The sequence below is a fragment of the Budorcas taxicolor genome, chromosome 6 (genome assembly GCF_023091745.1).
Source record: "Budorcas taxicolor isolate Tak-1 chromosome 6, Takin1.1, whole genome shotgun sequence".
NCBI lineage: Eukaryota > Metazoa > Chordata > Mammalia > Artiodactyla > Bovidae > Budorcas > Budorcas taxicolor.
Genome location: NC_068915.1, coordinates 22,449,273 through 22,571,168, shown reverse-complemented (window position 1 = coordinate 22,571,168; position 121,896 = coordinate 22,449,273). Strand labels below are relative to the sequence as shown.

Genomic DNA, 121,896 nt, shown 5'->3' with positions numbered 1-121,896 from the left:
AGTATACCTGTAATTCTCTTAAAGGGCTACCTGGTCATGTTCCTGTGATTCCCTTAAAGGACTGCACGTAGACAGGACCTCCTTTGGGGGTAGGAGAGACAGTTCGGTTAGAACTGATTCATGTGGTGCAAAAGGTGCGAAAGGAAGAGCTAAAGACAGAGCCCTGGTGCAGACGGAACAGCACCCAGGCACAGCTTTGTTGACGACATCTCCTGAATATACACAGCCTTCCCTGGGAGAACCGAGTGGCTAACTAGACACCTGACAGCAAGCAGATGCATTTCCTGGCTTCTTCAATTTGTTTTTAGTTGCCTTCAGCTCTCAAAAATACAACCTGGATTCCCTCAGTAAGTATCAGCCAGTGAAGTCACATGAAAAGATTGCTCCAATTCACTCTTGCTGGTGGGTTTCCAAGGGTAAAAGAATACAGTCCGTGTCTTCTCAGTCATGAGGAAACCATTGTCACTGAATCTCCCTGGGATGCTTCCTACATCCAACCAAACAAAGGGAGCAACAGCTGAGGTTTTCAGATCAAAAACAAATGTGTTCCCTTGCTGCGAGATGGTGGCCTGAAAGAAAAAGATAAATGAAGTGAAGATGGAGAGCAGAGCTCTCTGTTCTACGTGGCTAACACAGAGTGTACTGCCTTCAACTTTGGTTCTATTACTGCTAAAGTCATATATTCCATGCACTGTGTCAGATGCTAAAAAAAAAAAAAACACATGGAAATTTACTGAAGGCTGTGGAAAATCACCAAATTGTAATCTCAAATCAGGGTAGAAATATGTGATCTCCTAAGATTCGGGAGAATATTTCACAGGAAGCTCAGAGCTTTGTAGCTATGTATTTTTTCCTCAGGGTCTTATCAAGAGAGGCACATTTCTGCAGCAGGACTGGTGATTTTAATGACTTGCTCCGGATCTGTCCGGAGCTGACTGTGGAGCACAGCCCTGGCACCCACCTTTTGGTCTTATGGGGAGACCCTGTGGTCCAGACAGCAGCCAGCCAGGCGTCTCCAGAAGCTATCCCACAAGAGCTGGTGCTCTCAATGCATCGTGGGTAAAGTCACTTTATTAACACCTCAAACATGTGTGAATCCCACAAAGTATAGCAAAAGAGAGTGCAGCGTAAGTCTTGTCACCCATCAGCCTCTTGGCACAGGCTGAGTGAGGACAGCTGCCCCCTGGAAGGTGGAGTTTGTGAGCCTCTCTCACTGTGAGTACACAGCTGAGTGCCTGGTAATCAGGCCATGCATTGGTCACAAACAGAACTCTTCAACATGCATACATGCCACGCCATGGGCTTGACATTATAGGCGACGTGTGACAGAGGGCAAATTTTACTATATATAACTTAGCCTGCTACATCACGCAGGGCTCTGCATTATCAACAAGAAATCCCACATTGGTAGGCCTTCCCTAGAGGCTTAGCCAGTAAAGAATCTGTCTGCAGTGCAGGAGACCTGGGTTCCATGCCTGGGTCGGGAAGATTCCCTGGAGAAGAAGATGGCAACCGACTCCAGTATTCTTGCCTGGAGAATCCCCATGGACAGAGGAACCTGGAGGGCTATAGTCGTTGGGGTGACAAAGAGTCGGATGTGACTTAACGACTCTATCACCCCCACCATCACTACTTTAGTAGAAACAAGAAATTTAGAGAGAGCGACCTAATATACTTTAAGTTTCTTTTCTTGCTTCTACCAAAGTAGTGATGGTGTCAAATTCCCAAATCATGTTGCCCCTCATTCCAATGAAGACCCCAAAGCAGTCACAGGCACACAGTTCACGTGGCTGGCCCTGGCCACTACCAAGGCTGCAGGAAGGCCTCAGCTACTCTGTTTCAAGGCCAAGGCCAGAAGGGACATTGGCACCCACTCACTCTTGTTGGTGCCTTCTTCTAATTGGAAATCTCACTTCTGCATTACCTGACAGCAGAGCATGGAGCTCAAGCTTATCCTCTGGCTCAAGGTCCCTGGAGATGCCCTAGGGGATAGAGTTAATGCCTGGCTATGTTAACCCTGTGACAATGTGAACTATCATTACTATTATCGTTGCTACTGTTATTACATCTCTTTAGGATGTAATAAGGATCCCTTTAGGATGCGAAGTATCACTGAAATACAACTGAGATAGGACAGAGAAAGAAGGCCTGCTCCTTTCCCACTCCCAGCTGTCTCAAGGTAATGGAGACCTAGATGAGAAAAGAAGAGATTTCAAAATCTTGTCTAGAGACTACAAAATTGTCCAGTAATAGTTTTGTACTTTTTTCTGGAAAGAAGCGATGTAAATGTATGTCATTTCCTTCATATCTGCTCTACAAATAAGTTAGATTTCATTAAGGGAACATTTTACTATTAACTAGGAAGGAAGCTATGTTTTCATTTCAAGGACTGAGTTTTGATATTTCTAAACCAAATGTAAAAAAATCCTCTCAAGTCTTTTCAGTGAAGTCTAAAATAAACTTATAATTGGTTAAAAATAGAGAATGAAACTTTCTAGAAACATATTTTCAATCACCATGTGGGGGTGGGGGAAGGAAGGCAAGGTTTTCAATCAACTAGATAGATTCCATATTTTCTGGCTACACAATTTTTACAACACAGCCTATCCTGATCATCCTTTTTTTTTTTTTTTTCTTGACAATGATAAAGAGATCTGGTGATTAAGCAACTTGAAAGTAATAAATCAGACTGGAGAGTGAAAGTTTTTTACATTTATAGACTCTCCTTAAAAATGAAAAATTTAAGGTGCTTTTAGTATGGCTGAGTCCCTTTGCTGTCCACCTGAAACCATCACAACATTGTTAATCGGGTATACTCGAATATAAAATTTAAAAGTTAAAAAAAAGAGACACGGAGAAGATTTAAATGTATGTTATTAAGTAAAAAAATCAGCCAATCTGAAAGAACTACATACTGTATGGTTCCAACGATATGACATTCTGGAAAAAATAAAAATATGTAAACTGCCAAAAGATCAGTGTTTCCTAGGGACTGAGGGGAGGGAAAGATAAAGGAAGGCTTTCCAGGTGGCTCAGCAGTAAAGAACCTCCCCGCCAATGCAGGAGACATGGGTTGGATCCCTGGGTCGGGAAGATCCCCTGGAGAAGGGAATGGCAACCCACTTCAGTATTCTTGCCTGGTGAATCCCACGGACAGAGGAGCCTGGTGGGGTTGCAAAGAGTCAGACACGACTGAGGGACTGGGCACAAGCAAAGATAAAGGAGGCAGAAAGCAATGGACTGTCGAGCAGTGAAAGTACTCTGTATGATACGGTAACAGTTGTTACATGTCACTGTCATTTAGCCACTCAGTTATGAGGAAGAGTGGGTTGCCATTTCCCTCTCCAGGGAATCTTCCTAACCCAGGGATCAAACCCATGTCTCCGGCATGGCAGATGGATTCTTTACCACTGAGGCCCACATGTCACTGTACATTTGTCAAAACCCATAGAACACACAACAGAATGCGTGTGCCCTAGTGTAAATTATGAGCAGCGGCTACTCTCTGGTTGTGATGTGAGAGCCTCTCACTGCAGTGACCAGACCCCACTTGCTGCAACTACAGAAAAGCCCGTGCAGAAACAAAGACCCAGCCCAGCCAAACAATGAATAAATGAACAGCTAAAATTAAAAAAGTATTAAGTGAAAGTGTCAAAGCTATCACACATTTTTAATCAACTGTACTCCAATATAAAATAGAAAGTTAAAAAAAGAGAGAAGAAATCATTTGTTAAATTAAAAAAAAAAAAGAGTGCTTTTACTGGGCTCTGACACTTCCTGGCTACAGACTGAACAGTTACTTGGGCCCACTGAACAGGCTAGTGAATGTGTGCCCAGTCATGTTCAACTCTTTGTGACCCCATGGAGTGTAGCCTGCCAGGCTCCTCTGTTCATGGGATTCTTCAGGCAAGAATACTGGAGTGGGTTGCCATTTCCTTCTCCAGGGGATATTCCTGACTCAGGCATCAAACCCATGTCTCTTGTACCTCCTGCCTCAGCAGGCAGATTCTTTACCACTGAGCCACTTGAGAAGCCCCCAAACGGGCTTTCTCACTTACAAGTGCAGGTGGTAATACTTCAGGGCTGGTGCAGTAAAGCGCCCAGGTCAGAGCCTGGAACCCAGCTCAGGAGCAGTCAGTGAAAAGGACCCTGCTGCCCCGCCCTCCACTGCACCAGCCTGACAAGGAGAGGTGATGGAACCACCGGTGTCGCAGGCATCATAAACTTTGACAAATGCTAAATCTGAAAAAAAATTATTTGCTCTTTGTTTCCAGTGGGAAGGGGAATCAATCTTCCCCAGGTCCCAAATAAACTCAAGGGGAAATTTTGCAAAACTGCAGGACAGCCCTCAAAGCCACAGCAACCCCAGACCACTGGTGCTTACAGTGATATTTGCCTTGTGGAGCCCCTTGGCATTCTTCAGTGAGGACAGGAAGTGATAGTTGATTGGGCTCAAGAGTTCCCCGTCAGTTGACAGGTAAAAGGAAACCACACAGCTTTGTCGCGTACATCCGGGACATCCTTTTAACAACTCAGGCACTGGCTTACTATAGAGAACAACAGACTCCCCAGCTTTCATCACAAAAGGGTTCGTCAGCTCAGAGCATACGAGCTCCAGGGAACTCCAAGTGTGGACTCTCACCTGGGGAGAAACAAGACAGAGGAAAACCAGACATTTTTAGTTCCTAACTTTGTTTAGAGAATAAGAGTAGTAATAATGGAGGGAAGTCACAAGAACAGAACTGATTAAGAGACTGTGAAACCTGAGTTTAACCTCAGCTCTGCCAAGTACTAGTTATGTAACTAAGATGTGAATTCAACTGCTCAAAGTATCCATTTCTTTATACATAAAGTGAGAACAACAAATAATAAAAAGCAGTAACTTCACAGGCAGTTGTGAGAATTAAATAATCTGTGGAAGGCACAGGAGCTCAGACATTGTAATTATTCCAAAAACTTGACCTATTCTCAATGTCCTCCCGATAGTAGCCACCTAAGATTTCAAGTTTCCATCCTCTCTTTTTTACCTAACTTTGTTTCAAATACAACTTCACTTTCCCACATATACATTTTGTATAATTTTACTGATTTCCACTTTAATATACTGTTTTAAATGATTTCTTTTTATAAAGTTTAGGCTTTTTCCAGCTTCTCATGATTATAAATAATCTTTGATTTAAGTGTCATTTTACAGTTTACAATTCACACTCATCTAATTATTGTATTCACTATCCACAGAAATCCTCTAAAAAGGCACTTTGGTGTCATTTTACAGATGAGAAAACTGAACCAAGACATTAAGGTCATAGAATAAACAGCAGGATTTTGTCATGAATATAGATTTTCAGATTTTAAAAACAGCCCATTTTCTGCTACAGACATTAGAAACACTTTGAAACAAATTTCTCTTTTTTCCAAAAATAACAGAACCAAATAATGAAAAAAATCTAAAATTCTCCCTCTACCATAGAAAGAAAAAAAAGTCCAAGCAACTTACAGTGAGCATCATCTGATGGTCTGAGGGAAGGTCTGACACGCCATAGATGAAAAGCACATCTTTATCCTCAAAACCCACCGGTAACAGCGGGGCGAAGAAACGCCGAGCAAAGTAATGAAGCATTTTCCACTTTCCTCCATACTCTAGAAATAATCAGGTGGGTTAGGAGACAGGCAGGGTCAAGCAGTGAGAGTCACGTCCACATGGCCCAGGCGTGTGACCGGTCACATTCTGGGCGTTGAGCGTGGAAGAGAGCTGACAGCAGAAAGAACCCATTTTGTGGAGCGCAGGGAGCATTTTGGACATCGCCTCATGTCAGCCTCAAATCTGGAGGAGGCAGCCATTACCATCACACCCTTCCAATGAGGAAATGGAAGCTCAAGCAGTTAAGTCACACACGTGATTCCTGGCTGGCACTTGCTCATTTGCAGTTCTGCTTCCAGGAGATCACGGCACCAACGTTCCTTTTTCCTACTTACACATGAAAAAGGGAATCAGGAACATTGGCAGTGAACATCTGTTACAACTCTTCATTTATAAGAATTACTTACAGGAAGTACTATTGGAGAGGCTGGACAAGACGGTGGAGTAGGAAGACCCTGTGCTCACCTCCTCCCGTGAGCACACTACAATCACAGCTATTCAGAGCGCAACTCTCTAGGAGAAAGACAAAATCTAGCGGAAGAGATCATCGACCACTAAAGATATAAGAAGGGATCATAAGATGCGCAGGAGGGCATAAGTTACGTAGTCAAGACCCACACCTCAGGGGTGGGCGAACCACAAGTGTAAGAATAACTATACTTGCTCCTCAAGGAGTCTGAGTCCCCCACAGGGCTCCCCAGCCCATGGACCCTGCCCTGGGAAGACAAGTGCCTGGAAAGCTTGGCTTTGAAGGCCTGCAGGGATTAATTTCAGGAGTCACAGAGGGTTGGGGGAAACAGAGACACCACTCTTAGAGGGCACACACAAAATTTCACACCCTCTGGGACCCAGGGCAGAAGCGGTCATTTGAAAAGAGCCCAGGTCAGACTCATTTGCTGATCTTGGAGGGTCTCCTGAAGAGGCAAGAAGCAACTGGACTCACCTTGGAGGCAAAGACACTGGCAAGTGCCATTTTGGAATCCTCCTTCTAGAGAATTAGCACCAGGATCCAGCCCCACCCACCAACCTGTCTGCACCAGTGCTGGGACACCTCAGGCCAAGCAACTGGCTGGACAAGGACACAGCCTCACCCTGAGGCAGACAGGCTGCCTTAAGACCTCCTGGCCCAAGGCTCCTAAGGTCACAGTCCTGTTCACCAGAGGGCTCAGGCCCCAGTGCTATCAGCAGTGTACAAGCACTAGCCCCCCAGGGACATGCAGCCAAAATCTGGAGACCCACGTTCCAGCCACAAGCCAGCCAGAACCAGCCCCCAAATATTCTGGGCCTTGGCATCACTTACTGACCCCAGCTTCACCCAGCAAGGGGCAGACACCAGCCCCGGGACCACTGCAGCCCTGCAGCCTACCTTGCTGGGACATAACCAACACGGCAGATTGGCACCAGCCCAAGAGCAGACCAAAGCAGCTCTGAGAAACCTTAGAGTCCTCAGCCAGCTGCCTTGGGATCCAGCCCCCCTCAGTTAGCCGGTGGGTCAGCTGGTGCTGGCCCATTTGGGATACCCTAGAACCTGTGCCAGCCATATTAGGAACTGGCTCCAGATACCCGTAGGTGAAGACTAGACCCATGAGCCCCAGCCCTGCAACCACTCCCCTGAGAAGCCAGCTCTGACCATTCGTGAGCAAGCAGTAGTGCAGGATCCTCCAGGGTTCTGCAGCCAGCAGCCTCATGACCTGGCCCCACCAACAAGCACAGGGCAGGGCCTGGCAACCAACTGGGCCAAGGGCCAGCCACGTCTATCAGACCACGACAGTAGTGGGTCCACCGCACAGAAGGACCCATGCACCCCACATAGGGGTACCCCTAGAGCATATAGCACCAATGACCAGAGAGCAGTGAGCTGCTGGGACACACAGCATATCTCCTACAAAAGGCCACCTCTCCAAGGTCAGGAAATGTAACCAACCCATCAGATGCAGAGAAATAAAAAGAGCCAGTTAGGCAAAAGAAGGTAACCGAGGAACATGTTTCAAACAGAGGAAGGAGATAAAACCCCAGAAGAAGAACCAACTGAAGCGCAGATAGGCAAACTACTTGAGAAAGAGTTCAGGGTAATGATCACAACGATGATCAAAGAATATGGGAGAAGAATGGATGAACACAGTAAGAAGTTTAACATAGAGTTAGAAGATATGAAGAACTAAGCAGAGACGAAAAATACAACTGAAATGAAAAATACACTAGAAGAAATCAACAGTAGATTAAATGATACAGACAAATGGATCAGAGAGATGGAAGACAGAGTAGAGGAAATCACTGACGCTAAACAGAAAAAAAAAAAGAATAAAAAGAAAATAGAGTTTAAGAGATCTCTGGTACAACATCAAGGGCACGAATATTCACATTATATGGTCCCAGAAGAAGAGAGAAACAGACAGAGAACGTATTTGAAGACCCAATAGTTGAAAATTTCCTTAACTTGGGAAGAGATATAGACATTAGGTCCTGGAACATAGATAGGATCAACCCATAGAGGTCCACACCAAGATACACCATAATTAAAATGGCAAAAGTTAAAGTTAAAGAAGGAATATTAAAAAACAAGGGAAAAGCAACAAGGTATATACAAAGGAACTCCAGTGAGGCCATCCGCTGACTTCCAGCAGCTCTGCAGGCCAGATGGGAGTGTACAATAAATTTTAAGTGATGAAAGGGGAAAACCTACAACAAGAATACTCTACTCAGCAAGACTTTCATTCAGATTTGATAAAGAAGCCCCAAGGTTTGCAGAGAAGCAAAAGCTAAAAGAGGTTGGACACCAGCAAACCAGCTTCATAAGAAATGGTAAAGGGATTTCTCTAAGTGAAAAAGAAAAGGCTACAAACAGAAACATGAAAATTATGAAAGGAAAAAGCTCATTAATAAAAGCAAATATTAGGTAGTAAATCAACCATTTTCAAAGCTATCAGGAAAGTTGAAAGAGAAAAGCGGTAAAAATCATCTATAGCCATCATTAGTTAAGAGATACACAAAAAGATGCAAAATATGAAACTAAAAACAATAATCATGACAACGTGGGGGAGTAAAAATGCAGGTTGTTAAAAACGTTTGAAATTAAGAGATCATCAACTTAAAATAATCACACAAACTGCATTACACTATATGTAGATTGCTATATATAAGCTGCATGGTAATCACAAACCAGAAATCTACAATTGATAAACATCAAAAATAAGGGAATCCAAACATAACTAAAGATAGTCATCAAATCAACAGGGAAGGGAAGAGGACAGGAACTAAAACTACAAAAATAACCTTCAAACAATGAACAAAATAGAAGTACATACCTATCAGTAATTAAATGTTAATGGACTAAATGCTCCAATCAAAACATGCAGAGTGGCTGAATGGACACAAGAACAAAACCCATATATATGCTACCTCTAGGAGACACTTCAGATCTAAAGACATACACAGAACTGAAAGTGAGGGGATTGAAAAAAACGTATTCCATGCAAATATAAATCAGAAAAAGCCAGGACGCCAATATTTATTAATATATCAGACCAGACAGACATTAAAACAAAGATGTGATAAGTGACAAAGAAGGATGTGATATGATGATTAAGGGATAAATCTAAGAATATGTAACAACTGTAAAAGGATATGTACCTATATATAAAAGAGTGCTATATACATAAAGCAAATATTAACAGACATAAAGGGAGAAATTGACAGTAACATAATAAGAGTAGGGGAATTTAACACCCCACTCATATCAGTGGACAGATCATCCAGATAGAAAATCAGTCAGGAAACACATTAGATTAAATGGACGGATACAGAATATTCCATCCAAATCAGCAGAATACATATTTGATACAAATGTACAAGGAACATTTTCTAGGATGAACCACATGGTGTACCACAAAACAATATTCAATAAATTTAAGAAAAATGAAACCATATCAAGCATGTTTTTCAACCACAATCCTACCAGACTCTTAGAACTCAACCACAAGGGAAAAAAAAAAAAAAAACTGCAAAAAACACTAACATGGAAGCTAAGCAACATGTTACTAAACAATCAATGGGTCACCAAAGAAACTCAAAGGATCATCAAAATACTTGGAAACAAATGAGAACAAAAACACAATGACCCAAAATCCACTGGATGCAGCGAAAGCAGTTCTAAGAGGGAAATTTTAGTGACACAAACTTAGCTTAGAAAACAAGAAAAATTACAAATAAACAACCTGACCCTACACCTAAAGGAACTTAGAAAAAGAACAGCAGGGACTTCCCTGGTGGTCCAGTGGCTAAGACTCTGTGCTTCCAATGCAGGAAGCCCAGGTTCAATCCCTGGACTGGGAACTAGATCCCACTTGCCTCAATTAAGATCCAGAGTAACCAAAATAATAAATAAATATTAAAAAAAAAAAAAGAACAGCAAACAAAACCCAAACTTAGTAGAGGGAAAAATGTAATAGAGACTTTAAAAACTAGAAATGATCAATGAAACCAAGATCTGGTTCTTTGAAAAGATAAAACTGATAAAATTACAGCCAGACTTATCATCAAAAAAAGAGGTCTAATCAATAAAGTCAGAAATGAAAGAGACACTACAACTAAAACTAAAGATTTACAAAGCACAAGAGACTAGTATGAACATCTCTACACCAACAAATTGGACAAGCTAGAAGAAATGGATAAATTCCTGGAAACATATAACCTTCTAAGACTGAATCACGAAAAGATTTAAAAAAATATATATATCTGAACAGATCAATTACTTCTAAGGAGACTGAATCAATAACCAAAAATCTCCAAAAAACAAAAGTCCAGGACCAGATGGCTTCACTGGTGAATTTTACCAAACATTCAAAGAAAAATTAATACAAATCCTTCTCATTTTCTTCCAGAAAATGAAAGAAGAAGGAATCCTTCTGAACTCATCCATGTGGCCAGCATCAACGTGATTCCAAAACCAGGGGAAAAACCTTATGATCATCTCCATGTATGCAGAAAAGTTTCTGAAACAATTCAACATCCACTTATGATTAAAACAAAAACAAACAACTTCACAAAGTGGGTGTAGAGGGAACATGCTTCAACATAACAAAGGCTATATATAAGCAGACAGCTAACACCATACTCAGCAGTGAAAAACTCAAAGCACTTCCTCTAAGATCAACAAGACAAGGATGCCCAGTTTTATTCAACACAATACTGAAAGTTCTAGCCACAGCAGACAAAAAGAAAAAGAATTCAAACTGAAAAGGAAGGAAAACTGTGACTGTTTGCAGATGACGTGATTAAGAAAATCCTAAAGACAGTATTAAAATCTAGTAGAGCTCATCAATGACCTTGGTAAAGATGAAGAATACAAAACTGACCTACAGAAATTTGTTGAATTTCTATATACCAACAACAAACTATAAGAGAGAGATTAAGGATGCAACCCCATCTACCTTCACATCAAAAAGAATAAAACGTAAGTCAAAGTGTTAAGTCGCCCAGTTGTGTCTGACTCTTTGTGACCCCATAGTCTGGCCATGGGATTCTCCAGAACAGAATACTAGAGTGCGTTGCCATTCCCTTTTCCAGGGAATCTTCCTGGCCCAGGGATCGAACCTGGGTGTCTTGCATTGCAGGCAGATTCTTTACCATCTGAGCTATCAGGGAAGCCACATCAAAAAGATTAAAATACCCAGGAATAAATCTAAGGAGGGAAAAGACCTGTACCCAGAAAACTATAAGACACTGATGAAGCCAACTGCAGACAACACAAACAAATGCAGAGATAGTCTGCTCAGGGACAGGACTCACGCTGTTAGAATGGCCATCTACTCAAGGCAATCTGCAGAGTCAATGCGATCGTATCAAAATACTACCGGCATATTTCACAAAGCTACAACAAATATTCCTAAAATTTGTATGGAAACACAAAAGACATATCAAGATTGACGGGAAAAATATCAATAACCTCAGATATACAGATGACACTACCCTTATGGCAGAAAGTGAAGAGGAGCTAAAAAGCCTCTTGATGAAAGTGAAAGAGGAGAGTGAAAAAGTTGGCTTGAAGCTCAACATTCAGAAAATGAAGATCGTGGCATCTGGTCCCATCACTTCATGGGAAATAGATGGAGAAACAGTGGAAACAGTGTCAGACTTTATTTTGGGGGCTCCAAAATCAGTGCAGATGGTGACTGCAGCCATGAAATTAAAAGACGCTTACTCCTTGGAAGGAAAGTTATGACCAACCTAGATAGCATTTTCAAAAGCAGAGACATTACTTTTCCAACAAAGGTCCGTCTAGTCAAGGCTATGGTTTTTCCAGTGGTCATGTATGGATGTGAGAGTTGGACTGTGAAGAAAGCTGAGTGTCGAAGAATTGATGCTTTTGAACTGTGGTGTTGGAGAAGACTCTTGAGAGTCCCTTAGACTGCAAGGAGATCCAGCCGGCCCATTCTAAAGGAGATCAGTCCTGGGTGTTCTTTGGAAGGAATGATGCTAAAGCTGAAACTCCAGTACTTTGGCCACATCATGTGAAAGTTGACTCATTGGAAAAGACTGGGAGGGATTGGGAGCAGGAGGAAAAGGGGATGACAGAGGATGAGAGGGCTCGATGGCAATTACAGACTTGATGGACGTGAGTGTGAGTGAACTCCGGAAGTTGGTGATGGACAGGGAGGCCTGGCGTGCTGCAATTCATGGGGTTGCAAAGAGTCGGACACGACTGAGCAACTGAATTGAACCGAACATCATACTCTTATACCCTTTTGGAAAAACACAGAGTCATTTAAGGGAAGAGTTATTAGCCCGAGCTCTCCCATTTCCTGAACTGAACTCAACTTTAGAAGACACCACCTCATTCACAGACATGAAGCAGGGTCAGGCTCCTATTGTCTCTGAACAATATCTCTCTGTCCAGTTTAAGCATCCCAGAGAGGCTATTTTGCTAGCATCTACCCCTGCTGCTGCTGCTGCTAAGTCGCTTCAGTCGTGTCCAACTCTGTACGACGCCATAGATGGCAGTCCACCAGGCTCCCCCGTCCCTGGGATTCTCCAGGCAAGAACACTGGAGTGGGTTGCCATTTCCTTCTCCAAGGCATGAAAGTGAAAAGTGAAAGTGAAGTCACTCAGTTGTGTCCGACTCTTCGCAACTCCATGGACTGGAGCCTACCAGGCTCCTCTGTCCATGGGATTTTCCAGGTGAGGGTACTAGAGTGGTTTGCCATTGCCTTCTCCGATCTACCCCATCCTCATTTAATACCCTTTCTCTGGTTGATGTTGATAAAGAGGCTGATATGGGAAACCTGACCAAGATTGCAGTTCCCTGCAGGAGACGATGAGCATTGACTGAAACATGTGGGGAAGAAACCCCATGATCTGCGTTCACGGCTCAAGAGCCTCACCCAGCGAAACCACCCTTTTATTTTATGACTTTGCCTCATTTTCGACCCAAAACTTTTGTTCATATCATTAACTGAACTTGGCTTCAATCACCTCTGGTGATTCATTACTACGCCTTAATTTTTTTAATGCACCAAAATAGACGAAATAATTCAAACTGCAAGTACCATGTCAGCCATCTCACCTGTTGCTCAACTAAACAGGTCCAACTGACAACCCTTCCTACTTGTACTTCTGACTCATCTCCCTTTCCCCTCAAGAGACCAACAGGGCAAAATAAAGATGATCGGGTGAACTTAGAAGGGAAATCAGTAGTAAAGGGACATTTTTAACACTTAGCTGGGTCAGACTTTCCCACAGTTGAATTCTCCTAAACAGAAGAAGAGGTGTTTATGTCAATCTCCTTTTGTCCTGGGAAGTCCTCTTAATTCAAAATTCTAAGCAACAATTAGAAGACACGTGGCTGAGAGCAGGGCTTCCCAGGTGGCACTAATGGTAAAGAACCCACCTGCCCATGCAGGAGATGTAAGAGACACGGGTTCGATCCCTGGGTAGGGAAGATGCCCTGCAGGAGGGCATGGCAACCCACTCCAGGATTCTTGTCTGGAGAATCCCACGGACAGAGGAGCCTGGCAGGCTACAATCTATAGTGCCATACAGAGTTGGACATGAGTGAAGCAACTGAGCACGCACACACGTGGCTGAGATGTTCATGCACGAACCTATCCCCTCGTTTGCCTGCTTTTGTGACCGCACAGAACAGCACTCACAGTGAGGCTGCCTCTTGGGCTCCCCAAAGATTGTGAAGGTGGGAGAGGTGGCCAAAGGTCAGAGGCTGGCAGCTGAACAGCCTCTCCCCTGAGGAGTCCTGCTTGGGTTCACTGGACCCTCCAGCTCTAGCTCTGTGCTGTCTCAGCGCCTCTCCCCACAGGTTTGGCTTCTTTTCTCACACACAAACAATGCTAAAACACTCACCTAGAGAAGACCAGGAAGGAGCCTGCCAGATGTCATTCAGCTGCCAATAAAGCGCCCCCATGGTGTGCCCTTTTCCATCCACTATCTCATTGCGACTGCGACGGTAGAATTCAGTTTCTGTTTTGACACACTGGGCCTGCATCACCTGATTCAGGGGAAAATGGTAAAGCACAGGTGTTTTCAGATGAACTCATCTATGGAACAGAAGCAGACTCACAGATACAGAGAACCAACCTGTGGCTGCCAAGGGGCGGGGGTAGGGCTGAATTGGGAGTTTGGAGTTAGTAGATGCAAACGATTACATTTAGAATGGATTTAAAAACAAAAAAAAGCCCTACTGTATAGCACAGGGGGCTTCCCTGGTTGCTCAGACAGTAAAGAACCTGCTTGTAATGCAGGGGACCCAAGTTCAATCCCTGGGTCACGAAGGTCTGCTGGAGAAGGGAATACCTACCCACATCAGTATTCTTGCCTGGAGAATTCCATGGACAGAGGAGCCCAGCAGGCTACAGTCCAATAGAGTCACAAAGAGTTGGACACAACTGAGCAACTAACACAACAATAACAAGTACAGGGAACTATATTCAATATCCTGTGATAAGTCATACCAAACTATGGAAAAACATATATATGTATAACTGAATGACTCTGCTATACAGCAGATACCCACAACATTGTAAATCAACTACAACTCGATTAAAAAAAATTATTCAAAAAAAGAGAAGCTTAATCCATTGCCAGACAAAAACAAAACCTACACAGGTGTTTTTGTTTGAGGTAGGCTGTCTCGATCTGAGAAAATAAGAGGCTTGAAAAAATTGGGGAATTTAATTGGCATTCTATATACCATTATTATACTAGATCTGGGACCAACCCTATGAGAAGCTGTCATTTATAATGGCTCAGTTTGGGGGGCGGAGAAGGCAATGGCACCCCACTCCAGTACTCTGGCCTGGAGAGTCCCATGGACGGAGGAGCCCGGTAGGCTGCAGTCCACGGGGTCGCTAAGAGTCGGACACAACTGAGCAACTTCACTTTCACTTTTCACTTTCATGCATTGGAGAAGGAAATGGCAACCCACTCCAGTGTTCTTGCCTGGAGAATCCCAGGGACGGGGGAGCCTGGTGGGCTGCCGTCCATGGGGTCACACAGAGTCGGACACGACTGAAGCAACATAGCACCATAGCAGCAGGTTTGGGGGGAAGCATGGTGTTTGGTTTATCATAACAATGGGTAATCATGGAAATAAGATGGTGTAAAAGTTCTCTGCCACTGATAGTGGGGGCAATGACAGAAAACAAAACAGAAAAAACGGAGCAAATGCTTTATGTAGTCAGACACTAAGTTTCAGGCAGTGAGCAGTTTTACTAACACGTTTGTGGCTATTGGGAAAGGCTAGCCACTCCAGTATTCTGGCCTGGAGAATTCCATGGACGGTATAGTCCATAGAGTCACAAAGAGTCGGACACAACTGAGCAACTTTCACTTTCACTTTGTGACTATTGAGAAAATACTTTATTTTTTAAAAAAAAATCTGTAGGAAAAAAAACTTTATTATGACTGATATTGTCAAATTCCTAACCCCTTTTCTGCTAGTCAAGCAACTGTTTTTATATCATGACTTTGATAATGTAAAACTTATGAGTGCAAGTCCTTCGTCAGAGCAGAACAGATGGTAACACTGCAACAGAGAGATGAGTAAATTTAGTTCTTGTTTAAGAGGCACAAAGAGCTTCATATAGAACCCCTAATTACTGTCATCATCACTGAAAACCCAGTCTCCTTTACTGCTGCTGTTACGGACACTGCAAGTATCACATCCCTTAGCTTGGAGCTGCAGTTCGGACGGGCCCACAATGAGAAGGTCAGCAGGCTCAGAGGCGAGGTCACCAAGGAGAGCCTGGAGAGAGAGAGCTTCGAGGAAAAGGACAGTCTTAGAGTAGGGCCTGGGATTTCACAGAAGAGGAAAAAGAGGGACGCACATGTGGCCACTGGAAGACTAAGCTCAGAGGCCTTCCTAAAAAATGAGAAAAGCTCCAGTGAGGGTAACACCCTTAGACAGAAGAGGGCTGGCTAGGGAGGAAGTCACAGATGAAGTTAGAATTTACATGAGGCACAGCTGTATCAGAGGCCTTCCTAAAAAATGAGAAAAGCTCCAGTGAGGGTAACACCCTTAGACAGAGGAGGGCTGGCTAGGGAGGAAGTCACAGATGAAGTCAGAATTTACATGAGGCAGAGCTGTAACACTCCAGAAGCGTAAAGCAAAGAGAAACCCAATGGCTATTCAATAAATATCTAATAAGTACCTACATTACATGTTACATGCTGCTAATGGTAACCCACTCACCCAGCAAAAAGAAGCAGCCCACCCTCCTGGAGCTTACTGACTTGTATAGGAGACAGGCCTTACCCAAAGAATCACACAACTATATGGAAACTTTGAACAGTCATGAAGGCTAAGAAAGAGAGGTACACGATCTTAGGAGCCTGAACAGGAGGGGAAATGGGTCTAGCTGAGCAGTGGAATTGGCCTCACAGGAGAAAGAAAAAGAAAGGGGGCAGAATTCTGCAGCCGGAGGGGACAGGCATGATGAAAGGAGGACGCACAGCAAAGAACTGAAAGACGGCAAGGCAGCCTGAGCCCAGAAAGCTGGGAGCAATGGAAGCAAGCCTGGCGGGGTGCAGGGGCCAGAGCTGGGAAGGTTTGGAACGCATCCTAAAGGCCAATGGAAGTCACAGAAAGCTTTTAAGCTAAAGCGTGAAGTGATCAGACCTGCATTTCCAGCAGGTGACTCTGATCACTGAAAGCAGTCAAGAGACTAGAGGAGATTAGGGAGATCATTTAGAAATCTATTACCAGCTTCTAGGCAAGAGATGATACTGGCTGTGAGCAGATAAAGAAAGGCCTTTCCCATTCAGGAAGCAGACCATTGGGAGCACAGCGATGATAACAGGCAAAGAACACTCCAAAGAGAGTAAGAATCTCACAAAGAGAAGGGGGAGGGTGCCAGCTCAAAAGGACCACAGGATAGTACCTAAGCATATCAGTCTATCACTAAGTCAAGGAGTGAAATAGAAAAATAGGCTGAAGGGCTATGGTCTATGACAGTCAAGTTATTCTGCAATTATGAGCTAGGCTGGGACCTGGGACCCTTTACTGGAGTACTGGCTCCTGAACAAATGTCTTCTCAAGCAGCAGACTACAAAGAAACAATAAGGGACTAAAACCTACCTCACACATGCACAGTTGGGGCAAATCGTGAACAATAAGATACAAAAAGGCCACCAACCAATTATCATTTCTGAGATGCTGGGAGGAAAAGCAGGGTACCACACATGATCTCTGCACACAGCACCACCACGGGGGTGGGCAGACCACCTAAACGATGCCTCCCGCCCAACTCACCAATCGGCCTCCATCCTCACCCACATTTTCAGAGCCAGGGAATCAAGGGCACCTGTTCCTGTTTTCCCCTCCCTCATGCTGCAGCACAAATCCCAACAGAGCCTTGCCTGAATTCTCATCCGACCCCATCAATTTCTAGTGATTAAAGCGTCCATACCCAGGTGAATAACAGCTAGACTCAGGATGTCTGTACAAGTTCCTTATAAAAAATAAGGATCTTATCTGAGCTAAACTAAAGAAGACAGAGAGTTACCTACATCGAGGCCTGGAAAGCTAGGCACAGAGAAATCAAGTTCCTTCATTAAATGTTCACGTTTGTTGAGTTATCAGAATCACTGTTGCAGAAAAATTTTTAGAAAGGTCAGTGAAAATAAAGCAGGCAAATGAAATCTCAGTAGAAACAGGGCCGCACCAATTATAATCCATGCCCACTACAGATCTCACATCATCACATCAGCATGGAGAGCAATCTTGGTATTTGTTTTTAAACTTTGATAATATCTTACTTGGACCCCCAAATAATGTCCCCACCAACCAAGTGAAAATTGTTCCCCTGGGCACAAAATCAAGCCAGTCCCTGCCGTGCAGCATGCACACCCGAGGCTCTGAAAGGGCAGTTTCTTGTTCTCCTCCTGAGATTCCTGAGCAATTGTCAGAGGCTTTATGGACGGTGTGTGAAGGGGTCATGGGAAAACATAAGGAAGGCTTCATCACACCAAAGAGTAATACGTAGAGAGAGGCAGTCCGGTCACCAGACAGTCCAGAAGTTCTGGCCTAGCCCCAACAGGCTGAGCGCAAGCATCAAATGGCAACCATGGATACTTTGCTTTGGGTGCTGGCCTACAATTCTGGAACCCCCAGGACCTGAAGTATCTTCAAAGTTGGGGCCATTCCTGATACACCAAGGGAGCCAAAGAACCTGCAATATTCTGCTATGGGACTTCATTCCACATGGACTCATGAGCAGAAGAGAAGGAGGGGTGCCATTCAAGAAGTTTGGGACTAGAATCTCTTTCCTTGCATCCAGGTTTATAAAACAGGGTGAACAGGAGAAGAGTGAAAACCAGAATTTTGAGGTGGGAAACAAAACATCAGTGTATACGAGTAGGAAATCAGGTCATCTCTTTCAGGCAAAAATACAAGCTTTGAAGACAAAGCCATACTCATTGAGACAGTCATGCTCATGCTTAGTTAGACCTAATCCAAAGGACGATTAGATGCTTTACTGATGGCTTTGGTAGAGGTGACGTGCATTTTCTTCAAGGTGAATTTAAGCTTCTTTTCAGCGGGGGAGGGGGAATACAAAGAGCAACAACAATTTTTTTTTATAACAATCCAAATTCCTTCCTGATCTTTGTTAACATGTATTGTAACTCATTATATTGTAACATATTGTAACATATATTGTAATACTTTGGCCACCTGATGTGAAGAACTGACTCACTGGAAAAGACCCTGATGCTGGGAAAGATTGAAGGTGGGAGGAGAAGGGGACAATGGGGGATGAGATGGTTGGATGGCATCACCGACTCGATGGACATGAGTTTGAGTAAGCTCTGGGAGTTAGTGATGGACAGGGAAGCCTGGCCTGCTGCAGCCCATGGGGTCGCAGAGAGTCTGACATGACTAAGCGACTGAACTGAACTGATTGTAACTCATATGCATTTACAGTTTTGTATCCTACTCAGTTAATTTTCATCTATGTACACTTCCATGATACACACTGGCATTTTCTATATATCTCTGTGCTTTAAAGGGTTATATAGTTATAGCTTGAGGAATCATTCTCCAGTGATTAATAGGCATTTGAATGGTTTGCAGCTTTTTCTTTAAATACAAGAATTAAGAACATTTTATATTCAAATTAATCTCTTTGCTTCTTTTGTCTCTCTTGTCAATATATGACAATATAATGTCATATAACATGTCACTATATGACAAAATAATATGACAATACAATGTCGATATAATGTGTCAATATATGACACATTTTAAAGTCCTGGTTGCATGTTGCTCTATTATGTTCCAATTGAAAGATTGCCATAAGCTGGCAGCCTGCAGTCAGGGCTCAGCCCACACAGGTTTTAACTGGCTCACAGAGCAGGTACTTCTTGTGTCTCACTGTTGTCGGTATTATAGTTTAGTGTCTTAAGTCAGGGCCTGTATGCTCCATTTTGCCATAATCCCCAATATTCACACTCTCATCCATTTAAGTTACCTGCCGGGCTCCTACAAACATTTGAGTTTTCAGTCCCTAAATTACTCCAACTCTCAGAATCAGCTGCAAAATATATTTACTTCTGTATATCTAACCATTTCCGAGCTGTCATTTACCTTGTCTGGCTTAATAGGTAAGCATTAGCAATCCTTTTATACTTAGAAAAAAATTTTAATGCAAGCAGACTCCGAAGCCTTGCTAGGAATGAAAGGAAAAGAGCACTGAGCAAGCCCTACCTCCTGGCCGATCACACCAGAACTTGATGCGAGAGTGACAGCCTAGGCTCTTCCGGGCCCCGGGTTCCGTCGTGTGCACCCTGGAGCACCCTCCACAGACAGCTGGTGCCATGCCTGGAGCACGGATCTGGGTTTACCCATACCAGCAGGTGCCAGTTAGGGCTAATGAATGACACCTTTGTTCATAAAAATGCCGAAGACCATTGCCCACTGTCCCTCTTAAAGGGAAAATGTACAATCCTATTTGCCTGGAGAAAAATCACTGCAACTGCCTCTTTCCCTTCAAAAATTGTACCCATATTTATACATTCGTGCATTTTTCTCCTAAAGAAAATAATCTTTACATATAAGAAGGATAAATGCTTAGTCATTTCGCAGGTTACTCAGTCCCACTGTTAGCAGACAAATCTTATTTTAGTTTTAGAAATATGCCTATTTTCAGCAGCTCGCTTGATTACACTTGTGAAATCGTTCTCCACAGAGAAACACGGCATGGGGAAAAGGAATGGGACCAGGACACCAAGACCTAGGTTCCAATTTCAGCTATGCCACTGTGAAAAAGGTTGCTGTGTATAAAACCCCGTTCTCCCCTTCCTCCAGATTGGTAGGGTTATACCTGGGTTACACGCTCAGAACCATACCTCTGCCTTTGGAACTAGGAGTAGCCATGTGATAGGTTCTCCTGATACAACGGTCTTTATATACTGTATCTACTTAAAAATATCTTGACAACAACAATCTTCTTATAAAGCCACTTTTAAACTGGATATAACTCATGCCACACAACTTACTCTTTTACGGTTTACAATTCATTGGCTTTTAGTATAGTCACACGTTGTGCAAATCTCACTGCTACATAATTTCAGAATATTTTCATTATCCTCCCCCACAAAACTCTGTGCTGGTTAATACAGGTGTTATTCCCGTATTATACTGCTCATTCTTCCCTCTCCTCTGCTTCTGGAAACCACTCATCCAGCCTAAAGTTCCCAAGGTTCACCCACGTTGGACTAGGTACCAGTACTTCAAACCTTTTTATTCTGCTGGATACTATTTCATTGCATGGATATGCCACACTTTGTATATCCACTTATTGGTAAACATTTAGACTGTTTTAACTTTTCGGCTATTATGAACTTTGAGGCAGAGCTTTTTGGGTGAATAAGGTTTTCCATTTTGTTGGATACATCCCTACAAGTAGAATGTCTGTGTCCTATGGTAATTGTTTTAACTTTTGGGACACTGAGAAACTTTTTTACAGTAGCTGTACCATTTTATTAATGCATCCCCACTAGCAAACCATTTGAGGTTTCTAATTTCTCTAATGGTTATAACTTCATGTGTGAATCTGACTGGGTTAGGGGATGCCTACTCAGGTCACAAAGGGTCGGACTGAGTGCACACACACACAGAGACACACACACACAGCTGTAAACACTATTTTCCATAGACGAAGCAGCTCGTCCTCACGAATGTGGGTGTGTCATCACAGGCGGCTGATGGCCTGAACAGAACAAAAGAGTAGAGGAAGGTGCTGTCTCTCTTGAGCTGAGGCAGTTTCTCCAACTCTCCAACACTGGAGTTGCTGGTGATTGGACGCTGAGACTCCAGGTCTTACCGCAACGGCGCCTCAGTTCTCAGACCTCAAGCTGAATTATACCATAGGCTTTCCTGGTTTTCCTTCATGCAGATGGCAGACTGCAAGACTTCTTGGCCTCCGTAATCATCTGAGGCAATTCCTGTAATAAATTTCCTCTTTTATATATATATATGTGCTAAGTCGCTTCAGTTCTGTCCAACTCTTTGCGACGACATGGACCCACCAGGCTCCTCTGCCCATGGGATTCTCCAGGCAAGAGTACTGTCGAGGGCTGCCATGCCCTCCACCCGGGGATCCTCGTGACCCAGGGATCAGACTCAGGTCTCTTATGTCTCCTGCATTGGCAGGTGGGTTCTTTACCAGTAGGGCCACCTGGGAAGCCTCTATCTATCTATCTCTACGTATCATATTTGGTCTGTTTCTCTAGAAACACTGACCAATATACTTAACTAATATTTGTCTCTTTTTTCTTTTTTTAAAAATTACAGATATCCTAGTGGATATGAGCGGTATCTCATGTGGTTTTGATTTGCATTTTCCAATGGCACCCCACTCCAGTACTCTTGCCTGGAGGATCCCATGGGCAGAGGAGCCTGGTGGGCTGCAGTCCATCGGGTCACTAAGAGTCAGACACGATTGAGCGACTTCACTTTCACTTTTCACTTTCATGCATTGGAGAAGGAAATGGCAACCCACTCCAGTGTTCTTGCCTGGAGAATCCCAGGGACGGGGGAGCCTGGTGGGCTGCCGTCTCTGGGGTCGCACAGAGTCGGACACGACTGAAGCGACTTAGCAACAGCAGCAGCAGCAGTGACATACTGTGCATCTTCTCATGTACCTACTGGTCATGTTCACTGGACAAATGTCTATGCAAATATTTCACTCATTTGTATATTAGGTTGTCTTCTTCATTACTGTGTTGTAAGAGTTCTTAATATGTTCTGAACATTAGACCCTTATTAGATACATGACTTGTAAATTTTCCCTCCCATTTCATGGATTATCTTTTCATTTCTATGATAGTATCCTCTGACACACAAGTTTTTAATTTTGACGAAGTCCAATTTAATTTTTTCTTCAGTTGCTTCTGCTTTGATGTTATATCTAAGAAACTGTTACATAATCAAAATTCACAAAGATTTATGCATATATTTTCTTCTAAGAGTTTCATACATTTGGATCTTTAATCCATTTTAAGTTCATTTTTGTATATGGTGTGAGGTAGAAGTCTAAATTCATTCTTTGACATGTGGTTATTCAGTTATTCCAGCACCATTTGTTCAAAGCACTATTCTTTCTCCGTTTTATCATCTTAGCATCCTTGTAGAAAATCAATTGACCATAGATGTGCTGATTTTTGGACTCTCAAGTCTATTTAATCAATCTATATGTGTTCGTCCTTTGTCAGTACCATAGTGCCTTGATTGCAACGGTTTTGTAGTAAGTTCTAAAAGCAGGAAGTGTGTCTTCCAAGTTTGTTCTTTTTCAAGATTGTTTTGACTATTCTGAGTGCCTTGCATTTATATATAAATCTTAGTATCACTGTGCCTATTTTTCCAAAGTTGGTAGCATAAATTTTGATAGGAGTTATGCTAAATCTGTAGATCAGTTTGTGGAGTTCTTAACAGTATTAAGTCTACCAATCCATTAACACAAAATATCCTTCCATTTCCTTAATTTCCATCACTAATATTTTATAGTTTTCAGTGTGCAAGTCTTATATCTCTTCAGTTAAATATATTCCAAAGTATTTTATTCTTTCTGATACTATTGTAGACGGTATTGTTCAGTTAACTTCACTTTCAAACTGCTTACTGCTTAAAATACAACTGATATTTGTATATTGATACTATATCCTGCAGAGTGGCTAAATTAATTTACTGGTTCTAGTAGATTTCAGGTAGTTTTTATGGTTTTCTATATATAAGATCATGCATCTGCAGATACAGTTTTTACTTCTTTCTTTCCAATGTGGATGCCTTTATTTCATTTTCTGGCCTAATTGTGCTGACTAGATCTCCAGTACAATGTTGAACAGAAGGGACAAGGGAAAGCTTCTTTGTCTTGTTCCTCATTTTAGGGAGAAAGCATTCTTTCCTCCACTATTAAATTTGATATTAGCTACGGGTTCTTCATAGATGGCTCTTTCTCAGGTTGAGGGAGCTCCTTTCTATTCCTAGTTTGTTGAATTTTTTATCATGAAAGGGTGTTACATTTTGTCGAGTGCTTTTTCTTCACCTATTGAGATTATCATTATATAGTTGTTTTTTCTTCCTTCTATTAACATAGTGTATTATATTGGTTGACTTTCATATGTTGAACAAGTCTTCCATTCCTGAGATAAATCTCACTTATGACATATTAACCTTTTCTATGTTGCTGGATTTGAATTGCCACTATTTTGTTGATTTTTTTTTCTGTCTATACTCATCTCTAGTGTTAGTCGCTCAGTCATGTCTGACTCTTTGCAATCTCATGGACTCTATGTAGCCTGCCAAGTTCCTCTGTCCATGGAATTCTCCAGGCAAGAATACTGGAGTGGGTGGCCATTTCCTTCTCCAGGGGATCTTCCTGACCCAGGGATCCATCCCTGCATTGCAAGCAGATTCTTCACCATCTGAGCCACCAGAGAAGCCCATAAGGGTACTCACTGGCATGCACTTTTCTTGGTATGTCTTTGTCCAGTTTTGGTATCAGGAGAACAATGTCTTCACAGAAAGAGTTTAGGAAGTGACTTTGCCTCTTCTATTTTGGGGGAAATTTTTGTGAAGGGTTGTGTTAATTCTTCCTTATGTATTTTTTAGAATTCACTTGTGAAGCCATCTTTAAGAGAAGCCCTTTAAGTACTAACTCAACTTCTTTAGTTGTTAAAGGTCTAGTCACAGTTTTTTCTTAAGTAAGTTTTTATAGTTTGTATATTTCTATGGATTTGCCCATTTCATTTAGGATATAAGACTTGTTGTCATACAGCTGTTTATAATATTCCATTATCACCCCCCCTTTTTTTCTTCTCCAGTAAGGTTAATAGTAATGTTCCCTCTTTCATTCCTGATTTAGTAAATTGAGTCTTCTCTCCCATCTTTGTGACCAAGCTAGCTAAATGTTTTTCAATTTTATTGATCTTTTCAAACAATTAACTTTTGATTTTGTTCCTTTTCTCTATTGTTCCAATAAGGACTTTTTTAATGTGCTAAATTTCTGATGTCTGCTTTACTTAACTGCTGAAAATTTGACATGATAATTCAACTAAACATCTCAGTAGTTACAAAATTTCCCGTATCTCAGCTGTAGAGAGATTTGATAGTGTAGTTTAAAAAGCAGAAACCCTGCTTCATTCATTGCCCTGAAAACTTGGGAAAAATACTTAACTGTTCTGAGCCTCTGTTTCCTCATGTGTAAAAGGAAAACAGTAACAGAGATGTCTGGAGACGTTGTTCAAATTACATGAGAAGGTATACAAAGCAGCTTATGCCTCAGGGCCAAGTATTTCAGTAGACATGCAAAGAAGATTGTTAAATTACATGATGCATATAAATACAACATACTAGTGTGTAATACGCGGTTAGTAATCTTACCTTCATTCCCTTTCTTTACCCACCCTACCCCTAACTTTAAAGTTCAGCATGTTCTGGATCCCCATACCACATTCGCTTACGAAAAAGGAAACTGTTTCAGAGTAGCAGGTATCATCAACCCCTGGACCTACCGCATAGGCTGTTTTTTACCCCCACCTTTGTTCTTATGATCAAGTCACTTGCAACGTAGTAGATAAAATGGATCCCTAAAGTACATCCCCAAACTTCTAGCCCTCATTACATGCTCAATAAATACGTGAAGAATAAACAAAAACACTAGAGGGGGCTATCAGCTAAGGGGTTAGTGAAGACAGTCCACAGGCCAGCTTCCTCCCTAGCTGGCTAGCAAGAAACCATGGTGGTCGAATAAGTCACCTAACAGATTTGTTAGTGTAGACAGTCCCCAGACTAAGCAGCGAGGTCTGTGTGACACAGCTTAAGAGAGTGTGCCTAGGTGTGTAGGTTATTTGGAATACAACAGGTTAAAGTAGGAGAATGAAAAGTAGGGCAAGATTATTTTGGAACATTAAAAGAATTAAAGAGGTAAGAGCCTAAGGGATGCCTTTGTGGTTGCAAGATAAAGAGAAGCCAGGGAAGGATCTAAATGTAAAGAAACTTATTGCACAGCTTTCTCAGCCAAGAGTTTTCTGAAAGTTGTATACAAAATAAATTCCTTAATAGAATGTCTTAAAAATTGGCATGCAGGCAAGTACCCTGGTTCTTCAGAACAGTATAACGGATTATGAGAATAAGATCAAGAGGTGGGAGCGGGAACAGAGAAAATGGACAAAAGAAAGATTTCCTTCTTGTACCTAAAGATGACTGTTCTAATATGAAAATGATAAGGAAAGAGAAACTTGTTAACAACATTTCCTAACATTTTCTGTCTATACTCAGTCAAGAAAGTCCAACACTAAGGACAAACAAAAAAAAAATCATAATTCTGATTTCTTTCATCTCAGATCCATCAAGTGTCAGAAAGTCTCAAGGTAGAACCAACAAGCCCAATTCCCAGCCAATGCCTGATAGGAAGCTCATACTTACAGGATCAGACAAAAGTCATCACCAAGAAGAACCACCAACACATAATCCCACTGGTGGCTCAGTGGTAAAGAATCCACCTGCCAATTCAGGAGAGACTGGAGACGTGGGTTTGATCCCTGGGTCAGAAAGATCCTCTGAAGAAGGGAATGGCTACACACTCAAGTATTCTTGCCTGGAAAATTCCATGGACAGAGGAGCCTGGCAGGCTATCCATGGGGTCACAAGGAGTCAGACACAACTGAATGACTGAAAACACACTCACACCCCAGCCCCCAACTGTGTACCTCCAATGTTCATGAGTTTGGAAATAATTATTTCTGTTAGTTCTTTGAATGTGTTTTGAGGAAACAGAATAAAGTAACCACAATAAAATGAACAGCTGGGAGGGGGAAAGCCAGCATGAAAACAACAGCTGAAAAGGTTCACACATAACACACATGCACAGGAATAGGGACCATCCTATTTCAAATATCAAAACTGAGATAGTTTTATAGAACATTGGCTATGAGAAATTAATAAGGATGAACTACGCCGCTTTAAAAGGGACAAATATCTGTACCACAACTTCTTTATCCATTCATCCATCAATAGTCACCTAGGTTGCTTCCAGGTCCTAGCTATTGTATATAATGCTACGATGAACACTGGGGTACATGTGTCTTTTTGAATTATGCTTTTCTGGGTAAGTCAGAAAGAGAAAAACAAATATCATATATTAACACATATATATGGAATCTAAAAAAATGTTCCTGATGAACATATTTGGAGGGCAAGAATAGAGACGCAGACAGAGAACAGACTTGTGGAAACAGTGCAGGAGAGTGTGGGACGAACTGACAAAGCAGCGTTGAAACGTGCATCACCATGTGTGCAACAGACGGCTGGTGGGGAGCTGCCGTGGAACACCGGGAGCGCAAGCAGTGCTCTGACAGCCCAGAGGAGAGCGATGAGGGCGAGGGCCGCAAGGCAGGGAACACGTGTATACTTCACGGCTGATCACACTGATGTACGGCAGAGACCCACACAACACTGAAAGCAATTATCCTCTAATTAAAAATGTTTACAAAAGGAGAGGGTATATATGTATACTTACAGCTGATTCACGTTGTTGAACAGCAGAAACTCACGCAACATTGTAATTATCCTCCAATTAAATAAACAAAACTATCACCAAAAAAGGGACAAATATCAACAGAATCCTTAAACTCGTGTTCATGAAGTAAGTTTATAAATTACATATCACATAAGCAAAACTTCTTGAACTGATAACAGTTGAAAAGTTAAACTTCTCTTCATCAGTTTGTTCCAAAAAAGAGTATTGTTTTGGCTGACAGTTTTCTGTTTCAACTTCCATCCAGGGTTTTGTGTTTTTATACAGGAGAAAACTGATGAGAATAAGCTTGAATAAAAATTGGAACATTCTTAGATGCTGACATGCAAAAATTAAAATGTTTAATACATTACTTCAGATCAACTCATATGATTGTGATTAGGTTCTTCCCTTCTCTCTCAGAACTTGAAACAAGTTTAGCAGAAATATCAGATAAATAAGCAGTTGCTTTCAAATAGTCTTACATGGTTCATTCACAGGTTCATAAAGTAAAATAGGCAAATGTAAATATTAAGATGAAAATATTGTCTATGTATACCCGTGGCAGAGTCATGTCAATGTATGACAAAACAAATACAATCTTGTAAAGTAATTAGCCTCCAATTAAAATAAATATATATTAAAAAAAATATTGTCTAAAATCCAGGTTGTTCTTTTCTTTAGGAGTTAAACATAACACGGATGTAGAGAGCAGACATGCAGAAGTGGGTGGGAAGAAGGGGGTGGTGGGATGAACCAGGAGATTAGGTTTGACATTTATACACTGCTACTGCTAAGTAGCTTCAGTCGTGTCCGACTCTGTGCGACCCCACAGTGTGTGTAAAACAGCTAGCTAGTGGGAACCTGCTGTATAGTACAGAGAGCTCAGCTTGGTGCTTTGTGACGACCTAGAGGGGTAGGATGAAGGGGGAGGGAGGTTCACGAGGGAAGGGATATATGTATACACACAGCTGATTCACTTCATTGTACAGCAGAGACTAACAGCATAAACCAATTATACTCCAAAAAGAGTCAAACATAAATTTATCACATAACTCAGCAAGTTTACTCATATGTTTCTACTCAAGATAAATGAAAATATAGGTACAAAGATGTGTATGCAAATATTCATATTAGTATCACTCAGAATAGTTAAAAATGGAAAATAACCCAAATGTATATCAACTGATGAATGGACAAATAAAACATGATCTCCATACAACAGGCTATTATTCAGCAAGAAAGAGAAATGAAGTACAGATACACGCTATAACATGGAAGAACTTCAAAAACATCATGCTCGGTGAAAGAAGCCACGTACCAAAGAGAGGTATTATACGGTTCCAGCTATACGAAATGTTGAGAAAATAAAATCTACAAAGACAGAAAGCAAATTAATGTTTGCTGAAGACTGGAAGTGAGAAAGGAGAGTGATCACAAATGGGTAAGATGGATCTTTCTGGAGTGTCAGAAATGTTCTAAAATTGGATTATGGTGATGGTCACATGACTTAACAAATATACTAAAAATCACTTAACTGTACACTTAAAACAAGTGAACTTTATGGTATGTCAATTTATATCTCAACAGAGCCATTGGGAAAAAAATCTAGTAAGGTGCATAATATAATATGAACAGATTTTCAGCGTATAACTCGGTGAATTTTAACATATGTATACACCCATGTAACCAACACCCAGAGAAAGACACAAAACTTTTTTAGCATTCCAGAAAGTTTCCTTGTACCCTTTCCTAATCATAAGGCACCAACTTCCTCCACAAGAGTAGTTACCACTAATTTGCTGTATATCACCTTGATTCATTGTCCACAGTGAAATTTCAATGTTTCTTCTGCTCAACATAACCTCTGTGAGATTTATCTGAGTTGAAGCTGGTATCAGTAGTTTATTCTTTTTTTATTGCTGAGAAGCCCTGATACCTCAGTTAGTAAAGAATCCGCCTGCACTGCAGGAGACCCCGATTTGATTCCTGGGTCGGGAAGATCCCCTGAAGAAGGGAAAGGCTACCCACTCCAGTATTCTGACCTGAAGAATTCCATGGACTGTGTAATCCATGAGGTCACAAAGAGTCGGACACAAGTGAGCGACTTTCATTCCACTGTATAAATATTTCACAATTTGTTTGTAAGTTCTTCTGTTAAAGAACATTTTGGTTGTTTCCAGTTTGGGGGAATTATGAATAAACATGTAATGAACATTATTTTAGATGTCTGTGACAGACATATGCACTTGTTTTTCTTGGGTACACAACTATAAGCAGAAATGCTGATTCAAGGAGGAAGCAAATGTTTAGCTTGGGTACAAACTGCCTCAAAATTTCCAAAACTGTTTAGACAAATTTCCAGTCCTACCAACAATGTCTGAAAGTTCCAGCTGTCCCACCTCCTCACCAACAGTTGGTATTGTCAATCTTTCTAACTTTAGCCATTGTGCTAAAATTACATTGTGTACACAGTGTGTAGGAGTATCCTGGCATGGCTCTAATTTGCATCTCCTTAATTAAGAATGAAATTGAGCGCATTTGCATATACTTTCTGACCATCTGGTTATCTTGAAGTGCCTGATCAAGAACTGTGTCCATTTTTAACAGGTTACCTTTTTCTTATTGCTTTACAGAAGTGCTTTATTCTAAATATAAATCCTTTATCAGATATATGTACTGTAAACATTGTTCCCCAATCTGTGGCTTGCATTTTGTCTCTCTTGATGGTGGCTTTAATACACAAGTGTATAATTTTAACGAAGTCCAATTTATCATTATTTTCCTTCATAGTGTTTTTTATGTTCTGTTTAAGAAACTGTTTGCCTATGCCAAGGTCATGAAGATAATCTACGGTCTCTGCTAGAAGCTTTACGGTACTACTTTTCCCAGTTGAGTGATCATTAATTAATTTTTGTATATGGGGGTCGTAGCTCATTTGTTTCCCATAAAGGTGGCCACTTGATACAGTACTGTTTGTTGATAAGACTATCTTTTCCCACAGATTACAGTGGCATATTGCACCATTAGTCAGATGGCTGTATCGTACATGAGTCTGTTTTTGGTCTCTCCTGTGTTCCATTTTCCCATTTTATCCTTGGCAACTGCTGCTGCTGCTGCTAAGTCGCTTCAGTCGTGTCCGACTCTGTGCGACCCCAGAGACGGCAGCCCACCAGGCTCCCCCGTCCCTGGGATTTTCCAGGCGAGAACACCGGAGTACTTTAGACTTAATTATGGAACCTTGATAGTAATCTTGGACTAGGGAATATTTGAATACACAATTTGTTCTGTGAGCTGTTCTTGTAAGAAAGACAAATGCCAAAATTTTTACTATTTCAGGTTTTACCTGTCATCATATCTCTATTTTGAAGAAGATATATTTTTTTTTTAAATCAGCAAGATGAAAAACCCTGAATATTTTTCATCACAAAAGGCTTACAAACTCTACAGGATCTCTTACGTTAACTGCAGGTAGCTGTTGAAGCCCAGAATGAAAATGGCTTACCTGAGTAAGATAAAGAGTGTCTTTGAACCTGCGTAGTTGATCTGCACTGTTTGGGAGCTTGAAGTGAAGTTCAATCTGCTGAAGCATTTCACTGTTACCATTAATCAAATGTTGCCGATGAAGTGCAAAGCTGCTTTCATAAGACCAGTCCTCTTCTGAGGAAACCTTTCGAGTAAAGAATAAGAGATTCAAACTGGGAAGTTAGAGGAGTGAAACTACCCTTTTCCAAATTCCTGGCAAACTTGAAAATGATACACACTGGAAAAGAGCTCTGGGACCAACCTCACATTTTAGGCATCATATTTGTTATTAGTGCAAGACTAGCCCTATTCTATTTGGTATTTCAATCAAAAGCCTTCTCTCATCAAAACGTTTGGGTTTTTTTGGAATATTCTTTATGTACATTTTAAAATGTCATCTCATCAAAGCATAGAAACTGTCAAAACTGAATAATAAACTGAAAATAACATTCTTTTAAAACTGTCAATTCTTTAACAATAATAAAATATCACCAGTAAGATGATAATTGCTTAGCATATACTCATTTGTTTCTCACCAAATATATTATTTGATACACACACATTTAATTTTGATATAGTTGAAGATACAAACCAAACAATGATACTTTTTTCCCCTAATAATAAAACTTTTTTTTTAACTTATAGAATCTTTCTTTTCCTTTGAGAAGCTATCATCAGATCAAGTAAAAAGACAAAAACAAATACCACACATTAGTAATGTACCTTTTACGGAAAAAAAAAGCAATAGTTCTGGCTTCTAGGCCTGTGATTTAATGAACTGTTAGCATGTGACAAAGATGTAAGACAACTGGTGGCTACATCTGAAAACATCAGAGCTTAATTTTAATCCAAGCTACACAGAGACTGAAAAAACATGTTCTGCTCCACCCTGAAAAAACCCTGCAATTTAGAATACTTAATAATCCCCATTCATCAGATGACTTATGATTCCCAGTGATCATGCAATGCACAGACCAATCCACTTAAAAAGGAAACAATTATTCTTTAGGAATTTATTTATACCAAAATACATGCAATGTACACTGGCCATACTTAAGGAGGGTGTTTTTCCAAATTGAATTAATTTTTGGAAAATGTTACCACCAGGCAGTTTAGAGAACACTCATTATTCCTATTACTTATTTGAGACAGAGGTATTAGCATTTACAGTCATCCTGTACACATTTGAGATGCACAAGCCTTTACCAGCAGTAGCTTTTCCTTCTTTTTATACTTCCTCCTTTTCAAAGGCAGAAATTTCTCCAGGCCTTTCAGCCCTCTGACTGCTAATAATCTGAATATATTCCATAATCATAAATCTGATCTGTTATGTGGGAAGCTTTCTAGCTTCTGGTGGCTATGCTTTGAAATTCTTGTACATTTCATCTGTAACGATGCTACAGCCAGAAAACAAGCCTTTACTGCCTCAGTTTCTGTGGGTCAGGAATCCAGGCTCAGCCTAGCACGGTACCTCTGCCTCTTCCAGAGGCTGCCTTCATCTCGAGGCTCCACTGGGATGGAGGTGGGGAATACGGCCTGGAGGACTGATTGATCTATCTGACTGGTATTCTAAAGTTCTGAGCACATGGTGGATAAGTAGTTACTTATTCAGTGAATATCCAGAGTAGCGGTTCTCAATTCTAGCTGCACATCAGAACCCTAGGAGAGTTAAAATAAGGAAAGAAAAGCTCACCCGACACCTTAGAACAAGTGAATCCAAGTTTGGGGCAGCGGGGCATAGGCTAGGCGTTAGTTTTTTAAAAACGAAACAAACCAAAGAAAAACATCTGAGAGTGATTCTAATGTATATTCAGGGTCTACATCTAGGGCAAAAGTGTCAGATAAGCCTCTAATGGCTTTCAAAATATTAACTCACTTAATCATAACAACCCTAGGAGTAAGTACTATTATCACCCTGTTTTACAGAATGAGAAAACCAGGCACAGAAAGATTAAGTTACTTGCTCAAGATCCAAAGCTAGTTAGTGTAGTCTAGCTCCAACTTTCATTTAAACCATATGGCTAGCGTTGACTGTATGAATAGTAACAAGAGCTTACATTTTAAGAGCTCATCACTATGTATCAAGAACTGCGCTGTGTTTCAGTGTATTAATTTAGTGTTTACACACAATTACACAGCACGCATGCAAATCTGAATGTGCGCACACACACAAAACAAACACTCCTTGAAGTATCTACTACCATTAACCCCAATTTACAGATGAGAACATTGAAATTCAAAAAGAATGATCTGTTCAAGGCAATATACCAGTATAGACGTTCTAATATACAAATGCTCATCAGTTTATTACAAAACCCAGGATTAGATCTGAGAGAGTGCCTGAAGAACTATGGATGGAGGTTCGTAACACTGTACAGGAGGCCATGATCAAAACCATCCCCAAGGAAAAGAAATGCAAAAAAGGTAAAATGGTTGTCTGAGGAGGCCTTACAAATAGCTGAGAAAAGAAGAGACGTGAAAGGGAAAGGAGAAAAGGAAAGATACCTCCATCTGAATGTAGAGTTCCAAAGAACAGTGAGGAGAGATAAGATAGCTTTCCTAAGTGATCAATGCAAACAAACAGAAAAAAATAGACTGGAAAAGACTAGAGATCTCTTCAAGAAAATTAGAGATACCAAGGGAACATTTCATGCAAGTTCAGTTCAGTCGCTCAGTCATGGCCAACTCTTTGCAAACCCATGGACTGCAGCACAGCAGGCTTCCCGGTCCATCACCAACTCCCAGAGCTTGCTCAGACTCATGCCCATCGAGTTAGTGATGCCATCCAACCATCTCATCCTCTGTCATCCCCTTCTCCTTCTGCCTTCAATATTTCCCAGCATCAGGGTCTTTTCCAGTGAGTCAGTTCTTCGCATCAGGTGGCCAAAGTATTGGATCTTCAGCATCAGTCCTTCCAATGAATATTCAGGACTGATTTCCTTTAGGATTGACTGATTTGAGGACAGAGGATGAGATGGTTGGATGGCATCATTGACTCGAAGGACATGAGTTTAAGTAAGCTCCGGGAGTTGGTAATGGACAGGGAAGCCTGGTGTGCTGCAGTCCATGGGGTCGCAAAGACTGGACATGACTGAGCAACTGAACTGATCTGATCTGATCTCCTTGCAGTCCAAGGGACTCTCATCCGTGGCGGATTCATGTTGATGTATGGCAAAACCAATACAATATTGTAAAGTAATTAGCCTCCAATTAAAATAAATAAATTTAATTTTTTTTAAAAAAAGAGTCTTCTCCAACACCACAGTTCAAAAGCCTCAATTCTTCGGTGCTCAGCTTCCTCTATAGTCTCATGTGCATACATAACTACTGGAAAAACCATAGCTTTGACTAGACAGACCTTTGTTGGCAGAGTAATATCTTTGCTTTCTAATATGCTGTCTAGGTTGGTCATAGTTTTTCTTCCAAAGAGCAAGCATCTTTTAATTTCATGGCTGCAATCACCATCTGCAGTGATTTTGGAGCCCCCCAAAATAAAGTCTCCCACTGTTTCCATTGTTTCCCCATCTATTTGCCATAAATTGATGCGACCTGATGCCATGATCTTAGTTTTCTGAATGTTGAGTTTTAAGCCAACTTTTCCACTCTTCTCTTTCACTTTCATCAAGAGGCTTTTTAGTTCCTCTTCACTTTCTGCCATAAGAGTGGTGTCATCTGCATATCTGAAGTTATTGATATTTCTCCTGGCAATCTTGATTCCACCTTGTGCTTCATCCAGCCTGGCATTTCTCATGATGTACTCTACATATAAGCTAAATAGGCAGGATGACAATATACAGCCTTGACGTACTCCTTTCCCGATCTGGAACCAGTCTGTTGTTTCATGTCCAGTTCTAACTGTTACTTCTTGACCTGCATACAGGTTTTTCAGGAGGCAGGTTCTCTTTCAGAATTTTTCACAGTCCATTGTGATTCACACAAAGGCTTTGGTGTAGTCAATAAAGCAGGAGTAGATGTTTTTCTGGAATTCTCTTGCTTTTTTGATGATTCAGTGTATGTTGGCAATTTGATCTCTGGTTCCTCTGCCTTTCCTAAATCCAGCTTGAACATCTGGAAGTTCACGGTTCACATACTGTGGAAGCCTGGCTTGGAGAATTTTGAGCATTACTTTGCTAGAGTGTGAAATGAGTGCAGTTGGGTGGTAGTTTGAACATTGTTTGGCATTGCCCTTCTTTGAGATTATAATGAAAACTGACCTTTTCCAGTCCTGTGGCCACTACTGAGTTTTTCAAATTTGCTGACATATTGAGTGCAGCACTTTCACAGCATCAAGTTTTTTCATGCAAAGACGGGCACAATAAAGGACAGAAATGGTATGGACCTAACAGAAGCAGAAAATATTAAGAAGAGATGGCAAGAATACACAGAAGAAGTATATAAAAAAAGACCTTAATGACCCAGATAACCACAATGGTGTGATGACTCACCTAGAGACAGACATCTTGGAGTGAGAAATCAAATGGGCCTTAGGAAGCATCACTACAAATAAAGCTAGTGGAGGTGATGAAATTCCAACTATTTCAAACATGGAAACTTACATTACCATGGGGTGGGGGAGGTGGGGGGGACAATGGTGGGGCTGCTGAGAACAGCTGCCACCCAGACCTCACTGCCTTGTACAGCATCGTGGCTGTGTTCCCCAGGCCCCTGGCAGCTCAGAATGCCTCCCTTCACTTCAACAAACTTAGAGTGGCCAAAAAGAACTATGACCTGAGGATCCTAGAGCAAGCCAGATCCCAATAAATGGAAAAGAGAAGGGACAAGCATGGCAGTGGTCGGGGCAAGGTGGAGGGGGTCGAGGGGCCCTGTCAGACCACAGACAGAGGCAGAAAGTAAGATAAGGTCCACAGACAGACACTGAACTGGAGCCTAAGACAGTGGGGATGAAGATGGAAACAGACACACCAGCACTGGACTTTTTCCCACTGCCCTGCCAAGGGTCCCTCCTTTTCCCTGGTTGGCCCACGTCTGCTTCCCTCTCTTTTCTGTCCTCTTCTACCATTTTTTATCTCTTCTCTCACCATGACATTAATTCATATTTTGGATTCATAGGGGAGGGTCCCATACTCCCCCATTCTCGTATTTCCCTTACCATTCCAAGCTTCCTTTTCTTTTTTGGTCTTTATAAATATATTTATATGGACCGAATTAAGAAAAATTGATTTCCCCTCTCATCCTATCTTATCTCCCCAAACCCCACAGAGCTTGAACTTGGGCCTCCTTCCACACCCCCAGAACACTCGTATATTGTTTGAGGTTTGTGCTGCCTTAACAGACACAGTACTTAGTTTCACATACAGATGTTTGCTGGGTGTATTCACTGTAACTTTTTTATTTAATCTGATTTTTTGTTTCTTGGTGGGTTCTTTGGGAGGCGGTTGATTTTGTTTTTAAATATAAAAAAATTTTCTGTCGTTGGAAAAAAAAAAAGGAATGCTACAACATAATAACATCAGACAAAGATTTATTTACTCATTTCTCTTACTATAGCAAACTATCCAGTTCTGAGTATCCATAGATAATAAAAACAGTTATAGGACACATAGAAAGTAGTAAGTGAAAGTAATTTTTGCATATTTCACATAACAAATAAGGCTTAAGTAATCACTGGCTTCCCATTAAATTTTTAAATGCTCTTGAAAGAATGTAAATAAAAGCAATATGAAAAAGTTATAATCTACAAAATGATGACTATAACAGTTTAGTGCCCCAAAAGTTAAGGATAACTTTTCTATTATCTTCTTCCTAAACTTCTGTTTAAACAAGAAGTAGATTTCATTTGACTTTCTGAACCATGGTGATGAAGTGGCATATGCCCATAGTCTACACTTCTGAATCCCTGGAAAATCAAAGATGGCTTACCTTTTCTAACGTACTGAAGGAAGGCCAGGACTGATATCCATACTCAGATACAAATCGAGCTTTGGGGAAAGTTCTCCAATTCCAGCAGTCACTCATATAATCATAAAAATGTACGTCCCCATAATTCAGGTCATAGGGGTTTGGAGAGAGCCAACCTTCTGCAGTGGTTTTCGCCCCATTTGTAGGACTGGATATGATAAAAGGACGAGTCTGGTCTCCCTGAATTCAGAAATAAAATGGTTTAAAAGATAATATTTTAACCCAGTAAAGTGCAGATCACTTACTTCTTTAAAAGTATTATCAGGTCCCCGAAATGCCAAGTTGTTGTCATTTAGTCAAGTAGCTAATAGAAAAATGATAGAGCCACCTACATTATTCTGCATTTGACAGCCACCAGCACATTTCTGCTCTGTGCCAATCCTCCATATCTCTTTTTTGTTTCAATTTAGCTGCACAGAATCTTAGTTGCGGTATTCAGGCTCTAATTCTCTGACCAAGCATTGAATCCAGGCCTCCCTCGAGCTCAGAGTCTTAACCACGGGACACCAAGGAAGTCCCCCTTCATAACCTTTCATAATACTGCTGCTGCTGCCAAGTCGCTTGCTTCAGTCGTGTCCGACCCTGTGCGACCGCATAGACAGCAGCCCACCAGGTTCCCCCATCCTTGGGATTCTCCAGGCAAGAACACTGGAGTGGGTTGCCATGTCCTTCTCCAGTGCATGAAAGTGAAAAGTGAAAGTGAAGTCGCTCAGTCGTGTCCGACCCTTAGCGACCCCATGGACTGCAGCCTACCAGGCTCCTCCGTCCATGGGAGTTTCCAGGCAAGAGTACTGGAGTGGGGTGCCACTGCCTTCTCCGTTTCATAATGAATTATAACTTATACCTCACAGCAGCTGTTCCTAATCTTTTCCAATCATGTCTTACCTATACCTGACCTTCCCCATCATGGGTAGTATACAGTCTGCTACAGAATTCTGGCACTAGTGACATTTTGAGCCTAATAAGTTTTTGTTTTGTGTGTGTATGCTGTGAGTGGGGGAGGTGTTATATCAATACACTCTAAGATGTTGAGCAGCACACCTGACCTCTACCTACTAGACACTAGCAATACCTAAACCCCATTCCCCCCTAAAAATTCTACAGACATTGCCAAATGTTCTCCTGTATCTTGGGAACAAAATCACTTCCACTTGAGAAGCAAAGGTCTAATGGTTTAGAATGGGCTATCAATTGCTTCTTAGCCTTTTGCTATAAGTAAGTGTAGAATGGAATACGGAATCAGAGGAACATGAGTTTAAATCTCAAATTAGAATCATATTGTTTTGGGACAGGTCTAAGCCTCAGTTGTCCTATCTGTAAAAAGGGGATAATAAATAGTACTTCTGTCATTGGGCTATTGTAAAATGGTAAACAAAACAAACAAACAAAAAAAGGAAATGCATGGAAAAGATGGCTAAGGGTCCACTGAAATTCATGTTTCCATTTCTGTAATTTGGAGCTGCCTGTAGGAAATTGTGATGGCACAGGAGCAGCCTAGAGGAGCTACCCCACACCCGAGGTCGGGGCGGGGGCTGAGAGGAGCTACCCCACATCCAAGGAGCAGTGGCTGGGCGGGGTCAGGAGGGCCGAGAGGAGCTACTGCACGTTCAAGGTCAGGAGGGGCGGCCCTGAGGAGATACCCCACGTCCAAGATAAGAGAAACCCAAGTAGGATGGTAGGTGCTGCGAGAGGGCTTCAGAGGACAGAAACCATAATCACAGAAAACTAGCCAATCTGATCACACGGACCACTGCCTTGTCTAACTCAATGAAACTAAGCCATGCCCTGTGGGACCACCCAGGACGGGTGGGTCATGGTGGAGAGGTCTGACAGAATGTGGTCCACTGGAGAAGTATTCTTGCCTTGAGAACCCCATGAACAGTATGAAAAGGCAAAATGATAGGATACTGAAAGAGGAACTCCCCAGATCGGTAGGTGCCAAATATGCTACTGGAGATCACTGGAGAAATAACTCCAGAAAGAATGAAGGGATGGAGCCAAAGCAAAAACAATACCCAGTTGTGGATGTGACTGGTGATAGAAGCAAGGTCCGATGCTGTAAAGAGCAATATTGCATAGGAACCTGGAATGTCAGGTCCATGAATCAAGGCAAATTGGAAGTGGTCAAACAGGAGACAGCAAGAGTGAACATCACCATTCTAGGAATCAGAGAACTAAAATGGACTGGAATGGGTGAATTTAACTCAGATGACCATTATATCTACTACTGCGGGCAGGAATCCCTCAGGAGAAAGGGAGTAGCCATCATGGTCAACAAGAGTCTGAAATGCAGTACTTGGATGCAGTCTCAGAAATGACAGAATGATCTCTGTTCGTCTCCAAGGCAAACCATTCAATATTACAGTTATCCAAGTCTATGCCCCAACCAGTAACACTGAAGAAGCTGAAGTTGAATGGTTTGATGAAGACCTACAAGACCTTTTAGAACTAACACCCCCAAAAGATGTCCTTTTCATTATAGGGGACTGGAATGCAAAAGTAGGAAGTCAAGAAACACCTACAGTAACAGGCAAATTTGGCCTTGGAGTACAGAATGAAGCAGGGCAAAGGCTAATCGAGTTTTGCCAAGAGAACACACTGGTCATAGCAAACACCCTCTTCCAACAACACAAGAGAAGACTCTACACATGGACATCACTAGATGATTGACACCGAAATCAGATTGATTATATTCTTTCCAGCCAAAGATGGAGAAGCTCCATACAGTCAGCAAAAACAAGACGGGGAGCTGACTGTGGCTCCAATCATTAACTCCTTATTGCCAAATTCAGACTTAAATTGAAGAAAGTAGGGAAAACCACTAGACCATTCAGGTATCACCTAAATCAAATCCCTTATGATTATACAGTGGAAGTGAGAAATAGATTTAAGGGACTAGATCTGATAGACAGAGTGCCTGATGAACTATGGATGGAGGTTCATGACACTGTACAGGAAACAGGGATCAAGACCATCCCCATGGAAAAGAAATGCGAAAAAGCAAAAATGGCTGTCTGGGGAGGCCTTATAAATAGCTGTGGAAAGAAGAGAAGCAAAAAGCAAAGGAGAAAAGGAAAGATATAAGCATCTGAATGCAGAGTTCCAAAGAATAGCAAAGAGAGATAAGAAAGCCTTCCTCAGCGATCAATGCAAAGAAATAGAGGAAAACAATAAAAAATGGGAAAGACAAGAGATCTCTTCAAGAAAATTAGAGATACCAAGGGAACATTTCATGCAAAGATGGGCTCGATAAAGGACAGAAATGGTATGGACCTAAGAGAAGCAGAAGATATTAAGAAGAGGTGGCAAGAATACACAGAACTGTACAAAAAAGAGCTTCACGACCCAGATAATCACAATGGTGTGATCACTCATCTAGAGCCAGACATCCTGGAATGTGAAGTCAAGTGGGTCTTAGAAAGCATCACTATGAACAAAGCTAGTGGAGGTGATGGAATTCCAGTGGAGCTATTTCAAATCCTGAAAGATGATGCTGTGAGAGTGCTGCACTCAATATGCCAGCAAATTTGGAGAACTCAGCAGTGGCCACATGACTGGAAAAGGTCAGTTTTCATTCCAATCCCAAAGAAAGGCAATGTCAAAGAATGCTCAAACTACCTCACAATTGCACTCATCTCACATGCTAGTAAAGTAATGCTCAAAATTCTCCAAGCCAGACTTCAGCAGTACATGAATCATGAACTTCCAGATGTTCAAGCTGGTTTTAGAAAAGGCAGAGGAACCAGGGCTCAAATTGCCAACATCTGCTGGATCATCCGAAAAGCAAGAAAGTTCCAGAAAAACATCTTATTTCTGCTTTATTGACTATGCCAAAGCCTTTGACTGTGTGGATCACAATAAACTGTGGAAAATTCTGAAAGAGATGGGAATACCAGACCACCTGTCCTGCCCCTTGAGAAATCTGTATGCAGGTCAGGAAGCAACAGTTAGAACTGGACGTGGAACAACAGACTGGTTCCAAATAGGAAAAGGAGTACGTCAAGGCTGTATAGTGTCACCCTGCTTATTTAATTTATATGCAGAGTACATCATGAGAAACGCTGGACTGGAAGAAGCACAAGCTGGAATCAAGATTGCCGGGAGAAATATCAATAACCTCAGATATGCAGATGACACCACCCTCATGGCAGAAAGTGAAGAGGAACTCAAAGGCCTCTTGATGAAAGTGAAAGAGGAGAGTGAAAAAGTTGGCTTAAACCTCAACATTCAGAAAACTAAGATCACGGCATCTGGTCCCATCACTTCATGGCAAATAGATGGAGAAACAGTGGAAACAGTGTCAGCCTTTATTTTGGGGGGCTCCAAAATCACTGCGGATGGTGATTGCAGCCATGAAATTAAAAGACGCTTATTCTCTGGAAGGAAAGTTACAACCAACCTAGACAGCATAGTAAAAAGCAGAGACATTACTTTGCCAACAAAGGTCCATCTAGTCAAGGCTATGGTTTTTCCAGTAGTCATGTATGGATGCAAGAGTTGGACTGTGAAGAAAGTGAATGCCGAAGAATTGATGCTTTTGACCTGTGGTGTTGGAGAAGACTCTTGAGAGTCCCTTGGACTGCAAGGAGATCCAACCAGTCCATCCTAAAGGAGATCAGTCCTGGGTGTTCATTGGAAGGAATGATGCCAAAGCTGAAACTCCAATACTTTGGCCACCTCATGTGAAGAGTTGACTCATTGGAAAAGACCCTGATGCTGGGAGGGATTGGGGGCAGGAGGAGAAGGGGACGACAGAGGGTGAGATGGCTGGATAGCATCACTGACTCGATGCACATGAGTTTGGGTGAACTCCGGAAGTTGGTGATGGACAGGGAGGCCTGGCATGCTGCGACTCATGGGGTCGCAAAGAGTCAGACACAACTGAGCAACTGAACTGTAGGAAGTGGCTTTCTAACCTATTCAAAGTCTGTGAGACTACATTCTCATTCTCTTCCCCAGTTCACATGCAAAGGCCAAGGAGATGGTGGAGATAGAAGGAGTCTTGGTCTTGAAAAACAGGAGAGCTCCCTGCCCATTAGAAACAGCCATTCTGCAGTGTTACTGAGTCAAAAAGAAACTTTTATTACATAAACCACTAAAATGCTGCAGTTTGTTATAGCCGCCAGGATATAATTATTTAATCCAGTGTCTAGAGCTCAAAATGTTTTAATTATTGTCTCACTTAATGAATTGACCTATTTCAGTGAGAAGAATCATTCACTTAGCAAGTCTCTCTTAAATGTTTACTGCGAGTCAGGCTGTTTTCAGCAAGAAAGAGAGAATCTATGGCAATGTCAAGTATGAACGCATCAAATCTCTGCTGAGCATTTACCATGCACCAGGCATGTAGTTTTTGCAATATACTGGAGGGTCAGCAAGGACCAAAACAGACATGCTGACTGCCCTCTTTTTTAAGAGTAGGCTGAGGGGGCGGTCCTAAGACGGCAGAGGAATAGGACGGGGAGACCACTTTCTCCCCCACAAATTCATCTAAAGATCATTTGAACGCTGAGAAAATTCCACGAAACAACTTCTGAATGCTGGTGGAGGACACCAGGCACCCAGAAAGGAAGCCCATTGTCTTCAAAAAGTTGTAGGGCAAAATATAAAAGAGAAAAAGAGAGACAAAAGAGTTAGGGATGGAGACCCGTCCCAGGGAGGGAGTCATAAAATAGGAGAAGTTTCCAAACACCAGGAAACCCTCTCACTGGCAGGTCTGTGGGGAGTTTTGGAATATCAGAGGGCAACACAACCAGGAGGAAAAAAATAAATAAATAAAACCCACAGATTATGCACCTAACCACAACTCCCAGTGGAGAAGTAGCCCAGATGCTCGCATCCGCCACCAGCAAGCAGGGGCTGAACAGGGAGGCGCTGTCTGCATTGCTTAGGGTAAGGACTGGGCCTGAATGCCCTGAGGACAATCTGAGGGAGCTAAGGTGAGATAGCAACCCAGATAGCCAGAGAGAGAGGAAAAAAAAAAAAGAAAGAAAGAGAGAGAGAGAACTTTCCCGCGAAAAGCTCTAACCTAAGGCACTGCCGCTCACAGAACAAAGGAGGAGAGCTAGCCGCCGCGGACCAGCCCATCCCCCAGGAGAGGCAGGGAGGCAGGTGGGCTACAGCCAGAGCCGGAGGCAAGAGGCAAATCGGCCCCAGAGAGGGCATCCTCTACTGCGAGCAGGCTCCCAGTTGCTAACCAAGTCTTCCTGGGATCCTGGACGGTTGACATCCACCAGAGGGGGTGCAACCATAGATCGGCTCCCCAGAGGAGACACACCGCACACCTGAGACAGCGCTCCCACTGCGCACCCAGGAAGCCCGAGAGGCTGGGATGGGGGAGGTGATAAGATGCACCGCCCACCCGGGGACTGTGCGATCACCAAGCACTGATCTCCTGAGCTGCTCAGACCTGGGAAGGGCACAAAACGCAGCCCCAACTGAGTCTGTCTTTGTGGAGTACCCGAGAACCTGAACCTGAGCGGCTTGGACCTGGGAAGTGCACACAACCCAGGGCCCACTTTAGAAAGTTCCCCTGCTGAGCAACCTGGAGCCTGAGCAGCGTAGACCAGGAAAACACACACGCCATGAGCGGGGGCAAACCCAGTATGGCCCAGACACTGTGAGCACTCCCTACACACACCAGTGATATTTGTTTGCAGTGTTCCTCCCTCCCCGCAGCACAGTTGAACAAGTGAGCCTAAATAAATGACCACCTTTGCATCCTTGTGTTGGGGCGGAAATTAGACACTGATGAGACTTGCAAACAGAGGAAGTCAAAATAAACAAAGAAGAGGGAACTGCTTTGGAAATGACAGGTGCAAGAGATTAAAACCCTGTAGTTAGCATTGACTACACTGGAAGAGGCCTATAGACCTTGAGAACAAGTATAAGCTGGAACAAGGAACTGTCTGAAACTGAACTGACCCCACACTGCCCTCAACAGCGCCAGAGAAATTCCTAGATATATTTTACCATTATCATTAAAAAAAATTTTTTTTTAAGTTCTTTATCACTCCTTTAATTTTCATTTTTAAAACTTACCATTATCTTGAAAAAAAGGGCCCTATTTCTAAAGCAAATTTCATATATATATATTTTATAATTTTTGCAATTTTTTTTAATATTGTATTTTTTAGAGTCTAACCTCTACTCTAGATTTTTAATCTTTGCTTTTTGGTATTTGTTATCAATTTTGTACCTTTAAGAATCCAATCTTCAGTACCTATTTTTACTTAGGAGTGTGATTATTGGCTTGATTGCTCTCTCCCCTTTTGACTCTCCTTTTTCTCCCCCAGGTCACTTCTATCTCCTCCCTCCCCCTTCTCTTCTCTGCTTAACTCTGTGAATCTCTTTGGGTGTTCCAGAACATGGAGAACACCTAGGAAACTGATTACTGGCTAGACTGGTCTCTCTCCTTGTGACTCCCCCTCCTCTCCTCCTGGTCACCTTTATCTCCTTCTTCCCTCTTCTCTTCTCTGTGTAACTCCGTGAACCTCTCTGAGTGTTCCAGACTGTGGAGAGCAAACAGGGAATTGATTACTGACTAGGTTGCTCTCTCCCCTTTTGAATCCCCCTTGTCTCCTGCTGGTCACCTCTATTTCCCTCCTCCCTCTTCTCTTCTCCATGTAACTCTGTGAACCTCTCTGGGTGTCCCTCATTATGGAGAATCTTTTCACAATTAACCTAGATGTTTTATCATTGGTGCTGATGGAGAACTCTTGAGGCTACTGTAAGCAGAAGACTGTAAAACAGAGGCATAAAGCTTAAATCCAAAACTTGAGAACACCAGAGAACTCCTGCCTCCAAGAAACACTAATTGACAAGAGCTCAGCCAAAAGCCTCCATATCTACACTGAAACTAAGCTCCACCCAAGAGCCAAAAAGTTGCAGAGCAAGACATACCAAGCTAATTCTCCAACAACACAGGAACATAACCCTGAGTATTAAAATACAGGCGGCCAAAAGTCACAACAAACCCACAGACACCTCAGAACTCACTACTGGACACTTCATTGCACTCCAGAGAGAAGAGATCCAGCTCCACCCACCAGAACATCGACACAAGCTTCCCTAACCAGGAAATCTTGACAAGCCACTTGTCCAACCCCATCCACAGGGAGGAAACGCCACAATAAAGAGGAACCACAAAATTCCAGCATACAGAAAGGCCACCCCAAACACAGCAATATAAACAAGATGAAAAGCAGAGAAATATTCAGTAGGTAAAGGAACATGATAAAAGCCCACCAAACCAAACAAAAGAGGAGGAGATAGGGAGTCTACCTGAAAAGGAATTCAGAATAGTGATAGTAAAAATGATCCAAAATCTTGAAAACAAAATGGAGTTACAGATAAATAGTCTGGAGGCAAGGATTGAGAAGATGCAAGAAAAGTTTAACAAGGACCTAGAAGAAATAAAAAAGAGTCAATATATAATGAATAATGCAATAACTGAGATCAAAAGCACTCTGGAGGGAACCAACAGTAGAATAACTGAGGCAGAAGATAGGATAAGTGATGTGGAAGATAGAATGGTAGAAATAAATGAAGCAGAGAGGAAAAAAAGAAAAAAGAATGAAAAGAAATGAGGACTAGGTCAGAGACCTCTGGGACAATGTTAAACGCCCCAACATTCAAATTATAGGAGTCCCAGAAGAAGATGACAAAAAGAAAGACCATGAGAAAATACCTGAGGAGATAATAGTTAAAAACTTCCCTAAAATGGGGAAGCAAATAATCACCCAAGTCCAAGAAACCCAGAGTCCCAAACAGGATAAACCCAAGGCGAAACACCCCAAGACACATATTAATCAAATTAACAAAGATCAAACACAAAGAACAAATATTAAAAGCAGCAAGGGAAAAACAACAAATAACACACAAGGGGATTCCCATAAGGATAACAGCTGATCTTTCAACAGAAACTCTTCAGGCCAGGAGGGAATGGCAGGACATACTTAAAGTGATGAAAGAAAATAACCTACAGCCAAGATTACTGTACCCAGCAAGGATCTCATTCAAATATGAAGGAGAAATCAAAAGCTCTACAGACAAGAAAAAGCTGAGAGAATTCGGCACCACCAAACCAGCTCTCCCACAAATGCTAAAGGATCTTCTCTAGACAGGAAACACAGAAAAGGTTTATAAACTCGAACTCAAAACAACAAAGTAAATGGCAATGGGATCAAACTTATCAATAATTACCTTAAATCAATAATTACCTTAAATATAAATGGGTTGAACACCCCAACCAAAAGACAAAGACTGGCTGAACGGATACAAAAACAAGACCCCTATAGATGCTGTCTACAAGAGACCCACCTCAAAACAAGGGACACATACAGACTGAAAGTGAAGGGCTGGAAGAAGATATTTCATGCAAATGGAGACCAAAAGAAAGCAGCAGTAACAATACTCATATCAGATAAAATAGACTTTGAAATAAAGGCCATGAAAAGAGACAAAGAAGGACACTACATAATGATCAAAGATCAATCCAAGAAGAAGATATAACAATTATAAATATATATGCACCCAACATGAGAGCACTGCAATATGTAAGGCAAATGTTAACAAGTATGAATGGGGAAATTAACAGTAACACAATAATTGTGGGAGACTTTAATACCCCATTCACACCTATGGATAGATCAACCAAACAGAAAATTAGCAAGGAAACACAAACTTTAAATGATACAATGGACCAGTTAGACCTAATTGATATCTATAGCACATTTCACCCCAAAACAATTAATTTCACCTTTTTCTCAAGTGCACATGGAACCTTCTCCAGGTTAGATCACATCTTGGACCATAAATCTAGCCTTGGTAAATTAAAAATTTGAAATCATCTCAAGCATATTTTCTGATCACAATGCAGTAAGATTAGATGTCAACTACAGGAAAAAAAACTATTAAAAATACAAACATAGGGAGGCTAAACAACACACTTGAATAACCAACAAATCACAGAAGAAATTAAAATATGCATAGAAACAAATGAAAATGAAAACACAACAACCCAAAACCTATGGGATTCAGTAAAAGCAGTGCTAAGGGGAAGGTTCATAGCAGTACAAGCATACCTCAAGAAACAGGAGAAAAATCAAATAAATAACCTAACTCTATACCTAAAGCAACTAGAAAAGGAAGAACTGAAGAACCCCAGGGTTAGTAGAAGGAAAAGAAATCATAAAAATTATGGCAGAAATAAATGCAAAAGAAACAAAGGAGACCATAGCAAAAATCAAAAACTAAAAGCTGGTTCTTTGAGAAGATAAATAAAGTAGATAAACCATTAGGCAGATTCATCAAGGAAAAAAGGGAGAAGAATCAAATCAACAAAATTAGAAAGGAAAATGGAGAAATCACAACAGACAACACAGAAATACAAAGGATCCTAAGAGACTACTATTAGTAACTATATGCCAATAAAATGGACAACTTGGAAGAAATGGACAAATTCTTAGAAAAGTATAACTTTCCAAAACTGAACCAGGAAGAAATAGAAAATTTTAACAGATGGATCACAAGCATGGAAATTGAAACTGTAATCAGAAATCTTCCAACAAACAAAAGCCCAGGACCAGATGGCTTCACAGCTGAATTCTACCAAAAGTTTAGAGAAGAGCTAACACCTATCCTACTCAAACTCTTCCAGAAAATTGCAGAGAAAGGTAAACTTCCAAACTCATTCTATGAGGCCACCATCACCCTAATACCAAAACCAGACAAAGATGCCACAAAAAAAGAAAACTACAGGCCAATATCACTGATGAACATAGATGAAAAAGTCCTTAACAAAATTTCAACAAACAGAATCCAACAACATATTAAAAAGATCATACATCATGACCAAGTGGGCTTTATCCCAGGGATGCAAGGATTCTTCAATATTTGCAAATCAATCAGTGTGACACACCACATTAACAAATTGAAAGATAAAAACCATATGATTATCTCAACAGATGCAGAGAAAGCCTTTGACAAAATCCAACATCCATTTATGATAAAAATCCTCCAAGAAGTAGGCATAGAAGTAGGTCATAGAAGTCAGGAACAAGACAAGGATGCCCACTCTCACCACTACTATTCAACATAGATTTTCAAGTTTAGCCACAGCAATCAGAGAAGAGAAAGAAATAAAAGGAATCCAGATTGGAAAAGAAGTAGAACTCTCACTGTTTGGAGATGACATGATCCTCTACATAGAAAACCCTAAAGACTCCACCAGAAAATTACTAGAGCTAGCCATGAAATTAAAAGACGCTTACTCCTTGGAAGAAAAGTAATGACCAACCTAGACAGCATGTTGAAAAGCGGAGACATTACTTTGCCAACAAAGGTCCAGCTAGTCAAGGCTATGGTTTTTCCAGTGGTCATGTATGGATGTGAGAGTTCGACTACAAAGAAAGCTGAGCACCGAAGAATTGATGCTTTTGAACTGTGGTGTTGGAGAAGAGTCTTGAGAGTCCCTTGGACTGCAAGGAGATCCAACCAGTCCATTCTAAAGGAGATCAGTCCTGGGTGTTCATTGGAAGGTATGATGCTAAAGCTGAAATTCCAATATTTTGGCCACCTCATGCGAACAGTTGACTCATTGGAAAAGACCCTGATGCTGGGAGCGATTGGGGGTAGGAGGAGAAGGGGACGACAGAGGATGAGATGGCTGGATGGCCTCACCGGCTCAATGGACATGAGTTTGGGTGGACTCCGGCAGTTGGTGTTGGACAGGGCGGCCTGGCGAGCTGCAGCTCATGAGGTTGCAAAGAGTCAGACATGACTGAGTGACTGAATGGAACTGAATAATTATGTTTAGATAACATTTTTAATACTGAATATAAATGTTATGAGACCCAACATCCATTCTCCTATTACTACAGTCCCCTCGTCTTTCTTTGTGAACCTCATCTACTTGATTCAATTTTGAAAAACAAATTTGGCTGCTCTAGGAATGAGTTAACCCAATTCTACTCCTGGGCAACAGGTGGTAGTTTAATTGCTCAGTTGTGTCTGACTCTTCGTGACCCCTTGGACTGTAAACTTCCAGGCTCCTCTGACCATGTGGTTTTCCAGGCAAGAATACTGGAGTGGGTTGCCATTTCCTTCTCCAGTGCATCTTCCCGACCCAGGGATTGAACCTGCATCTCTTGTGTCTCCTGCATTGCAGGCAGATTCTTTACTCACTGAGCTATCAGGGACCAATTTTACTTGGGAATATAAATTATAAAATCCTACCAAAATCTTAGCAAATCAAATTCAGCAGGGAAAAAGAACAAGATATTATAACTAAATAGAGCTTGAATTATGACTAGCTTATCATTAGAAAATTAATTCACAGTAGTCACTATATTGGGGCTTCCCAGGAGGCACTATTGGTAAAGAAACTGCCTGCTAATGCAGGAGACATGAGAGATGCAGCTTTGATCCCTGGGTCGGGAAGATCCCCTGGAGGAAGGCATGGCAACCCACTCCAGTACTCTTGCCTAGAGAATCCCATGGACAGAGGAGCCTGGTGGGCTACAGTCCACAGGGTCCCAAAGAGTTGGACACGACTGAGGTAACTTCGCACATGCACAGTCACTATATTAGTACCTTAAAGAACTAAAAGGCGGGGGGAGGGAAAGAAGCAGTGTGTCAATAAGTCATCTAATGCAGACATTCTCAGCTTTGGGGATCCATGAATAGGCTCCAAAGAGTTCATGACAGCCTGTGATTAAAGTGCAATATTGGTGTACATGTGGTAAGTTTCACAGACAGGTTAATTCTCAAAGAAGTCAATTCATGAATCCTTTCATATGTTGCAGCATTACCAGGCTGCACTAAAAAAAAAAAAGTACAGAAAAATACACATCAATATTCAAACTGTTGCGTTTTTAAAACAGATTCTTAAAATTCTACTTCATTAAAATGCATGACAGTGCTTCCCTGATGGCTCAATGGTGGAGCGCCTGTCTGCCAGTGTGAGGGACATGGGTTTCATCCCTGATCTGGGAAGATCTTACCTACCTCGGAGCAACTAAGCCTGTGCACCACGAGTACTAAGCCTGTGGTCTAGAGCCTGAGGATCGCAAATGCTGAGCCCACATGCCCTGGATCATGTGCTCAGCAACAAAAGAAGCCACCACACTGAGAAACCTGTGCACCCCAAGGAAGAGTAGCCCCCACTTTCCACAACTAGAGAAAGCCCGCACAGCAAAGGCCCAGCACAGCCAATAATAAGTAAACAATTTTAAAAAAAAGCATGACAGGCACACCATTTTTACTAGGAACCTAGAGGTTATCATACTAAATGGAGTAAGTCAGAAAGAGAGAAACAAATATCATTATATCATTAATATGAGGGATCTAAAATACAAATGGATATATCTATGAAACAGAAACAGACTCACAGATATAGAGAGTAGACTTGTGGTTGCCAAGCGGGAGGGGAGGTAGGTGAGGAAAGGAACAGGAGTTTGAGATTAGCAATTATATATAGGATGGATAAACAATAATGTCCTACTGCATAACATGAGAATTGTATTCAAGATCCTATGACAATCCATATGGAAGAGAATATGAAAAGTCATATATATTATAGATATAACTGAGTTGTCTTGATACACGGAAGAAATCAACACAACATTGTAAACCACTATACGTCAATAATATTTTTTAAAATATCCAACAAGTGGAAATAAGACAAATGCCCATCAACTAATGTATAAACAAATATGGGATACCCATATAATAAAATGCTATTTGACAATAAAAAAGGAATGAAGTACTGATACATGCTATAACATGGATGAAACTAAAATATTTTGCTAAGTGAAAGGAGCCAGCCACAAAAGACTACCTATTGTGTGACTTTACTTATACGAAACATCCAGAATAGGCACCTCCATAGGGAAAGAAAGCAGATTAACATTTGCTTGGGAGAAGGCGGAGCAGAAATCAGGAATCAGTGTTAACAGATACAGTATATTTTAGATAGCGATGATAGTTGCAAATACTGAAAATATACTAAAAACTACAGTGGATTTCTTGTTATGTGATAAAAAGCAAAACCTTTCTGCCAGTGACATGGAGCGTATGGAAGAATTGAGTTTCATTGTTCTGAGCCATGGAAATTTGGGGTTGCTGTGTTATCACAGAATACATTAGCCTACTTTAATAATGTAGCCAATAAATAGACATTTCCTCTATCTACCTACAAATTAAGTCAGAAAACCCATGCCCTCTCAAAATCTCTAGAAAAATTCCATCATCCTACATGGCCTCTGTATCAAAGCGAACTTGGTTGGATATGAATCTCTATATGTGACCGAACATTACTATTTGAAAGTGTCATGAAACTCAGTGAGGGCCTTAAAACCTTAAAGTACACAGTAGATATTGGAATATAAATCTGCAAATATTTGTCAAATGTTTCCAAACATTTGGTTTTATTTTCTATGATTTTACTTTGTCCTCATCTTAGACAACAAAAAAGGGAAGATTAAATGCTGGGTAATTGCATTCTTATATGTCAAAAAAATTTCTTTTGCTATTTTGAAAATTAAACATCATTCAAAGAATTATAATGCCCTTTATACTAGTGTATAAGCATCAGTACATCACATTTAAAGTGAATTAAACAATGATCCAACTTAAAATTACACAGGGTGGTAGAGGATATATTGTATATATATCTGCCAAATCACTTTATCATAAAGTGATTTCCAAATGCATCATTTCTTCTACTTTCAAAAATCCTATCCATCAAAAAGTTCTATTATCACATCTTTCATTCAGATTTTCCTGATTATTATCATGGACGTTTTGTTAATTGTGTGACGTTACATGTGATCATTCTATGTCTTATTTTTTTCCTTTTAAAGCTCACAGGAAGATTTCTTCTTAGACTGTATGTAAGTAGTCAAGGACCTTAGGCTTACAGAAATTGTATCTTAGAAAACCAATATCATGTCTCAGATTTTGAATGTCTTGAAATATCCCTGCCAGTGTTATAATTGTCATTCCCACCAAATATTGGGATTCTCTATATTTTCCATTGCTAATCTACTAATTGTTGTGGTAGTCATTCGGTGGCAAAGCAAATCTAATGGGATATTTAAGTATATAAATTTTTTAAAAAGGCAGGACAGGCCCCCCATTTTTACTACAATTGAAGGTTTGGGGCAACTGTGCCTCCAGCAAGTCTATCGGTGCCATTTCCCAACAGCATCTGCCCATTTTGTATCTGTGTCACCTTTTGGTAATTTATACAATAACTCCAACTTTTAAACTATTATTATGCTTGTTATAGTGATCTGTAATCAGTCATCTTTGATGTTATTGCTGTAATTGTTTTGGGACACCACGAACCCCACCCACGTAAGATGGCAAACGTAATCCTTAAGTGTGGTGGGTGTTCTGACTCTCCACTGGCCAGCCATTCCCCTCTGAGGGACTGAAGAAACCAGCCATTCTCTTCAGGCCTCCCTGTTCCCTGAGATACAACAATATTGAAATTAGGCCAAGTAAGTGTTCAAGTGAAATCAACAGAACATGCCTCTCCTTTAAATCAAACGCTAGAAATGATTCAAGTTAGCGAGGAAGGCATATCAAAATCCAAGATAGGCCAAATGTCAGGCCTCTTTTCACCTGAGGCCTATTCACTTCTATTCACCAACCAAGCTGTGAATGCAAAGGAAAACTTCTTGAAGAAAATTAAAAGTGCTACTTCAGTGAAAACATGAATGATAAGAAAATGAAACAGTCTTATTGCTGATATGGAGAAGTTCTGGAGAGATCAAAACAGCCACATACTCTCTTAAGCCAAAGCCTATTCCAGAGCTGGGCCCTAATTCTCTTCTATTCTATGAAGGCTGATAGTGAGAGAGGTGAGGAAGCTGCAGAAGAAGAGCCTGAAGCCAGCAGAGGTTGGTTCATGAGACTTAAGGAAAGGAACCATTTCCATAACATAAGAGTGCAAAGTGAGGCAACAAGTGCTTGATGTAGAAGCTGCAGCAAGTTATCTAGATCTAGCTAAGATCATTTTAAAAAGTGGCTACATTAAACAACAAATGCTCAAGGTAGATGAAACAGCCTTCTACTGGAAGGAAATGCCATCTGAAACTTTAACAGCTAGAGAGCAGAAGTTAATGCTGGCTTCAAAGCTTCAAGAGACAAGACGACTCTTTTGTTGGGAGCTACTGTACCTGGTGGCTTTAAGTTGAAACCAGTGGGTGATGCAGTGGTAAAGAATCTGCCTGCCGATGCAGGAGACACAAGAGTCTCAAGTTGGGAAGATCCCCTGGAGTAGGAAATGGCAACCCACTCCAGCGTTCTTGCCTGGAAATTTCCATGGACAGAGGAGCCTGGTGGGCTACAGTCCATAGTGTCACAAAGGGTCAGACACGACTGAGCACACACTTGCACGCGCACACACAAACACAATGCTCACTTACCATTCCAAAAATCTGAGGTCCCTTTAGGATGACATTCAATCTACTGTATGCTGTGCCCTATCAACGGCACAACAAAGTGTGGATGATAGCACATCTGTTTACAACATGGTTTCCTGAATATGTTAAGCCCACTGTTGAGGCCCACTGCCAGGAAAGAAAGATTCCTACTCACTGACAACACACCTGGCCACCCAAGCGCTCTGATGGAGATGTGCAGTGAGATTAGTGTTGTCTTCATGCCTGCTAATACAACACCCATTCTGCAGCCATGGATCAAGAAGTAATTTTGACTTTCAAGTCTTCTTATTTAGGAAATACCCTTTGTAAGGCTAGAGATGGAAATTCTTCAGACAGATCTGGGTAAACTCAATTGAAAACCCTCTGGGAAGGATTCATCATTCTAGATGACATGAAAGAACATATACAAATCATGGGAAGAAGTCAAAATGTCAACATTCCTATGAGAGTTTGGAGGAAGTTGATTCCAGCCCTCATGAAGGACTCGGGTTTAAGACTTCAGTGGAGGAAGGAACTGCAGATGTGGTGGAAATAGCAAGAGAATCAGAATTAGAAGTGGAGCCTCAAGATGTGACGGAATGGCTTCAATCTTGTGATAAAACGTAAGCGGACAAGGAGTTGCTTCCTGTGGATGAGCAAAGAAGTTGGTTTCTTGAGCTGGAACCTACTCCTAGTGAAGATGCTATAGAGACAATTGAAATGATAACAAAGGATTCAGAATATCACATAAGCTTAGATGATAAAGCAATGGCAGAGTTTCAGAGGATTGATTCCAATTTTGAAAGTTTTACTTGTGGGTAAAATGCTATCAAACAGCCTTATGTGCTGTGGAAAAACAATTCCTAAAAGGCAGAAATCAATTGATGTGGCAAACTTGATTGTTTCATTTTCAAAAATTGCCACAATCACACAATCTTCAGCAACCACCATCCTGATTAGCTGGCAGTTATCAACATCAAGGCAAGACCCTCCACCCGCAAAGAAATTACAGCTTGCTGAAGGCCCAGGTGATTGTTATCATTTTTTTTACCAAGAACGTATTGTTTTATTAAGTTCTGTACATTGATTCTTAAGACATAATGCTATGGCACACTTCATAGAGCACTGTATGAACATAACTTTTACAGGCACTAGGAAACCAAAAATTCATGTGACTAGGTTTACTGCAGCACTCTCTTTATTGTGGTATAGGGAAACAAATCCACAGTATCTCTGAGCTATGTCTGAACTTTTTTCTTCTTTGAAGATTTTATTACTTCTAGCACGGCAAGCATGAGCACAGCATTGTATCGGTTCTTTCTCCCCAACATCCCAGTTCCTACTGGGATGACACAGAAGGATTCATTGAGTGCTACACATGTACTAAGCTGTGTTACACTGAGTTTGGGGACTCCACTGCTTTTTTAAAAATTGTTTTTGGTCACACTGAGAGGCATATAGAATCTCAGCTCCCCAGCCAGGGATCCAACATGCAGCCCCTGCACTGGAAGCATGGAATCTTAATGATTGGACCACCAGGGAAGTCCATGAACTTACTTCTAAGACGATCGTTCGGATGTTTTTCACGTACAGTGTCACGTAGTCCTTGATGTAGGTATGCAAGTAGCCGGGCTTTGTATCATACCAACCCATCATTAGTGCCGCTTCATTTTCATTATTCCCACTCCATGTGATGATGGAGGGATGAGATTTCAGTCTCCGGACCTAAAATTGAAGCAAACATAAAACAATTTTCAAATGCTCAACATTAAAAGGCTCAGAGTTATAATTATTCATAAAATTATAGCCATTGCCTTTCTGCCTGTGTATTTTTACATGTCAGAAAACTCATCAGAAAATGAGCAGTAATGTTACATGTGGGAAGACATTTTAAGAAACCTCTGACATTCTTTTTATCTGCATTTTATAAACATTGATAAAACACGGTTCTTCTCCTCTTTTATAAAAACTGATGAAAATATAATCCCTGTTACTAAAAGAGAAAAATAAATCAACTCATGATTATCTGACTCACCACAAAAAGGTTCTAAGAAATACAAAGGGCAAGAGACATTACATTACAGAGGTTAGTTTCTCAAAAGCAAGTTGGAGTTTTTGAGGAAGAAACAAATAAGACAGAACAAGCACTACTGCTGAGAGAGGGACCGAAGTCCCACACAGTCTGCAGCAAGATCAGAAAACCATCAGGACAGGCAGAGAGGGCTTTACAAAGCAAGTGAGTACCACAAGAGATGCTGGAATTTACAAAGACATGAACATTCTAAAGGAAAAAAGATTAAGACATCAAGAGTCTGTCCTCTGAAATAACTACGTCATATCTTAAGACTGTAGCCACTTGATGGGAAGAGCTGACTCATCGGAAAAGACCCTGATGCTGGGAGGGATTGGGGGCAGGAGGAGAAGGGAACGATAGAGGATGAGATGGCTGGATGGTATCGTTGACTCAACGTACATGAGTTTGAGCAAACTCTGGGAGATGGTGAAGGACAGGGAAGTCTACCATGCTACAGTCCATGGGGTTGCAAAGTGTTGGACGTGACTTAGTGGATGAACAGCAATGTCTTAAGAAATCAACTAAGGTTAAGTCACTGAATATATCTAAATACAGAAAGAGAAATTGAGGAATCTGTAAACCCTTCATGATCTGGGCTCACTGTAGGCCAGCCCTTCCTAGAGGTGAAAGGATTCAGTTCTTCTGACCCACTGGAAAATAAGCCCAGCAGAAGAGGGCAATTAAATCTCTTTGAGAACAACAGAGTGAGTCAATGGTCAAGAGAAATTCTTTTGGAACATGTTTTAGCAATATAACCTCATTGGTATTCATAGCTTCTCTTGCACTGGAATGGATGATTACATGATGGGTTTCGGATGATGTTCTCACTGTGGTCTCCACTCAATATGCTAAGTAATCCACATGTGAAACAGAGATGTATTAAGAATACTTTAAAGAGATATATATCATTTAAAAAATGAAAGTTTGTGTTTTTTCTAAACTAGTCTTATAAACAGTATTTCCCTGTTTGCCTCTGGAAATACTGTTTATAAGGTAGCTTCCCTGATAACTCAGTTAGTAAAGAATCTGCCTGCAATGCAGGAGACCCCGGTTCGATTCCTGAGTCAGAAAGATTGCTGGAGAAGGGATGGGCTACCCACTCCAGTATTCTTGGGCTTCCCTGGTGGCTCAGCTGGTAAAGAATCCACCTGAAATGCAAGAGACCTGGGTTCGATCCCTGGGTTGAGAAGATCCCCAGGAGAAGGGAAAGGCTACCCACTCCAGTATTCTGGCCTGGAGAATACCATGGACTGAATAGTCCATGGGGTCACAAAGAGTCAGACACAACTGAGCAATTTTCACTTTCACTTTTCATATACAGGCAAAAGAGGGCTATGACCAACTGTGACAGGCATGCTTTTGATACTGATGAAAATACAAATACTGAAGAGACAAAAAACTTCAGTGACTCTATGCTACACACACCCTTCAAACTGACCTAGAATTTTATGGTGAGCTTTACTTTAAAATTTTAATAAACGCTGCACAAAAAGTTCTCTTTAATAATACATAAAAGAACTGAAAACGCTTAGATATATTTTAATTATGTGAAAGAAAATTAAAAATAAAACTGAAATGTTTACAACCTACATAACTACAGTTAATATTTTAAAAGTTATTCATTCATCCATCCACCTATACATTGGATGAATAATACAGCTGGGTCATGGGGGAACTTGCCTTAAGCCTCAGGGAGATTACAACCTTGATGGAGTGACAAAACATTGAACAAGTAATTTCAAGTGTGATGTATGTCACAAAGGGAAAATGACCTAACCTAGACTTGCAGACATAGAAAGTTTCTTCCCAGAGAGTCATGCCCAAGGTAAGACGAGTCAGAAAAAGAACAATTGAGATTATCACAGGGGAGGGTAATAGGCAAGGCATTCCAGGTCAGGGAAAGTACAGGGAATATGGTATCTAACGAGGCTGGGGAGACAGGCAGAGACAAGACAGAGCGTGGTGAGGATCTTTAACTGTATCTAGAGGGCTCTGAGTAAGGGATGATTCAATGCTCACTTGCTAAGCTTAAGAAAAAACAGACACAGAAAACAAACTATGACACAGTGAATTATTATTACAAGGCAATCACACTTGCAACATCATCCAGACTAAGGAAACTCCACCACACCCCAGGCGCCCTCACGTACCCCTTCCTAATCATAGTCCTTCTTTCCTTCCAAAAGTAACCACCAACTTGAGTGTCATAATACTTTTTGCATTTCTTTTGGTTTTCCCCACAAATATACATTCACAGACACCAATAATGAACTTACAGGTTTTAACATACTCGGTGGATTTCAATCCACTGACATTCTTATCCTTACTGAATTTCAAATTGTCCCACTTTTGGTCGCTCAGTCTCATCAACGTTCTTTTCACATTTCTTTAATAGCTTCCTTGTTATTTGTATGCCAAAATATTCCAGCATCATCTAGTATATCTCCTGTTCCAGACCTGGAACCAGCCATTTCTCTAAGAACCCTTCTCTCAGCTGGAAAGACTATTTCAATACAAGGATGCTCAATCTGACTAGGCTGTTCACTGTTTTTAAGATTTTTCAGTGAATAGAGTTAGGACACAATCATTTCTTTTCATTTATAGATCTATAAATATAAGGTATTTATATGTGGAATGCAACAGAAATCAAGGAGTTAAGAATCGAAATTTTTGGCCTGAGGAATTCAAAGACTGGTATTGCCATTTATTGAGGTGGGGAACCCAGCAAGAAAAGCAAATCTGGGGAAGGTAATATAAGTTTGGTTTAGACATGTTGCATTTGAGATTCCTATTACACTTCCAGGTAGGGGTACCAAGCAGGGAGCTGGATAATAAGAACCAGGAATCCAGCAGAGAACTCAGGGCCAGGAATAAATCTGACAGTCATCCACCAATAAGTGGAATTAGAACCAAGAGACTGACTCCTTGAGCGATTCTATCCAATCACCTGGCTGATTTTTTTTTCCCCATGGGATTTAATAAAGAGAACAAAAAGAAACAAAGAGAAGAAATTAAACACAGCATTGTAAATCAGCTATACTTCAATGGAATTTAAAACAAGAAAAACAAGGACAGGTTTAACAAAAGGCAAAACTGAAACTTAAGGCTTTACTTCTTCTTGGAATGTTACGTAATGACATACCTGGTGAGTGACTTCTTCTCTCACGGAGTCCATGAAATCCTCATCGGTTGGGTAAAGTGCACAGGCAAACATAAAATCCTGCCAAATCTAGCAAATCAAATGAGAGGCAATACAGTACTTCCATAGATTTCACTGCACAGAAGGAAATTCTTTGTCCTAAACCTTGGGCATTATCTTTCATGTAAACGAAAATCAACTTAGCCTGATGTGTGTGACCATTTTAGCAGCACAAGGCGTGACACACTAGGAAAGGCACTTTACAAAATCGCCAGAACTGTAGGGAAACCTGAGAAGAGAAGATGTTAGGTGGGCAGAAAAGTTAAAAAAAAGGAATTCAAATAAGGAAATACTGCTTGTGTTGTGGAGAATATGAAATTCAGTAAACATTTCTCCCAACCTCTCCTCATTTCTAATTCATTCTAATTTTCACCAGGAATTTGGTTTTGAGAAATGGCCCAGACTGTTAAGAAACGTACTTTAAAAAAAAAAAAATCAAAGAATTAACTTTTCATGGCCACAAGGATCACTTTATGGACATTTTAGAGAGGAAACCATGTAAGTGCAACTGGGTTTCCCAGGTGGCGCTAGTGGTAAAGAATTCAGCTGCTCATGCAGGAGATGGTAAGAGAAATGGGTTCGATCCCTGGGTTGGGAGGATCCCCTGGAGTAAGAAATTGCAACATACTCCAGTATTCTTGCCTGGAGAATCCCAGGGACAGAGGAGCTTGGTGGACTACAGTCCACAGGTTGCAAAGTACCAGGCAGGACTCAGGATGCGCCCTTCAGGGAGGCCACAAGGAGCATGGTTTAGAGCACAGCACCATATCTGTTGGCCTGAGTCAGAACTTCAGTTCCACCATCTACCCACTGTGTGAGTTTGGGAAAGTTAACCTCTCCACATGCCAGTAAAAGGGGGATAGAGAACAGCAGTAATTACCTCATATGATGGGCATGAAGATGAAATAAAATAATAAATGCAGAGCACTGAGAACAATGTCCGGAATATTACAGAATATTGACACATCATGACCATCGGCATTATCAATATTATTAAAATTACTACTCTTCTACGAAGTGCTTTATATTTTAGAACCGTAAGACTCGAATTAAAAGAACATATTTCCTTTGCTTAACCCTCACCAATGCAAACTATGTTCAGAGGTACTTAATGACAGTATTAAGCACATCTTTTAAAATGTAATCATTTTCTTCTCTCTAGGTCTTGTTAGATCTCCTTAAAGTTAAATTTTTTTAATATTTTACTTTCCTTTCTATGCTTAACCTCTTATCACAAAGAGAGTTACAAAGAAAATACAGATATATGCTTAGATATAACCAATATGCAGAATGTCTATTATTTTAAAATAATCAAATAAGTATGATATTTGCTATCAATTATGGCTCTGGGTTTGCTAGATGGCATTTATTTCTCTGCCAAAAAAAAAAAAAGTGGAACATCATTCTTGGCTCTGAGAAAAGAAGGAATGGGCTATGATACCACTTATATGTGGAATCTAAAGTATGACACAAATGAATTTATGAAAGAGAAACACAGACATAGAAAACAAACTTATGGTTATCAAAGGGGAAGGAGGTGGGGAGGGATAAATTAGGAGTTTAGGATTAGCAAATACAAACTATTACATATCAAATAGATAACAAGGACCTACTGCATAACAAAGGGAACTTTATTCAATATCCTGTAATAAACCGTAATGGAAAAGAATACACATATAAATGTATAACTGAATCACTTTGTTGTATACCTGAAACTAGCACAATATTGTAAATAAACTACACCACAACAACAAAAAAACAAAGGAATGGGCAATATCACCCACTTAGAACACTGGAGGTCAAACTGAGGATATGGTAACATATCAACAAAATGGTGAGCTGTCAGCTACGTACCATTATTCCTAGTTCATCACAGAGTTCGTAGAATTCATCCTGCTCATAAATTCCTCCTCCCCAAACCCGGAGAGCATTCATGTTAGCATCCACAACAGACTGCAAAAGGAGCCGTAACCTACAGAAAAAATTTTTAAAACAAATGCTAATTTAAATTCTTGGGAACATTAAAAAAAAGAACAAAATTTTAAGAAATATGCTGTGGTTGATAAACATATTTCAAATAACTGTTAGAAGAACACATTTTAATTATGATGGTTTGGATACAATGCACCGTGAAGAAAATGAGACAAAATTATATACACATTAACTGTAATTGTAATTGACTTCCCTTATAGCTCAGATCGTAGAGAATCCATTTACAATGCAGGACATCCAGGTTTAAGCCTTGGGTTGGGAAGATATCCTGGATAAGGGAATGGCATCCCACTCCAGTATTCTTGTCTGGAGAATTCCATGGACAGAGGCTCCTGCAGGCTACAGTCCATGCGGTCACAATGAGTTGGACATGACTGAGCAACTAACACTTTCACTTTACTTTCTAACTGTAACCACATAAAAATAAACGTAGAAAAATTACGAGTAATATCCTTTCTCTGCCTTCTCAATTTTCAGTCACGCTATTACACTATTTTTAAAATTAAACTTTTGTCTTAAAGTTATTCCTGTTGTAAACCTTAGAAACTGTGTGTTCATTTTATATAGCCATTTCAAACTGTAAGACAAAAATCAGAGTTTGAACATTAGTTTCTAAACAGTGGAAACAGTGTCAGACTTTATTTTTGGTGGCTCCAAAATCACCGCAGATGGTGACTGCAGCCATGAAATTAAAAGACGCTTACTCCTTGGAAGAAAAGTTATGACCAACCTAGATAGCATATTCAAAAGCAGGGACATTACTTTGCCAACTAAGGTCCATCTAGTCAAGGCTATGGTTTTTCCAGTGGTCATGTATGGATGTGAGAGTTGGACTGTGAAGAAGGCTGAGCGCCGAAGAATTGATGCTTTTGAACTGTGGTGTTGGAGAAGACTCTTGAGAGTCCCTTGGACTGCAAGGAGATCCAACCCGTCTATTCTGAAGGAGATCAACCCTGGGATTTCTTTGGAAGGAATGATGCTGAAGCTGAAACTCCAGTACTTTGGCCACCTCATGCGAAATGCGATGAGTTGACTCATTGGAAAAGACTCTGATGCTGGGAGGGATTGGAGGCAGGAGGAGAATGGGACGACTGAGGATGGGATGGCTGGATGGCATCACAGACTCGATGGACATGAGTCTGAGTGAACTCTGGGAGATGGTGATGGACAGGGAGGCCTGGCGTGCTGCGATTCATGGGGTCGCAGAGTCGGACAAGACTGAGCAACTGAACTGAACTGAACTGAACTCACCCTCATCCTTTTTTTTTTTAAAATAATTCCTCCAGTCCAGTACCCCCTTATCTACTAAATTTCCTTCTTGCTCTAATTCTTATTTACATCACCTTCAGGAAAGCTGAGAAATTTGCATCCACCTTGACAGCATGTACCTTCCATTTCCAGAACAGCACCCAGAAGGGAAGGAAAAAGTCCAATAACAGGAAGACCATGGGCCCAGAGCACTGTGCTCCTAGCAAAGGCGCCCATGGCAGGTTCACTAACTGACCCGGTTGTGCTATATAGTTGCCACCAAAACCTACCGGGAGCGGAGTGAAAGTGTTAGTCGCTCAGTCGTGTCTGACTCTTTGCAACCCCATGGACTGTAGCCCACCAGGCTCCTCTGTCCATGGGATTCTCCAGGCAAGAATATTGAAGTGGGTTGCCATTTCCTACTGCAGGAGAGCTTCCCAGGTGGTGCTAGTGGAAAGAACCCTCTGCCAATGCAAGAGATGAAAGAGACAATCCCTGGGTTCAATCCCTGGGTTAGAAAGATCCTCTGGAGAAGGCCATTGCAGTCCATTTCAGTATTCTTGCCTGGAGAATTCCATGGACAGAGGAGCCTGGGGTGCTACAGTCCATGGGGTCACAAAGAGACTGAAGCGACTTAGCATGCATGCACTCCAGGGGGTCTTCCCAATGCAGGGATCAAACCTGGGCCTCTTGCATTGCAGGTAAATGCATCTGAGCCACCAGGGTGGACAGGAGACAGCAAATTTTCCATGCCCTATCTGGAGAATGATTTTATTTTCATATGAAATTCAAAAATATTACACATTTTAAAGTAAAAGTATATTACTATAAATACAACTTTTGGCAAAATTTGAGTTTACATATACCAACCACATCTACATTCTAAACATAATATACCTCAATGCATATTTGTATAATATAAATAAGTCCATCAATTCATGGCAAATAGATGGGGAAACAGTGGAAACAGTGGCAGACTTTATTTTGGGGGGCTCTAAAATCACAAGGACTTCCCTTGTGGCTCAGACAGCAAAGTGTCTGCCTACAATGCGGGAGACCTGGGTTCAATCCCTGGGTTGGTAAGATCCTCTGGAAAAGGAAATGGCAACTCACTCCAGTACTCTTGCCTGGAAAATCCCATGGATGGAGGAGCCTGGTAGGCTACAGTCCATGGGGTCGCAAAGAGTCAAACACAACTGAGCGACTTCACTTCACTTCAAAATCACTGCAGATGTGATTGCAGCCATGAAATTAAAAGACGCTTACTCTTGGAAGGAAAGTTATGACCAACCTAGACAGCATATTAAAAAACAGAGACATTACTTTGCCAACAAAGGTCCAGCTAGTCAAAGCTATGGTTTTTTTCTAGTAGTCATGTATGGATGTGAGAGTTGGACTATAAAGAAAGCTGAGCGCCAAAGAATTGATGGTTTTGAACTGTGATGTTGGAGAACACTCTTGAGAGTCCCTTGGACTGCAAGATCCAACCAGTCCATTCTAAAGGAGATCAGTCCTGGGTGTTCACTGGAAGGGCTGATGTAGAAGCTGAAACTCCAATACTTTGGCCACCTGATGCAAAGAGCTGACTCATTGGAAAAGACCCTGATGCTGGGAAAGATTGAGGGCAGGAGGAGAAGGGGACGACAGAGGATGAGATGGCTGGATGGCATCACCGGCTCAATGGACATGAGTTTGGGTGGACTCTGGGAGTTGGTGATGGACAGGGAGGCCTGGCGTGCTGCAGTCCAGGGGTCACAGAGTCAGACACGACCCAGCGACTAAACTGAAGTGAACTGAAATGTGTTTATTTTCACCTAACAAAGCTTATTTTTACTATTACAAAGATTGCAGTTTATAAATCTAATCAGGAAATATTTTCTTGTTAACTTCTATTCTCAGAGCTTCAGAAAAATGCTTTGAAGATTTCTTTAGTTCTTTTCATTAAAGTATAATAAACGTGAAGAATGTGTAAATATCTTAGCATGAAGAAGTAAATAGTTTTGATAAAGCATTGCGTTACCAAATTTACCTTTTACCATTTTTTTGGTAAAGCATACCAAACAAACAAACAAACAAAACCCATGGTATTCTTAAAAAACTTTTTTTTAAGTCAACATTAATCATTTTTTTTACAGAGGCTAACTATCCAAGATGCACATAGCCATTTTCTTGTTCCTCTACAAACAATTTATAAAAATTAGATAGTTTCCACAGTCTCAAATAGTTTAGCTGTAAGATGGCCTATAGCTCATAAGAATGAAATGACTTAAAATTTTTTTCCATTCTAGAGTTTTCATCATCCTAGAATTATATGTTACCTCTTGGTTCCTTCCACCCGAACAACAACAAAAAAAATTAAAATGAGTAGCTCTTAAGCTCTATGGGATTGATAATAATAAGAGGAACAAGAAATAAAAGATGATAACTTACATGTCAGAGGTTACTCTATCCTGGAATGAATCTGCAGGGATCCAATTCGAGCCTTTCAGAAATATGGGCAGTCCATTAATTTTGAAGTAGAAACTCAGACCAGGAGAATTTTGTATGGGCTCTTCTACAAGTTCCACTGTCCTAAAATAAACCTATTGTTAACAGAATTAAATAATGAATATAAAATTTAAAACATAAGCATATGCCAAAACCAAACTATATTATTTACTATAGCCTTAAAAAAATGAGAGTTTTTTTTTAAAGTAAACTTCCGAGCAGTTTATATGAACATAATTTAGTGTTAATTTTCTATCCATCTGAAGCACTTAATGTGAAAGAGCATTTTTAAGAAAATATATATATAAATTATTGCCAGATTCTGTTATTTCTCTTTGAAAAGAAAAACACAAAAACCATTAAAGAGTGACAATATATTGTAGTTTTTCCCATGAAGTAGCATTTGCAATAATGTCAAAAAATATATATTTGAGATAACATTTCAAAATTAAAAGAAAAATTGATACTACTTCATAAAAGTGGGGGAGAAAATTCACCACTTAAGCAGATACACCTTTGAAAAACACATTCTCATTTCAGTGCTGCTAAAATCTGCCAAAATGTGCACCTTAGAATCAAAGAAAGACAGCACAGGGTATTTCATTATTTAACAAGTTTCCATCTTTGGAGCTCAATATTATAAAAACCATTTTGTTTAATGGACAATTTAATCCTAACTAATTATCCATCAAACTCAGTGTCTGAGAGAGCACAAGTAGAGAGACTGGAAATGTGAGTGATGTTTCAACTGGAAGAAGGGACGGAAGCACAAAGTCCAGTGTCATCATTGCTGCATGAGAAGAAGCTAAGATCTTTGTCCCAGAGACAGTCCAGCCAGGTTTCTCCACAGTTAAGCATGAGCAGCAAACTAGAAAAGACTGCATTCTTATCCAAATCTTCATTCTTTCCAGCCATAAACTGGATCAAGGAATGCAGGAGATAGTTCCATACCAGTAAAACCTCATCTTGAAAACAAGATTATGTGTTTCTTCTCTAACTAAAAATAATTAATAGGTCAGCTTATTTCACATAGTAAAAGTGCCCACTGTTCTTCCACTTTCTGACGCTTACCCTAATTGATATGACATAACAAAAGATACCAGAGTTAACTTTGTAAGAAGACACAGAACAAGGCCTTGATGAGGATGATCTTGACATAGAATTACCACATCTGCTTTAGGATGCAAAGATGTTCTTTTAAAAAATGGTTATTTTCAGAGGTAACTTTAAAACATCTTGATGGTAGTTTCAAACATCTAGAACAACAGCTATTTAAGTGTGACTAAGGAACTGGCAACCCACTCCAGTGTTCTTGCCTGGAGAATCCCAGGGACGGGGGATCCTGGTGGGCTGCCATCTATGGGGTTGCACAGAGTCGGACACGACTGAAGCAACTCAGCAGCAGCAGCAGGGGACCATACGGGATCCCTGGGAACCTTTCAAGGCGATCTCTGAGTTCAAAACTATCTTCACAGTAAAGCTAAAACATTATGTGCCTTTTTCACTCTTACTCTTTTGAGGGGACAGTGGAATTTCCCAGAAGCTACAAAATGTGTGACGACATCATTCTGACAGCTAATGGAATGCGTGTTTGTATATTCTGGTGTGTTCTATAGCAGAAGTTGAGGGTATAAAGAGGTGCGTTTTCAGAGATTAGCTCAATGTGTTCTTAGTACTACTCTGTTCTTACCAGCAGTTGGTGGTTATTCCTGCTATAATCTCTGTAGCCTCATTACTGTTCAATAAATTCTTATTTTTAAAGCCAAAGTTTTCCCTGCAACTTATACAGAAACACAAAAGGACGAGGTACCTTTTGTTAACTTGTTCAAGTAATAGTTTTTAAATTTTCAAATAAAAAGAAATTTTGATTTTTGAGACTCATTTAATGATATTTCATCTCATTCTAGAAGAAAACTTATTTATAATGTTTTTCCTAATTTTTATCTTAAATTATTGTCTTAAAACGGGACTAGAAGATTAACATTCTCACCTACCACCACACTGCCTACATTTAAAAGTGCTGGAAAAAATAAAACTGACTTATCAGAGAGTCTTCTGACTCAAGTAAGGAAGGAATCTACTCCAAGGAAACTGGGAAAAATAATAAATAAGAAACGAGATTGTGATGAAAGCCATATTCCCTTCAACTTTATAGATGTTGATAATTTATCTTACAGTGCATTATGCAATTGGAGAAGGAAATGGCAACCCACTCCAGTACCCTTGGCTGGAGAACTCCATGGACAGAAGAGCCTGGCAGGCTACAGTCCATGGAGCTGCAAAGAGCTGGACACAACTGAAGCGACTTAGCACGCACACATTATGCAACAGAACATTTAAATAATAATAATATTTATGGTGCCAGTTACACTGTAGTATCAGTTTGAGACCAATCAATCTAAGTATAAAGAAAAAGAAATTGAATATTTTAAACTTAGAAGCGATAAGCTCTTCTAAAGGCTAATACATTCTTTACTACACTGTAGTACACTGAAAAATATTATAATATGACATAAACAAACTAGAAATGAAAAAAGCCACTAGTACATCTCATCAGATTGGTTATCACACTGCATTTGCTAGAGAAGCACACATGCTAAGAGGATTTTACAGAGGGTAACACTGCTGGTGCCTTGGCAGAAATCAAGGCAGCGTCTCCAGGTTGTGCTGGTAGTCATATTCCTCACCTTCATGCATTTATTGGTGTGAGAAGCCAGTTTCACTTAAGGACGTCCTTGATACAGCAACAAAAAATCATTAATTCTATTAAATCCCAATCTTGAATACACATCATTGTAGTAGTCTGTGTGATGAAAAGATGAAATGGGAACTATGCATAAAGCATCATGCAGGATGGATGTCTTGAGGAAAAGCATCTGGGCCGCAGTTTGAGTTGTAAGCTGAATTAGCCATCTGGTTCATAAAGCTTTATTTTAACTTGAAAGAACCACCAGACAAACTACGTTTATTCAGATTGGTGACTTGCTAGACATTTTCTTGAAAATGACTAACTGAGCCTTGTCATTTCAAGGCAAATAATAGTTAAAAATTAGGATTTAGGAAAACTTGTACCCCCTACCAAGAGCTTGAGAACTTCCCAATACTTGAAAACATTGCAGAAGTTATTGACTGAGATATTACCAAATGTGAATGTGATTTTATATACTGAAATGGTTTAACATCTGGAAACATTTAAAAATCTCCAGACATCAACATTTTTCAAATAACCCATGCATTATATTACAATATCATACATGCATAAAAGACCCATCACAACGCAAGCCCAGAAATAAACTCATGCGCCCATGGTCAGTTACTCTTCGACAAAAGAAGGCAAGAATATACAATGGGAAAAAGTCTCTTCAGCAAGTGGTGCTGGGAAAGCTGTAAATCAGTGCCCGTAAACCAGTGAAGTTAGAACACACCCTGGCACAATACACAAAAATAAACTCAAAATGGCTTAAAGACCTAAACAGAAGACCTAACACCATAAAACTCCTAGCAGAGAACACAGGCAAAACATCCTTTGACACAAATCATACCAAAATTCTCTTAGGCTGGTCTCCCAAGGCAATGGAAATAAAAGCTAAAATAAACAAATGGGATCTAATCAAATTTACAACTTTTTGCATAGCAAAGGAAACCACAACCATAAACAAAACAAAAAGAACCTATGGACTGGGGGGGAAAAATGTTTGCAAATCATGTGACTGACAAGGGATTAATCTCCAAAATTTACCAACAGCTCAGGCTTCCAGGGCTTCCCTGGTGGCTCAGATGCTAAAGCGTCAGCCTGCGATGCGGGAGACCTGGGTTCAATCCCTGGGTTGGGAAGATCCCCTAGAAAAAGAAATGGCAACCCACTCCAGTACTCTTGCCTGGAAAATCCCATGGACAGAGAAGCCTGGTAGGCTACAGTCCATGGGGTCGCAAAGAGTCAGACACACTGAGCGACTTCACTTAGTACTTCATGCCGCTCAATATAAAAAAACCAAGTAACCCAATCAAAAGATAGCCAGAAGACCTAAATAGGCATTTCTCCAAAGAACAGATACAGATGGCCAACAGGCACAGGAAAAGATGCTCAACGGTGCTAATTATTAGAGAAGTGCAAATCAAAACTACGATAAGATAACACCTCATGTCAGTCAGAATGGTCATTGTTAAAAAGTCTAAAAATAACATGCTAGAGAGGGTATGGGGAAAGGGAACTCTCCTACACTGTTGGTGGGAGAGTAAGTTGATGCAGTCACTATGGAAAATAGTATAGAGTTGCCATATGAGCCAGCAATCCCATTCCTAGTGATATATCCAAATAAAACTATAATTCAAAACGATACATGCAACTCTGTGTTCCTAACAGCATTATTCACAATAGCCAAGATACAGAAACACCCTAAATGTCCAACAGAGAAATGGACACAGTGGATGTGGTATATATACAATATGGAATACTACTGGAATGAAAAAAGCTACTCACTGATGCAGTGAGTCTGTTTCATAGATAAGTTCATTTGCATCACATTTAAGATTCCACATACAAGTGATATCGCATGGTATTTGTCTTTCTGACTTACTTCATTTAGTATGATAATCTCTATGTCTATCCATGTTGCTTAGTACTTCATGCAGCTCAAACAAGGCTCCAGTTCTTGGTGAAAATGGTTGGGACGGTCAACCTCACTATTTTGATTTCTTCAGGCAATGTAAGATCAGCATTTCTTGTTGCTTCTCCTGGCACTCCTCTTCAAATTTGGGAGTTTTCTTTTCCTATGTAAATGTTCATTTCTTCAGTTTGTTTTTGCAAAATAGCCTTCAAATTTTTTAAGAGTTTTAAAAGCTTGGAATTTCACCGTACATTGTTTAAAGCATATATATTTGTATCTGATTAACATCATCTAAAATTCTACACTAAGGACAGAAAAAAATTCAGAAGAGAAAAGCCACACTTAGCAGAGGACACAAATGAGCTGATTCATACATATCCACATTTTCTTTGACTCACATGGGACTTCAAAGCCGAGATTAACTTATCAAAATTCAGCCTTCTGGTGCCCTAGCTTCATAACGAGCATTCTTTTTGTCGAGGAAAGACTTTCTGCAGCTTTTGTCAATGATGCATTGAGATTAAAAAGAATGAATAAAAGTTTTCCAAATTTCCAGAAAACTTCACAGATGAAGAGATATTTCTGGGCTTTCCTGATGGCTCAGTGGTAAAGACTCCACCTGCCAATGCAGGAGATGTGGGTTTTGGTCCAGGAAGATCCCCCATGCCTCAAAGCAACTAAGCCTGTGAGCCACAACTACTGAACCGGTGCTCTAGAGCTGCAAGCCACAACTACTGCAGCCTGCGTGCCCTAGAGCCTGTGCTCCCCAACAGGAGAAGCCACCACAATCAGGAGCCCACACCCTGCAGCTAGAAAGGAGCCCCTGTTTGCGAGGACTCGAGAAAAGCCGATGCAGCAATGAAGACCCAGCACAGACAAAAATTAGTAATTTTTTTAAAAAAGAGATGTTTCCAGAAGAGCCAATTCTGCAAGTTGCAAAGAATGATTTTCAGGAGGCAGAAGTAAACTTTGGGATTAATCTCCTTGATTTTTGTATGAACTCCACTGTTGATACTGGCCACACATGCAGTACTCTTATGGAGCTAACCACGACGGAGGGTTATAAAAAACGATCCAGATGTTTTAAGATACCTGTGAGTACAGCAGCAGTCTTTCCATAAATAGAAGACTATTTCTTTATTTCAACTCTATCACCTTCTCTATGGACATAGCTGATTAATTCACACATTTGATCTCTGTATGGAGCATCTGGAGTGCTACCAAAAAGAATTCCAAGTTACTTTGGGGTTTTTTTTAAAAACTGCCACCACTGATGTCACGTTTTATTTTGATTCCTTAGTTTTAAAACAATTATCTAGTAAAAAAAAATTTCAATTCTAAAGATATTAAAATTAGTAAAACATCTCTCTCATACGCACTCAGTCGCTTCAGTCATGTCCGACCCTTTGGGACCCTGTGGACTATAGTCCACCCGGCTCCTCTGTCCATGGGATTCTTAAGGCAAGAATCCTGGAGTGGGTTGCCATTCCCTTCTCCAAGGGATCTTTCTGACCCAGGGATCAAACCCACGTCTCTTTTGTCTCCTGCATTGCAGGCAGATTCTTTATCCAACGAGTCACCTGGGAAGCCAACATTTCATATATGAACCCAAATATGCACTTACCAAGCAAAATATTATATATGACACATCAGATTTCACACTTTTCTCTACTTCAAGTTTTTTTTTTAAGAAAAGACTTAAGTTTTTCAGAACAGTTTAAGACTCACAGCAAAACTGAGAGGAAGGCACAAAGCTTATCCCTTGATCCCATACATGAATATCTACCCCCATTATCAGCATCCTCCACCACAGTGGCACATTTGTTACAACTGATCAACCCATACTGATACCTCATAACCAGCCAAAGTCTATAGTTTACATTAGGGTTCACTCACAATGTTGTACATTCTATGAGTTTGGACAAATGCATAATGGATGTATCCATCACTATTATGGTATTAGACAGAGTGGTTTCCCTGTACCAAAAAGCCTCTGTGCTTTACCTATTCATCTCTCCCTCTACCTCCCAACCTGTAGCAATACCACTGATCTTTTAACTGTCTCCATAGTTCTGTCTTTTCCAGAATATCACATAATTGGAGTCATTTCAGATTAGCTTCTTTCACTTAGTAACATGACTCTCATTCTAAGGTTCCTCTTGAAATAACTTGCTTGACAGACTTTATAATATCCCAACACTTACTTTAATTTTTGTAATTTAAAGTACTCATTAATTTTGCCTCATATTATCTCCTGTCATACTAAAACTATTTGCTCCAAAGTTACTCCTTTTAACAACAAATTTCAGACAAGATATTCTTTCCTATCCAAAAGAAATACAGTCAGCACTTTCCCTTCCCCACAATGCCTGCATTCTTTTTAAGACCCAGTACATCTCTGCTACATGGGCTACAACCAAAATCTGTAACTTCCCCAAGGCATTCTGAATGAGACTGTGCTGCTGTCTTGTGACCTGTCCAGTAAACATAAAAATTAAAATGCACATGTCTAATGTCGATGGAAGACAAGCAAGAAAGACTTAAGCCTAACAATATGGATTTCAATGAGATACTTTAAAAATATGAAAATATTTTTGCATAAAGCAAGCCCAGGATAACAATGAAACCATCAGGAAACATGAACAATAGAGAGCTGATAAGGGAGGGCCGGAGAGACGGAGATGAGGGAAAAATTCCTCTCTCACACAGTACTGAGTGTTAACAAGCATGTGAGCATGCTGAGTAAAGGTGAAATACAAACACTGTGGAATACAGTTTAGCACTCTCTGTAAAAGCTATACCCACGCATACCCTAGCATTCAGCAATCTCACTGCCAGCAGAAATTCTGGTGGGGGAATATGTGCTCCGAGGGTCATACAGTAATGTTCATAGCAACATTATTCAGAAAAGCCAAAAATGGAAACTACCAAATCTCAACAGCAGAAAGTGTAACACAATGAAATATTACAAAACAGTGTAAGTAAACAAACTAGGGTTACACACCACAACGTATCTAAATGTCACAAATATAATGTTGAGCCAAGTTAGCCAGTCACAAAAGCATACAAATGATTTAGTTCCATGGAAACAAAACTGAAAACCAGGCAAAAATAAATTATAGTGTTAGAAGCCAGTTGTGGATCCACAGAAAGGAAAGAGGGTAGTAATTAGGGAAGCTGGCAAGAGCCGGGAGCCTCTGAGGTGCTGGTAATGCTCTTGTTCCTTGGTCAGGATGACAGCTAGATGAGTGTTCAACTTCTGATCATTCATTAAGCATTTTACTTCTGTTCCGTTTCTTTTCTCTTGTGTTACACTCTGCAATAAATAAACACAAACCCCAGTCTGACACATTCCCACCAAATAAAGGCTGGAAAGAACTCAGACTAAGAGACTCCTGCCAGGAAACAGATTATGATGGCAAGTAGCAGTCACATCTCTTCACTTGCTAAAATACTGGCAAGTTTGAAAACATTAAGAAATTTGGGACTGGCAAGAAACTGAATTCCCTGGAAGAACTATTCTAGATGGAAACAAAGGTGAATTAGGTATCAGCTCTCTTAACCAAATTTGGCAATAATTTGTACTTTTAATCTATATTTCAGATGCCAATATTGATTTCTGAAATTTGCAAAACAGCTCAAATTTTTACATCATTCTGATTTCCTCTTGTGAGCAATTATGGAAGTGTAGGAAGGCATTAAGAGATAATTCAATTCAACTTCTACCACCCCAGTCAAATGGTCATAAATAAACACTCTTTAAAGTTCCCTGCAAATGAGTTTGGAGTTGCTCTTTAGTTACTCATTCTAGCATAAACAGCCTTGACTCTGGTACAGCCTCTCCTGGGAGTAACCTCGACCTCAAACACTCCACTTCAAGCTCTCGTCTTCCCTCAGGTCGGTCCTACTACAGCTGAATGAAAAAATACCATAAATAACAAAGAATCATCTCGCCTTCCAGTTACATTATCTCTTTCCTTTATCCTTTCCTCCTCTAATCACCTTCACAGCTCTCTTCTGAATCTCCTAAGGAGCAAAATTACAAAACTGATTAAAGTGTTATTGTTATGATTTGAATGAGCTAAATAAAATAGTACCTTGACTCCTATGTGACACAGAATTATCATTCCCCTAACATTTCAGAATAAGAAGATAACTTCAAAAATCACAGAAGAGAAATATACTGAGTTTTGGATTCAAGTCTCACCTAAACTTTAAAGTATTGCTCAAATATAAATATAATTAGCATGTATAAAATCAGGGTAGGCAGAGGGTTCAGAAAACGATTTTAAACCTACCACATACCTATAGTGAAAGTGAAGTCGCTCAGTCGTGTCCAGCTCTCTGCGACCCCATGGACGGTAGCCTACCAGGATCCTCTGTCCATGGGATTTTCCAGGCAAGAGTACTGGAGTGGGTTGCTGTTTCCTTCTCCAGGGGATCTTCCCAACCCAGGGATCAAACCCGGGTCTCCCGCATTGTAGCCAGACGCTTTACTGTCTCAGCCACCAGGGAAGTCCGTACCACATACCTATAATGGCTTGCAAAACACCACCAAACCAGCCTAAAATGTCACCATCAGAAATCAGTAGTTCTAGGATAGAAAACACAGAGATATGCCCATGTACCTTATGGTCAATTATTCTATGACAAAGGAGAAAAGACTAAATGATATTGGAAAGACAGTCTCTTTGACAAATGGTGCTGGGAAAACTTGACAGCCACATGTAAAAAAGTGAAATTAGATCATTCCTTAACTCCATACACAAAAATAAGCTCAAAATGGATTAAAGACCTAAATGTGAGACCAGACAAAATAAAACTCCAAGAGGAAAACATAGGTAGAATACTGACATAAATCACAGCAACATCTTTTTTGATCCATCTCCCAGAATAATGGAAATAAAGGCAAAAATAAACAAATGAGACCTACTTAAACTCAAAAGCTCTTGCACATGAAAGGAAACAATAATCAAAATAAAAAGACAACCCAGATTGGGAGAAAATATTTGCAAATGATGTGACCAATAAGGGATTAGTCTCCAAAATTTACAAACAGCTTATGATGCTTAATAGCATCAAAACAACCCACTCAAAAAAAAAAAAAAAAAAAAAAGGCAGAATACCTGAATAGACTTTTCTCCAAAGAGGACATGCAGATAGCCAATAGACACATGAGAAGATGTTCAACATTGCTAAATGCAAACCAAAACGAAATGCTAAACGCAAATGCAAAATGAGATATCACCTCACATGGGTCAGAATGGCTATCATCAAAAAAATCTACAAACAGCAAACGCTCAAGAGGGTGTGGAGAGAAGGAACCCTCCTGCACTGCTGGCAGGAATGCAAACTGATACAGCCACTATGGTGAACAATATAGAGGTTCCTTCAAAAACTAAAAATAGAGCTGCCATATGACTCTGCAATCCCACTCTTGGGCATTATCTGGAGAAAAACATGGCCCGAAGAGAGATACGCACCCCAATGTTGATTGCAACACTGTTTACAGTAGCCAAGACATGGAAGCAGTCTAAATGTCTACCAACAGAGGGATGGACAGAGGAGATACTGTGCATATATGCAGAAGGAAATGGCAACCCCCTCCAGCGTTCCTGCTTGGGAAATTCCACAGACAGAGGAGCCTGGCAAGCTACAGCCCATGGGGGCACAAAGGGTCAGACGCAACTGAGTGACTAACCAACCACAGCACACTCAGGAGACACACCATCGCAAGTTTAGCTGCGTAATGATCAAGGGGTGAACGTGTCCAGGTAAGCAGGTGGAGGAAGAGAAAGGAGAGCAGCCTTTTCATGCCCCTGCCCTGTCACTACCCATCTCTCTTCCCCAAAGGTAACAATTAACCCGGGTGCTATCATATGACAGATTTTTTTTTTAAGGTAAACTTTCATTTTCTTAAATTCAACATAATTTATTGGGCAATCATAATATGCCTTGTGCTGAGGAGACAGGTCGTGAAACAGGAGTCCTGCTCGTGGAGCTCACACTCTGCTGAGAAAAACAGAGCAATTCAGTAAATCAGTAGTTACAAGTGTTCACTGTGCTGAGTGTTATGAGAGCAGAGGAATGAGGCTACGGGAGCTGACATCAGGGCACCCTGGAAACCAGTCACTGGGCTTCAGGATACAGTAAGGGGAAAGGGCAAACAGTACAAATGTCCTATGGATCAATAAATGGTTATGTTGTCAGAGTGCCAATTAGGGCTTTGCTTTCAGCTGTATAAACATTAGGGCCACTTCATTCTTCCCGAAGTTAAGAAGTATATGGGATGTGCAGAGGGGAATATACTCTCACTGGAGCTGACTCCAAGTTACCAAACTGTGTAGGAGGCTCCAGCTAACTGAGAGGAAAGACACGTGAAGTGAACATACTGAAAACATTGCAAAATAAAAATTCTCTCTACAAGAGAAAAAAATAAAGATATAGTACATATAAACAGCGGAATTACTCAGCCATTAAAAGAGAATGAAATAATGCCATTTGCAGCAACATGTATGGACCCAGAGAGTGGCATACTGAGTGAAGAAAGTCAGACAGAGGAGAAATACCATACAACATCCCTTATATGTGGAATCTAGAAAGAAATGTTACAAATGAACTTACTTACAAAACAGAAACAGACTCGCAGACTTAGAAAATGAACTTAGGGTTGCCAGGGAAGGGATAGTTAGGGGCTTTGGGAAGGTCATGCACACACTGCTATATTTAAAACACATAACCAACAAAGACCTATTGTACAGCAAATGGAACTCTGCTCATTGTTATGTGCCAGCCTGCATGGGAGAGGGGTTTGGGATAGAATGGAAACATGGATATGTATGGCTGAGTCCCTCTGCTGTTCACCTGAAAATACCACAACATTGTTAATCAGCTATATCTCATTATGAAATGTTTTTGGTGTTAAAAAATTAAAATTAAAAAAAGAAATCAATAATTCTTTCAAAGTGAAGATACTGTGACTCTCAGAAAAGAGACACACAGTTTTCAACCCCAGTGCTGCCTCACAGTCCTATCACAGTGCCTTAGCTCTCTCCAGCCTTTTCTTCAGTCTTCGCTTTCCTCAAATATCTAGCTTGGCCTCCATTACTTGAGTAACTTAAGTAGTTCATCCCCTGACGATGGCTAAAATGATCTATATTCTGTTGACTTTCTGCATCTTTAACTTAGATCTAATTCTTAAACTCTAGACACACATAATGAAGTGCTCATCAAATATTATTGTGGGGATATCCCTCAATCATTCCACACAAAACACCTGTAACACAGAAATAATTTTCATTTCATCTCATCTTCCAAATGTGTTCTTCATTCTGAGTCTTTAACACAGAACTGCCACCTGACAGGGGCACAAACCAGCAAATTAAGAATCATTCATAAATCATCCTCTCCTATCTCTATACATCATTAAGCCTCCTAAATTTCTCTCAAATTTTACCTCCTAATCTCTCTCAAATCTAACTCCTCAGCAGTAGTCATTTTGTGCCTGAGTTACCACCATAATCTTCTGACTGGCCTCCTAATCCTGTCATTCTTCCAATCTTATCTACATAATCTACATAAAACAAGTATGATCACTGCTGTCCCCTTCAGTTCAGTTCAGTTCAGTCGCTCAGTCGTGTCCGACTCTTTGCGACCCCATGAATCGCAGCACGCCAGTCCTCCCTGTCCATCACCAACTCCCGGAGTTCACCCAGACTCATGTCCATCGAGTCAGTGACGCCATCCAGCCATCTCATCCTCTGTTGTCCCCTTCTCCTCCTGCCCCCAATCCCTCCCAGCATCAGAGTCTTTTCCAATGAGTCTACTCTTTGCATGAGGTGGCCAAAGTACTGGGGCTTCAGCTTTAGCATCATTCCTTCCAAAGAAATCCCAGGGCTGATCTCCTTCAGAATGGACTGGTTGGATCTCCTTGCAGTCCAAGGGACTCTCAAGAGTCTTCTCCAATACCACAGTTCAAAAGCATCAATTCTTCGGTACTCAGCTTTCTTCACAATCCAACTGTCACATCCATACATGACCACTGGAAAAACCATAGCCTTGACTAGATGGACCTTTGTTGGCAAAGTAATGTCTCTGCTTTTGAATATGCTATCTAGGTTGGTCATAAGTTTTCTTCCAAGGAGTAAGGGTCTTTTAATTTCATGGCTGCAATCACCATCCACAGTGATTTTGGAGCCCCCAAAAATAAAGGCTGACACTGTTTCCACTGTTTCCCATGAAGTGATGGGACCAGATGCCATGATCTTCGTTTTCTGAATGTTGAGCTTTAAGCCAACTTTTTCACTCTCCTCTTTCACTTTCCTCAAGAGGCTTTTTAGTTCTCTTCACTTTCTGCCATAAGGGTGGTGTTATCTGCATATCTGAGGTTATTGATATTTCTCCCAGCAATCTTGATTCCACCTTGTGCTTCTTCCAGCCCAGCGTTTCTCATGATGTACTCTGCATAGAAGTTAAATAAGCAGGGTGACAATATACAGCCTTGATGTACTCCTTTTCCTATTTGGAACCAGTCTGTTGTTCCATGTCCAGATCTAACTGCTGCTTCCTGACCTGCATACAGATTTCTCCAGAGGCAGGTCAGGTGGTCTGGTATTCCCATCTCTTTCAGAATTTTCCAGAGTTTATTGTGATCCACACAGTCAAAGGTTTTGGCATAGTCAATAAAGCAGAAATAGATGTTTTTCTGGAACTCTCTTGCTTTTTTGATGATACAACAGATGTTGGCAATTTGATCTCTGGTTCGTCTGCCTTTTCTAGAACCAGCTTGAACATCAGGAAGTTCATGGTTCACGTATTGCTGAAGCCTGGCTTGGAGAACTTTGAGCATTACTTTACTAGCGTGTGAGATGAGTGCAATTGTGCAGTCGTTTGAGCATTCTTTGGCTCTCCCCTTAAAACCCTTCAGAAATCCCCAGTGTCCTCAGGACAGTCTAATTCCTTCACATGGCTTACTAGGCTCCATGGAATCTTGCCCAAGCCTACCTTTACAATATCATCCTGTTCTACCTCAGACTCAAACAGCCACACTGAAATTTCTTTCACCTCCACAAACACACACTATTCCTTCAAGACGCTGGGTTTGACACACTCTTGCCCTCTGCCTCCTTGCTGTACTGCACAGTTGAATTCTACTGTTCCCTCAGGGCACAGATCACCTTCTCTGCAAGTCTGTCCATGGTGGCCCTGCCCTGTGCTCACACAGTGCTCTATATTTCTCCAGAGTGCGTATCATACTTTATTGCAATTGCTTGTTCAAATATTTAATTTCCCAGCTGAATTATTAGTTTTACTAAAATTTCAGAAAGAAATGGACAGGGTGTCTTAATCACTGCTCTATCGTCAGAGCCTATCAAAGTGGCAGGAACACAGTAGATGATCCCTAAGTATTGAGTGAATGAATGAGCTTCAAAAATACTCTACAGGCGAACAGGCACATTGCACAAACATGCATTAACACAAGGAGTGAGGCACTACTTATTTCTTTACTCCTGTAGCTCATCAATTGAAAGAGTGGCATCTTTATATTAATAAACAATAATGCAACCATTTTAGCCTGAACTGAAATAGACTTATATCCAACACACAACAACTCAGAAGTTCCTTTTCTTTTTCTCTGGTAAGGTGGAATGACTCATTATTTTCTACCCTTTCATAAAGATAACTCACAAGAAACTCAACATGGGAGAGCACACATGTCTTCTGTCAAGACAGTTAGAATGAGAGGGAAAAGTCTTGGCTCTTTAGGTAACTCTAGGACATGCTTCCTGTAGATATTATGGACACACACACACACACTCACAGTGCCTCAAAAAATACAGAGCATAACTAAACAACCACAAAACAGAAAACGAGCTCCTGAAAGGTAGAGCTCCAAACTGAGCTTGGTGTCTGGCCCACAGAAGAGGTAATACATGTTGATGTATAACACCAATACAATATTGTAAAGTAATTAGCCTCCAATTAAAATAAATAAATTTATATTTTAAAAAAAAGGGAGGTGACACCAGAGGACAACCACAGCCAGTGCCAGTCGCAAACACCAAAGGCTGACGTCAGGGGAAGAGAAAAGCTATGGAAGTAATTAACACCACTTACTATACACTATCCCAAGCCACACTGAAGTTACCTCATCTTTATTGTCCCAGCATACATGCATGACAATGGCATTTGAAGGACAATAAGTAGTCTGAAGCTAATAAATACCAAGCAATCCTTAGTCCTGGCAGGACCTAGTCATTTCTTTAGACCAAAGTCAAATTGCGTCCTTCAATATCCTCTATCTGAGGTTACCATATGACTTATTTAAAGATTTGGAGGCAAAATAGATGGTTAGTCCTTCAGAGGAAAACACTTTTATTGCATTTTTTATTTATTTATTTTTAATTGAACGATAATTGCTTTACAATAATGGTTTGATCTCTGCCATACATCAGTATGAATTAGCCATAGGTGCATTTTGCTTTCAATTCCGGTCCCAGGTATATTTGGAGCAGGGGAGGATTGGTCCTTCTCGAGAGGTTCTTCAACAGCATTACTTTAAAGTACAAGGGCTGTTTTTCCCCACTGTCTTCTCTAGACAGCTCCATTCCCAATCTGGACTCAATTTTCGAATGTTTAAAGTAACATGAAGATGCAGTTTTATGCATAATGACTTAGAAGTTTTAATCCCAAAGCAGAACTGAAACATGTTGTTTTGGAGGAGGGATCCTGAAGTTCACCTATCATTTTGTCAGTCAGCATCTGAGAGGTTTGCTTTGCAACTGAAGATGGAGAAGCTTTATACAGTCAGCAAAAACAAGACCGGGAGTTGACTGTGGCTCAGATCATGAACCCCTTATTGCAAACTTCAAACTGATATTGAAGAAAGTAGGGAAAACCAATAGGCCGTTAAGGTATGACCTAAGTCAAGTCCCTTATGATTATACAGTGGAAGTGACAAACAAATTCAAAGGATTAGATCTGATAGACAGAGTGCCTGAAGAACTCTGGATGGAGGTTTGTGACATTGTACTGGAGGAAGTGATCAAACCCATCCCCAAGAAAAAGAAATGTAAAAAGGCAAAATGGCTGTCTGAGTAAGTGTTAAAAATAGCTGGAAAAAGAAGAGAAGCTTTTCTTTTTTGATTCCAGGTAAAAAGGAAAGATATACCCATTTGAATGCAGAGTTCCAAAGAATATCAAGGAGAGATAAGAAAGCCTTCCTCAGTGATCAATGCAAAGAAATAGAGAAAAACAATAGAAGGGGAAAGACTAGAGATCTCAAGAAAATTAGAGCTACCAAGGGAACATTTTATGCAAAGATGGGCACAATAAAGGATACATATCATAAGGACCTACAGGAAGCAGAAGATATTAAGAAGAGGTGGCAAGAATACACACAAGAACTAAACAAAACAGATATTAATGACCCAGATAACCACAATGGTGTGATCACTCACCATGAGTGAGACATCCTGGAATGTGAAATCAAATGGGCCTTAGGAAGCGTTACTACGAACAAAGCTAGTGGAGGTGATGGAATTCCAGTTGAACTATTTCAAATCCTAAAAGATGATGCTGTGAAAGTGCTGCACTCAATACACCAGCAAATTTGGAAGACTCAACAGTGGCCACAAGATTGGAAAAGGTCAGTTTTCATTTCAATTGCAAAGAAAAGCAATGTCAAAGAATGTTCAAATTACTACACAATTGCACTCATCTCACACACTAGCAAAGTAAGGCTCAAAATTCTCCAAGCCAGGCTTCAACCATAGGTGAACCATGAACTACCAAATGTTCAAGGTGGGTTTAGAAAAGGCAGAGGAACCAGAGATCAAATTGCCAACATCCGTTGTATCATCAAAAAAGCAAGAGAATTCCAGAAAAAAAATCCACTCTGCTTCACTGACTACAGTAAAGCCTTTAACTGTGTGGATCACAACAAACTGTGGAAAATTCTTAAAGAGATGCAATACCAGACCACCTTACCTAACTCCTGAGAAACGTGTATGCAGGTCAAGAAGCAACACTTAGAACCAGACATGGAATAACAGACTGGTTCCAAACTGGGAAAGGAGGAGGTCAAGGCTGTATATTGTCACCCTGCTTATTTAACTTATATGCAGAGTACGTCATGAGAAACGCTGGGCTGGATGAAGCACAAACTGGAATCAAGATTGCCCGGAGAAATATCAATAACCTCAGATATGCAGATGACACCACCCTTATGGCAGAAAGTATAGAGGAACTAAAGAGCCTCTTGATGAGGGTGAAAGCGGAGAGTGAAAAAGTTGGCTTAAAACTCAACATTCAAAAAACGAAGATCATGGCATCCAGTCCCATCACTTCGTGGCAAATAGATGGGGAAACAATGGAAACAGTGAGAGACTTTACTTTTTTGGACTCCAAAATCACTGCAGATGGTGACTGCAGCCATGAAATTATAAGACTCTTGCCTCTTGGAAGAAAAGCTATAACAAATCTATACAGCGTATTAAAAAGCAGAGACATTACTTTGCTGACAAAGGTCCATATGGTCAATGCTGTGGTTTTCCAGTGGTCATGTATGGATGTGAGAGTTGGACTATAAAGAAGGCTGAATACCGAAGAACTGATGCTTTTGAACTGTGGTGTTGGAGAAGACTCTTGAGAGTCCCTTGGACTGCAAGGAGATCAAACCCAGTCAATCCTAAAGGAAATCAGTTCTGAACATTCATTGGAAGGACTGATGCTGAAGCTAAAGCTCCAATACATTGGACAGCCGATGCGAAGATCTGACTCATTGGAAAAGACCACGATGCTGAGAAATATTGAAGGCAGGAGGAGAAGGGGATGACAGAGGATGAGATGGTTGGACGGCGTCACTGACTCAATGGACATGACTTTGAGCAAGCTCTGGGAGAGGGAATCCTGGCATGCGGCAGTCCATGGGGTCGCAAACAGTCAGACACGACTGAGCAACTGAGAAGCTCAGAGAGGCTTGAGGATACAAAGCACATTGTCAGAGAGGGGTGGACTGATGAAACTACATTTGACGGTCAGAAGCTTAATCCCCTCCTGCCACTAGACTCTTTGAATGATAACAACCAGTTTTATATTCCCCAGACACAAGACTGGAGAATGTCCTCACTGGCAAAGCTAAACACACAGATACAGATACACAGACACACACACACAGAAGATCTATACACACATGGGCATCACCACATGATAAAGCTGAATGTCCACCTGAATACTGAACACTGAGGCTCACACAGGTCTTCTCATCTGCATTTTTGTGATTTAATCTTCAGAATGAATCCATATCAAGAATAACTGACACTCCAGGAAAGTCTCTAATATAAAAGAGCCTAAAACAAGTAAAGAAATAAAGGAATCTGGAAAACAAAAATACAAAGAGAACTTCAAAACTAATAATTAAAATTCTCAGAGCAATAAGAAGATACTATAACCGTGAAATATAAATATGATGCATTTTTTAAATATCAAAACTGTTTAGAAATAGTTAAAGTGATAACAAAATATATGTAATTTTAAAACATAAGATAATCCTACTGTATAGCACAGGGAACTCTGCTCAACGTTATGTGGCAGCACGGAAGGAAGGGGAGTTGGGGGGAGAGTGAATACATGTATATGTATGGTTGAGTCCCTCTGCTGTCTACCTGAAATTATCACAACATTGTTAATCAGCTATACTCCAACTTAAAATGAGAAGTTTTAAAAAATTAAGATAAAATCAAGTAAATTTCCCAGAACACAGAATAAGACAAGATGGGATAAAGAAGGGGATATCTAAGAATAATTCTCACTCTAGGAGGTCCATTCTGATTAATAGCTGTACCAGAAATATAAAACAAAACCAGACTGAGTTTCAGGATCAGAAGAGCCCACAAGACAACCAGCACAACAAAAACAAAAATCCACTCATTTTCGAATTTTCAAATATTAGATAATCAAAGATAACAAAATCCTAAAAGCTTCCAGAAGTAAACACAAACAGATCTATATAAGAAAACAGAGATTAGAATGTAATTGCACTTTATCTACAACACATTCTCAGGAATCTACTGAAGAAAGTGTTTTAACATAAGTGGAAGGTCAAAAAAAAAAAAAAAAAGAGAGAGAGAGAAAGAAACATGGGTCTAAAGAATCAGGATTCTATTTTTAATCCAAGAGAAAGATGAAGGAAATACTCAGAACTCCTAGAAGACAGATGAAGGGAATTTCTAGAATGATAATAAAAGGAAGTTGCAGTTAAATAGAAGGTCTAGACAGTAAACAAGCAAGATCAGGGAGACGAGAAAATGGCTCTAGGAGACAGAGTTTCAAAATATAACAAAATTTAAAAAAAAAATAATAATAATAATAAACAACAAATAGATTACCAGTGAGTGTGACTAAATTTAAAAGGTACATTCGAGAGTTTGTATATGATTTAAAGGAAGTAAAAAAGAAAAAACAAAAACTGGAAACATGAGGCAACTATTTACTGTTAGGAAAACAGAAAATTGCACAAGAAAGAAAATATAATTTCAGGACACCATGTGGTTCAAGTTTGAAGAGAGTTTTCATAACATAATAGTATAAACACTGAAAACTGAGTTAACAAAAAATGGGCATATGACTACATTGGGAGGGAGACGGAGGCAAGATGGTATATTGGGGGCCAAGGGGGGGGTCATCAGAGAGAATCATATAGGTTCCTCATCCTCTAGGTCTGAAGTCCATAGATAACATACCAAACTGAAAAATTAGGAAATACTGGCAGAAGCAGGTTATTTGAGGAAATGAAAGTAATCCGCAGAATATACAAGTAAAAGTTAAAAAGTATTGATTCTGAGGAGTAGAAAACAGAAATAGAAAGGGTTGGATGGACAAGGGATTCTATTTTTCACATGAAACTTATAGTTAATATTTGAGCTGTAAAATTATATATGGCTTCCCTGTGACTCAGCAATAAAGAACCCACCTGCCAATGCAGGAGACATGGGTTCGATCCCTGCGTCGGGAACATCCCCTGGAAAAACAAATGGCAACCCACTCCAGTATTCTTGCCTGGAGAACATCATGGACAGAGGAGTCTGGCGGGCTACAGTCCAAGGGGTTGCACTGAGTAAGCAACAACAATAAAATTACATATACCTATTATGTTGGCATAAAGCACAATTTAAAGCACAGCAGAATATAAAGAAAATAACGTGCACTGTCTGGCCCATTAAAAAGACAAATACACATATATTAGAAGCTTTTAAATGCATATGACTATTACTAGCAACTATCTCCAAGTGGTGGGGTTACAGAAGTTTTGTTGTTTTCTTCTGTTTCTATAAAGATCTGTATTGCTATTTTAACAAAAAAAATATACTTTTTTCACAAAATATCTTAAAGTATTTGCTTACCTTAGCTGATTTTTCAAAACGTAAGCCTCCATCCAGCTCAAAAGTAACTGTCATGTTGTACCCAGTCTGGTTTCCATGTCCATGAGGCCACCAAGTTTCTACAATAACAGCCTTTTAAAGAATAATATTAAGTTCGTCTAAGTAATCTGTGGCATATTTTCAGCAAAATAATACAGTAATTCAGAGCATCACAGCAACTTCTCATAGTCAAGCACAGAGCAATATCAATCTCCCTCCCTGTTTCATGTCAAATTATACCAATCCATAGATAACATTTAAAAACCACGACATGCTAGGAGCTTAGCATGGATTAATTTATATCAAAAGGGAGGAGAAAGAACGAAAAGAACAAAATAATGTGGGCATTCAGAAAAACAAGTCTTCCCATCCCAACACTCAGTTCAGTTCAGTCACTCAGTCGTGTCCGACTGCGACCCCATGAATCGCAGCACGCCAGGCCTCCCTGTCTATCACCAACTCCCGGAGTCCACCCAAACCCATGTCCATTGAGTTGGTGGTGCCATCCAACCATCTCATCCTCATTCCAACACTCAGTTGACATTTATTCTACATTCTTAACATTTAGAATTGGACTTTGAGGTGAACTCTTCTTTCAAGCCCACGACTAGAAAAGCGTTTTGAGTTCTTACTTTATCTGAACAGTTACTGAATGCTGATTTGCTCCATCCTTTTCAGCTCACAATTGTCAATTGCAAGAAAAGAAAATGAAAAAGACAAAGTAAAATCCAGTCCACTTCTACTCATGAAAGATTATAAGCTGAGAATTAGAATTCTGTATTCAGAATAAGCACCAATATTCAAAATAGTTTACCAGTATCAAAAATAATCACAGCATTCAAATATGATGGTTAGGATGCATTTTGGATTTAAGATACTGAAAATACTGCAGAAAAAATAAACTATAACACACCTGACTTCTTGAGAGGAGAGGATGCCAAATTAATCACATAACCTCCATTTTATTATTCTTAAAATTGGAAGAAATCATTCCTTAGCTAGCACACACAAAAAAATATATGAGGTTAAAAGTAAAGGAGAAAATGGAAAAGGCACATTTTCCCTTAACTTTCAGTTCCTTTTTTCTAAGCATTTCTTTTGAACAATATTGCTTTCCATCTTGTAGCCTCTCAGAAAGTGCTCGCATTCACCTTGTCGATTTTCACGCAGAGCTTAACAGTCCTTTCCCCATGTTCAAGTTCAATGTTGTTTGTCTGCTGTATGTTTAATTCAGGGATGGCTACAGTTGCTTCACCAGAAACCAGCTTTGAACTGACAACATCAAAAGAAGACTCTATTTTAAGATTCCATGTCTCCATATAGTTATCTAAGGTATAAAAAGAAAAAATATATATATTATGTAGAATTCATTGAAAAAAGACCAAAGCAGCTTCTAAACTGTAAGTGCTCCACAAATGCAATCATGATCAAGAGTCCAGTGAAAACTGTTTTAATGTTTAATCTTTCATTCTAAAGAAGAATAACCAAAGTTATATTTTTTGTATATACTTCTACTCAAAACTATTACAATCGTAAGTCACAAAAACTTTATAAACAAGGCATAAGCAGAAAATTTTAAGTGAAAAGATAGTATAAATCCTTCAAGATTGATAAACTCTTGCTTTTTCCTTTTTATAAAGTAAAAATACTAAGGGTTTTTAAGCCATATAATAAGTTATAAACTTAGTTGTATTAGAATTAATCAGATGTGCAAAAAATAAAGATGTATTTTAAACGTAGATTATTAATCCAAGAAATAGAACCATCTATATGCCATGTACTTTGCTAAGTGATAGGACTTAAATAGCAACCAGGGTAAACAAACATGGCCCCTGCACCTATGAGCTAAGAGAATAATGGGATATGGATAAGCACAAAAGTGTGATAATACAAGAACGGGAGAACTAAAAGGTTATTCAGAAAAGTATTCACATTCCCTTTACCACATTTTAATCATTTTTAAATGGAAGCACGCACTCCAATCTGACCCAAAGCTATTTATTTTCTAAAATATCCCTAAATCTTTGACACTTGCCTCACCTTTAGCTCCTAATTATATTGCCTCTGGCTTCCCTTGTGTGCATACTAAGTCATATCAGTCATGTCTGACTCTGTGCAACCCTATGGACTGTAGCCCACCAGGCTCCTCTGTCCATGGGATTCTCTAGACAAGAATACTGGGGTGGGTGGTCACGCCCTTCTCCAGGGCATCTTCCAACCCAGGGACTGAACCCACATCTCTTACATCTCCTGCACTGGCAGGCACGTACTTTACCACTAGTGCCACCTGGGAAGCCCTTCAGTTCAGTTCAGTCACTCAGTCGTATCCGACGCTTTGCGACCCCATGAATCGCAGCACGCCAGGCCTCCCTGTCCATCACCAACTCCCGGAGTTCACTCAGACTCACGTCCATCGAGTCCATGATGCCATCCAGCCATCTCATCCTTGGTCGTCCCCTTCTCCTCCTGCCCCCAATCCCTCCCACCATCAGAGTCTTTTCCAATGAGTCAACACTTTGCATGAGGTGGCCAAAGTACTGGGGTTTCAGCTTTAGCATCATTCCTTCCAAAGAAATCCCAGGATTGATCTCCTTCAGAATGGACTGGTTGGATCTCCTTGCAGTCCAAGGGACTCTCAAGAGTCTTCTCCAACACCACAGTTCAAAAGCATCAATTGTTCGGTGCTCAGCCTTCTTCACAGTCCAACTCTCACATCCATACATGACCACAGGAAAAACCATAGCCTTGACTAGACGGACCTTAGTCGGCAAAGTAATGTCTCTGCTTTTGAATATGCTATCTAGGTTGGTCATAACTTTCCTTCCAAGGAGTAAGTGTCTTTTAATTTCATGGCTGCAGTCACCATCTGCAGTGATTTTGGAGCCCAAAAAAATAAAGTCTGACACTGTTTCCACTGTTTCCCCATCTATTTCCCATGAAGTGATGGGACCGGATGCCATGATCTTCGTTTTCTGAATGTTGAGCTTTAAGCCAACTTTTTCACTCTCCTCTTTCACTTTCATCGAGAGGCTTTTTAGTTCCTCTTCACTTTCTGCCAGTAAGAAAGCCCTTACTATCTCTTATTTCAAGAAATAACATTTACTAAGAACATATTATGACCTAGGCATTGCATTATGACCCCAACATGTATTAACTTATTTAAGCATCACACTATTGCTATAAGGTAAATTCCACTATTATCATGTTATAAATGAGAAACCCGATTCAGAGAAGTTAAATAACTTACCCAAGGTCCCACAGCTAGTAAGCAGCACAACTTGGGTGTGAACCAAGACAGTCTAAAACTAGAGACTGCACACTTAACCTTTAAATGTGGCCACTCTCACCCAGATAATTTCACCCAAACCATATCTTAGTGGTGTTCAGGATTTCTACAGTGGGGAGAGGGTTTTATTATATAGAAGAACATGATGGCAAGCTATGCCAGACATCAAATATGTCCTCTAGCTGAGTCTTTGACCAAAACAGCACACATTTGCAAAACTGCTGAAGTGTGCTGCCAGATCACCTAGCCTGCTTTCTGATGTGTTTCATTTCTCCAGACCACAGGCTGCCAAACTGCAGTCTGTGGGCCAAACCTGGACTACCTCCTGTTTCTACAGATAAAATTCCACTGGAACACAGCTGCTATGGGTTGAATTGTATCATTTCTCCCACCCAAACTCCATGTGTTGAAGCTCTAACCCTTAATGTGATTCTATCTGGAGACAGGGTCTTTCAGGAGGTAATTACATTAAATGAGTTCATAAGGGTGGGGGTCCTATTCTGATAGGAAGGTAGCCTTACAAGAGGAGAAAAAGAGCAATTTCTCTCTCTCCCTCTCCCTCCCTCCCTCTTTCCCTGCCTCCCCCGCTTCATGGGGTGAGAGCACCCCCTTCCCTTTTGCTGTCTCTCTCCCCCTCCATCTCCCTCCCCTCCCGTCTCCCCCTCCATCTCCCTCCCCCTCCCTGTCTCCCTCCCCGTCTCTCTCCCCCTCCATCTCCCTCCCCTCCCCTGTCTCTCCCTCCATCTCCCCCCTCCCTCTCCCCCACCACCACATGAGAACATAACTAGGAAGTTTACCATCTACAAGCCAGGGAGCAGGCTGTCGCCACAAACCAAATTGGCCAGTACCTTCATCTTTGACTTTTCCAGCTTCCAGAAGCATGAGAAATCAATTTCTGTGGCTGAAGCTGCTGAGTCTTCAGTATTTTGTTCCAGCACCCCAGACAGCACCCATGCTCGCTGCTCACAAACTGCTCTCAGTTGCCTTCGTGCCACAAAGGCAGAGTTGAGTAAAAGCAACAAAGGCCACATGAACCTAAACACTAAAATATTCACTACCTGACCCTTTACAGAAAAGCTTGCTGCTCTCTATCCTAAAATATATCCCCGCAAATGCCATTCTAACCTTTCTTTAACATGTGTAATGACAAAAACTCCCGCCTCCCTTTTTTGAGGCCTTGACTAGTAGTGAAGCACAAGCTGGAATCAAGATTGCCAGGAGAAATATCAATAACCTCAGATACGCAGATGACACCACCCTTATGGCAGAAAGCAGAGAGGAACCAAAGGGTCTCTTGATGAAAGTGAAAGAGGAGAGTGAAAAAGCTGGCTTAAAATTCAACATTCAGAAAACGAAGATCATGGCATCTGGTCCCATCACCTCATGGGAAATAGATGGGGAAACAATGGAAACAGTGAGAGACTTTACTTTTTTGGCCTCCAAAATCACTGCAGATGGTGACTGCAGTGATGAAATTAAAAGATTGCTTGCTCTTTGGAAGAAAAGCTATGACCAATGTATACAGCATATTAAAAAGCAAAGACATTACTTCACCAACAAACGTCCACTGAGTCAAAGCTATGGTTTTTCCAGTGGTCACATACGGATGTGAGAGTCGGACTATAAAGAAGGCTGAACACTGAAGAACTGTGCTTTTGAACTGTGCTTTTGAACTGTGGTGTTGAAGACTCGAGAGTCCCTTGGACTACAAGGAGATCCAACCAGACTATCCTAAAGGAGATCACTCCTGAATTTTCACTGGAAGGACTGATGCTGAAGCTGAAACTCCAATACTTTGGCCACCTCACGCGAAGAGCTGACTCACTGGAAAAGACCCTGATGCAGGGTAGTATTGGGGGCAGGAGGAGAAGGGAACGACAGAGGATGAAATGGTTGGATGGCATCACCAACTCAATGGACGTGAGTTGAGTAAGCTCTGGGAGTTGGTGATGGACAGCGAAGCCTGGCGTGCTGCAGTCCATGGGGTTGCAAAGAGTCAGACACGACTGAGCAACTGAACTGACTGACTGACTAGTGGAGTCATTCTCTACACTGATCTCAAATCCACTTTTCCTTCCACCTACAGGTTTTAGTTCTGGTCTCTAGGCCCCTCCTACCAATCAATAACCACTAAGGTCAAGCAGGCTCTTCAGCTGTTTTCTATCACTTCTTCAACAGAGAATCTGCTGCTTGTAACTGCTTCCAGCTGTAACAGTAACTCCCAAAGGTTACTGGCAAAATTGCCCAGTGTCTACTGCTTCTAACACAGAAAGTTCTAAAATAAACCAACATGCCTCTGAAGCTCATCCCATTATTTTCCTTGAGTGCCACGAAATGAAAAAACTAAGGCTGAGAAATTAAAAACCCAACATGAAGAGTTACAAGCCTCTCGTCATTACCAAACTCTACACCAACACATTTTGCTCTCTCATCTTCCAAATGGAGTACCACCCGTCCCACCAGAAGTCATGGAAAATTTCAGCAGTTTAGGTTCACAGAGCACACTTAAACAATAATTTTCTGTTATCACCCGGTCTCTTCTTTCCACTGGCTAATTTTATAATGTATAATCTTACATCTAGTTAAGGAACGTTCCCTCTTATAAATCAAGACCCATTTCTAGAGCACAACTTTCTAGCATATCTCTTGTAACTAACAAATTATCCTTCCCTATAGAATACCTATCACCCCCAGCTCTCCTGAATCTGAATGCAAGATCATTTCAAAACTGGACAAAGTACTAGATGGAATAAAGAAGAAAGGTTAGTACATGATTCAAAATCCCCTCCCAGGTCTCCTTCTCAGTTACATCAAGTTTTACATCCTTCCTCACCCTGACTAATCAACCCTGGGCCCAAACAGGACAGGAACTCATCATCCGAACAGGGTGGAGAACAAGCCAGCATGCCCGCTCTCTACAACCAAGGTCTTCCCTGGCCTGCAGCCTCAGCAGTGTCCTAGCGGATGTTCCGTTCCCCGCACAACACACTGCAGTTAACAGTTTGCTCCACACAAACTCAAGCAGGCAGGCGACCCAAGACATGGCAGAGAACACGTTTCTGGCCAGTGAATCATTCTCAAGTTCTTCAAAGGCTGATTCAGTGTGAGGTTTCTAAAAACAACGAACCAACCAAATCAGCATGAGTCTGACTTGAACAGGAATTTGCAGAAAGGGTAACCAGCCACACAGCCCAGATTAATGTACGCTGCTGCTGCATACAAGCAATCTTCAGGACAACTCCAGTGCGTGCAGTTGTGGCCGATACACTAGACTTTGAAGCTGTTTATGGGATTTCCTTGATGGTCCAATGGTTAAGAATCCAACTTGCAATGCAGAGAATGTGGGTTCAATCCCTGGTTAGGGAAATAAAATCTCACATGCCACAGAGCAACTAAGACCGTGAGCTGCAACTACTGAACCTTTGTGCTCCGGAGCCCACGTGCCACAACTTGAGAGTCCACAACAAAGACCCCCCATGTCGCAACTAAGACCTGCTGCAGCCAAGTATATATAGCTATATATATATATACTTAAAAGTCTAAAATGTGCCAGCTCCTTTTACACTCCCACGTAGTACACTTTTTTGTCAAGATGTGGTCAGGGAAAAAAAAGCTTTATTGGGTTGTCTAAGAGAAAAAAAAGAAAACAAGTCATGGAAATAGAAAAATAGGAAGATGGCTGAATTACCTTAATTCAAACAGACAGAGGAGTCTAGTGACAGTCCATGGGTCGCAAAGAGTCAGACATGACTCAGCAACTGAGCACACACACAAGTGCGTCTATAAGGACCAGAAAGACACTCTCAGAACTACACCTGAAGCCTTGCTTCAACTGATTGTAATTAAGTATCAACATCTTCATTTAATCATGTATCTAGCTTCAAAAAACCTGAGTTCTTCCACACATAAGCCCTCACTGGGTTATAATGAGTGCTGTAATTTACAAACATGGGGAAAGAACCTGTGAAATGTTAGAGGCAGAGGAGACACGGTGATCTACTAGTCACTTTGCAGACGTGGTATCTGAGGCCTTGACTGCAGAATTAGCTCAAAGTTCCTGAGCCAGTGGACAGGACGAGGGCCCAGGTTTCCTGACCCCAGTGCTCTCCATCTTGCATGCCTCTCCCACAGAGGTGCCTATCAAAGAGAAGCATACTAGCACCCTAGCACGCACACACAGAAAGGAACTGAACAATGAGGAAAAACAAAAGCAAATGTGCTTTTTGCCCTTCAGAGTCCTAAGTCCTAATAGTAAATATGTGACATGGGAAAAAAAGCACTTCAGGGTGTACAATAGAATGTTAGCCTCTGAATATGAGAGTCTTTGTTAAAAAAAAAAAAGGAAAAACACTGAAATCTACAAACATAAAGACTGTGTCTGACCCTCCACCAAGTGCATAATTACATGGTGCCCAGATCCTGTATTTGTCAGAATACCATCTTTGTAATCTAAACTACGTGACAAAGGCATGACGCTAGTTATGTGGGCATTTCTGCTGAACAGTGGAAATATACTTCTTGAATAATTACTGTCTGTGAATCTTGACAGGCACTATAAATTACACTCCAAACACAAAGAGCAAAAATGTTGGATCTACCCAAAGAAACAAAATATACGCAAAAGGCCTGGGTTAAGAATACAGGATGGCATCTGGGAGGGTTAAGAACCAGTAGGGACATGGAAGCACACTCAGGTTAGCATGGGATGGATCGGCAAACGTTGGTAGATTGCTTATGTAACATGAAAAAGATGCTTAATCTCACTGAGGAGGAAGCTCTTCAAAGATGGCTGCATTCGTTAGCCCTGCTGAGCTCCTCCCAGCTTCTCTCCACCTGTGAGGTGCATCTTGCATCTTTCATAGCTGATGCAGAGCTGCAGTGAACAGGTAGTCTTGTGCACCTGAAGGAACACCAGTGACAACAAGCCTCAGAATGTTTAACTTCAGACACAGGATATTTTCCCGTCCTTCTGCTGGAATTACAGGACAGACTTCAGTAGCTGCTTTTCCAAGAGCTATACAGCTTGTATTCCCCAAAAAGCAGGCTTACGTAGTTACAGTAGCTGTTTTCCCCTTCTTTGCCAAGCAGCAAGATCTCCTTGCCTACTCAGCAGGACAAAATCCTCAAAGATGATATCAAGACAAAACAGGCACAAAGCAACATCTTCCCCCACCCCAACACCAAACAAGGATAAACTGGTAAGTTCTAGAGAAGAAAAAAAATTGACTTACCTAACAAAAATCAGAGTAGGTTATTCAAACAACCTACCTACCCATAAATATATTTTCAAGGCTGAATACTGTCATTTTATGGGTAATGAAAAGTGATTCAAAATGAACGCAAGAAAACGCATGCTTGCATTCGAAAATGTGTGCTTTAAACCAGGCACTAAGCAAGCCTGACAGGTTTCTCAGCTTGGTCAGTGGTAAAGAATTCACCTGCCAGTGCATGAGATGTGGGTTTGATCCCTGGGTCAGGAAGATCCACTGGAAAAGAAAATGGCAACCCACGCCAGTAGTATTGCCTGAGAAATCCCATGGACAGGGGAGCTTGGCAGGCTACACAGCCCATGGGGTGGCAAACAGTGGGACACAACTTATCTACTAAACAACAACAGAGCAAGATGGACGAATCTTTGCTACACTGTAATATTATATGCTCTGTAGAAAGCTGTAAGCAAAGGGCAGCAGTGACCTTCGATACAGGCCTCTGTTAGGCAGGCTAGAGCCTAACTAGGAGCTGGGCCCACTCCTCCAATGCAAAGGCTAGGTCTTCAAGAAAGAAGAGATGGGGTGCGTTAGGCTGAGGCAACAAGTAAATGTGGATAGGGTCGGGAAGACAGTGTCTCTGAGGAATGGAAGTGCCCAAGCACAGGTCAAAGACCCACAGTTCACCTCAGCTCCAGAGGAAGATTTACACGTGCAAAAAAAAATCTCTGCACTATTTTTTTCTAACTGTGGTAACAAAAGATTAAACAATGAAGTGTTTCATGAGAACATTATATATTTGGACTTAAAATGTCTACATAACCTTATGGAAAGTTCATAAAAGCAAACAACCATCCCTCCCTAATAAATTTTAGGGCCTAATAGTCGGGAAGATCCCCTGGAGAAGGAAATAGCAACCCACTCCAGTATTCTTGCCTGGAGAATCCCATGGACGGAGGAGCTTGGTGGGCTACAGTCCACAGGTCGCAAAGAGTCGGACACGACTGAGCGACTTCACTTCACTTCATGAACAATTTACATCAGGTCACAAATATGAGATGATCAATATATGAATATATGTCTCTGTCTCTCTCACACACAAATATATGTATTCAAATAAATATTTTCTAACAAAGTTTTAAAGAAAATCATATCAATACATCAGTATCTCTTAAAACCTAGATAAATAAGAGCCTAAGAGACAATGAGAGCAACTCTTGTTTCCCTTTGACCTCAGTGTTTTTTTAAATACAAATTTGTTTTTATTACCTTAAACATTAAGAATACTTGAAAATCATTTAGGAAGCCGAGGGAAATCAAACAAATGACCAAAGGATATTGAAAAGTGCACTATGATAAAAAAATTAAGAATGTAGAAAGAGACAAATATATATATGTGTGTATATATATATATACATAAAGAAAATTAATTAACAAAAATTTCAAGTTAATTTTTAAAGTCTAATAGCTTTTTTCTGTCATACTTGATACAATTAAATTGGAGAACTATGGTTGGTGATTTTATCTTTAAGGGTAAGCACACTAATTTTAAATAAAGAAATAAATTGAATATTTGGAAAAGCAAAAAGTTATTTTCATCTAGCCGCAACAGGCAGAAAGCAGAAAGTGCCACAAAGTCAAAGTAGTTTAGCCTTTCATAATAAATTGACTGAAATTACTAGATATTAGATTAGTTTATTTGCTTTCTTCCCTATTATAGAGACAATATAAGCTCAATATATACATTTATAAGAATTAACTATAAACTATCTGTAGTATTAGTATATAGAGTATATAATTAGTATACAGATTAGTCACTGCTTGCATTAGTTTTGATTAATTTCATTTCACACTTCAATTTTAAAAACGAATACGGTATTTGATTTTAAATAAAAATGATGTGTATATACTTTAGATTCTGAATTACTCCTGTTAAAAAATGTTTGGTAACTCTCACAATCCTGCTTCAAAGTGTGTACAGAATAAATGCAAGAAGTATCCAAAATATATTAGTTTATTCTCTATTATTTTTCAACTTTTAAATTTCTATTGATTTCAGCGATGATTGCTATCTTCCAAATACAAACTGAAAAAAAAAATTCTGGAAAAACTCCTAATGGAAGTTTCTCTCCTAATGCTTTATAAGTTTATGCTTCCATTTTCTCTATTACATCAAGCAACCAAATTGAAGTCTATTAAATTTATCAAAAACATAAGAATTACTGCTTAATATGCATAGGACACATCTTCTGAACAGGAAACATATTTTTCTCTTTGTTAAGTACAAAATATATTGTAGTCATAAGACATCAAAAATGTACTTGATATGGATAATTAATTACAGTGAGTCTAAGTTAAGTTTTAAGCATCACTTAAATTGATTTAATTCAAATAAAATTCATCCTAGTCACTAATGGCTAAAAAACTGAACCTTAATGACTCACAATCAGAAAGAAATATTTAGGTTCATATTCAAGCTTTTAAATTAAACTAGAGCAGTGCTATTCAAATTTTTTCAGATATCAGAATACCAGAACTCAGAGCAATTTTTCTAACCACCCAAATGCTGATTAAACTTTAAAACTATTGAATAAATAACTTTTGGGAAAATCAGGCCCCCTCTTACAGTAGGTTTATTATATATACCTGACAAAAATTATGGATGGGGGTTGGGGAGAGTGAACCATTATGTATTTGATTTTATAGCAAGGCTCAGTTTGGGTTGAGTCTCTGAAGAATAGTTTGAGAAACACTAAACTAGAAAGCTCTAAATAGCCACATTTATTTGTACAATTTACATCAGGGCCTCTAATGCCTTTTTGACATTTAATAATGCCAGCAGCACCTAATAGCCTCCGCAATTATCAACTGTCTCTGATGTGCTTTCATCTTCTGCCTTCAGAAAACACAGATTTGGCTCCATGTGGAGCAATCTAGGGTCAATGGGCCCTAAGACACCAGAATTCTTGATGTCGCATCACGTCCTTGGATATAAACGACGTCCAGTTAGGCCTGCAGTGAACTGGACTGAGCATCATGAGCTACCATTTAAAATCCCATTTGCCTCCACCTTCACCCTGACTTTTATAACTTCTCAAATCTTCTGATCTCTGATTTTCCAAACTACTGGGGTTGCCATCCTGAAGACTGCAACACAATCTAATTTGGTTTGATCATTGTTTATCTCTCCCCTCCACACCACAACAAACTTGCAGTGTCAGTAAACACATTATATTTCTTTTCTAAGCCAAACATACACAGTGCTGAGCAAAGAGCTCAACAAATATTTGACCAGCACTCAACCAATTTGTTGACATCTGTGAGATTTCTGAGGTTTTTTTCAATGCTCTTTTCAAAAGAAAAAGCAGTATTCTTTACCTTACCAGAGTTTCTTTAATGCCTTGTTTGCCTTCCAGTTTACTTTCAACTCTGAACAAGGCTGGTATATCAGGGCCTTCAGAGGAGAAAATGTGCAGTGATAGAAAGTCAGCCCAGTGATTTAAGCAAACCAAGAACTCAGCACCATGGAGTTCTGAAAGTGACTACAGGGGCAGCAAAAAGGAGTGCAAGCCAGCAGACTAAACCTGGTGAGCTATAGTCTGTGGGGTCACAGAGTCAGACATGACTGAGTGACTCACACAGTATCATTGATGTCCTTATCAGAAGAGGAAATTTGGACAACAATAATGGTGTATGAAAGAATACATAGCTAGGGAAAGAAAGAATTAAGAAAGAATACATAGCGAGGAAAAACAGAGTTCCTTCCTTCCATCTTTCCTTCCCTCCTCGCTTCCCTCTCTTCTCCTTCCTTTCTTTCTTCCTCTCTTTTTCTTTTATTTTTCAGAATATATGAAAAGGTAGCTGCCCACCTACTTACCTGTTTATATATTGGGTTGGCCAAAAAGTTCGTTTGGGTTTTTCCATGGAAAATAAATTTTCATGACAGATCAGTTTGTATATATTTTTCACTTTTCTAAACTTAATATGCCATAAAAATTTTTTAAAAAGTAAGTCTCTGAAAAGTACACTTGTTCCTCATTAACCACAACAGATTGGTTCCACGACCTGCTGGAGGACCAGGACCAAAATCCAGGACCAAAATCTACTGATGCTCAAAGTCAGCCCTCCATATCTACAGTTCTGAATCATAGATTCAACAGACCTTAGATCATTCAGGCCTGTAGTATTCATTAAAACAAACTCATTAAAACATATGAGTGGACCTGCACAGTTCAAACCCATGTTGTTCAAAGGTCAACTGTATATTTGTATATTCAAATTATAAAGCCAACGTTCATAATACAGAGGAGGCTCAGAAAAGAAAAACAAAAAATCACACCTCTTAGCTTACCATAGATGGGGGTAAACATGAAGTAGTTCAGATGACAAATATTATAAGCTTCAATTCTAACATCTTTCCATATGCCCTGGGTAGGAAAAGAAGGTCCCCAGTCCCAACTAAAGGAACACTGCATCTGTAATTTCAAGGGAAAAAAAGAAGAAAGATTCTAATTGCCATGAGACTTAAACATTATGAAAAACCTTTTCTTTTAAAATAGTACGTATATATTGGTTTGCCAGGGCTGCCATAACAAAATACCACAAACTGGGTGACTTAAACAACAGAAATTAAGTTTTGCACAGTTCAAGGGGTGAGGAAGTACAAGATCAAGGTGCTGGCAGGTTTGGTTTCCTGGGCTTACAGTTGGCCGCCTTCTCACAGTGCCCTTAACAGCCTCTTCTGTGAACACACATACACACCGTTAATGTTGTCCAAATTTCCTCTTCTGATAAGGACATCAATGATACTGTGTGAGTTGCTCAGTCATGTCCGACTCTTTGCGACCCCATGGACTATAGCCCACCAGGCTTCTCTGTCCATGGAATTCTCCAGGCAAGAATACTGGAGTGGATTGCTATTCCCCTCTCCAGAGGAACTTCCCAACCCAGGGATCGAACCCTGGTCTCCTGCATGGCAGGCAGATTCTTTACTGTCTGAGCTACAGGGAACGATACTGGATTAGGACTAATCCTAATGGTCTCATTTAACTTAATCACCTCTTTAAAGTTCTCACCTCCAAACAGGGAGACATTTTGATCTTATCGAGGGTCAGCACTTCAATATATAAATTTGGGGGGCGGGGGCACAGAATTCAGTCCATGATAGAGTGCGTGTGTCCCATTCATGGCATCTAAAATGACCCACAATGTACCGCTCCTGGTATTCACAGCCTAGTGTAACCCCTTCCCTTGAGTATGACATGACCTAATGAATCACTTTTAACCAGAAGAATACAGCAGCGATGAGAGCATGTCCAAAAGTAGGTTATAGAAGACTGTACCTTCTCTCTTAGGCGCTCACTCAGCTCTCTCTTGGCCAAGAGAGAAGTTGGCTGCCATGCTGTGAGGCAATTCTGGAAGAGGCCCACATGAGTGAGCCTGGAGGCCCATCTCCGGCCCACCAATAAGCACATGGTGGAGCTGAGGCAGGCCTCACCCAGGCTGAAAATGACTGCAGCCCTGGTCCAGAGTTTGTCAGTAACCTCATGACTGACCTTAAGCCAGAAGTACCCAGCTAAGACACACCTGCATTCCTGACAGAAACTGTGATAACAAATGTTGTTTTAAGCTGATAAGTTTTGGAATAATTGTTACACAGCAATAGATAACTTAATACAATAACTAATCTATCAACCTAGGCAACATAGTTAAATTTGGTAAAAAAGTTCTAAGACTATAAAATCTAATTATGTACATTTATCCTTCAAAAGCATATTACACTGAAGAAACACAATAGATAATCTTTATATTTCTTCAAAATATCTCTGAACCTACTACTATTCAGTTCAGTTCAGTTCAGTCGCTCAGTCATGTCCGACTCTTTGCGACCCCATGAACTGCAGCACACCAGGCCTCCCTGTCCATCACCAACTCCTGGAGTTCACTCAAACTCATGTCCATCGAGTCGGTGATGCCACCCAACCATCTCATCCTCTATCGTCCCCTTTTCCTCCTGCCCCCAGTCCCTCCCAGCATCAGAGTCTTTTCCAATGAGTCAACTCTAAGCATGAGGTAGCCAAAGTATTGGAGCTTCAGCTTTAGCATCAGTCCTTCCAATGAACACCCAGGACTGATCTCCTTTAGAATGGACTGGTTGGATCTCCTTGCAGTCCAGGGGACTCTCAAGAGTCTTCTCCAACACCACAGTTCAAAACCATCAATTCTTCAGCGCTCAGCTTTCTTCACAGTCCAACCTTCACATCCATACATGACCACTGGAAAAACCATAGCCTTGACTAGACGGACCTTTGTTGGCAAAGTAATGTCTCTGCTCTTCAATATGCTGTCTAGGTTGGTCATAACTTTCCTTCTAACTATAAAAAATGAGGAAACATACTGAAAGATAAAAATACGCATAAACAGACTTAAGAAACTCTGGCTAGACTTGCAAACCCCTATTTCCTCCAGGATGAATTCAGAAATCCTAGGTTCTGAACTTACATCCCAGAAATAATAAGTTCAGAATTTAGACACCTATTGCAATTACCCTTCAATTAAAAATAAATAAATTTTTGAAAGTAGAAAAAAACAAAACAGCAAGAAAAATGAAAAAAAAAAAAAACCCTCAACATTCAAAAACTAAAATCATGGCATCCAGTCTCATCACTTAATAAAAAAAGGAAAAAAAAAAGACTTAAGACATTGACACAGGTAACCAAAGCAGAATTTTTCTAACTTCCACTTCATAAAAGAAAAGAAAAAAATTTCCAAAACACAGTCAATTAAAATGTGTGAGGTTGAGTTATGCTCTTAAAAGAGAACAAGCACCACAGGAAGTACTGAGATCTTCCTGAAGGGAGCACTTGCAGAATAGAGCCTAAGGATCTGGCCACACTATTCTCATTTAAGCATTTGATATTATTTTCCAAAGTTCTGTACTTATCTGTAACAGAGAAAATTCAGTTTCCATTACAGAGAAAAACAAAGAACTAAAACCATTTCACAGCATCTGTATCCGCATAAAATCAGGACTTAAAGATCACATGTTCAAAATGAAGACCATCTTGGGGATAGTTACTGTAGGGCTTTTAAGTTCAGATATGTAATTTTATTAGGGATACAGAGAAAGAGGAGGGCAAAAATATTCAACATCTTCTAAGGCAGATTATTTTCCCCAGCAAGGGTTACAAATCACTCTAATTCATATAATCTCTCCAAATAAAAGTTTTCACTTATTCAAAAATATTTGTGCAGTGCTCTCTCTGTTTCAGCCTGGGAGTATATTAACATACCAGACAGAAACAGTCCTTCTGCCTACAGCACTCACAGTATATAGCAAGAGATTCAGGCATTGAACAAATAGTCACAAAGGAAAATAAAGGAAACTAATTGAACCAACAGTCATAAAGGAAATACCCAGGGAACATATAACGGTGTCAAGACAAGTTCCCCGGAATAATAGTGACTTAAATAGAGACTTGAAAGGTGAGTACCACTTGTCCAGTGTGTTTAGGGGAGGGGGAGTGAAGGCACGCTTTCAGAAGGAACAGCATGTATGAAGTCCTCAAGATGCTAGAGAACATGGTGCATTCCAGGAAATGAAAACAGTGGGAAGAGACAAGCAGAAGACTAGAACAGTGGGCACGTGGGCCAAACTTAGCAAAGAACTTTGGGCTTTAGCCTAAAAGCAATGATAAACTGTTGAAGAGTTTCAAGGGGGGCAGGTGGGGGTCCCACGATGATTTTTATCTAAAAGGAACACTCTGGCTGTTCCTTGGGCAAATTAATTGGAGTGAGGCAAATGAGGTCACTGGGTACCAGTTGCGCAACCAGAGCAACACCTGATGCAAGAAATGGTAACAGATGGAACCCAAGTGTGGGAGTAGAGATGAAGCATGAGCAGATTCAGTAACTACTAAAAAGGTAACATCCGCATCATCAAAAAGACTTCTGAATCTCTTTTTAAAAAGAGACAGAGAGGTATCAAAAATAACTCAGGTTTCTGGCTTGAGCAACTGCTGCAAATGGTGCTCCATTCAATGAGACAGAGAGCCCTGGGAGCAGGGTTCAGATCCCAAGTGCAGTGTTGGCCACAATGAGCTGTAGGCTCCCATGGGATGTATAGACAATGGAATATTAGTCAGCCTTAAAAAAGGAAGGAAATTCTGGCACATGCTACAATATAGATGAAGCTTGCAGACATTATATTGATATCTGAGTATGATATGACCCAATGAATCACTTTTAACTTACAGAATAGAGCAGCGATGAGAGCACATCCAAAATTAGGTTATAAAAGATTGTTTAAGTGAACTAAGTCAGTCACAAATAGACAAATATTGTATGATTCTATCAGTATGAACTATCTAGAGGATTAAAACTCTTAGAATCTGAAAGATGGTGATTGCCAGGGGCTGAGAGTTGGGGGAAAGTGGGGAGTTGTTTTTTTAATGAGTACAGAGTTTGCTTTGCAAGATGAAACAGTTCTACAGACTGATTTCACACAATGTGAATATATTTAATATTACTGAATGTACACCTAAAAGAATTAAGATGGTAAATATTGTGCTATGTGTATTTGACCACAATTAAACTTTTTTAAAATAAAAATAAAATTAAAAACTAAGTGTGACATAATATACTAATTCATCCCTGTATTAGTCATCTAGATTGAGAACAGACTCAAAGGAAATTAATCACCTGTGGCTTTGTTATCTTTTGTTAGATGTTATGAGAACCTGGCAGGAAAATATCACACATCAACAAATGCATGAACAGTTGCAGAAGGCTAGTAACAACTATTGCTCGTAAATATGAACCTACAGTCTGATGTAAAGCTTGATAAACTTAAGTGCTTTTAAAAAAATTGAAAAGGGGGAATTCCCTGGCAGTCCAGTAGTCAGCATTCTGGCCTTCCACTGCAAGGGGCATGGGTTTGATCCCTGGTCAGGACACAAAGATCCTGCAAGCCTCGTGGTACAGCCAAAATAAAAATTGTAAAGGTGCATTATCAGTCACCTATGTTTCTTCTTTTTCCAATGTTATCTAAGTTCTTAGGTACTCCTCAAGAAGGGAACCTAGAAAGAAATGTTCTCCTCAAAAATTCATATAACTTTTGGTTCTTACTTCTAATTTTCACTATAAATCCCACTAAGGGGCAAGAGAAAGATGCCCATCTTCTGAAATAGAACTGGAGTCTTCAAACAAGCATTTCATATACCATCATCCCATCCTTAAGGCCAAAGCCCCTCCACTGTGAGACCTTTACCTTGCGAATAAAGTTGACATGGCATTCACCATCCTGCACGGGTGGAGGGCAGTTGGGGGGCACCCAGTAGGCAGTGTGACGTTCACTTCTCTGGTTCGCATATATCACTGGTGACTGGAAACGCACCTCAATGATGTTCATTGCTTTGACTGTATGTGTAATATCAAAGCTCTAAATTAAACAGAAAGAACAAATATGAAAGCATCCTCATGTATAAAATTTTAGACATAGGCAGAATGTATGAAAGATGCATAAAATAATTGATATCTTTAGGTCTAGCCTTTTTGCTGAAGAAAGAACTTCTCCAAGATAGTATAACTTCAGTTCAGTTCAGTTGCTCAGTCATGTTTGACTCTTTCTGACTCTTTGTGACCCCATGGACTGCAGCACGCCAGGCTTCACTGTCCATCACTGACTCCCGGAGCTTACTCAAACTCCAGTCCGTCAAGTCGGTGATGCCATCCAACCATCTCATCCTCTGTCATCCCCTTCTCCTCCTGCTTTCAATGTTTCCCAGCATCAGGGTCTTTTCCAATGAGTCAACTCTTCGCATGAAGTGGCCAAAGTATTGGAGTTTCAGCTTTAGCATTAGTCCTTCCAATGAATACCCAGGACTGATCTCCTTTAGAATGGACTGATTGGATCTCCTTGTAGTCCAAGGAACTCTCAAGAGTCTTCTCCAACACCACAGTTCAAAAGCATCAATTCTTTGGCACTCAGACTTCTTCACAGTCCAACCTTCACATCCATACATGACCACTGGAAAAACCACAGCCTTGACTAGATGGACCTTTGTTGGCAAAGTAATGTCTCTGCTTTTGAATATGCTATCTAGGTTGGTCATAACTTTCCTTCCAAGGAGCAAGCATCTTTTAATTTCATGGCTACAGTCACCATCTGCAGTGATTTTCGAGCCCAAGAAAATAAAGGCTGACATTGTTTCCACTGTTTCCCCATCTATTTCCCATGAAGTGATGGGACTGGATGCCATGATCTTCGTTTTCTGAATATTGAGCTTTAAGCCAACTTTTTCACTCTCCTCTTTCACTTTCATCAAGAGGCTCTTTAGTTCCTCTCCACTTTCTGCCATAAGCGTGCTGTCATCTGCATACCTGAGGTTACTGATATTTCTCCCAGCAATCTTGATTCCACCTTGTGCTTCATCCAGCCTGGCATTTCTCATGATGTACTCTTCATATAAGCTAAATAAGCAGGATGACACTATACAGCCTTGACGTACTCCTTTTCCTATTTGGAACCAGTCTGTTGTTCCACGTCCAGTTCTAACTGTTGCTTCCTGACCTGCACACAGGTTTCTCAAGAGGCAGGTCAGGTGGTCTGGTATTCCCATCTCTTTCGGAATTGTCCACAGTTTGTTGTGATCCACACAATCAAAGGATTTGATGTAGTCAATAAAGCAGAAGTAGATGTTTCTCTGGAACTCTCTTGCTTTTTCTATGATCCAGCGGATGTCGGCAATTTGACTGCTGGTTCCTCTGCCTTTTCTAAATCCAGCTTGTATAACTTAGTTGCCAACTTTTAGTGATAACTGATCACATTCTCCTACCCGGACGTAGATTTCTAGGTTTTCTCCTGCTATTTTTACTGAGAGGTGATGGTCCTAGGCCAACAGTGCAAACAGAGACTATGTTTAGTCCTGGAAAGTCTGCTCTTGCTATTTACATATGGCTTTGAGTTGCCAAGTATTTCCTAGATACTTCATACTGACCTGACCCTCTGGTATGCATAGCATGTATTTCTAAGTCATAAGTTATTTTTGTTTTGAAAAGTCTACCCTTGACAGGGAAGGGAGATCAGGATACAGTCTCTTCAGGTAACACTTCCAGAAAGGAAGGAACACTTCCTTTTTAAAATGGCTTGTCAGCTGTCATTTCCCTCGAAACTCTGGATTCCAAACAACAGAGAAGGGAACAGCATTTTCAAACATTTCCTATGTGCCAAAAACTAGACCAATCATTTCATACAATTAACGCATTAAATCCTCACAATAATTTTATAGGGCTTGAGTGTCTTCATCATTCAACAAATATGGCAACTGAGAGATAAAGTAACTTACCCATTGCATCAAAGGACTTGTTCTCACTCGTGATAACAATGAACACAAATACAAACAGTGGTTCTTTTTAACCTGATGTCATTATGTACTTACATATCTTCTGAACATGTTGTCTGTTTTGCCAATGGGAACACTGTTGAGCAGGACTACTGCAACTGTATCGATGCCCTCAAAAACCAAATTTACTTTATTCCATTCGCTAAAAAAAGAGATTTTTAAAACAAGATGAATAAAACATTAACTTAGATAACTAATCTTTTTTTATTGAGAATGAAAGGAATAAATATTTCAGAGAAAATATACATTCTTGGAAGGCAATTTTCAATAAAATTTTCAGAAATATTGCTTTAATATATTTTTATGTTGAGTGATCCAGTTTAACTTTCCTGATAATATTTCAATCGTTATCAAATCATGACCATGACTTCTAATTTCCAAGCATTGACTTTTTCCCTAGAACTTCAAAAAGTTCTTATTTGAATCAAGTTCAATATTGATAACAGACACAAAACATTTTCACAAACTATTACATTTACTGACAGTAAGAGGATATATTAACCAACTAGCAAGTATCTATGAGTAAATATTATGTGCCCAGTACTCTGCTAAGCCTTACAGAGAACTAAAACAGTCTCTGAATTTAAGGAATCTGAAATCTGTTTAGCATTCAAGTCTAAAACACACGAAACAAAGAGAAAGCTTTCAATCTCTTCTACTTTGTGATATAGTCTTGATGAATAGACTACAAGTGATATCAGAGTTTATGTTATAAGAAAGGACTTCAAGAAGGAAATAAGAGTTTAAAGAACAAAATAAATAAAATGTGGCATATCCATACAATAAAATAGTATTCAGCAATAAAAAGAAATGAAGTACTGGTGGACATGACAACACAGATGAGCTTGAAAACATCATTATGCTAAGTGAAATTAGCCAGTCACAATGGAGGTATATATTGTACACGTCCATTTCTTTGAGATTTCCAGAAGAGAAAAATGCGTAGAGATAAAAAATAAATAAGCAGTTGCCTAGGACTGGGAGAGGAATAGGGGGATGGGGATGCAGGAAGTGGTACGGGATTTGCAACAGCAAACAGCATTTTCACAGACAAGCAGAGAAGGTTAAATTTGATCTGCCAATCAAAAGGAAGACACTCTCATTCTTAAGCGAGAATATCATGGTGAAATAAACATTTGGGGGCTTTCCTGGAGGTCGAGTGGTTAAGAATTCGCCTAACTGGTTCAATCCCTGGTCTAGGAAGATCCCATATGCCCCGGGGCGTCTAAGCCCGTGTACCACAACTGCTGAAGCCCAGGGCCCGTGATCTGCAACAAAAGAAGCCTGGCAATGAGGAGCCTGCACACCCAACTAGAGAGTAACTCCCACAGCAACAACGAAAGCCTGAGCACAGCAACAGAGACCCAGAGCAGCCAAAAAATGGAATCAATAAGAATTTGGAAGAGCTGAATCTAATGTTTCTACATACAGAAGACTAGAGAATACAAAGATAAAGCGAGAAATCTTAATAGGTAGCACAGGCCTAATGCCAGGTATTAAGGCCTAGGCAAAGATATAAAAGCCAGGCAGGTATAAAGGCCTAGGCAACGGTGGAAACTTAGAAATGAGGAGGCAGGGGCTGAATCAAGAGAAATGATGGGCAAAAATTAACAGGACTCAGAAACAGGCCAAATTCAGGAAGATGAAGAAAAGATATGATAAGCCAAAAACTCCTTGGGCATGGGAGATTGGGAAGATGATATTATATTAAGAGAAACAATGAGGTGGTTGGAATTTAACGCAAGCTTTAAGTCAGACAGTCTACTGGTTAACTAAATGTTGAGTTCAGGATGAAAGAGGACCCCCTATTGGAGATATTTTTAAGTATTAGCTGGAAATAAGAGTCTGGAACACTGTAACCCCATGATATTGAGCACTATTTTCTGGCTTTATTTCTCTTTTAAGAAGCTAGTGATTAATTATGCCCCACCCCCCAAAAAAAAGGTCATATTAAAAGGACAGAGGAGTTTTTTTTTAACAATAATGATGGTAGATATTAATATAATTAGGTTGAAGCTTCCAAGGTGGCTCAGTGGTAAAGAATCTGTCTGCCAATGCAGGAGATGCAGGTTCAGCCTATAGGTCAGGAAGATCCCCTGGAGTAGGGAATAGCCACTCACTCCAGTATTCTTGCCTGGAAAATTCCACGGACAGAGGATCCTGGCAGGCTACAGTCCATGGCATTGCAAAGAGATGGACACGACTGAGCAACTCAGCACATGCACACATAATTGGGCTACATTCTGCTACATAGGACATTACTGAAAATTATACCATACCTTTCCTCATGTCCTCATGATATAATATAAGGCCAATGCCACAGTTTCTGTGGCTGGTTAACAGTATATCAAACAAATGATGTATATCTAAGCCTATTTGACAATATTGTAAATATATACACTTTATGGATTACTGGGAGAGCAGGGAAAAGTAAAGGCAGGTAAAAGAACCAAGTCTAGGTGATGCCATTATAACCACTGGAAAAAAATGACTGAATAAGAGACAATTCTGTGACTGATGATCAGTAGCACAATCCTCATACACAAATCAAAACATAAAGCATATTGTCACTTTTAGAGTTCAGGCTTTAGTATGATAATGTAATCTAAACAAACAAAAGATTACTGCAAACAGAAAAAGAAGTTCAAATAATAATAATAATAAATGAATAAACAGACATAGATATAAATATAGATATACACACATATGTACCTCATATCAGAGTGGAGTTTAAAATTCTTGATATAGGTCCAGTTATCCAAGGCGATCCATCTGTAGTCAAGGTTATTAAATCTGTAGTAAGGATCCTGTTGATAAAAAATATAGTAGGTGATTAAATATGCAAAAATAATTAATTAAATAAACTAGTAATGATAGTTATTTATTATCTAAAAATCATTGAACTCTTGGCCTAGGATTGCAAGCATTTCATATGCTGGCCCATCCCATCCTCAAGGCTAAAGCTCCGTCTGTTTAAGAGACCATTACCTTTCAAACAAAGTTCCCATGTCATTAGCATCCTAAAACTACTAAAAATATTTTTAAATGTAAAAGTCTAACAAGATACCTGAGATGAAAGCACAATGAGCTGTAACTATTACAGTTTCCTTAGGGCTTCCCTGTTGGCTCAGATGGCAAAGAATCTGCCTGCAGTACCAGAGACCTGAATTCAATCCGTGGGTCAGGAAGATCCCCTGGAGTAGGGCACGGCAACACACTCCAGTATTCTTACCTGGAGAATCCCACGGACAGAGGAGCCTGGTGGGCTACAGTCCATGGTGTTGCAAAGAGTCAGACATGACTAAAGGACTAACACACACATAGTTTCATTATCAAAGAAATACGTGGAGGTGTGGAGATGAAGACTGGGTTCTCCACACATGTGGAGATGAAGATGGGGTTCCCCTGTTAAAACCAAACACAGAGCCTGCAAGGTCACAGCAGAAAATGGATGGCAGCACGCTCAATGGTGTGACGCCATCAGGCACTCACTGCTCTCTGCTTCTCACTTTGCATTTTGCTGCCACTATCCCAGCTGGCTTACCCGGGGGGATGCTTCCTCTCTGTTGCCCAAAGATCAGCCAAACTCCCCACTCCTTGGATTTACTCTGCATTTACGAAGTTATTTTTCACTCAGCTTTACTGTAAGTGTGTGCATGCTAGGTCGCTTCAGCCATGTCCAACTCTTTGCAACCCTATGGACTGTAGCCCACTAGGCTGCTCTGTCCACTGGATTCTCCAGGCGACAATACTGGAGTGGGCTGTCATGCCCTCCTCCAGGGGATATTCCCAACCCAGGGATCGAACCCGTGTCTCTTACCTCTTACATCTTCTGCACTGGCAGGTGGGTTCTTCACCACTAGCACCACCTGGGCAGCCCTCAGCTTTACTATGCTATGCTTAGTCGGTCAGTCGTATCCGACTCTTTGTGACCGCATGGACTGTAGCCCGTCAGGCTCCTCTGTCTATGGGGATTCTCCAGGCAAGAATACTGGTGTGGGTTGCCATTCCCTCCTCCAGGGGATCTTCCCAACCCAGGGGTCAAACCCAGGTCTTTCACATTGCAGGTGGATTCTTTACCATCTGAGCCACCAGGAAAGCCCAAAAATACTGGAATGGGTCACCTATCCCTTCTCAAATTGGGGTCTCCTGCATTGCAGATGGATTCTTTACCATCCGAGCCATCAGGAAGTCCTCAGCTTTACTAAGTGAGCACAAAAAGTATCTCTCCAGAGAACATGCAGGCAGCATAGATACTGGCAAACTCACAGGCTTCATATTTCTTGTACTAGCCTAGACCAGGTCTGCAAACTACAACCCATAGGCCTACTGCAGCTCACTATCTGTTTTTGGGTGGCCAGTGAACTAAGAATGGACATGTATCAGTAAAGTTTTACAGGAGCACAGACAGGTCCATTCCTTTGTAAATTACATACAGCATTTTCCACGCTATAATAGCAGAGCGGAGTAGACATGACGGAGACCAAATGACGCCTAAAATAGTATTAATAATATCTGGCCCTTCATCAGCCTCTGCCTTGGGTGACTGGCCTGCTGGGTGTTCACAGATGCTATTCTTTCTGAGGGTCCAGCCCCAATTCCTCCTGTCCATAATACTTACGTCTTTCTTCCCTTTCTCCTTTTCTACCCTTTACCTTCCTGATGAGGGCTCCCAGGCAGGAGGCAGAATGGTACAAGAAGCTTTTCAGTTCATCTGTCTGTGAACAACACCACAGCTACACAGAGGGACACCGGGCAGGCTCAGAGGGCTTCTCATCTCTGACTGGGCCAGGGCCAAGGGCGATTTCCTCAGGAACTCCAAGGTGAGAGGGAAAAGCCAGCTTTATCTACGTTCCACAGAGGTAAGGGCTGACCACTGACAACAGCCAGTTGGGCACCTGCCCAGGGCACAAAATGTAAGAGGCACTATAACATCACTGGGTGTGTATCAAGACGGAAAGAAAACTGTCAACCAGAAACTGCTCCTGACTGGAAGAAACATTTTGATATCACAGGGGCGATCAGCAGTTGACCAGATTTAACAACAACCAATAATCACCAAACTGACTTTTAAGGCCTGGTTAACCTGTGAGCTTTTTATTCTGCTAAATGGGGTGCGCCAGGCCCAGCCCACTTGCTTGCTTTTCTTCTCTTCCCCCACACATGGTGCCCAGCACTTTCCACTGAACTAACGTGAAGTAAATAGTTAAGGACACAGGTTTGAAGGGGCACCTAAATATAAGCCTGCCCATGTATCTCCACCCTGCCCTATTTATAACTCTACACTATGGACTCAATCCAATATAGTTAAAAATATCAGGAGAAGGAAGCTGTGAAGGCTAATGTAGTTGCAACACTTCAACTTGTTAAAGTTCAGCCTGCTAACATCCTAAGGGATGGCTGCCAGGGCAAAAGACTGCTTCCTATCTCCCAGATCCTTGAAGGAACCGGGATATTGAGCTCCAGGGGCTAATCGCTTAAGATAAATTTTTTCTAGAAAAGAAAATTTTAGATGTTAAATATTTCCTATTTCTTGAAACAAGCAAATCTGGAAAGGCTAGAGACTCAGTTCTGTTCAGTGCAGTTCAGTCACTCAGTGGTGTCTGACTCTTTGCGACCCCATGAACCGCAGCATGCCAGGCCTCCCTGTCCATCACCATCTCCCGGAGCCGGAGTTCACTCAAACTCATGTCCATTGAGTCAGTGATGCCATCCAGCCATCTCATCCTCTATTGTCCCCTTCTCCTCCTGCCCCCAGTCCCTCCCAGCATCAGAGTCTTTTCAAATGAGTCAGCTCTTCGCATCAGGTGGCCAAAGTATTGGAGTTTCACCTTCAACATCAGTCCTTCGAATGAACACCCAGGATTGGTCTCCTTTAGGATGGACTGGTTGGATCTCCTTGCAGTCCAAGGGACTCTCAAGAGTCTTCTCCAACACCACAGTTCAAAACCGTCAATTCTTCAGCGCTCAGCTTTCCTCACAGTCCAACTCTCACATCCATACATGACCACAGGAAAAACCATAGCCTTGACTAGACGGACCTTTGTTGACAACGTTTGTCATAACTTTCCTTCCAAGGAGTAAGTGTCTTTTAATTTCATGGCTGCAGTCACCATCTGCAGTGATTCTGGAGCCCCCAAATATAAAGTCTATCTCTGTTTCCATTGTTTCCCCATCTATTTGCCACAAAGTGATGGGACTGGATGCCATGATCTTAGTTTTTTGAATGTTGAGTTTTAAGCCAACTTTTTCACTCTCCTCTTTCACCCTCATCAAGAGGCTCTTTAGTTCCTCTATACTTTCTGCCATAAGGGTGGTGTCATCTGCATATCTGAGGTTATTGATATTTCTCCCAGCAATCTTGATTCCAGCTTGTGCTTCCTCCAGCCCAGCATTTCTCATGATGTACTCTTCATATAAGTTAAATAAGCAGGGTGACACTATACAGCCTTGACGTACTCCTTTTCCTTTTTGGAACCAGTCTGTTGTTCCATGTCCAGTTCTAACTGTTGCTTCCTGACCTGCATACAGATTTCTCAAGAGGCAGGTCAGGTGGTCTGGTATTCCCATCTCTTTCAGAATTTTCCAGAGTTTATTGTGATCCACACAGTCAAAGGCTTTGGCATATAAAGTAGAAACAGATGTTTTTCTGGAACTCTCTTGCTTTTTCCATGATCCAGTGGATGCTGGCAATTTGATCTCTGGTTCCTCTGCCTTTTTTAAAACCAGCTTGAACATCAGGGAGTTCACGGTTCACGTATTGCTGAAGCCTGGCTTGGAGAATTTTGAGCATTACTTTACTAACATGTGAGATGAGTGCAATTGTGAGGTAGTTTGAGCATTCATTGGCGTTGTCTTTCTTTGGGATTGGAATGAAAACTGACCTTTTCCAGTTCTGTGGCCACTGCTGAGTTTTCCAAATTTGCTGGCATATTGAGTGCAGCACTTTCACAGCATCATCTTTCATTTGAAAGAGCTCAACTGGAATTCCATCACCTCCACTAGCTTTGTTCGTAGTGATGCTTCCTAAGGCACACTTGACTTCACATTCCAGGATGTCTGGCTCTAGGTGAGTGAGCACACCATAGTGATTATTTGGGTTGTGAAGATCTTTTTTGTACAATTCTTCTGTGTATTCTTGCCACCTCTTCTTAATATCTTCTGCTTCTGTTAGGTCCCTACCATTTCTGTCCTTTATTGTGCCCATCTTTGCATGAAATGTTCCCTTGGTATCTCTGATTTTGTTGAAGAGATCTCTAGTCTTTCCCATTCTGTTGTTTTCCTCTATTTCTTTGCATTGATCGCTGAGGAAGGCGTTCTTATCTCTCCTTGCTATTCTTTGGAACTCTGCATTGAAATGGGTATATCTTTTCTTTTCTCCTTTGCTTTTCGCTTCCCTTCTTTTCACAGCTATTCATAAGGCCTCCTCAGACAGCCATTTTGCTTTTTTGCATTTCTTTTTCTTGGGGATGGTCTTGATCCCTGTCTCCTATACAATGTCATAAACCTCCGTCCATAGTTCATCAGGCACTCTGGCTACAGACTATATGATGCCAATTATATGACGTTCTGGAAAGGCAACGCTATGGAGACACTAAAAGCATCAGTTTCCACCAGAGATAAAGGAGGAGAGAAGGATGAATAGGTAGAGAACAGAGGATCTTTAGGGCAGTGAAACTATTCTAAATGATACTATGATGGTGGGCACACATCATTATATATTTGTCAAAATCCATAGAATGAGTGGTAATATAAACTATGGATTCCAGGAATAACAATGTGTCACTGTAAGGTTCACTGATGGTAACAAATGTACCACTCTGACAGGAGGTGTTGGTAGTAGGGCAGCTGTTCATGTGTGGGGGACATATGGGAACTGTCTGTGTTTTCCATTTAATTTTGCAGAGAACCTAAAATTGCTCCCCCCCTAAAAAAAAAAATACATAAAACCTATTAAAAAACTACTCTAAGGGCAAACACCTTACTCTCTCTAAAATAAAAGTTGTGGAGGCTCACATTACATTTATAATAGATATTGCATATGCTAAGCAACCACCTTAATTTGGTTCCGGAGCAGTCTGATCTCCTCTGCTCCTATTAAAATTGTCAGTCTTGTTTAAAGCAAACAGCAGCTCAGCATTACCTCTGATGAGTAAGGACCCATGTAAGTAACGAGTTGTTAAAACAAAGCCATGAACCCTTAAAACAGTAAGAGTATCACTTGTTGACCATTTACTTTATATTAGCCTCCAAGATGGAGAAGGCAAGGGCACCCCACTCCAGTACTCTTGCCTGGAAAATCCCACAGACAGAGGAGCCTGGTAGGCTGCAGTCCATGGGGTTGCACAGTCCATGGGGTTGCACACAACTGAGCGACTTCACTTTCACTTTTCACTTTCATGCATTGGAGAAGGAAATGGCAACCCACTCCAGTGTTCTTGCCTGGAGAATCCCAGGGACGGGGGAGCCTGGTGAGCTGCCGTCTTTGGGGTCACACAGAGTCGGACACGACTGAAGCGACTGAGCAGCAGCAGCAGCCTCCAAGATAGTCACTCATTTACTCTAATCCTCATAACAAAGATGTGCAGTAAATACCATTTTATAGCGGAAGAAACAAAAGCTCCAAAGGGTGAACTGTCTTTCCTGAGGTCCCATGACAAAGCAGAAGTACATCCAGGGATGAAATAAACTTAGGCCAACACCAAAGTCTGCATTTTTTCAACTGAACTACAGGGCTTCATTCCCAATTTACCCACTTTTATGCCATCTGGTACCAACCATTGTATCTGGTACCTACCCTTTTTGGTACTGTATGTGTATTTACAATATATTTTCAACATGTGCTTCTGCTCAGTTGCTCAGTCGTGTACAACTCTTTGCAATCAATATATTTTCTTATGTTTTTAAGTGTAGATTTGAGTAGGAAAATCTTTATAATGGAGTCTATGCAGTTATTAAAATTTTTTGAAGACTATATTTATAGACATGTATAGATACAAAGAGATATTCATCATATATTTTAAATGAAGTAGTTTACAAAACCATCTCAGGGATTGACTTTGTATTTTATATTTCTCTGCATCATTTTTGTACAATAAGTATTGAACATTTATTTTTCTTTTAAAAAGAATTTTAAAGTAGAGAGTAAGAAAATTGTATCAATATATGAGAACTCTGTGCATGATAAAAGTATTGTTTTATTAGTGGACAAAAGAGAAACTGTTCAAATCATGGGATATAAAAAATTGCTTAATTATTTGAAAAAACTCAAATGGATCAAAATTTTGAATACAAACATACAAAAGAGGAAAAATAAAAATACTAAAAGGAAAACATACAGGTAAATATTTATTTAATTAGGAGAGAGAAAATTACTTACAAAGCATAATACCAAGACAGCAACAATCATAAAAGAAAAAACTTTATAAGATTTCAACATATAAAACTTTAAAACATCTATATAATAAACTATATCATTAATACATGGAAATTTTTGAAAATACATAAAAAGAGATCTAACAAATCTATATTTTAAAAGACAGTCAATAGAAAAATAGATTAAAAATAAGAATAAGTAATCCCGAATCACAAATAACATAAACATATAAAAATTATTAACCTCACTAGAAAGTAAATTGTTTCTATTTTTGTTTTTTAAATCTAGCACTTAAAATAAGCACTCTAATAAAGTCACGACAGGAGCATAAAACCAGTACAACTTTTATGGAGAACAATTTAGATGTATATAGTAAAAGAAAAAAAATGCATATTCTCTTCAATCAGCAATTACACTTCTAAAAATTTGTCTAAGAAAATAGGAATGTATACTAACTAAAATTTAGCTAAAAAATTTCCCCATCATTGCAGAATAAAATCCAAAGTTTTTCGCAATGGCCTATGAGTCCTTCATGATCTACCCTAGAGGCCTACTTTGAACTTATCCACCTGCCCTGGAGGTCACAGGGTTATAGCCACACTTGCCTTTTGGCTATTTCTGGAGCTCACCAAGCATGTTCCTGTCTCAAGGCCTCTCCTCTCCCCACTGCCATCTTTTCTTCCTTTTTTTTTTGCTGGAAGTGCACTTTGGCTTAAACTGATCTCCTCAGAAGATCTTTATCAAAATGGCTATCTTTAACCACTTTTTAAAAAACAGACCTTTTCCAATCAGCCTTCATTCTCTCTTCCTTTAACCTGCTTTATTTTTTTCAGTGTACCAGCTGTCACTATATTATCTATTAATATCTGTTTATTATTTATCTCCTCCACTAGGATATCTATTGGGACAAAAACTGTTTTCTTCACCACTTGATTCTGAGAGTCAACTCCTCGGTAGGTTGATAAGAAGTCCAGGGTCCTCCAGGAGAGGAAAGGGGTCCAGAGTCCTGGAGAAGGAGCAAGGGGTCTGGGGCTCTCAAGGAGAAAAAGACAAACTTATTTTCTACATTGCTTTGTTTTAGTCAGTGTAACAATGTGTCTTGCTCGAGGACATGTTTCTCCTTAACAAGAAGGTTTTCTGACTAACCTTGTTATCTTAAGACTTTGTGGGAGTGGGTCTGGTAAGACCTTTCTATTGTTAGTTCTAATCTTGTTAATTTAAGATATATATTGTGGGAGTGGGTGGTGTGGGGCTCTCTAGAAGATAGGGGTCTGGAGTTCTCAAGAAGGAGAAAAGGACAAACATTTTTTTCTATAAGTCCAGAGCAGATGATTGAACAACAAAGCAATTCATCTTGCTCAAGGATATGTTTTCCCTTAAACTCTACCAATGATTATATGACAATAATGTATCCTTCTTGAGGACTTTCCTCCTTCTTGAGAACCTTCTGACTAATCCTGTCATCTTAAAAATGTATATTATGAAAAAAAAATGTATATTATGGGAGTGGGTCTGATACGATCTTTCTATTGTTAGTTCTAATCCTGTTATCTTAAAAGTATATTGTAGGAGTTGGTCTACAACCTTGAAAAATTCTTTTGGTTTACTGTAATGACCAAGTGAAAAAAGTATATAACTCCCTTTCTAAGACTAGCCAGTAGGGCACTCTCAGTCCCCTTCTGATGTTTGTGTCAGAGGTTTTCTCTGTCCCTTTTTCACTCTGCTACACAAAAGCTCCTGAGTGATCAAGCTTGGTCCCTGGTCCCGAAGCTAAATCTTCTTCGGAGATCATGAATCCATGGTTCACCATAAGCTACCAATTCCAAGCACCTAGAATAATGGAGGTACCAAATAAATATTTATGAGATAATTAGGTGAATGACTTCAAGAAGGTATGTTCAAGTTCTCACATAAACACCATATGTAGGCCAGCATCTGCTCTAAGCTATAGAATATTTTCTGAGGTCATCACCAAAAATGGATGTTATAACAAAGCAGGTAGAATAACATCATATTACTCAACATGATACTTGATGTAGGTTATTATCAATAGTCCTGGAGTTCCCCAATAGCCAAAAGCTCCCCATCTCTCATCTATCATTTAAGACCTACATTTGCCTTGTTGTTGTTTAGTCACTAAGTTGTGTCTGACTCTTTTGCCACCCCAAGGATTGCAGCTCACCAGGCTCCTCTGTCCATGGGATCCTCCAGGCAAGAAAACTGCAGTGGGTAGCCATTTCCTTCTCCAGGGGACCTTTCCAACCCAGTGTCTCCTGCCCTGTGGACGGATTCTTTACCACTGAGCCATTCACGGAAGCCCACATCTACCTTATTGAAACTTAAAGTTTTCCTAAGAATTTATTAACAGATCTAACAGACATTGTAAATTGTTCCCATGAGGAAAAGTCAGTTGTTTCAATCTATGAGCACATCGTTCACTTTAACGAGTAATAACATGTTTCTTGGTATGCAGCCCTGTAACATGGATCAGTATGCTGATTTACTACAGCCACTAGTGATTTCCCATTGCCTTATTTTAATCAGGAAAATGAGGCAGGAGAGACACTGCAATATAAGCACAAGCATCCTCACAGTATGAGTTAGTGAAACCTTAGGGTACCAAGGTCCATGTCATAAGCAGTTTGTTAACTAAAAATAGTTTAAATACTTAAGTTTGAGAATGACTTACTAAAAAAAAAATAAACAGGACCATGTCAGTGACATTTACATTTGTTTCTTTTCTGATACACATTCTTGAAAAAGAGCTAATGATACCAGATCAGAAATCTGCATAACCTGTCAACTGTCCTGTCATTTCAGTAAACTTTGAATTATATTCCTGACAGTTAACTCCAGTGCTTTAAAAATACATGATTTTTCAAACCACCAGGGGAAGTGTCATACAATAACAGAAGGCCTTGAAGTCAGGCCAGGCTGATTTAGAATTCCCTTTCTGCCACTCAAAGTTGCTGTGTGATCTTGGGTACATTCTCTAACTTCTCTGGGCTCCATAACTCATATCATCCATAACATGCAGACTTATTCTTTAGAGTGTCAGAAACGGAATTCTAACCCAGCCTGGCCTGACTTTATAGCCTCCTATACGGTGTGACACTTACCCTGGAGTTTTCAGGAGGATCAGAAACAATGTGTGCCAACCACTTATTAAGGACAGCTTGTCCCAGGCAAAGCCATTAAAGACGTGCAGCAGATGGAAGGGAAAAACAGTGGGAAGTGGCAATCTGTTTGCAAACCTCTACCCACAGGCAGCCGAACAGGAAAACGTCCTCCATAAGTCTATAAACTGAAGCATCTATTGGAACACACACACCACATCACATGCACTGCAAGGAAACAGCATCTTTCTTCATATCCCACCAACCAGCCTTAGCAGTTATTTAGCCTTTACACTAGCACTGACAATCCTAACCTTACACTTGTGGGTCTCTTCTCCTCAGCCTATGTACTGCTGTATCAATTCCAAATCTGACCCTAGAAGCCAAAATGAAAAACTAAGGCATCATTGAATATAGTTAACACTTCCTTGGCAAAACACTATCGTCCCCTGCAGTGTTCGGGTAGTTGAAACACTTATCCCCCGCCTTAGGCACCGTCAGTGACATGTCCTTTCAAATCCACGCTTCAGCGGAGAACCATGGCAATAACATTGCCAGTATAACTGTCTGAAGCTCCGCTTTCCTGAGTTACTGCGGCCCCAGTGTGAGGGTGGCTCAGTCTCCATCTAGCCCGGACCCCAGCGGTGCTCTTCGCCAAGAGTAGATACATTGCCTCGCCACCCTGCCCCCGCCTCACGCCCAACCCCCTGGAGACCACAAGAAGCAAAGCGGAAGTTAGTGCCAAACCCAGGAGAACACCGCCGGGCTAGGGGGCGGCCAGGCTGTTCCTGGGCCCCTCTCACCGCGCAAGGGACCTGGGCGCAGATTCCTGGCGCGGCGGCCGCACACAGTACCTTGATGATCCTCTTGTTGAACAAGGCGCTGTGCACGCAACCGGGAACCGCCGCGGGCAGCTGCAGCGAACCGTTCCCGTTGTGGATCTTCCAGTTTCCCCGCAAGCTGATGCTGACCGCCTCGGTAGCGAAGCCCGCACCGCACGGCGCAAAAAGCAGGAGCAGGCGGAGGAGCATGGTGTTGGCCGGTACCCGACACACGCACAGGGCAAGAAACCGAGGGATGCGGTGGGCAGCGGAAGCCACCCTCGGCTTGAGCTCTGGATGTCCCCGCCCCCGGTCCCGCCCCCGCCCCCGCCCCCGATTCCCGGTCACGCCCCCAGGTCAGCTGAGCTATAGGCAACTCAGCGGATCTCCAGGTCCGCCGGCGGGGTGGCAGCGCGGAAATCGCGCGGTTTGACGGAAGCCTGCGGTTGTGAGAGCGGGAGCCGCTGCACCTGTGCTCCGCTCCGGGCTCGGATAGCTCTGGGCTCGGACTGCCGCGGTCTGCGTCCTCCTCTGCGCTTATTCCAACTGCTTCGGCGTCTGAACGGAAGGCGAGAGCCATGCACGGTAATTGGGACACACGAATCCCTGGGCGCAAAGTGGCGCGCAGCCTCGGGGAGCTCAGGGACAGACAGTAGTGTGAGGAGAATACAGCCAGAGACGCTCCAAAGAACAGAAAACCAAGACACCCCATCACTTCAGTTTCCCCCAGTTTCCCCAGACCCTCGTCCGTGCCGCAGGGGTCTCCCCGGCGCGGGTAACGCGCATCTTTTGCTGCTCTACAGGTTGGTCTCAAGAATAGTCTGCGCAGTAAACAAGTATAAATACTAAAGTACCTATTCGTAGGGTTGTTGTGAGAGCTGAGAAAATTCGTGTACAGCGTGCAACATAGGGCCCAGCCAGAGAAAATAAAGCACGTTGGCCTGATGTTCGTGGACTACAACCTTCTGTTTTGTAAAGTCACGCAGAGGAGGTTCCTGACGTTCGGGAAACCTGAACTAAAATGCACAGGCAAATTTAAAATCCTCTGTCGCTCACTAGCTGTGGGACTCAGGCAAGCCACGAAATTTCTAATACCCCTGTTCTTTGAACTCGAAAATGGAGACAGTACTCTTTTTTCCGGGTTGTGATCAGCATACAATGAGTTAACATATTTGGCTGTCCTAGGAATGCCAAGGTACCCAAAAAATACCACAGGTTTATGTCAAGTCTCATGGCGGTGCAGTTTACCTGAGTCCCAGTTTTGCAACTGGATGTAACTGTGATCTGGGAAGTTAAGAAGGAATTTCACATTGCATAAAATAGACTGACATATGACTGTGTTGATGTTATCTGCCTTACTCCTATATTTAAGCAAAAGTCTTTGAAGAGAAGTTCTCCCTTCATCATATCCAACCTTTGTTTTGCCTTATGATGGCCTTGGAGTTGCCTGATTTTGTAGACACAGGACGGTATTTTATTTTTTTACAGTCAGCGTTTTCAAAAGCCTAGCATCTTGGCTTTTAGGGACATTTGGATTATCCAGCCCAAGCCTCTGTCTTTACAGCTGAGGGAACAAGGTCCAAAGAAGTCAGGTGACCGCCTGTCAGACGGTTAGAAAGGACCCAAACTCACTTTTCCCAGCTCTCATCTCCTTGCAGTGGGGCCCATTGATGTTAAGGGGGAAAAGCTCTGGCTGGTTCAAAGGCTTCTTCACTCCAGAAGCATTTTTACTTCTAATAGGAACGGAGCTCTAAACTCAAATTATATTCCCTGATTCATGACATTAAATGGCCAGCCCTAGTCTGTTCAGAACTGATAACAAGACTTCTGGCAGCAAGGGTGACAAAGGGGTGTTTGTTTTTGTTTGTAAATCCCAGAGAGCCCATTAAGCCAAGTCAAAGGAAAATCCATCTCATCCCTGTGAATATGTTTGGATATATTCTGTTATTCTATTACAAGCATTTTAGGGCATCTACTTAAAAAATAAGAATAGAGACTTAGCATTCCTCCTTTCAGCCCAAGACACAAATATGACATCATTAGGATTACTTCACTTTGAAAACACATTGATCCAAATTCATATAATGTACACCACCATGAGTGAACTGTAAAACTAATGTAAGCTTTAGACTTTGGGTGATAATAATGTGTCAAGCTTGGTTCATGGATGATAACAAATGTACCATTGTAGTGGGGGATGTTGATAATGGGGTAGGCTGTGCATGTGTGGGGACAGGGCATATATGGGATGTCTGTATTTTCTATTCAGTTTTGATTTAATATAAAATTGCTTCATATATATATATATATATATATATATACACACACATACTATATATCCATGGGTCAAAGACATAAAAGACTTTCAGTTACTGTTTTATCATGTCAGGAGCTTAAAAGTCATCACTGTATCCTTAAAAACAAGTAAAAAGCTGAACAAACTGAAAATCACCAGCTTTTGTTAGATCCGTCAGAGACTTCAGGGCAAACTGCTGCCCCCGAAATTGGAGAGAAAGACAGGTGTTTACAGAGAATCACAACTTACCAGAGCAGAAACCCATGAGCAGAAAACTCTGTGAAAAGCAGCACTAGGGAAGGAAAATCTAAACTCTAATTACTGAGTTGCTGGAGGCTCAGTGTGGACAAATCTGAGAGTTTAAAAACTCCACAGGAACTCAGCCTTTGTGGGTCTCCTAGGATTTTGTGTTTTGCTTCCAGATCTATCAGTTGTCACATTGAAGATTCTCGGGTATTTCCCTCAAACTTCCAGCAGGGGGACAGGGGAAAGGAACTTGTGAAAGACGTGAAGCATTCTGAAGGGCTACCTCAAGAGAAATTATTTTATCAGAGCCTTACCTGATGGAGTTTTATCAGAGCTTAACACAGAAGAAGGGAAATACCCCCTAGCCTTCTTGCCCTAGCTAAGGGGCTGTAAAAAACACGAGAAACACTTAGGAAATTCACAGCCCAGGGCTCAAGTTCACTAAAAGACTAAGGCCTAATCACAGGACTATAAAAAGCTTCCTCTATAGGCTTCCTCTCTCCTCATGCCCTCCCGCTAAATCACTGAAGGCCTCTTTGCCACTGTTCCTTTCACCCCATACATCATGTATGGCTTTCAACAAAAAAATTACAAGGCAAAAACAGAGCAAGCCCTTGAACCAGACTCATGTATAGCAGGGATGTTCAGTTGTCAGGACAAGAATTTAAAATATTAGGCCAGCATTGGCCTAATACCAACACCAGACAAAGACCTTACAGTAAAGAGAACTACAGACCAATATCCCTCATGAACATAAATGAAAGCATCCCTAACAAAACATTAGCAACCGGAACCTAACAATATATTTTTAAAGTGTGTGTATGTGTATATATATATATATATATATATATATACCATAAACAAGCAGGATTTACTCTGGGTATGCATGGCTGGCTCAACATTCAATTAATGTAATTCATTACAGTAATAGGTTAAAAAATAAAAATCACAGAATCTTATCAATAGATCAAAAAAAAATAACTTGACAAAATCCAAAACCATTCATGATAAAAACTCTACACACATTAGAAATAAAGGGAACTTATTCATCTTGATAAAGAACTAACATTATACTAAATCATGAGAAACTAGAAGTTTTTCTGCTTAGATTAGGAATAAGGCAAGAATGACTCTTCTTGTCACTCCTTTCCAACTTCATATTGGAAGTCATAACTAATGTAATCAGAAAAGAAAAGGAAATAAATAGTATACAGTCTAGGAAGATATAAAACTACCTTGGTGGATGACATGATTGCCTGTGTAGAAAATCAATAACAATAACAAAACTGGAAATAATAAATAAGCAATGTATAGCAAGGTTGCTGCTGCTGCTGCTAAGTCACTTCAGTCGTGTCTGACTCTGTGTGATCCCATAGACGGCAGCCCACCAGGCTCCCCCATCCCTGGGATTCTCCAGGCAAGAACACTGGAGTGGGTTGCCATTTCCTTCTCCAATGCATGCAAGTGAAAAGTGAAAGTGAAGTCGCTCATTGTGTCCGACCCTCAGTGACCCCATGGACTGCAGCCTTCCAGGCTCCTCCATCCATGGGAGTTTCCAGGCAAGAGTACTGGAGTGGGGTGCCATTGCCTTCTCTGATAGCAAGGTTACAGGATATACAAGGATATTGGATACAATATCAAGGTTACAGGATATAATATGCAAAAGTCTATTATTTTCCTAGGTACCAACAAGGAACAATAGGATTTGAAATTAAAAATGTAACACTATTTACATTAGCACCCCTCAAAATAAAATAGTTAAGTATGGGACCTCCCTAGGGGTCCAGTGGCTAAGACTCCTTGCTCCAAAGCAGGAGGTCTTGGTTCGATCCCTGGTCAGGGAACTAGATCCCACATGTTGCAACTAAGAGTTTACATGACTTGCTGAAGAGTTTCTTTGCCACAGCTAAAAATCCCACGTGCTGCAATTATGACCCAGTGCAACCAAACAAAAATAAGTATTATAAACAAATTCCTCAAAAATTAAGAAACACTTAAGTATAAATATAACAAAAATGTGTAAAATCTGTATGAGGAAAACTACAAAACTCTGGTGAAAATAATCAAAGAGGAACTAAATA

The 121,896-nt window shown here is 40.7% G+C and overlaps 1 protein-coding gene across 1 annotated transcript; it reads right to left on the bottom strand.

Annotated features, from left to right (window-relative positions):
* Nucleotides 1-344: 344 nt before the first annotated feature.
* On the bottom strand, nucleotides 345-117,483 carry MANBA (mannosidase beta). The gene is made up of 17 exons (XM_052642182.1): nucleotides 117,307-117,483; nucleotides 106,673-106,767; nucleotides 103,997-104,102; nucleotides 101,827-101,997; nucleotides 96,910-97,033; nucleotides 85,217-85,392; nucleotides 84,048-84,158; nucleotides 63,983-64,134; nucleotides 60,167-60,284; nucleotides 58,256-58,342; nucleotides 54,597-54,764; nucleotides 36,568-36,786; nucleotides 30,668-30,832; nucleotides 13,994-14,138; nucleotides 5,498-5,640; nucleotides 4,385-4,642; nucleotides 345-569 (listed from the first exon to the last, which is right to left on the bottom strand). The coding sequence occupies exons 1-17, from the start codon at nucleotides 117,481-117,483 to the stop codon at nucleotides 345-347; spliced, it is 2,640 nt and encodes an 879-aa protein (XP_052498142.1).
* Nucleotides 117,484-121,896: the final 4,413 nt, after the last annotated feature.

Coding starts and splice junctions, on each gene's coding strand:
- MANBA (XM_052642182.1), bottom strand. CDS start 117,483: ATGCTCCTCCGCCTGCTCCTGCTTTTTGCGCCGTGCGGTGCGGGCTTC. Junction 84,159..85,216: donor TCTGCGTGAAAATCGACAAG/GTGAATGCGAGC, acceptor ATTCTTTAAAAG/GCTGTTATTGTAGAAACTTG. Junction 30,833..36,567: donor CCTTCAGTACGTTAGAAAAG/GTAAGCCATCTT, acceptor TTTACTCGAAAG/GTTTCCTCAGAAGAGGACTG.